This window comes from Hordeum vulgare, chromosome 7H (assembly GCF_904849725.1).
Source record: "Hordeum vulgare subsp. vulgare chromosome 7H, MorexV3_pseudomolecules_assembly, whole genome shotgun sequence".
Lineage (NCBI taxonomy): Eukaryota > Viridiplantae > Streptophyta > Magnoliopsida > Poales > Poaceae > Hordeum > Hordeum vulgare.
Genome location: NC_058524.1, coordinates 254,548,424 through 254,692,602, shown reverse-complemented (window position 1 = coordinate 254,692,602; position 144,179 = coordinate 254,548,424).

Sequence of the window (144,179 nt, the reverse complement as noted above, 5' to 3'; positions counted from 1 at the left end):
CCATCAATAAGGCTTTTCCTGGCGCCGTTGCTGGGGATTGTCAAAGCTTTTACTGGCGCCATTGATACAACAGTTGGGAATAGTCTGCCTTGTCACCAGATCGTTTCTGGCTCCGTTGTTATCATACTACCTTGCTAGTGATACTTTGCTTGCAGACACTAATCTTTCACGTGTGGTTGAATCTGACACGTATAGCTCCTAATACTTGAGAATATTCTTTAGCTTCCCCTTGTGAGTGAATCAATAAATTTGGGTTGAATACTCTACCCTCGAAAACTGCTGCGATCCCATACGCTTGTGGGACATCACCCACATAACTAATTTAAATCATGCACAACCACGGTATTGGGCAAGTAATTGTTTTCGCACTCTTACTTTCTCAAACCTTTTACAACTATCACGCAATACATGAGCGCGGGCCATGGATATAGCACTATAGGTGGAATAGAGTGTGGTGGTGGTTGTGAGACAAAAAAGGAGGAGATGGTCACATTGACTCGGCGTATCAAAAGGCTATGGAGATGCCCATTAATAGATATTAATGTGAATGAGTAGGGATTGCCATACAAAGGATGCACGAGAGCTATAAGTATGTGAAAGCTCAAAAGGAGAACTAGTGGGTGTGCATCCAACTTGCTTGCTCACGAACACCTAGGGCAATTTTGAGGAAGCCCATCATTGGAATATACAAGCCAAGTTATATAATGAAGATTCCCACTAACATATGGTGGTGACGAAACGAGAGGCTCTCAATCATGAAGAACATGGTGCTATTATGAAGCACAAGCGTGGAAAAGATAGTAGCATTGTCCCTTCCCTCTTTTTCTCTCTTTTTTTATCGACGGCTCATGCGTCCCTCGACCCACCAAACTGATCCCCTCAACCCCAGGAAGATTTCCCCCAACTCGCCCGAGCATTTCCGTGCCCCTAGCCACCTCCTCGACCACCTCTCGAAACTCCTCCACCACGTCCTCCTCGTCGCCGGAGAACCCCTACCTCTCCGACGTCGTTCCGACCACCAGCAAGTAGGCGACATCATGGCGAACCCATTCCTGTCCTTGTTGGGGCTTGAGAACGTCGGCAGCCTCGCCGGCGAGCTCCTCCTCCTCTCTCGCTAGAGGTAGGAGACGACCCCGACAGGTGTGCCCCACCTGTCGGTGGCCCAGCCTCCTCCCCCGCGCTGCCCGCAGCCACTAACCGCAGGTCCCCGCACGTCTGGTTGAACGTGACGGCACACGCGCCTGGGCAGGCTGTTGGCTGGTCATGGGCCAGCCCAGTTCCAGGCCGAGCCAGGCTAGGCTTAGCCCATTTTTCTTTATTTTTAAAAACCTGATTTCTAAGATTTTTATAAAAACATTTAACCAGTGTAAAAATATAAGTTTTCCACGGTTATTCTTCTAAAAATATATAGAATTTAATCATATGATTGGTTGAATTTTTCAACAACTATTCTATTTTACAAAAATAAAAAGGACTAAAGTGGAATAGTTTTGCTTCTGTTTGGTTAATTTTAAAAATGTTCCTTCGTGAGAATTTGAGGCAAATATTTTTCAAAATGACAACTTAGAATTATCAGTAATAAAGGACATTTTTTAAATAACTCTATGATTTGTTTCTGTGTGAGCTATTTCTTATTTATTCTTTTATCGACGATAGAAAATCCGTGTGACGAGGGAATCGGAGCGGAAGAACTCGAAAACCCCGGATATCTAGCTGACCAAGGCAAGCAGCCCTTTGACCATGACTGAGCATATGTTATATTGCATGCTAAGATAGCAAGTATTTCCGTTGCATATGAACATAAGTGTCGGTAAAGCACTAAGGTGATTTTTACCGATGGCTCCTCCGGAGCACATGCATTGAGCTTGATCCTACCTCTTTTTGACGATCACGCTATTATCATGATGACAAGTAATACTAGAGTACATAGCATGAGCATATTGTTGGTTCAAACAAAAATTTATGAAAACCCTGTCGGGTGCCACAAATGCCCGAGGGTGATGATGAGTTAGGGGGCCACTTTTGGTGAAGTGGTGCACCCGGTATTTGTGTGAGTATGGTTTTGGAAATGGGATTAGATTTATGATGTGTCGACCGTCCCAACCTTACCGGTATGACCATGTTACCCCTTATGGGATGGGGCTATGTTAATTACTCTGGTCGATGCTAGCAAAGAGCCACATTACTAGTGGCGGGAGTGATGTGTGGTCACTCTCATGATGGGGTCGTGCCACGTAGGACGACTATGCCATTTTTATGAGTTCCAGGCACACCGTTGCTCCCCGCATGGTTGATACTGTCCAGAGTCGGTGCTCGTAAAACGTACAACATGTGGGCTGGGTACCAATCGAGTGGACCTCTTTGTCTAGTATCGTCAGAGGAAAGGCATTGATCGGGTACTTACCTCGGGTATGTTATATACCGCGAGTCGTGGATGACAAGGAAGTTTCCCGGATCTCGTGGGTCCAGCGTACTACCTTTGCAGAGTGTAAAACTATTTGAATAGCCGTGTCCACGGTCAAGGAAAATTGGGTAATCCTGCTTAAACTATGACCAGTTGTTTCCGCATAAACCAAGTGTGTGTAAGTGGTGATAAAAAGAAGTTATTATGAAAGTAATGATATGACCAAGTTTGGTGACTTGGCATATAGGGTGAACCCGGATGGTTCAGCCCTCGGCACATATATTGATATATGTAACCTCTTCTTCAAAAGTAATTCTTTAACTTGATGCATATTCATGATCAAACCACCATGATGAGTTTCACCAAAGAAGCATATTATTGATATTCTTCACTTTCATTGTTCATGTCATGAGCTGTTTGCGAGTACATTCGAAGTACTCATTGGCTTGCCACTGGTTATGTTATTGACCAGACATGGAAGGACCGGAGTTTGGAGATGAGTATGTCTTCTGAGACGCCCCTGCGAACTAGGACGCTTCCAAGGCAGAATGCATGTCGCTGTAGGCTTGATGGCATGGGCACCCGCTTAGCCCCTATGATTTCCGCTTCTAGTTGTATTTGAGTGAATTGGCCTTAGGCCCTGCTTTGTGAACCTAACCATTTGGTATTGTGTTGAAATAATCGGTATTTGGATGTAAGACTCTCTTATTCGGTATCTGTGTTCGATGAGCATTGATCTCTAGGATCACTGAGCACGGCGATCTCGACTCGTAAGTCGGGGTCCCATAGAGATGGTATCAGAGCCAAGTTGACTATAGGAAGCCTTAGGTAGCATGGACGATAGCTAAGACGATTAGTGCACATACACCCTAACCTGAGATTCTGCACCCACTAAAAACTTTCTAACACTCTCCTCTACATCTTGTAGATGCCCGCCGTACCTGGAATGCTTGTGGAGACGGGATTTCCTCTGCTTTTGAGTGATAGCCTCGAGAAGTGTCAAGTACGCCGCACGCCCATCTTTCTCTACCACGAGCACTGGGTCAACGCCGACACCAAGGAATATCACGTGGACGTGATAGTGAAGGCTAACGACTCCCCGACTAGCTGGTTCTTTGAAGGACCAAAGATGGAGGACCGGATGTTGGCAGTGGAGACCGCATCACGAGACGCGCTCGTGCGACTCCGCGACATCCTACCCGAGATGGCTGACGAGCCAGCTACTCGTAACCTACCTTTTGTTAAGGATGGGGTAGACGGGAGTTGGACACTCAACCCATCTTCCGAGGACGGGACGCCACTGAGGTTTCAGAGCTACTTCAGTCTCTCCTCCGACACTTTGACACACCTTTTGATCAAGGAGTCAACTAGGATTCGCCAAGAGCTGCACCAAGTCAAGTATCTGCTTCGCACAGAGAAGATGAAAAACCGCAAGGTGAAGAAGGAAGGAGCACCCGTAGGACCACCTGGCTTTGCTTTCCGAGGAGGAATACCACCGCTTCAGGCCACTCCTCTTCGGAGACTTTGCCTGACCGCGGAAGATTACACCGAACTCTTCGCCACCTCGCCAACCAAGAGAAGCCGTGATGGTCTGCTTCCTTCTCCTACTCCTTCAAAGAAGGGAAGCACTAATGAAGATGAAGATGAAGATGAAGACGAAGATCCCGCAGAACCCGCTTATGAGACCGTGCAGTCGGCCGCTTAGCATTAGTAGCGTAGGCAATTCGGATGTACTCCCCGAGCGTAGGTGTTCTTGTATCGGTTTGTACGAACCACGAGTGTTGTGTAAGCATGTTGGATGCAAGTTGCATTCTGCCTTAGGCAGCTTCTGAGCGACTACATCGCTTGCTTTTAATCTAATGCAGTAGCTCTTTCAAAACCATTGGCTAAAAAATTTCGCACTATCACAACACCAGACCCCCTCTTTACTAGAGCATCATCCCTTATGATTTCACCCAGTTCGGCAAATTGACCTGTCTACTCCCCTGACGGGATGGTGAATGCAACTCGCAACAGCACCTTCGGCAACCCCGACTCTTCCTCTTCAGGTCAGCAGCAGGGAACCGGAGGGGAAGATCTAGCTGGAGATCACCACGAGCACCAAGACGATGTTCCACCTCCACCGCCCCCTCCTGAAAGCTTGACCATGGCTCAGTTCCTTGAAGCTCTTCGAGAGGAGAATCAAGCCAACAATGTCGCTATTCAGCAGTTGGCTCAAACCTTGGTGAACGACCCGCCTCAGAACGGGAATGGCAATGGTCTCTCTACTCTCTCTGAGTTCATGCGAACTACGCCACCCATATTCATGGAGACGACTGAACCATTGGATGCCGATGACTGGATCCATACTATCGAAGACCTCCTCGCGCTGGTCAAGTGCACTGATGATCATGAGAAAGTTCTCTATGCTTCTCATTGTCTCGGAGGCATGGTGGGATGGATTTCAGATCATGCGAGCATGGCAAGTAATCACTTGGGCTATGTTCAAATATGGATTCCGCGCTGCTCACATTCCTCCCGGAATGATGACCATTAAGAAGCGGAAATTCCGAGCCTTAAGGCAAGGCAGTGGATCCATCAAGGAGTATTTGCACAAGTTCAACCTCCTATCAAGGTACGCGCCTGAGGACGTCAGCACTGAGGCCGCCAAAGTGGAACGCTTTATGAAAGGACTGCAGCAGTCACTCTAGTATCAGCTGGTTGTGTGCGAATGCCGGACCTTCAGCGATCTGGTTAATAAGGCCCTTATGTTAGAAGACAAGCGCCATGCTATGGACGACACCCTTAAGAGCAAGCTAATGGGTAATGGAGGACCAAGTAACATGAAGCTAGACTCATGGCAGTCAGCTCCAGCAGGACCCAACTATCAGCAGCAGCAGTACAAGTATCCAACATTTCGCCGAACTACCAGCCTCAGCAGCAAGTCAACACCAAACCAGCAAACAATCCCCCGAGCAACGATGGAGTCAAGACCAATCTTCTAGCGCAAGTTACCTGTTTCGGATGTGGACAAACAGGGCACTATTCCAGGCAGTGCCCCAACAAGAAGCCTGATGCTCCGCGGCCCAATGCGCCAAATCCAGGCCAAGGAGCACTAGGCAGGAATCAGGCTCCCCACAATCAGGAGTATCACAGCAAGGGGCGGATTAATCATATTTCCGCAGAAGAGTGATACGTCCATTTGCATCATGCTTTAATGTTGATATTTATTGCTTTATGGGTTGTTATATTACTTTGTGGTACCATATTTATGCCTTTTCTCTCTTATTTTGCAAGGTTTATTTGAAGAGGGATAATTCAGGCAGCTGGAATTCTGGACTAGAAAAGGAGCAAATCTTAGTCCACTATTCTGCACTTCTCCAAATGCCCAGAAAAGTTACGTGGAATTTTTTGGGATTATATAAAAAATATTGGGCGAAAGAAGTACCAGAGAGGGGCTACCAGGGCGCCACAAGCCCTACCACCGCCACCCCCTGGTGGCGGATGGCAAGCTTGTGGGCTCCCTGATGGCCCACTAGCCCCCCTCTTTTGCTATATGAAGGGTTTCGTTCCAGAAAAATCAATCGGGAGCTTTTTTGTGGTTTCGCCACCGCCACGAGTCGGAACTTGAGCAGATCCAATCTAGAGCTCCGGCAGGATGATCCTGCCAGGGAAACTTCCCTTCCGAAGGGGGAAATCGTCGCCATCGTCATCACCAACACTCCTCTCATCGGAGGGGAGGCATCTTCATCAATATCTTCATAACCACCATCTCCTCTCCAATCCCTAGTTCATCTCTTGTAACCAATCTCCATCTCACGACCTCGATTGGTACTTGTAAGGTTACTAGTAGTGTTGATTACTCTTTGTAGTTGATTCTAGTTGGATTACTTGGTGGAAGAGTTTTGTTCAGATCCTTGATGCTATTCATTATCACAATTATGATTATGCTTTGTGATAAGTTACTTTTGTTCCTGAGGACATGGGATAAGTCATGCTGATAATAGTCATGTGAATTTGATATTCGTTCGGTATTTTGATATGATGTATGTTATTTTTCCTCTAGTGGTGTTATGTGAACGTCGACTACATAACACTTCACCATATTTGGGCCTAGAGGAAGGTATTGGGAAGGAGTAAGTAGATGATGGGTTGCTGGAGTGACAGAAGCTTAAACCCCAGTCTATGTGTTGCTTCGTAAGGGGCAGATTTGGATCCACTACTTTAATGCTATGGTTAGACATTGTCTTAATTCTTCTTTCGTAGTTGCGGATGCTTGCGAGAGGGGTTAATCATAAGTGGGATGCTTGTCCAAGTAAGGGCAGTACCCAAGCGTCAGTCCACCCACATATCAAACTATCAAAGTAACGAACGCGAATCATATGAACATGATGAAACTAGCATGACAGAAATTCCCGTGTGTCCTCGGGAGCGTTTTTCCTTTGATGAGACTTTGTTCAGGCATGTCCCTTGCTACAAAAGGGATTGGGCCACTTGCTGCACAGTTGCTACTACTTGTTACTTGTTACTTTTTGCTTGCTAAGTTTCACCTCACTACACCATCACTCGTTACCACTACTTTCAGTGCTTGCAGTTATTCCCTTGCTGAAAACCGTTTATCAGAGCCTTCTGCTCCTCGTTGGGTTTGACACTCTTACTTATCGAAAGGACTATGATTGATCTCCTATACTTGTGGGTCGTCAAGACTCTTTTCTGGCGCCGTTGCCTGGGAGTGAAGCGCCATTGGTAAGTGGACATTGGTAAGGAAACATCCATATACTGTGCTGAAATTTATTGTCACATGTCACTATGGAAACTGTTCCTTTGAGGAGTTTGTTCGGGGTATCTTCACCACGAACGGAAGCACGAGGAGTTGTTCCTCAACCTGAGGTACCTACTTAAAATATCTTTTATGAAATTCCTTTGGGTATGCTTGAGAAACTACTGGCTAATCCTTTTACAGGAGATGGATCTTCACATCCAGACTTGCATCTCATCTATGTAGATGAAGTTTGTGGTTTATTTAAGCTTGCAGGTTTTCCCGAGGATGAGGTAAATAAGAAATTATTTCCTTTATCTTTGAAGGATAAGGCGTTGACATGGTATAGGCTATGTGATGATACTGGATCATGGGACTACAATCGGTTGAAATTGGAATTTCATCAAAAGTTTTATCCTATACATTTAGTACATCGTGATCAGAACTTTATTTATAACTTTTGGCCTCGTGACAGGGAAAGCATAGCTCAAGCTTGGGGGAGGCTTAAATCAATGCTATATTCATTCCCCAATCATGAGCTCTCGAGAGAAATCATCACTCAAAACTTTTATGCTTGGCTTTCTCATGAAGATCGTACCATGCTTGACACTTATTGTACCGGTTCTTTATTGACCACAAGTAGAATTTATTGGAAAGAGTCAAACGTAACTCTGAAGATTGGGATCTGGAGGAAGGTAAGGAGTCAGGTATGAATTTCCAGTTTGATTGTGTTAAATCTTTTGTGGAGACAAACACTTCTAGAGATTTTAGCGCTAAGTATGGACTTGACTCTAAGACAGTAGCTTCTCTATGTGAATCTTTTGCTGCTCATGTTGATCTTCCCAAAGAGAAGTGGTTTAAGTATCATCCTCCTGTAGAAAGCAACATAGTGAAAACCAATCTAGTTGAGGAGAAAGTCATTGCTTTTAGTGATCCTGTTTTTCCTTGTGCCTACGCTGAGAAACCACCATACCCTGCTAGGATAAAGGATTATTCTAAAGCTCCAACTGTGATACGTAGGGGTTACATTAGACCACTTGCACCCCCTGAGGAGATTAGAGTTGAACCTAGTGTTGCTATTATCAAAGATCTCTTAACCTAAGACGTAGACGGGCATGTTATAAAATTCTGTGAGGACTCCGCTAGAATTGCTAAACCTCAAGTGAAAGACAAATACGGACATGTAGTTGGCCTGCCCGTTGTTTCTGTTAACATAGGAGATCACTGTTACCATGGTTTATGTGATATGGGAGCTAGTGTTCTCACCTGGGAATTGTGAGAGACGTAGAAGTCCTGTGTGGTAAGACGAAGTATCCTACTGATTTCCTTGTCCTTGGTACTGCACAAGATAACTTTTGTCCCATCTTATTTGGTAGACCATTTCTCAACACCGTCAATGCTCACATAGATTGCATTAAGCAGACTGTCACAGTTTGTTTCGAGGGTGTGTCTCATGAATTTAACTTCTCCAAGTTTGGAAGACAACCCCATGAAAAAGAGTTGTCTGGTAGAGATGAAATTGTTGCTCTTGCCTCTATTGCCGTACCTCCTACGGCACCTTTAGAGCAATATCTGCTTGAGCATGAAAATGATATGCATATGGAGGAAAGAGATGAGATAGATAAAATTGTCTTAGAACAATATCCTATTCTCAAGAATAATCTACCTGTTGAACTGCTTGGGGATCCTCCCCCACCAAAGGGTGATCCTGTGTTCGAGCTTAAACAGTTGCTTGATACTCTTAAGTATGCCTATCTTGATGAGAAGGAGATATATCCTGTTATTATTAGTTCTCTCCTCTTAGAGCACAAAGAGAAGAAGTTACTAAAAACTCCGAGGAAGCACCGTGCTGCTATTGGATATACTCTTGATGATCTTAAGGGTATTAGTCGCACTCTATGTCAGCACAAGATTAAAACCGGTCCAGATTCTAAACCAGTTGTTCATCATCAAAGGAGATTAAATCCTAAGATGAAAGAGTTCGTTAGAAAAGAAATATTAAAGCTTCTGGAAGCAGGAATCATTTATCCTGTTGCTCATAGTGATTGGGTAAGTCCAGTACATTACATACCTAAGAAGGGAGGTATCACTGTCGTTCCTAATGATAAGGATAAGCTAATCCCACAAAGGATTATTATTGGCTATAGGATGGTGATAGACTTCCGGAAACTAAACAAGGCAACTAGGAAAGACCATTACCCTTTGCCGTTTATCGACCAAATTCTAGAAAGGCTATCCAAACACACACACTTCTGCTTTCTAGACGATTATTCAGGTTTCTCGCAAATACCTGTTGCACAATCTGATCAGGAGAAAACCACTTTCACCTGCCCCTTCGGTACCTTTGCTTATAGACATATGCCTTTTGGCTTATGCAACACCTGCCACCTTTTGTGAAAAGATTGTCAAGGTTTTCATGGATGACTTCTCCGTTTACGGGTCTTCCTTTGATGATTGCCTCAGCAACCTTGATCAATTCTTACAGAGATGCGAAGATACCAACCTCGTCTTGAATTGGGAGAAGTGCCACTTATGGTAAATGAAGGTATCATCTTAGGACACAAAATTTCTGAAAGAGGCATTGAAGTTGATAAGGCTAAGGTTGATGCAATTGAGAAAATGCCTTGCCCCACAGATATCAGAGGTATACGAAGTTTCCTAGGTCATGCTGGTTTCTATAGAAGGTTCATTAAAGACTTCTCTAAGATTTATAGGCCTCTTACCAACCTCTTGCAGAAGGATGTTCCTTTTGTTTTTGATGAGGATTGTGAGGAAGCTTTAGAAATACTCAAGAAGGCTTTGATAACCGCACCTATTGTTCAACCACCTGACTGGAACTTGCCCTTTGAAAGCATGTGCGACGCTAGTGATTATGCTGTTGGTGCTGTTCTAGGACAAAGAGTTGACAAGAAGTTGAATGTTATTCACTACGCTAGTAAAACTCTAGACAGTGCCCAAAGAAACTATGCCACTACGGAAAAGGAGTTTTTAGCAGTCGTGTTTGCATGTGAAAAGTTCAGATCTTATATAGTTGACTCCAGAGTCACTATTCACTCTGATCATGCTGCTATTAAGTACCTTATGGAGAAGAAGGACGCTAAGCCTAGACTGATCAGATGGGTTCTCCTGCTACAGGAATTTGATTTGCACGTCGTTGACCGAAAGGGTGCTGATAACCCTGTAGGAGATAACTTGTCTAGGCTAGAGAATGTCCTTGATGACCCACTACCTATTGATGACAACTTTCCTGATGAGCAATTAAATGCCATCTGCACTTCACATAGTGCACCGTGGTATGCCGATTATGTAAATTATATCGTAGCCAAATACATACCACCCAATTTCACCTATCAGCAAAAGAAGAAATTCTTCTTTGATTTGAGACACTACTTTTGGGATGATCCTCACCTTTATAAGGAAGGAGTAGATGGTGTTATTAGATGTTGTTTTCCTGAACATGAGCAGGGACAGATCTTGCAGAAGTGTCATTCCGAAGCCTACGGAGGACACCACGCTGGAGATAGAACTGCCCATAAGGTATTGCAGTCAGGTTTCTATTGGCCCACTCTCTTTAAGGATGCCCGTAAGTTTGTCTTGTCTTGTGACGAATGCCAAAGAATAGGGAACATCAGTAAGCGTGAGGAAATGCATATGAACTATTCATTTGTCATTGAACCATTTGATGTGTGGGGCTTTGATTATATGGGACCCTTCCCGAGTTCCAATGGGTACAATCACATCTTAGTTGCTGTGGATTACGTCACTAAGTGGGTAGAGGCTATCCCCACTAAAAATGTTGATCACCACGCCTCTATTAAGATGCTTAAAGAAGTCATTTTCCCAAGATTTGGAGTCCCTAGATATCTGATGACTGATGGCGGTTCACACTTCATTCATGGTGTTTTCCGCAAGATGCTCGCTAAGTATGATGTCAACCATAGAGTTGCATCTCCTTATCATCCTCAGTCTAGTGGTCAAGTGGAGTTCAGTAATAGGGAGATCAAATTGATCCTACAAAAGACCGTCAATATATCTCAAAAGAATTGGTCTAGCAAACTTGACGATGCACTATGGGCTTATAGGACTGCTTATAAGAATCCCATGGGCATGTCGCCGTATAAAATGGTTTACGGTAAGGCCTGTCATTTACCTCTTGAGCTGGAACACAAATCTTATTGGGCAATCAAAGAGCTCAACTTCGATTTCAAACTGGCTGGTGAGAAGCGGTTGTTTGATATCAGCTCATTAGATGAATGGAGGGCCCAGGCATGTGACAATGCCAAGTTGTTCAAGGAAAAGGTTAAGAGATGGTACGACAAACGAATACAGAAACGAGAGTTCAATGTAGGCGATTATGTCCTGCTATACAATTCTCGTTTAAGATCTTCGCAGGCAAGCTTCTCTCTAAATGATAAGGTCCTTATGTTATCGAGGAAGTATATCGTTCCAGTGCCATCAAAATCAATAAAACGGAAGGAAATTTTCCACGAGTGGTAAATGGGAAAAGAATCAAGCATTACATCTCTGGTACTCCCATAACTGTTGAGACCAATATCATCAATGTCATAACTCCAGAGGAGTACATAAGGGATGTTTATTAGTCTGTTTCAGACCCTGAAAATGAAGAGGTGTCTGTTTCGGTAAGAAATTGGACTCCGATGCTTTTCCAATAGGAAATTTCCTCCGTTTTGGAATTTTTGGAAAATTAGAAAAATAAAAAGCAGTCCGGAGAGCGTACGAGGCGGCCACAAGCTTGGAAACCGCCACCTACCCCCCTGGTGGCGGAGGGAGGGCTTGTGGGTACCTCGTGTGCCTCCCGGACTCCGTTTTCTTGCGGAGCACTCCTTCTGGTCCAGAAAAAATCAATATATATTCGCCCAAAGGTTTTGATCTCTGTATCGCGCAGTCTTCCTCTGTTTTCGTTTCGAGCCTGTTTCTGTGGCAGATCTAGATCATCATGACTTCCCCAAACGCTCCTAAGGACAAGATCTTGAGAAGGTCATCAATCCCTACCTCACAGAAGTGCTGAAACACCATCAATCTATCAAGATCAGCGAGGGGATGTTGCACATCCGTGATGTTGAGGGGCCTAAGAAGATCGGAAGCGTGGAGACGAGGCTCGAAGCAATGGAGCAACAATTCTTCAAGTGTCAAGGGATGGTGGAGCGTGGACTCAACGCCAACCACATGATGATCACAGAGTTCACTAGCAATCACATGATGGATGCCATTGACATTGGGAAACGCCTCTCTAGGCTCTATGACAGGGTTGATCAACTTCAGGGCCAGATCTATGACATGCAGAACCAAAACTGTGAGTATGAGTATAGATTTAAATCAATAAGGTTGGCTGCAGATTTGAGGATTCCGGCGACTCGTTCATCCTGCCACGATGGAGCACCTATGCCTTGGAAGACGGAGGATCAGACTACTTCAACAACTCCACCACCATCACCACCAAAGGAAGACAACTAAGCATTGCTATGGGCAATCCCCTTGGCCTCTGCCAAGCTTGGGGGAGTTTCCCTGGTATCGTATCACCTTTATATCTTTTGATTTTACCTTTGTTTTAGTTCTTTCCTTTTCAGTTTTTATTTCTTCTTTTAGAGGAATAATTCTTTGGTGTTTAGTTTAAGTTATTTGCTTTTGTCTCTCCCCTGATGTATTCGAGCTTACGAGCTATATAATAAAGAGTATCTTAGTCAAGGGCTTTGCTTTGTGTCGTGATCAAAAGTATGAAAAGAACGATAGCATGAAAGATCATGAGACGATCTTATGGAAAGTGATAACTTCACTTATGACACGTATGATGATTGAAACTTGTTGAGAATAAATCAACATACACCTCAGTCATTGTTGCAATTAATAAGAAGTAACAAGGAAATAGAGGTTCACATATAAATATATCATCTTAGACACTTTTTACAATTGTGAGCACTCACCAAGCTATTACATGCTTAGGAGTAGATGTTGGACAAGGAAGACAACATAATGAATTGTGTTTGCTTGGTTCCAAAGAATGTTATATGACTAGAGATCCCTTAGCATGTGACGATTGCTTCCACCTCATATTAGCCAAAACTCCCGCACCAAGTAGAGATACTACTTGTGCATCCATAAACCTTCAACCCAGTTTTGCCATGAGAGTCCACCATACCTACCTATGGATTGAATAAGATCCTTCAAGGAATTTGTCATCGGTGCAAGCAATAAAAATTGCTCTCTAATATGTATGATCTATTAGTGTGTGGAAAATAAGCTTTGTACGAACCTGTGATGAGGAAGACATAAAAGCGACAGACTGCATAATAAAGTTCTTTATCACATGAGGCAATATAAATTGACGTTCCTCCGCACTAAGAGGACACGCATTCAAACCTACGCATGACAACCTCTGCTTCCCTCTACGAAGGGCCTATCTTGTACCTTTACTTTTTGCCCTTGTAAGAGTCATGGTGATCTTCACCAATTCCCTATTTTTGCCTTTGTCTTGTCTACCGTCACATGCTTGGGAAAGATCTAGATTCATATATCAACTTGGAGTTGAGTACTTATGCTTTATTATTGTTGACTTTACCCTTGAGGTAAATAGTTGGGAGGCAAAACTATAAGCCCCTATCTTCCTTTGTGTCCAGCTGAAACTTTGACAGCATGAGTACCACGTGAGTTGTAACAATTGTGTAAAACAAAAGAGATGATTGAGTATGTGGGTTTGCCTTACAAGCTCTTACTAGACTCTTTCTGATGTTGTGATAAATTGCAATTGCTTCAATGACTTTGGACTGTTGTTGGTTACTTCTCGGTAAGGTTTTTTGCTTCATGCTTTGCTTTGTGAAGGAATTGTTACTTTCCCATAAGAATCTTTATGATGTATTGTTGTTCTATGTGTGATCATGATGCCCTCATGTCCGTATTTTGTTTTTTCGACACCGTCGTCCCTAAACATGTGGACATGTTTATGGAACTTCGTTTTCGCTTGAGGACAAGCGAGGTCTTAGCTTGGGGGAGTTCATACGTCCATTTTGCATCATGCTTTTCTGTTGATATTTATTTCTTTATGGGCTGTTATATTACTTTGTGGTACCATATTTATGCCTTTTCTCTCTTATTTTGCAAGGTTTATTTGAAGAGGGAGAATTCAGACAGCTGGAATTCTGGACTGGAAAAGGAGCAAATCTTAGTCCACTATTCTGCACTTCTCCAAATGCCCAGAATAGTTACTTGGAATTTTTTGGGATTATATAAAAAATACTGGGCGAAATAAGTACCAGAGGGGGGCTACCAGGGCGCCACAAGCCCTGCCACCGCCACCCCCCTGGTGGTGGATGGCAAGCTTGTGGGCTCCATGACGGCCCACTAGCCCTCTCTTTTGCTACATGAAGGGTTTCGTTGCAGAAAAAATTAATCGGGAGCTTTTTCGTGGTTTTGCCGCCACCACGAGGCGGAACTTGAGCAGATCCAATCTAGAGCTCCGGCAGGACGATCCTGTCGGGGAAACTTCCTTCCCGGAGGGGGAAATCGTCTCCATCGTCATCACCAACACTCCTCTCGTCGGAGGGGAGGCATCTTCATCAACATCTTCATCAGCACCATCTCCTCTCCAATCCCTAGTTCATCTCTTGTAACCAATCTCCGTCTCACGACTCCGATTGGTACTTGTAAGGTTACTAGTAGTATTGATTACTCTTTGTAGTTGATGCTAATTGGATTACTTGGTGGAAGAGTTTATGTTTAGATCCTTGATGTTATTCATTACACCTCTGATCATGATTATGATTATGCTTTGTGAGTAGTTAATTTTGTTCCTGGGGACATGGGATAAGTTATGCTGGTAATAGTCATGTGAATTTGATATTCGTTCGGTATTTTGATATGTTGTGTGTTGTTTTTCCTCTAGTGGTGTTATGTGAACGTCGACTACATAACACTTCACCATATTTGGGCCTAGAGGAAGGCATTGGGAAGTAGTAAGTAGATGATGGCTTGCTGGAGTGACAGAAGCTTAAACCCCAATCTATGCATTGCTTCGTAAGGGGCTGATTTGGATCCACTAGTTTAATGCTATGGTTAGACGTTGTCTTAATTCTTCTTTCGTATTTGCGGATGCTTGCAAGAAGGGTTAATCATAAGTGGGATGCTATGGTTAGACGTTGTCCAAGTAAGGGCAGTACCCAAGCGCCGGTCCACCCACATATCAAACTATTAAAGTAACGAACGTGAATCATATGAACATGATGAAACTAGCATGACAGAAATTCCCGTGTGTCCTCGGGAGCGTTTTTCCTCCTATAAGACTTTGTTTAGGCTTGTCCCTTGCTACAAAAGGGATTGGGCCACTTGCTGCACCGTTGCTACTAGTTGTTACTTGTTACTTTTCGCTTGCTACGTTTCACCTCACTACACCATCACTCGTTACCGCTACTTTCAGTGCTTGCAGTTATTACCTTGCTGAAAACCGTTTATCAGATCCTTCTACTCCTCATTGGGTTCGACACTCTTACTTATCGAAAGGACTACGATTGATCCCCTATACTTGTGGGTCATCAAAGAGGCACACGAAGACCCGGACTGCATTATGGGTACGTTCCTCGTCAATTCTACCCCAGTAACAGTATTGTTTGATTGTGGTGCCTCGCATTCTTTTGTTACGCAAAGGTTTGCGGAAAAATGTGGTTTAGAACCTACCTTGTTTCATGGGCATATGGCAATTCAAACCCTGGGAGCAGTATTGAGGACCAACCTAGGGTGTAGGAAGGTCGGGATAGTTAACAATGGGACGAACTTCTCAGCGGACCTCATTGTGCTTAAGTCGCAAGGCCTAGAAGTAATTCTCGGCATTGAATGGTTGTCCAAGCATCAAAGCATCTAGGACTGTGCCAACAGGTCCATTACCACGACAAGCGACCAAGGGGTCAAAGTCAAGTATGTCTCTGAGCCACTACCCGCTCGAGTGCCACGGGTTAACAGCCTGTCACAGGAAGAACCCGATCGAGTGCCAATAGTCTGCGAGTACCCGGACGTATTTCCTGATGAGCTACCGGGAATGCCTCCTGACTGAGACATCGAGTTCATCATTGAGCTCATTCCCGGATCAAGGCCTATCTATAAGAATCCTTACAGGATGGGATCCGAAGAGCTAGCAGAGTTGATCAAGCAGCTCGATGAGAAACTCAGGAAAGGATTTATTCGTCCGAGTGCGTCACCTTGGGGATGACCTATTCTTTTTGTGTCCAAGAAGTATGGGACTATCAGACTCTGCGTTGATTAACGTTCTCTGAATGAGGTCATGATTAAGAACAAGTACCCACTCTCCAAGATTGAAGACTCATTCGATCAGCTAAATGGAGCTAAGGTATTCTCCAAGATCGACCTCCAATCTGGATATTACCAACTGAAGATCCGACCCGAGGACATACCAAAGACTGCGTTCATGACCTGGTACGGTCTGTATGAATGCAATGTCATGTCTTTTGGGTTGACTAATGCCCCAGCTTACTTCATGTACCTCATGAACAAGGTCTTCATGGAATACCTGGACAAGTTTGTTGTCGTATTCATTGATGACATATTAATCTTTTCCAAGTCCGAAGAAGAGCATGAGCAACACTTGAGGTTAGTATTGGAGAAGCTTCGAGAGCACCAAATTTATGCCAAGTTCAGCAAGTGCCAATTCTGGTTGAACGAAGTTGTATTCTTGGGTCATACCATGACCGCAAGTGGATTGGCAGTTGATCCCTCCAAGATTACCACGGTAACCAACTGGGAATCGCCAATTGATGTGAAGGAAGTCAGGAGCTTCCTCGGACTCGCGGGATATTACCGCAAGTTCGTAGAAGGATTCTCCTGCATCGCTCGAACCATGACTCAGCTCTTGAAGAAAGGCAAGAAATTCGAATGGACGCCGGAGTGTGAAGCGAGCTTCCAAGAATTGAAGAAGAGATTAACCACCGCCCCGGTATTGGCCACTCCAGATATAAGCAAGGAGTTTGTGATATATTGTGATGCCTCTAGGACCGGACTCGGTGGGGTTCTAATGCAGGATGGCAGATATGTGGCGTATCTGTCACGGCAACTGCGCCCGCATGAGGGGAACTATGCCACCCATGATCTCGAGTTGGCAGCAGTAGTGCATGCCCTGAAGACATGGCGACATTACCTTCTGGGGAAGCGATGTGAAATATACAGTTACCACAAAAGTCTGAAGTATATCTTCACCCAAAGGGAATTGAATATGAGGCAGCGAAGATGGTTAGAATTAATCGAAGACTACGACCTCAGCATTCAATATCACCCTGGTAAGGTCAATGTAGTGGTTGTTGCCTTAAGCCGGAAGACCAGCACCTTGAATGTCATGCTCCAGGAAAGGCAACCCACCTTATATGAAGAATTGGAGAACTTTGGGTTGGAGCTGGTGGAATCAGGATTCCTAGATAACCTCGAAGTCAAACCAACGCTGGTGGATGTCATCAAGGAGGCCCAAAAGGGTCATAAGAGCATTGAAGGCATCAGGAAGAAGATTCAAGAAGGAAAGGCCCCAGGATTCTCGGTGGATGAACAAGGAGTGGTGTGGTTTGGTAAACGTTTATGCGTACCCAACAAGGCTGAACTCAAGGACTTGATCCTACAGGAAGCACATGATACACCCTACTCTATTCAGCCCGGTGGTACCAAGATGTATCAAGATCTCCGAGAAAGATTCTGGTGGCATGGCATGAAGAGGGAAATAGCGTCTTATGTTGCCAAGTGTGACGTGTGCCAACAAGTCAAGGCTGAGCATCAACGACCTGCAGGGCACCTACAACCTCTCAAAGTGCCAGAATGGAAGTGGGACAAGATAGGCATGGACTTTGTTACCGGCTTACCGAGGTCTAGCAGAGGCATGACTCTATATGGGTTATTATCAACCATTTGACCAAAGTGGCCCATTTCATTCCTGTCAACACCACTTATGATGGGAACAAGTTGGTTAGTCTCTATATCGAGCGTATTGTAAGCCTTCATGGAGTTCCCAAGGAGATTGTATCTGACCGAGGCACGCAGTTCACCTCTGGATTTTGGAAAAACTTCCAAGAAGCCCTCGGAACCAAACTCTCTTTCAACACCGCTTTCCACCCGCAAATGGGTGGACAAACGGAAAGCGTGAATCAGATACTAGAAGACATGCTCCGCGCATGCATCTTTGTGCATGGTGCCAAATGGGAAGACTGTCTGTCGTTCACTGAGTTTTCATACAACAACAGCTACCAGTCCAGTCTCAAGATGACCCCATTTGAAGTGTTGTACAGAGGAAAGTACCACACCCCACTCAACTGGTCCGAAACCGGAGAAGGATTGATTTTCGGGCCGGATGTTTTGCACAAGGCAGAAGAGAAGGTGAACTTGTCCGAGAGAATCTAAAGACAGCCAAGTCGTGAAAAAAGAGCTATGCGGATTCTCGCCGCAGGGATGTGGAGTTCATTCCCGGAGATCTGGTGTACCTCCGTGTCACTCCTCTCAAGGGAACCAAGCGTTTCCACGTTAAAGGGAAACTCGCTCCAAGGTTCATTGGACCTTTTAAGATCACGACAAGGCGTGGAGAAGTTGCTTATTAGTTGGAGCTACCTCCGGAACTTTCGGGTGTGCACAACGTCTTCCACGTGTCACAACTTCGGAAGTGTCTTCAAGCGCCGAATCGTCCTGATCTTTACAAGGACATTGACCATCAGGCCATTGACCTTCATGCTGATCTCACCTACCGCGAGAAACCGATCCGCATTCTGGATGAAGCTGAGCGTTGCACCAGAAGCCGCACTATCAAGTATTTCAAGGTTCAATGGAGCAACCACACCGAGGCAGAAGCAACATGGGAATGTGAAGTCTACCTTTGATCTGAGTTTCCAGACCTTTTTAGCACCTAGCCTAGGAATCTCGGGGACGAGATTCTTGTAAGGGGGATAGGTCTGTCACACCGTGTTTTTACTACCACATTCTCCGTAATGTGAAAATCTGAGCTTGTTAAAACTTTTTCAAAACTAATGATTTGAGTGCCATGAATGTCATTGTATGCTTGTGTGTGTGATCATGAGATGATAAAAACCCATTTCACAATATTGAATTGTTTTCTAAAAAACCTTTACTTGTTTCTCATCAAGGTAAAAACCCTATTTTGAGTTGCACCACATGCTGTTGATGTCAAGCAATGATGTCACCCAAAGTTGGTGATCTCATTTTAACTTCTCTTTATATTTTAAAACCGCAAAATAATTATTTTTATAATTATTTCCCTCATTTAATTGCGTGTCCATTTCTCAGGCCAGAATTGGTATTCCTACATGGAAAAATACTTTTCTGCCTTAGAAAAATCTGATTAAATTTGGAGATGATTAGAAGGACATATATTTTCCATACATAAGATTTTAAACCCTATTTTATATTATAATTATTTAGATAAAACCTTGGAAGCCATTTCTGTCTGTTTTGACCTTTTGAAATATTTCCAAAGGAAATATTCTCAACAAAATCCTAGAAAATTCCAGTGGTATCCCTAAGCCATATTTGGTGTCCACATAAAATTTCACCTTGATCCAAGGTGATTAAGGACCCCAAATAACCCTAAAACCCCCTTTGTCCACATTGAAGTTGGAGCAACTCTACATAGCAAAGTTTGTCCAATGATGCTGAAACTTTGCAGGAGTGCCTAATACCTCAAATGAGGGTTCCACACCAAAAATGGGATTTATGGGACTTAGTTTGCCCACACTCTCTTTGGAAGGGACATTTCTGGTCAAATTGAAGTGTGTTCAAGTTTAAAAGCTAAACTTGTCCAATGGAGCTTAAGCTTGGTGAAACCCCATGTTTTAGCACCAAACCCAAACCTGTTAAGTTGCAGCACCAGTGGTGGGGTGCAACCCCCTCAAACCACTATCGAGCACCTTTTCACAGATGGGAAAAAGCCACCTTAGCCATAGGTAAACCCAACCCCTTTGCTCCAAACTCATAATTAGATGGCCAGTATCTGTATCTAACCCAGTGAACTGGCCCCTCACTGGTTCAAAGTGGAAAGGCCAAAAACTCCAATTTAGGTTTCAGTTCAAGGCTCACATAACCAGTATTTCTTGTCTCCCTTGACCAGTCGAAGCTCCCACGAGACCCAAACGGCTAGCCACACTCCCAGCCAGTGCCAGGACATGCTAGAGACATCCAAAGTGCCTCAGAGTGCACCAGCATGCTGTGGCATGCCAAAACCATGCTCTGGGCGCGCTGTAGGAAGCCACCAAGGTGGGGGCGACGCTCTCGGCCAGTTCCAGCCTCCCCGAGGTGTCCAACCTCTTACCCGACAACCCCTCTGCGTCGAGCAACCCTCATGGCCCCTCCATCCCCGCGCTAGAGCTCGTGCGACGCGTGCCCACGCGCACCAGAACCGGCCAAGGTTGCGTGGCCACGTATGCTCGACTCCTCCCTCTCTCCCTCTGCAGCAGATGGTTCTGGTAGTGAAAACCATGTCCTAAAACCATGGTTTCGACCCCAGCCCCTCTGTGCACCCCCCATGCGCGCCACGATGAGTCACCGGCGCTCCCGAATCAGCTCACCATTGTAGGCCTATTTATAGCCCTCCCCTTCGCTCCAGCACCCCTTAGATAGCTTCACCACGACCACTAGCACCTCCCTAGCCACCCCACCAAACCAGCACAGCCCCGGTGCTCGAGATCGGCCGAGGCCCCTCCGCCTCGGAGCTCCGGTGGATCTCCGGCTACCCGACGGCTCCTGCGCCCCTCGACCCACCAAACTGATCCCCTCAACCCCAGGAAGCTTTCCCCCCAACTCGCCCGAGCATTTCCGTGCCCCTAGCCACCTCCTCGACCACCTCCCGAAACTCCTCCGTCGCGGCCTCCTCGTCGCCTGCGAACCCCTGCCTCTCTGACGTTGTTCCGACCACGAGTAGGTAGACGACGTCATGGCGAACCCATTCCTGTCCTTGTTGAGGCTTGAGAATGTCAGCAGCCTCGCCGGCGTGCTCCTCCTCCTCTCTGGCTAGAGGTAGGAGACGACCCCGACAGGTGTGCCCCACCTGTCGGTGGCCCAGCCTCCTCCCCCGCGCTGCCCGCAACCGCTGACCGCAGGGCCCCGCACGTCAGGTTCAAACATGACGGCGCGCACGCCTGGGCAGGCTGTCGACAGGCCAAGGGCCAGCCCAGTTCCAGGCTGAGCCACGCCAGGCTTAGCCCATTTTTCTTTATTTTTAAAAACCTGATTTCTAAGATTTTTATAAAAACTTTAACTAGTGTAAAATTATATTTTTTTCCACTGTTATTCTTGTAAAAATATGTAGTATTTAATGATATGATTGGATGAATTTTTCAACAACTATTCTATTTTACAAAAATAAAAAGGACTAAAATGGAATAGTTTTCCTTCTGTTTTGTTAATTTTAAAAATATTCCTTCATGAGAATTTGAGGCAAATATTTTTCAAAATGACAACTTAGAATTATGAGTAATAAAGGACATTTAAAAAACTCTATGATCTATTTCTATGTGAGCTATTTCTTATTTATTCTTTTATCGATGATAGAAAATCTATGTGACGAGGGAATCAGAGCGGAAGACCTCGAAGACTCCGGATACCTTGCTGACCAAGGAAAGCAGCCCTTTGACCATGATTGAGCATATGTTATATTGCATGTTAAGATAGCAAGTATTTTCGTTGCATATGAACATAAGTGTCGGTAAAGCACTAAGGTGATTTTACCGATGCCTTCTCCGGAGCACATGCATTGAGCTTGATCCTACCTCTTTTTGAGTATCACGCTATTATCATGATGACAAGTAATACTAGAGTACATAGAATGAGCATGTTGTTGGTTCAAACAAAGATTTATGAAAACACCATCGGGTGCCACTAATGCCCGAGGGTGATGATGAGTTAGGTGGCCACTTTTGGTGAAGTGGTGCACCCGGTATTTGTGTGAGTATGGTTTCAGAAATGGGATGAGATTTATGATGTGTCGACCGTCCCAACCTTACCAGTACGACCACGTTACCCCTTATGGGTTGGGGCTATGTTAATTACTCTGGTCGGTGCTAGCAAAGAGCCACATTACTAGTGGCGGGAGTGATGTGTGGTCACTCTCGTGATGGGGTCTTGCCAGGTAGGACGACTATGCCATTTTTATGAGTTCCGGGCACAGCGTTGGTCGCCGCATGGTTGATACTGTCCAGAGTCGGTGCTCGTAAGACGTACAACATGTGGGCTGGGTACCAATCGGGTGGACCTCTTTGTCTAGTATCGTCAGAAGAAAGGCATTGATCGGGTACTTACCTCAGGTATGTTATATACCGCGAGTCGTGGATGACACGGAAGTTTCCCGGATCTCGTGGGTCCAGTGTACTAACTCTGCAGCGTGTAAAACTATTTGAATAGTCGTGTCCACGGTCAAGGATAGTTGGGTAATCCTGCTTAAACTACGTCCATTTGTTTCCGCATAAACCAAGTGTGTGTGAATGGTGATAAAAAGGAGTTATTATGAAAGTAATGATATGACCAAGTTTGGTGACTTGGCATATAGGGTGAACCCGGATGGTTCAGCTCTCGGCAGATATATTGATATAAGTAACGTTTTCTTCAAAAGAAATTCTTTAACTTGATGCATATTCATGATCAAACCACCATGATGAGTTCCACCAAAGATGAATATTATTGTTATTCTTCACTTTCATTGTTCATGTCATGGGCTGTTTGCGAGTACATTCGAAGTACTCATTGGCTTGCCACTGGTTATGTTATTGACCAGACATGGAAGGACCGGAGTTTGGAGATGAGTGCCTTCGGAGACGCCCCTGCGAACTAGGACGCTTCCAAGTCAGAATGCGTGTCGGTGTAGGTTTGATGGCATGGGCACCCACTTAACCCCTATGATTTCCGCTTCTAGTTGTATTTGAGTGAATTGACCTTAGGCCCTGCTTTGTGAACCTGACCATTTCGTCTTGTGTTGTAATAATCTGTATTTGGATGTAAGACTCTCTTATTCGTTATCTGTGTTCGGTGAGCATTGATCTCTGGGATCACTGAGCACGGAGATCTCGACTCGTAAGTCGGGGTCCCCACACTGTTGGTCCCCACATGGTTGCTACTGTCAAGAGTCGGTGCTCGTAAGACGTACAACATGTGGGTTGGGTACCAATCGAGTGGACCTCTTTGTCTTGTATCGTCAGGGGAAAGGCAATGATCGGGTACTTACCTCGGGTATGTCGTATACTGCGAGTCGTGGATGAAACGGAAGTTTCCCGGATCTCTTCGTTACAGCGTACAACCTCTACAAAGTGTAAAACTATTCGAATAGCCGTGTCCGCGGTCAAGGATAGTTGGGTGGTGCTTCTTAAACTATGTCCAGTCGTTTCCGCATAAACCAAGTGTGTATGTGTTTAATGGTGTTAATATGAAAGAGTTGATATGACCAAGTTTGGTGACTTGGCATATCAGGTGAACCCACAGTGTTCATCCCTTAACAGATATATTGATATCTGTAACCTGTTCTTCTAAATAGCATCTAGCTTATGTTGCACTTCCATGATCATGTTTATTTATAGTTAAGTTGTTGTCCACCAAACTGCATGTTACTTGTTATTCTACCAACTGCATTGTTCATATCATAGGTTATTTGCGAGTACATTCAAAGTACTCACCGGCTTGCCACTGGTTATATTACTGACCAGACATGGAAGGACCAGAGTTTGGAGAAGAGTACGTCTTTAGAGACGGCCCTGCGAACTAGGACGCTTCCCACTCAGTATGCCTGGTGGTATAGGCTGATGGCATGGGCACCCGCTTAGCCCTAAGATATCCGCTACTAGTTGTATCAGTGTGATTTGGCCTTATAGGCCCTACCTTGTGAAGTTGACCTTTCGGTCATGTCTTGTAAATTCGGTACTTGCATGTAAGACTCTTAATATTCAGTATATGTGTGTTCGGTGAGCATTGATCTCTCGGATCACTAAGCACATTCATTCGGCGATCTCGGCTTGTCAGTCGGGGTCCCCACAGTGAACAAACTCTAAACTTTTTACACAATAGTATTATGCAAGTGTTTTATTACATCCTCATGTTTTAGAATTTTGTTAGTTACATAAGTATAGGTTTCATGTGCATCTTTACATACAGTCCTGTTTTTCACAAAATGCTGTTATAGTTTCTTTGTCTGCTTATGCTTGAATTCTTGTTAAGACCCATTGACTTGTGTTATCATACAATAGGAAATGTTTGTATCATAGAGTAGGAAATGTTGGATTATAATTATACAATAATATTATGGTAGGACATGATGAGATTTGATGTTATATTTACTAACCTTTCTTTGTGTAGATGAAGAGTTCGAAGATCGAGGAGATATCGCTATGAAAATAAAAAGGAGATAAAAGACTTCAATCTTGGGTATTACAAAGGCACCACAAGTAAATATTCAAGGAGACTCAAGCGTCTAAGCTTGGGGATGCCCCGGAAGGCATCCCATCTTTCTTCTTCAACAATTATTGCTATGTCTCGGTTTTTTTTTGTTCACATGATTGATACATCTCCAACATATCAAAAATTTATGAAGTATTCACGCCATATTCACCTATATTTACAAAAAAAATATGGATTTTATTTCCCTATGTAACCCGTACTGACGCTGTTTTCAGCAGAATTACCGTTGTGTCATTTTTGTGTGCAGAAAATGAAAGTTCTCGGAATCACCCGAAACTTTTTGGTGTTTTTTTACCGAACATATGAGCAACATTGGACTGAAGAACCACTGAAGGGGGGCCTTGTTGTCCCCAAGCCAACAGCACACGCCCAGGGGGTCAAATGGCCCTAGTATCTTGTGGGCCCCTTGTAACTCTTCTTTGCGTGATTCGAAAGCCAAAAAATCTTCTAAATAGAGAAACCATCAGAAATTAGGAGAGCCTCTCTTCCTCGCCGCCCCAACTCTGTGTATTGACAAAAAACCAACTTGGAGACAAAACAGAGAATAAAACAGGGAGAGAGATCCAATGTAGGAAGGTCTCCCCCCCCCCCCGAGCCATGGAGGCAAAGAATGAGAGGGGAGAACCTCTCCCCATATAGCGAGAGTCCATGGAGAAGGAATCCTAAGTGGGGAGACTCTCCCCCTCTCTCCCGGTGGCGCTAGAGTGTCATTGAGGAACCGTCGCCACGTCGATCGTCTTCATCAACATCACCGTCTTCATCGCCTTCCTCATTTCTTTACAGCGGTACACTCTCCCACACCCTGTTGTAATCCCCTATTTGAATATGGTGTTTTGATGACCCACAAGTATAGGGCATCAATTGTAGTCCTTTCTATAAGGAAGAGTGTCGAACCCAACGCGGAACAGAAGGATCTGACAAGTGGTTTTGAGCAAGGTAAAATCTGCAAGCACTGAAATTATCGGTAACAAGTGATTGTGTGGTGAGATGATTCGTAGCAAGCAACAAGTAACAAAAGTAGCAACGGTGCAGCAAAGTGCCCCAATCCGTTTTGTAGCAAGGGAAAAGCCTAGACAAAGTCTTATAGTAGGAAAAACGCTCCCGAGGACACACGGGGATTTCTGTCATGCTAGTTTTCATCATGTTCATATGATTCGCGTTCGTTACTTTGATAGTTTGATATGTGGGTGGACCGGCGCTTGGGTACTGCCCTTACTTGGACAGGCATCCCACTTATGATTAACCCCTCTCGCAAGCATCTGCAACTATGAATGAAGAATTAAGACAAAGTCTAACCATAGCATTAAACTAGTGGATCCAAATGAGCCCCTTACGAAGCAACGCATAAACTAGGGTTTAAGCTTCTGTGAGTCTAGCAACCCATCATCTACTTACTACTTCCCAATGCCTTCCTCAAGGCCCAAATAATGGTGAAGTGTTATGTACTTGACGTTCACATAACACCACTAGAGGAAAGACAACATACAACACATCATATCGAATGAATACCAAATTCACATGACTACTATTAGCATGACTTATCCCATGTCCTCAGGAACAAAAGTAACTACTCACAAAGCATAATCACATTCATGACCAGAGAGATAATGAGTAGCATCAAGGATCTGAACATAAACTATTCCACCAAGTAATCCAACTAGCATCAACTACAAAGAGTAATTAACACTACTAGCAACCTTACAAGTACCAATCGGAGTCGCGAGACGGATATTGGTTACAAGTGATGAACTAGGGTTTGGAGATGAGATGGTGCTGATGAAGATGTTGATCGTGATGAGTCCCCTCCGATGAGAGGAGTGTTAGTGATGCCGATGGCGACAATTTCCCCCTCCGGGAGGGAAGTTTCCCCAGCAGGATCGTCCTATCGGAGCTCTAGATTGGTTTTGCTCAAGTTCCGCCTCGTGGCGGCGGCGAATACACGATAAAGATCCTCCATGATTTTTTTTCCGGACAAAACCCTTTGTATAGCAGAAGAGGGGGGGCAGTGGGCCAGCAGGCTGCCCACAAGCCCCCTAGGCGTGGCCAGGGGGGTGGCCGCACCTAGCAGGCTTGTGGCCACCTGCTGGCTCCCCTCTCGCGCTTCTTCGGCCCAATAGTTTTTATAAATTCAGAAAAAAATCCTCATTGATTTTTATGGCGTTTGGAGTTGCGCAGAATAGGTATCTCAAACTTGCTCCACTTTCACGCCAGAATTCCAGCTGCCGGCATTCTCCCTCTTCATGTAAACCTTGCAAAATAAGAGAGAAAAGGTATAAGTATTGTACCGTGAAGTTAAATAACAGCCCAAGAAGCGATAAATATCAAAATGAAAACATGATGCAAAATGGACGTATCATGTTTCATGCCACATATTATTATTCAATGATGTGTTGACATACTATGATTTTTGAGTAGATTTATGTTGTCCGTTGGGTTGATTGATGATATTGATTGGTCTTAGTGTATGATTTATTTTGGTGCTCTCCTGTGGTGCCCTCGGTGCCATGCACACGTGAGGGATTATTGTTGTAAGGTGTTGCAATACATTCATGATTCGCTTATAGTGGGTGACTAGAGTAACAAAAGCTTACACCCGAGTAAGGGGATTGTTGCATATGGGAGTAAAGGGGAATTGATGTTTAATGCTATGGTTGGGTTTACCTTAACGTTTTCAAGTAGTTGTGGATAATTTCTAGAGATCCAATCATAAGTTCATATGATCCAAGTACGGAAAGTATGTTATCTCATGCCTCTCCCTCATATAAACTTGCAAGAATTATTATTGATCTTGTTATCAATTGCCTAGGATAATTCTGCACACCATACCATCATTATTCCACACTCACTATTTGTAATATATTGTAATATATTCTTAGTTTATTTAGGCAGCGATTATTTTTATATTTTTGCTATCCAATACCATTCAAAGCTATCCTCTTTATACCCACAATGCAGTTTTATTTCTCGTTACTAGATAGAAGCAAACGTTTGGTGTATGTAAAGTCGTATCGGTGGCAGATAGTACTTGAGAGAATATTGATCTTACCTTTAGCTCCTTGTAGATTCGACACACCGTATTTATCATTTCCGTCTTAGGAAAGTGCTATGATTATTCCTTCCACTTGGGGATTATCAAGCTCTTTTCGCGCGTCGTCGTAGGGGAGCAATAGCGTGGGGTTAATATTTTCCTGTATGCTTGTTTGTTCTTATTACTAAGTAGACTTTCTTTCCCTTTTTGTGTTTTCATGTTTCCTTTCTTTAGTTGTGGGCGAAACAAACAAAAAAATTGAAAAATTAAAAACACAAAAATGTACTTGCATATAAAAAGAGAAGCGATTGGAAAGTTATACATTGAAGAAGTGAGGGTCGATCTTGAACACTTGTGTTCATGCTCATGGGAACAATGTGTATTTTTTCATGCAAGTTTCTCATAAAAATAGTTATACCCTTGTATATACCACTTTACCACAAAAATAATGTGCTTTTCATAATATTCATTATGCTCTTTTGCATGTTTCATCTACTATTCTTATGTGAGCATCATTGAAATTATCATTCCTACCTAAAAGGCTTTACACAAAAGAACTTGTTCTGAGACAAGCAAACACTTATCATTTATATTTTTGCTTGTTCACATACTTAATATATTGTGGTAATCATGTTTTGTCTCTCTTATTTCGGTAATGTTCCAAGTAAAGCTTTTGGGAGAGAGGTGTCGACAAAACAGAATACGAACATGCATGCATCATGATCATGATCAGAACAGCAATACCAACATATAATCTCTCAAGCTAAAGTGACAATTCCTTCACAATGTAAAGCATGGATCAAGAACCTTACCGAGAAGTAACAACCGATAGCCTTTAGTCATGGAAGCAATTGCAATTTATCACAACATCAGAAAGAGTCAAATAAGAGCTTGTAAAGCAAATCCACATACTCAATCATCTTTTCATTCTCTACAATTGCTACAACTCACGTGGTACTCATGAGATCAAAGTTTCAGCTGGACACAGAGAAAGATAGGGGCTTATAGTTTTGCCTCCCAACTGCTTACCTCAAGGGTAATGTCAACAATAATAATTCATGAATACTTACCTCCAAGTTGACATATGAATATAGATCTTTCCCAAGCATATGACGTTAGCCAAGATAAAGGCGAGATAAGGAATTGGTGAAGATCACCATGACTCTTTCAAGGGCAAAAAGTAAAGGTACAAGATAGGCCCTTCGCAGAGGGAAGCAGAGGTTGTCATGCGCTTTTGAGGTTCGGATGCGTGTCCTCTTAGTGCGGAGGAACGTCACTTTATATTGCCTCCTGTGATAAAGAACTTTAGTACGCAGTCTGTTGCTTTTATGTCTTCCTCATCACAGGTTCGTACAAAGCTTATTTTCCACGCACTAATAGATCATACATATTAGGGAGAAATTTTTATTCTTGCACCGATGTCAACTTAATTGAGGGATCTTATTCAATCCATAGGACGGCATGGTGGACTCTCATGGCAAAACTGGGTTGAAGGTTTATCGATTCACAAGTAGTACCTCTACTTGGTGCGGGAGTTTTTGGCTAAAATGAGGTGGAAGCAATCGTCACATGCTAAGGGATCTCTAATCATATAACATTGTTAGGAACCAAGCAAACACAATTCATTATGTTGTCTTCCTTGTCCAACATCTACTTCTAGGCATGCAATAGTTTAGTGAGTGTTCACAATCATAGATGGTGTCAAAGATGATATATTTATATGTGAACCTCTCCTTCCTTATCACTTCCTATTAATTGCAACAATGACCAAGGTCTACGTTTCTCTACCCTCAACAAGTTTCAATCATCATTCTTTTTATATGTGAAGCCATCACTTCCCATAAGATCGTTACATGATCTTTCATGCTTTTGTTCTTTTCTCACTCTTTTGATCATGGCAAGAGGCAAAGCCCTTCAACTAAGACACTCTTTATTATATGGCTCACGATCTCGAATACATTGGGGGTGACTCAAAGCAAAACTCAAGCCTTAAACACTAAGACCTTTAAACTACTAGAGAAAAAGAAAACTGAAAAGGAAAACTAAAGCAAAGGTAAAGGCAAAAGATGTGATGGTGATACGATATGTATCTCCCCAACAAGAAAATCATACTTCATCTTGACACGAGGAATAGGGATTTCAAAGCTCCCAATAAGATCGATGAAGTTTTCTCAATAGCATTGATGTAATGTACTTGATATCGTTTCTTCGGAAAGTGCACTGTATGCTCATTACCATTGACATGGAAAGTGACATTGTCCTGGTTGCAATCTATAACAGCCCCTGCAGAGTTTAAAAAGGATCTTCCGAGGATGACAGCCATGGCATCGTCCTCGGGAATATCCAAGATAACAAAGTATGTTAAGATAGTGGTGTTAGCAACCACAATAGGCACATCCTCGCAAATGCCGATAGGGAAAGCAGTTGATTTGTCGGCCATTTGCAGAGAGATTTCAGTGGGTTTCAACTTATCCAGTTCAAGTCTATGATAAAGAGAGAGCGGCATAACACTAACACCAGCTCCAAGGTCACATAAGGCAGTGTAATGGAGCAAGGTATAGTGGGCACTCCGGGATCACCAAGTTTCTTAGGAGTTCCACCTTTGAAAGTGTAATTGGCAAGCATGGTGGAGATCTCAAGATCAGGTATCTTTCGTTTATTAGTCACGATATCTTTCATGTACTTGGCATATGGAGACATTTTGAGCATATCAATTAACCACATTTGCAGAAAGACGGGTCTTATCATCTCCACGAAGCGCTCAAAATCCTCATCATCCTTTTTCTTGGATGGCTTAGGAGGAAAGGGCATGGGTTCCTGAACCCATGGCTCCCTTTCTTTACCATGCTTCCTAGCAGCAAAGTAATTCTTATCATATCTCTTAGGTTGTGGGTTATCAGGATTAACCGTAGGTTCAATCTCCACATCCTTAGCATTGCTAGGTTGAGCATCATTATGAACATCACTGTCCATATTGTCACCAGGTTCATGTTCATCACCAGATTGTGTTTCTGCATGAGACGCAGAAATATCATTTGGTTCTTCAGGTGTGACAGTATTTGATGAACTGACATGTAGGTTTCTATCATCCTTATTCTTCTTAGGATGACTGGGTGTATCCACATTAATTCCTTGAGAATCTTGATCAATTCTCTTAGGATGGCCTTCGGGATACAAAGGTTCGTGAGTCATTTTGCCTCCTCTAGTAATGACTCTGACAGAGTTGTCATTTAATTCATTGAGCAAGTCATTCTGAGCTTTAAGTACTTGTTCTACCCGAGTAGTAATCATAGAGGCATGTTTACTCAGAAGCTTCAGATCATTGACATTTCTGTCTACACAAGCACTTAAATGACTAAGCATACGAGTACTTTGTTCCAAATGTCTGCTAACATAATCATTGAAACTCTGTTGTTTGGCAACAAAGTTGTCAAATTCATCAAAGCATAGGCTAGCAGGTTTATCAAAAGGAATATCACTATCATCAAACCTACGCAGAGAATTTACTTCTACTACTTGTATCGGGTTATCGAGACCATGGATCTCTTCGATAGGTGGTAGATTTTTGACATCTTCGGATCTAATGCCTTTCTCTTGCATAGATTTCTTGGCTTCTTGCATATCTTCGGGACTGAGGAATAGAATACCTATTTTCTTAGGAGTTGGCTTAGGAGGTGGTTCAGGAATAGTCCAAGCATTATCGTTGATCAAGATTTTATTCAGTAGAATCTCAGCTTGTTCTATTGTTCGTTCCCTAAAAACACAACCGGCACAACTATCTAGGTGGTCTCTAGAAGCATCGGTAAGTCCGTTATAGAAGATATCAAGTATCTCGTTCTTCTTAAGAGGGTGATCAGGCAAAGCATTATGTAGCTGGATGTGCCTCCCCCAAGCTTGTGGGAGACTCTCTTCTTTGAGTTGAGCAAAGTTGTATATTTCCTGCAAGGCAGCTTGCTTCTTATGGGCAGGGAAATATTTCTCACAGAAGTAATAGACCATATCCTGGGGACTACTCACACATCCAGGAGCAAGAGAGGTGAACCAGGCTTTAGCGTCATCCTTTAGAGAGAAAGGAAACAGCTTAAAGATATAGTAGTGGCGGATCTTCTCCTCACTAGTGAAAAGGGTGGCTATATCGTGTAGTTTGGTAAGATGGGCTACGACCGTTTGAGACTCATAACCGTGGAAAGGATCAGATTTGACTGGAGAGATTATCGCAGGGTCTACAGAGAATTCATAATCCTTATCGGTGATAAAGATAGGTGAAGTGGCAAACTTCGGGTCGTATTTCATCCTAGCTTTCAGAGATTTTTCCTTCCACTTGAGAAGTAATTTCTCAGTGTCATAGGCATCCTTACACGCAAGAAAATCCTCAGCTATCTCTCCCTCCATAACATAACCCTCAGGTATATCAGGCAATTCATATCTAGGAGAGCTAGATCTAGCAGGAGCAAAAGCAGGTTCTATCTCAATAGTATCGGCAGTTTCAGAAGCATCACGAGCATTGGCAGTAACTCTAGCAATATGAGCATCAAGGAATACCCCTAGTGGCATATCAAGCAAAGTAGCATCTCTAGCAGTATCAAGCATAGCATCATCAGGCATAGCATCTCTAGCATCATCAGGCAAAGCAATATCAAGCATAGCATCTCTAGCAGTATCAGACATAGCATCTCTAGCAGTATCATGCATAGCATCATCAGGCATAGCATCTCTAGCATCATCAAGATATCTAGCAGGAGGTGATGTCGCAAACTTACTCATAACTGAAGGTGAATCAAGTGCAGAGCTAGATGGCAGTTCCTTACCACCCCTCGTAGTTGAGGGCGAGACTTTGGTTTTTGGATCTTTTAGATTCTTCATAGTGGTTAGCAGATATAAATCCCAAGTGACTCAGAGAATATAGCAATCTGCTCCCCGGCAACGGCGCCAGAAAAAATGCTGCTAGCAGTCCCCGGCAACGACACTAGAAAAGTGATGTTGACGTGTTCCGGACTTGATGCCTCCACGGCAACAGAGCCAGAATTTCTCCCAGTTGCTCAACAATTAGCAATTGTCTTGCAATGGCCCACCAGCACGTGGGTTCGCGGAAGTTTTCGAGGGTAGAGTATTCAACCCAAATTTGTTGGTTCGCCCGTTAGTAGGTGAAAGGATACTCTCAAGTATTAGCAGTTGAATGCGTCAGATTCAACCGCACCTGAAAGATTAGTATCTGCAAGCAAAGTATCAGCAGCAAAGTAGTATGATAACAACGGTGTCAGAAACGATCTGTTGACAGCAGACTATTCCTAACGATTGTATCAATGGCGCCAGAAGTTGACCGTGGATGGAAAATATTCTTTCCCGTCAACGGCGCGAGAAAAAGTATTGTAGCAGGTAGCAGCAGTGTAACGAGTAATAGCAGTTGCAAGGAACAGCAGTAGTGACAGCAGTAGCAAGTAGCAACAGTAGTAACAGTAGCAGAGCAAAACAAGTAACATCAGAAGTGGGACAAACTCGTAGGCAACGGGTCGGTGATTTGTTTGGATGATATTCATCATGCAACAGTTATAACATGGAGAGATATGTGGCTAGCTCCCGTTCGTCAATGTGATGTAGGCATGCATTTCGTGTGTCGTCATACGTGCTTAGGGAAAAGAACTTGCACGACATCTATTGTCCATCCCTCCCATGGCAGCGGGTCCAAAAGGAAACTACGGGATATTAAGGTTCTCCTTTAAATAAAGAACCGGAACAACGCATTAGCATTGGTGAACACATGAACTCCTCAAACTATGGTCAACATCGGGAGTGGTTCCGGTTATTGTCACTCCGGGGTTGCCGGGTCATAACACATAGTAGGTAACTACAACTTGCAAGATCGGATCTAAAACACACATATATTGGTGACAACATAATAATTTCAGATCTGAAATCATGGCAGTCAGGCCCTAGTGACAAGCATTAAGCATGGCAAAGTAGTAGCAACATCAATCTCAAAACATAGTGGATACTAGGGATCAATCCCCATCAAAACTAACTCGATTACATGATGGATCTCATCCTACTCCTCACCGCCCAGCGAGCCAGCGAATAGATTACTCACGAACAATGAAGAGCTTCATGCAATTGGAGAGGGAAGAAGGTTGACGATGACGATGGCGACGATTTCCCCTCTCCGGAGCCCAAAACGGACTCCAGATCTGCCCTCCAGATGAAGAACAGGATGTGGCGGCGCCTCCGTATCGCAAACGCGACGAAATATTCTCTCTTGATTTTTCTGGGACGAAAGTGAACTTATAGAGCTGAGTTTGGGGGCGGCAGAGCCACGTGGGCCCCACAAGCTTGCTAGCCTCCACCAGGGGGCGGTGGCTACAGGGCTTGTGGCCCACTGGCCCATCCCCTCTGGTGGATCTTTGCGCACGTATTTTTCATATTTTCCAGAAATATTCTCCGTAAATTTTCAGGACGTTCCGAGAACTTTCATTTCTGCACAAAAACAACACCAAGGCAATTCTGCTGAAAACAACATCAGTCCAGGTTAGTTCCATTCAAATCATGCAAATTAGAGTCCAAAACAAGGGCAAAAGAGTTTGGAAAAGTAGATACGATGGAGACGTATCATGGTGTTCCAGGCGGTGTCAACTGTGAAACAATTCCACATTGTCTTAAGTGAGCACCAAACTCGAAACTCAGATATTCACCCCCATGATCAGACTGTAGGAACTTGATCTTCTTGTTATGATGATTTTCAACTTCACTCTGAAATTGCTTGAACTTCTCACACGTTTCAGACTTGTGCTTCATCAAGTAGACATAACCATATCTACTCAAATCGTCAGTGAAGGTGAGAAAATAACGATATCCGCCGAGCGCCTCCACACTCATCGGACCGCACACATTGGTATGTATGATTTCAAACAAGTCACTTGCACGCTCCATTGTTCCGGAGAATGGAGTCTTAGTCATCTTACCCATGAGGCCTGGTTTGCACGTGTCAAGTGAATCAAAGTCAAGTGACTCCAAAAGTCCATCGTATGGACTTTCTTCATGCGCTTTACACCAATATGACCTAAGCGATAGTGCCATAAAAACATGGCGCTATGATTGTTAACTCTAACTATTTTGGTCTCAATGTTATGTATATGTGTATTATCGCTATCAAGATTCAGTATGAACAATCCTCTCACATTGGGTGCATGACCATAAAAGATATTACTCATAGAAATAGAACAACCATTATTCTCTGACTTAAACGAGTAACCGTCTCGCAATAAACAAGATCCAGATATAATGTTCATGCTTAACGCAGGCACTAAATAGCAATTATTTTAAGTTCATAACTAATCCTGATGGTAACTGAAGTGAAACTGTGCCGACGGCGATTCCATCAACCTTGGAAACATTTCCCACGTGCATCGTCACTTCATCCTTCGCCAGCCTTTGCTTATTCCGCAGTTCCTGTTTCGAGTTGCAAATATGGACAACTGAACCGGTATCGAATACCGAGGCACTACTACGAGAGATGGTTAAGTATAGATCAATAACATGTAGATCGAATATACCTGATTTTTCTTTGGCCGCCTTCTTATTAGCCAGATACTTGGGGCAGTTGCGCTTCTAGTGACCCAGACCCTTGCAATAATAACACTCCGTTTCAGGCTTAGGTCCAGCTGTGGGTTTCTTCGTGGGATTGGCAACAGGCTTGCCTCTCTTCTTTGAATTACCCTTCTTTCCTTTGCCGTTTCTCTTGAAACTAGTGGTCTTATGCACCATCAACACTTGATGCTCTTTACGGAGTTCTGACTCTGCGACTTTCAGCATCGCGAATAACTCGCCAGGTGACTTGTTCATCCCTTGCATGTTATAGTTGAACACAAAGCTCTTGTAGCTTGGTGGCAGTGATTGAAGAATTCTGTCAGTGATAGCCTCTTGCGGGAGTTCAATCCCCAGCTCAGCTAGACGGTTTGAGTACCCAGACATTTTGAGCACATGTTCACTGATAGACGAATTCTCCTCCATCTTGCAAGCATAGAATTTATCGGAGCTCTCATACCTCTCGATCCGGGTGTTCTTTAGAAAGATAAACTTCAACTCCTCGAACATCTCAAATGCTCCTTGACGCTCAAAGCGACATTGAAGTCCCGGCTCTAAACCATACAAGACTGCACATTGAACTACTGAGTAGTCCTCCTTGCGTGCTAACCAAGCGTTCTTAACATCTTGGTCAGCCGCGGCGGGTGGTTCATCTCCTAGCGCATTATTAAGGACATAATCCTTCTTCCCAACTTGCAAGAGCAACTTAAGATTACGATCCCAGTCTACGAAGTCGCTTCCATCATCTTTCGACTTTAGCTTTCTCTAGGAACGTATTAAAATTCAGGGTGACTGTCGCGTGAGCCATTGATCTACAACACAAATATTTTCAAAGTGGACTTAGACTATGTTCAAGATAATTAGAGTTTAACTAATTAAATTACTTGCTAAATTCCCACTCAAAAAGTACATCTCTCTAGTCATTTGAGTGGTACATGATCCAAATTCACTAACTCAAGTCCGATCATCACATGAGTTGAGGATAGTTTCAGTTGTAAACATCTCTATGCTAATCATATCAACTATGCGATTCATGGTCGACCTTTCGGTATCATGTGTTCCGAGGCCATGTCTGTACATGCTAGGCTCATCAAGCTTAACCCATGATCTCCATCATCATGATCTCCATCAACGTGTCGCCATCAGGGTTGTCGTGCTACTTATGTTATTACTACTAAAGCTACGTCCTAGCAATATAGTAAACGCATCTGCAAACACAAACGTTAGTTTAAAGACAACCCTATGGCTCCTGTCGGTTGCCGTACCATTGCTACGGTAACAAAAGTCCTTCCTTGGCGCTAGGAATTCTTCTTGCTACTTCTCTTGTTTGCATCGTTTTTTCCCTTGAAGAGGAAAGGGTGATGCAGCACAGGAGGAGTAAGTATTTCCCTCAGTTTGAGAACCAAGGTATCGATCCAGAAGGAGGGTCTCGTCAAGTCCAGAGTACCTGCGCAAACACAAACAAGCTTGCACCTAACGCTTCAAAGGGGTTGTCAATCCCTTCAAGATTGTTTGCAAAGTGATATCTAAAGGCGGAAAGTGCAACGAAGTAAAAAGTGTAAGGCTGAAAATATGTTGTGGAGTAGACCCTGGGGGCCATAGTTTTCACTAGAGGCTTCTCTCAAAATAGCAAATATCACGGTGGGTGAACAAATTACTATCGAGCAATTGATAGAACCGCGCAAAGTCATGACGATATCTAAGGCAATGATCATACATATAGGAATCACGTCTGAGACAAGTAGACTAATACTTTCTGCATCTACTACTATTACTCCACACATCGAACGCTATCCAGCATGCATCTAATGTATTGAGTTCATGACGAATAGAGTAACGCCTTAAGCAAGATGACATGATGTAGAGGGATAATCTCAAACTAATGATGAAAACCCCATATTTTTACCCTTGATGGCAACAACACGATGCGTGCCTCGCTACCCCTTCTCTCACTGGGTGAGGTCACCGCACGGTATGAACTCAAAACCAAGCACTTCTCCCATTGCAAGAATCATAGATCTAGTTGGCCAGACAAAACCCACAACTCGAAGAGAATTATAAGGATATGAAATCATGCATAAGAGAGATCAGAAGAAACTCAAATAAGATTCATAGATAATCTGATCATAAATCCTCTATTCATCCGATCTCGACAAACACACCGCAAAAGAAGATTACATCGGATGGATCTCCATGAAGATCATGGAGAACTTTGTATTGAAGATCCAAGAGAGAGAAGAAGACATCTAGTTACTAGCTATGGACCCGTAGGTCTACGGTGAACTACTCACGCATCATCGGAGAGGTCATGGTGTTGATGAAGAAGCCATCCGTGTCTGAATCCCCCCTCCGGCAGGGGACCAGAACGTGCCCCACATGGGATCCTGCAGAGACAGAAGCTTGCGGCGGCGGAAAAGTACTTTCGACGATCTCCTGATTTTTTTGGGATTTTTAGGGAATATATAGGCGCAACCCCTAGGGCAGAGGGCGCCCAAGGGGGCCACAAGCCTGTGGGCCGCTGTCTCCCCCCTGGCCGTGCGGTGGAGGCTTGTGGCGCCCTTGAGGCCCCCCTGCCTTGGCTCTCAAGCTTCCCGATCTTCTTCCATTATGGAAAAAATCTTTTCGGGGATTTTCTTCCGTTTGGACTCTATTTCAAAATCTCCTATGAAAGGGGTCAAAAACATGGAAAAAACAGGAACTGGCACTTGGCACTGAGTTAATAAGTTAGTCCCAAAAAATATATAAAAGGCATGCAAAATATCCAAAGTTTGACAAGATAATAGCATGAAACCATCAAAAATTATAGATACGTTGGAGACGTATCAAGCATCCCCAATCTTACCTCTTGCTCGTCCTCGAGTAGGGAAGTGATAAAGAATGAATTTTTGATGTGGAATGCTACCTAGCATAGTTGTCCTTTGCAACTGCTTTCACGTGACATGAATGTTCAGATTCGTACGATTCGAAACAATAGTTTGCTATTGACATGAAAACAATAATACTCCAAGCAAACTACCAAGGTAATCATGAACTTTCAAAATAACAAGGCCAATGAAAGTTATCCCTACAAAATCATATAGTCTGGCTATGCTCCATCATCCTCACACAACTAATGTAAATCATGCACAACCCTGAAATTGGCCAAGTAATTGTTTTCACACTCTTACTTTATCAAACTTTTTATAACTATCACGCAATATACGAGCGTGAGCCATGGATATAGCACTATAGATGTAATAGAATGTGGTGGTGGTTGTGAGACAAAAAGGGAGGAGATAGTCACATTGACTCGGCGTATCAAAGGGTTATGGAGATGCCCATTAATAGATATCAATGTGAATGAGTAGGGATTTCCTTACAAGAGATGCACTATAGCTATAAGTATGTGAAAGCTCAAAAGGAGGACTAGTGGGTGTGCATCCAACTTGCTTGCTCACGAAGACCTAAGGCAATTTTGAGGAAGCCCATCATTGGAATATACCAGCCAAGTTATATAATGAAGATTCCCACTAGCACATGGTAGTGACAAATCAAGAATCTCTCAATCATGAAGAACATAGTGCTATTATGAAGCACAAGTGTGGAAAAAGATAGTAGCATTGTCCCTTCTCTCTTTTTCTCTTTTCTTTTTTTCAATTGGGCTCTTAGGCCTCTTTTTTTCTCTTTTTTTTATTTTTGGGTTCTTTGGCCTCTTTTTTCGTCACATGGGACAATGCTCTAATAATGATGATCATCACACTTTTATTTACTCACAGCTCAAAACTCACAATGATGACTCCATAGGAAATGCCTCCGCCAGTGTACTGGGATGTGCAACGATCTAGCATGGCGTATGACGTTCAAACATCTCGCTAGCTATCTTACGATCATGCAATGGCAATATGAGATTGACGGCACAGGTCATGAGACGGAACGGTGGGAGTTTCATGGCAATATATCTTGGAATGGCTATGAAAATGCCATAGTAGGTAGGTATGGTGGCTGTTTTGAGGAAGAAATATGGTAGGTTTGTGCACCAGCGAGAATTTCGCGGCACTAGAGAGGCTAGCAATGGTGGAAGGTGAAAGTGCATCTATACCATGGACTCACATTAGTCATGAAGAACTCACATTAGTAATCGAAACAAAGTGCTAAAAGCATACTCCGAGGGGAAGGGTTGGTAGGTGTTAACCATCGCGCGATCCCGACCTCAACACAAAGGATGACAATCAATAGATCAATTATGCTCCGACTTCTTAACATAGCGGTTCACCATACGTGCATGCTACGGGAATCACTAACTTTAACACAAGTATTTCTAGATTCACAACACCCTACTAACATAGCTCTTAATATTACCAAATCCACGTCTCAAAACTAATTTAGAGGAATCAAAACTTCTCTTTCTACTCAATGCACATGAAAATGGAGGTTTTTGCATCCTCTTTGGGTACCTATGACATTTGGGACTACTTTCCTAGCATAAGCCAAGTACCAAATCACGCACCGCAGTGCTCTAAAAGATATAAGTGAATCACAAAGAGCAAAAGTATCTAGCTCAAAAGATATAAGTGAAGCACTATGAGCAAAAGTATCTAGCTCAAAAGATATAAGTGAAGCACTATGAGCAATCTAGCAAAATCACGATGAGTGCATGTCTCTCTCTCTCAAAAAGGTGTGCATCAAGGATGATTGTGACACAACAAAAGGAAAAGACTCCTACGATACAATACGCTCCAAGAAAAACACATATCATGTGGTGAATAAAAATATAGCTCCAAGTAATGTTATCGATGGATTGAAGACGAAAGAGGGGATGACTTCCCGGGGCATCCCCAAGCTTAGGCTTTTTGGTGTCCTTGAATTTGGCTTGGGATGCCTTGGGCATCCCCAAGCTTGATCTCTTTGCACTCCTTATCTCTTTGTCCATGAGAACATCACCCAAAACTTGAAAACTTCACAACACAAAACTTAAACAGAAACTCGTGATAACATTAGCACAAGAAAACAAACTACCACTTCTTTTGGTACTGTAGCAACCTTGAATTCTATCTATATTGGTGTTGGGATACTGTATTCTCACTTTTCCATGGCTAATACCCCCCCGATACTAACCATAGTTTCATCAAAACAAGCAACCAACTCAACAAAAACAGAATCTGTCAAAAACAGACCAGTCGTAGCAATATGTATACTTCGTATACTTATGGTACCTCAAAAAATCTGAAAAATGACGACTGCCTGAGCAAAAGACATATCAACCAACATCAAAAAAATCAAATCAAAATCTCTTTCTGAATAAAATGAAAAATCATCTCGTGAGCGAAAAGTTTGTGTCTTTTTCCAGCAGGATGAAACAACCATTACCAAGACTAGTCATAAAGGTTTTGCTTGGCTCAAAGACAAAAAAGAAACACAAAAAACACAATCACAATAGAATTGTGATGGTGTGGACGCAACAAAACGGAAAGAAAAAGATAAATTCATTGGGTTGCCTCCCAACAAGCGCTATTGTTTAACGCCCTTAGCTAGGCATAAAGTGATAGAATCACGTATCTTCGTCTTTGGTGCTCAAACCATAAGTGGCCCTCATCATGGATTCATAAGGCAATCTTATTTTCTTTCTAGGAAAGTGTTCCATGCCCTTCCTTAAAGGAAATTTAAATCTAATATTCCCTTCCTTCATATCGATGATAGCACCGATAGTCCTTAGGAAAGGTCTACCAAGAATAATAGGGCATGTAGGATTGCAATCAATGTCAAGCACAATGAAATCCACGGGTACATAGTTCCTATTTGCAATAATAAGAACATCATTTATCCTTCCCATGGGTTTCTTGACAGTAGAATCAGCAAGATGCAAATTAAGAGAACACTCTTCAATCTCATTAAAACCCAGAACATCACATAAAGACTTTGGAATCGCAGAAACACTAGCACCTAAATCACACAAAGCATTGTATTCGTAGTTTTTGATTTTGATTTTGATGGTAGGTTCTCACTCATCATGAAGCTTTATAGGGATAGAGACTTCTAATTCAAGTTTCTCTTCAAGAGATTTTATCATAGCTTCGACGATATGATCGGTAAAGACCTTGTTTTGGCTATAAGCGTGTGGAGAGTTTAACATGGATTGCATCAAAGAAATTTCAATCAAGGAGAAACTATCATAATTGAATTCCTTGAAATCCACGGTGGTAATTTCATTACTACTCAAAGTTTTAACATCTTCTACTCCACTTTCAATGCTTTTAGCATCAAGATAGATGGACTCCGAATCATTGGGGCACTTTTCAACCAAAGTGGATTCATATCCAGCCCCATAATCATTAGGTTTGACACAAGAAAATAAAGATTCAATGGGAGTCACACCAAGCACTTTAAGATCTTCGTGATTCTCATCACGAGAACACGCCTTTTTAAGCCATTCATATCTAGCACCAATTTGGGCGGTTCTTTCTTGGCTCTCAATGATGGAAACACGCATAGCTTTCAAAGTTTCATCCATGTTGAGTTTGGGAGGAGCACATCTAACTTTCAAAGCATCAACATCACTAGACATTCTATCAACGCTCTTAGCCAAATCGTCAATTTTGAGTAGCTTTTCCTCTATGGACGTATTGAAAATCTTTTGAGAGTTGATGAACTCTTTGATATTACTCTCTAAATCAGAGGGTAATTTATTGTAATTTCCGTGAGTATTGTTGTAGGAGTTGCCAAAGTTATTAGAGGAGTTACTAGGAAAAGGCCTAGGAACATAGTTTCCTCTAAAAGCATTGTTGTTGCCAAAGTTATTCCTACCAACAAAATTAACGTCCAAGCTAGCGTTGCTACTCTCAATCAAAGAAGACAAGGGCATATCATTAGGATCCAAAGGAGCACTTCTACTAGCAACCAAATTCATTAACTCAACTTAGCACTCAACGAGTTAATTTCTTCTTTAGCGTGTACCTTCTTACTATTAGGTGACCTTTCAGTGTGCCACTGAGAGTAGTTTGTCATGATGTTCTCTAGGAGCTTTGTGGCTTCCCCTAACGTGATTTCCATGATCGTTCCACCTGAGACGGAGTCCAAGATATTTCTAGAAGCGAAATTCAAGCCAGCGTAAAATATTTGAATAATCATCCAAAGACTCAAGCCATGAGCGGGACAATTTCTAATCATTAATTTCATTCTCTCCCAAGATTGTCCAACATGTTCATTGTCAAGTTGCTTGAAATTCATGATATCATTACGGAGATAGATAATCTTAGCCGGCGGAAAATAGTTGGATATATAAGCATCTTTGCACTTATCCCAAGAATTGATACTATTTTTGGGCAAAGAAGAAAACCAAGTTTTTGCGCAATCTCGCAACGAGAAAGGAAAAAAGCTTCAATTTAATCACATCATTATCCACATCTTTCTTCTTTGGCACATCGCAAAGCTCAATGAAGGTATTGAGATGGGATGCGGCATCTTCACTAGGAAGGCCGGAGAATTGCTCTTTCATAACAAGATTCAGCAAAGCGGCATTGATTTTGTATGACTCCGCACTAGTGGCGGGACCAATCGGAGTACTAATAAAATCATTATTATTAGTATTCGAGAAGTCACAAAGTTTGGTGTTTTCATTCATGGTGACTTCAGCAAGCAAGCAAGCACACAAGCAAACAAAGAGCAGGCGAGAAAAAGGGCGAACAAAAAGGGCGAACGAAAAAGGCAAACGAAAAAGGCAAATTGGTGAAGTGGGGGACAGGAAAACGAGAGGCAACTAGCAAACAAAGTAAATGCAAGAGATGAGTTTGTGACAAATACTTGGATGAGTTCTTCACTTGATCTTCCTCCCCAGCAATGGCGCCAAAAATTCTTCTGGTACGGTAACAAAAGTCCTTCCTTGGCGCTAGGAATTCTTCTTGCTACTTCTCTTGTTTGCGTCGGTTTTTCCCTTGAAGAGGAAAGGGTGATGTAGCACAGGAGCAGTAAGTATTTCCCTCAATTTGAGAACCAAGGTATCGATCCAGAAGGAGGGTATCGTCAAGTCTAGAGTACCTGCGCAAACACAAACAAGCTTGCACCCAACGCCTCAAAGGGGTTGTCAATCCCTTCAAGATTGTTTGCAAAGTGAGATCTGAAGGCGGAAAGTGCAACGAAGTGAAAAGTGTAAGGCTGAAAATATGGTGTGGAGTAGACCCTGGGGGCCATAGTTTTCAATAGAGGCTTCTCTCAAAATAGCAAATATCACGGTGGGTGAACGAATTACTATCGAACAATTGATAGAACCGCGCAAAGTCATGACGATATCTAAGGCAATGATCATACATATAGGCATCACGTCCGAGACAAGTAGACCGATAATTTCTGCATCTACTAGTATTACTCCACACATCGACCGCTATCCAACATGCATCTAGTGTATTGAGTTCATGACGAACAGAGTAATGCCTTAAGCAAGATGACATGATGTAGAGGCATAATCTCAAACCAATGATGCAAACCCCATCTTTTTACCCTTGATGGCAACAACGCGATGCGTGCCTCGCTACCCCTTCTATCACTGGGTGAGGTCACCGCACGGTATGAACCCAAAACCAAGCACTTCTCCCATTGCAAGAATCATAGATCTAGTTGGCCAGACAAAACCCACAACTCGAAGAGAATTACAAGGATATTAAATCATGCATAAGAGAGATCAGAAGAAACTCAAATAACATTCATAGATAATCTGATCATAAATCCACAATTCATCGAATCTCGACAAACACACCGCAAAAGAAGATTACATCAGATAGATCTCCATGAAGATCATGGAGAACTTTGTATTGAAGATCCAAGAGAGAGAACAAGCCATCTAGTTACTAGCTATGGACCCGTAAGTATATGGTGAACTACTCACGCATCATTGGAGAGGCCATGGTGTTGATGAAGGAGCCCTCTGTGTCCAAATCCCCCCTCCGGCACGGCACCAGAACGTGCCCCACATGTGATCTTGCGGACACAGAAGCTTGCGGCGGCGGAAAAGTACTTTCGGTGATCTCCTTGTTTTTTGGGATTTTTAGGGAATATACAGGCGCAACCCCTAGGGCATAGGGCGCCCAGGGGGCCACAAGCATGTGGTCCGCGGCCTCCCCCCTGGCCATGCGGTGTGGGCTTGTGGGGCCCTTGAGCCCCCCTGCCTTAGCTCTCAAGCTTCCCGATCTTCTTCCGTTATGGAAAAAATCTTTTCGGGGATTTTCTTCATTTGGACTTTGTTTCAAAATCTCCTCTGAAAGGGTTCAAAAACATGGAAAAACAGGAACTGGCACTTGGCACTGAGTTAATAAGTTATTCCCAAAAAATATATAAAAGGCATGCAAAACATCCAAAGTTTGACAAGATAATAGCATGGAACCATCAAAAATTATAGATACGTTGGAGACGTATCAACCATCGACGTGCAAGTCGATATTAACTATTACAACATGATCATCTCATGCAACCAATATATCACATCACGTCATTGGCCATATCATATCACAAGCATACCCTGCAAAAATAAGTTAGACGTCCTCTAATTGTTGTTGCATGTTTTACGTGGCTGCTATGGGTATCTAGTAGATCGCATCTTACTTACGCAAAAACCACAACGGAGATCTGCAAATTGCTATTTAACCTCTCCAAGGACCGCCTGGGTCAAAACCAATTCAACTAAAGTTGAAGAAACCGACACCCGCCAGTCATCTTTATGCAACGAGGTTGCATGTCAAGCGATGAAACTAGTCTTTCGTAAGCATACGAATAATGTCGGTCCGGGCCGCTTCAATCCAATAATACCACCGAATCGAGAAAAGACTAAGGAGGGAAGCAAATCGAACATCACCGTCCACAAAATCCTTTGTGTTCTACTCGAGATTACATCTACGCATGAACCTAGCTCTAATACCACTGTTGGGGAACATTGCATGGGAAACAAAAAATTTCCTACGCACACGAAGACCTATGATGGTGATGTCCATCTACGAGAGGAGATTTGGATCTACATACCCTTGTAGATCGCAGAGCAGGAAGCGTTAAGAACCGCGGTTGATGTAGTGGAACGTCCTCACATTCCTCGATCCGCCCCACGAACCGTCCCATGAACCGTCCCGTGATCCATCCCACGATCCGTTCCGATCTAGTGCCGAACGGACGACACCTCCGCGTTCAGCACACATACAGCTCGACGATGATCTCGGCCTTCTTGATCCAGAAAGCAAGATGGAGAAGTAGATGAGTTGTCCGGCAGCGTGCCGGTGCTCCGGTGGTGGTGACGGATCTACTGCTGCAGCGCTCCGCCCGAGCTCCGCATAAATACGATCTAGAGGTAAAACTATGGTGTCTAGATCTGAGTTGCACGTGGCAAAAGTTGTCTCATATCAGCCCTTAATCACCACTATATATAGGAGGGAGGGGGAGGAGCCTTGCCTTGAGGGCCAAACCCTCAAGGGTGCGCCAGCTAGGGAGGAGGAGGAGTCCTACTCCAATCCTAGTCCAACTAGGATTGGAAAGTGGAGTCCTTCTCTTCCTTCCCACCTTTCCCTTTTTTTCTTTCTCTTTGGTTTTTTATTTCCTTGGTGCATAGGCCCTCTTGGGCTGTCCCACGAGCCCACTAAGGGCTGGTGTGCCACCCCTAGTGTCTTTGGGCTTCCCCGGGTGGGTTGCCCCCCTCCCGGTGAACATCCAGAACCCATTCATCACTCCTGGTATAATCCCGGTAATGCCCGAAAACCTTCTAGTAACCAAATGGAGTCATCCTATATATCAATCTTCGTCTCCGGACCATTCTGGGAACCCTCGTGACGTCCGTGATCTCATCTGGGACTCTGAACAACATTAGGTAACCAGACATATAACTCAACTATACTAAAACATCATCAAACCTTAAGTGTGCAGACCCTGCGGGTTCGAAAACTATGTAGACATCCCCGAGGCACTCCTCGGTCAATATCCAATAGCGGGACCTGGTTGCCCATATTGGATCCTACATATTCTCCGAAGATCTTATCGGTTGAACCTCAGTGTCAAGGATTCATATAATCCCGTATGTCATTCCCTTTGTCCTTCGATATGTTACTAGCCCGAGATTTGATCGTCGGTATCCGCATACCTATTTCAATCTCGTTATCGGCAAGTCTCTTTACGCGTTCTGTAATACAAGATCTCGTGACTTACACCTAGTCACATTGCTTGGAAGGCTTGTGTGTGGTGTTGTATTACCGAGTGGGCCCTGAGATACCTCTCCGTCACAGGAGTGACAAATCCCAGTATTCATCCATACTAACTCAACGGACACCTCCAAAGATACCTGTAGAGCACCATTATAGTCACCCAGTTATGTTGTTACGTTTGATGCACACAAGGTACTCCTCTGGTGCCAGTGAGTTATATGATCTCATGGTCATAGGAACAAGTACTTGACACGCGGAAAACTATAGCAATAAAACGACACGATCAATATGCTACGTTCACAGTTTGGGTCTAGTCCATCACATGATTCTCCTAATGATGTGATCCAGTTATCAAGCAACGAAATTTTGCACATAGTCAGAAAACCTTGACTCTCCTTGATCAACTGGCTAGCCAACTAGAGGATTGCTAGGGACATTGTTTTGTCTATGTATCCACACATGTATCTATGTTTTCATTCAATACAATTATAGCATGGATAATAAATGATTATCTTTAAACAGGAAATATAATAATAACTATTTATCATTACCTCTAGGGCATATTTCCAACACGTGCTGCTACCTTGAGGAATCCAACACTGGCGAAGCCGAGTGCATCGGCGATGCCAACTCGCAGTTCCAAACGGGGTCGGAGCAAGCCCGAGGCGCCGTCGGAGAATGTCGTTCCACCGTGCATCAAGGTTAACGTGCCCGTGGCATCAGCGTAAGTATTCCCGTCGATTGATCCATCCCAGCTTGAGCAATGTATCCTGAGTGATGACATGATTTTTTGATGTTTCTGTTGCAGGGCTGATACCTCGATTTCTTTGTTGGAACCAAAACCTTTGACAAAGGGAAGGTTGGTGTTGATGTCGCTTCATCCAAAGGTGACCCTTGAAATTTTCTGGTGATTCATTCAGGACTCGGGATTGAACCACATGAGTGGCCTTTCGAATGCCTTGTGAACATGTGCAGAGCCGCAAAACAAGATTGAACTTGACCTGGACGTCCCTTTTGTAGTTGGAGGAGTGTCGAAGCAGGCTGCGACTCCTAGCCAAGTGATTGTCAAGGCCAAGGCTCCGATGGAGTAGGAGATCACCTCAGCTAGAGTGTAACACGGACAAGGTCCATTGACCGCTTCACCGCCTTGCTTCGAAGGCCGCAATATCCTCCAGCTCCACCATAGCCTGGAGGACCGAGAGGGGGCGCGTAAAGAGGCCTTCTCCCAACTGTACGTGATGATTGGGCGGTTGAAGGAGGCGTATGACACGAGTGAAGCTGGGGCAAAGAACATTCGGGTGAGTCCTTCACATTCGCATTTGTTTCATACTTGTTTCTGATTCCGGTCCCGAGTAGGTATGCTCGGAGGCACACCCACTGGGTGTTGGCCTTTAGTGGGGGCACGCTAAGCGCACTCACTTGGTGTAGTCCCCGAGGCTATCATCGACTAAAGCAGTCGGTGGTAGTCTTAGTTTCCTTGTTTGTTCGATAGAGGCTGATAGGATGCGGAGCCCTTTTCTTTCCTCTATTCCACCAGTGGGGCGCGTTGAGCGCACCCACTCGGTCTAGTCCCCGAGGCTACCGTCGACTGAAGCACTCGGCGGTACTCTTAGTTTCCTTGATTGTTCAATAGAGGCTGATAGGGTGGGGATCCCTTTTCTTACCTCTATCCCTCTAGTGGGGGCGCGCTGAGCGCACCCACTGGGAGTAGTCCCCGAGGCTACCGTCGACTGAAGCAGTCGACAGTAGTCTTAGAGTTATGATACTGTATTTCTGCTTTACTTGTGTTTGTTGATGGCAAACTACTTTTGGGCACGAGGGCCGTGATGATGCTGTGGAGAAAGAGTTGTAGGAACTCCGACTGAGCTTTGATGTAGAAAAAGCCAAGAATAAGCGACTGGAGCAGAAGAAACGCACAGATGAAGGTAAGCTTTCACTGTCCGACTAGTTCCTACTTCGCTTGTTTTTCCTATCCGTGTGAGGTTGTCTTGTTAGATCGCCTTTCTGAGAGGCTGAAGAATTCCATTTCTCTAGTTACCATGAAGGACGCCCTCGAGAAGAGGGGTGAGGATCTCACATCATCTTGCAAGGAGGCCAAATAGAAGACCCAGGTGGGCGAAACCAAGCTTAAGACGGTCGGGTCACTCGAAGAAGAGAATCATCTTCTAAAGGCTGGTGCGGAGAAATCTCCCGCGGAGTTTGCCGAGCTAAAGAGGCACTATGCCGAGTGGGAGGCCAAATTTGAGAAAGTTGCTGCCAAGAAAGCTGAGTTGGAAAAGTTCATTAAGGACTTCAGTGTGGAACACCGCGAGAAGCTTAAAGGTATGTTAAGTGTCTGAATTCTCCCCCGAAGCCACTTTGCAATTACCGAGTGATGTTTTATCATCTTTTTTGTTTTCTCGCTCAATTCGGCCTTCTCCGCTAATCCCGAAGAAGAGACGACGCGAATAGAGAAAGAGCTTGACCCCAACAGAAGGCTTGTAAAGGACAACATTGCCTTGGCTCTCCTCAGGTTAGAGGCTCGCATCGATTGCGTATTCGGCTCTTTCAAATGGCTCCAGTCGGCCATTGGGGAGATATACCAAGAGAAAGCCCCTCACTATGCACCCGTGAAGGACGCTCAGACCATCGTAAACTTTTTGAAGGACATCTCCAATGAACTGAAGTCCTAGAAGAAGTCATCGGCGAGGGCCGGAGCTGACATTGCCCTTTCACTCGTCCCCAACTATTGCAAGGGAGTGGATGAAGAGAAGCTAAAGAATCTCTGAGTCGTCAGGAGGAAAATCGCCAAGTTCAAAGACTTCATGGAGATGTTTATGGCGGATGCCACTCGGATTGCAAAAGGTATCGACCTTGACACCTTTGTCGAAGAAGTGGATTCTTCGGCCTCGGAGTGATGCTCGGAGGAAAAACATTTAAGTTTTAATTCGCCTCGGGATGCCGAGTGGTTTTACGTAATCCCAAAGTTTGAGCGGGCCTTGAGCTTTCTCTTATGCACGCCTTATGCTAAACTTGATTCTATTTATCCATATTCGAGTTTAGATTTTATTTGCTTCGTCGTCTTTATTCGGGGTCACTTTTACTTGATAGAAAGCTGGTTTGCATCCAAGTCCCCGCGTGTGGAGGTTAACCACACTCGGGGTAGTTTTTGACTTAGGTGAAAGCTGGTTCGCAGCTCAAGCCCCCGGGTGAGGAAGTTGTGCTCACTCGGGATCATTTTTGACTTAGACAAAAGCTGGTTCGCAGCTAAGTCTCTGAGTGTGGAAGTTGTCCTCACTCAGGATCATTTTTTACTTAGGCGAAAGCTGGTTCGCAGCTAAGTCCCCGAGTGTGGAAGTTGTCCTCACTCAGGATCGTTTTTGACTTAGGCAAAAGCTAGTTCGCAACTAAGTCCCTGAGTGTGGAAGTTGTCCTCACTTGGGATCGTTTTTGACTTAGGCGAAAGCTGGTTCCCAGCTAAGTCCCTGAGTGTGGAAGTTTTCCTAACTCGACATCGTTTTTGACTTAGGCGAAAGCTGGTTTGCACCTAAGCCCCCGAGCATGGAGGTTGTCCCCACTCGGGGAAGGGTTTACCTTAGGCGGAGCAGGTTCACAACCAAGAAATGATTGTTCTATTCATTTTGGCGCCCGAATGAAGATTTTGCCTTCATTCAGAACCGCTTTAACTTAGGTGAAAGTTGGTTCACAGGTAAGCCCCCGAGCGTGGAGGTTGTCCCCACTCGGGGAAGGGTTTAGCTTAGGCAAAAACAGGTTCACTACCAAGAAATGATTGTTCTGTTCATCTTGGCATCCGAATGAAATCTTGTATTCATTTGGAACCTCTTTAACTTAGGTGAAAGTTGGTTCGCAGCTAAGGCCCCGAGTAAAGAGGACATGACTACCTTGGATATTATCACAATCATTATATATGCGTATTTATTTGAGATTGGAAATATACTTGTATGAACCACGTGTGATGATAAGGGAATAGGAAATGTTGGATGCTATTCAAGAGGTCCTCCTCATGTCAAAGGAAATAACTACTTGTTGTTCAAGAAGTTCTCTCACGTCACTTTTAGCCCAAGAGAAGACGATAGAGTCCAAGTCTCTCACGTTCTGTACTCCGATTCGGACTGCACAGATATACATGTACCAAACGCCAACAACTTTTACATCCGGACTCCAAATTGGGTGATTCTTTTTGGGCTGGAAAGTACATTTTATATGTTCTCCAGCCAAATTGGATTCACCTTCAAATGGATAAAGCGACCAAACAATATGATGTTGCACCAGAATCTGAGTCAAACAACAAGTTCAAAGGTGTTGCATCACCGCCACTTGGGCCCATAGGCCTTGTACGACATAGGGTTAGTTTTAGGTTTCCTTGGGATGTCCTCCCGCCTCCTTGGCCGCCACCCCTTGCTCCTATATAAGTAGATCAACCAAGTAGCTTTTTCGTTAGGATTTGTTTAGTTAAAAGTTATCCATTGCAACTTCATGTACTTTGTTTTTGTCCAATGACCAGACTAAGACCACTTTCGCATCCCCACACTTATCAATACATCATCTGTATTTGCAATATTCAGATTGCAATATCATATTCTTGCTTGTTCTTCGATTGCTTGCAGGAATAGACCTTCGTGGTCAGTTTGATCATGCTCCGGCGTGGTCAATAACCTTTTGGAGATTCGTTTAGCGATTGATAAGGCGCAACGTAGTGCATGTTTGTAGTCAGATCGTCAAAGTTGTCTCCACCAAATCGATACTCACCTTCTCATCGAAAGATCGGGACATCCTCGCTTCTATCAAGTTGTCACGCCCAAGATGCGACCCTATACTCAATTTGGCACGAAGGCCTCGTCAGGGATAGAAGCGCATCTCGTCGTGTCGCAAGAATGGATATCGTTACAAGTACATGTACTGAAAAGAAGAGATATATAATAGAATTGGCTTACACTCGCCACAAGCTACATCAGAGTCACATCAGTACATTACATAATCATCAAGAGCAAGAGTAGGGTCCGACTACGGATGAAAACAAACGAGAAAAGAAGAACGACGTCCATCCTTGCTATCCCAGGCTGCCGGCCTGGAACCCATCCTAGATCGATGAAGAAGAAGAAGAAGAAGCAACTCCAAATGAACAATCAACGCGCTCGCGTCAAGTAACTTTTACATGTACCTACAACTGGTGTTGTAGTAATATGTGAGCCACAGGGGACTCAGCAATCTCATTTCCAAAGGTATCAAGACTAGCAAAGCTTAATGGGTGAGGCATGGTTAAGTGGTGAGGTTGCAGCAGCGGCTAAGCATATATTTGGTGGCTAAACTTACGAGTACAAGAATTAAGAGGGAGAAGATCTACGCATAGCGGACGTTAACTACTGATGATCAAAAGAATGATCCTGAACACCTACCTACGTCAGACATAACCCCACCGTGTCCTCGATCGGATAAGGAACTCACGAAAGAGACAGTCACGGTTACGCACACAGTTCGCATATTTTAATTAAGTTGACTTCAAGTTATCTAGAACCACTGTTAAACAAAGTTTCCACGTTGCCACATAACCGCGGGCGTGGCTTTCCGAAAAGATTTAACCCTGTAGGGGTGCTCCAACTAGTCCATCACAAATTACCACAAGCCGCATAGAAATCCTCAAACACGAAGCTCGCGATCTCATCGAGTTCCCTAGTGGAAAACCTCAACTCTGAGATTACCCAAAGCATCACCGGAATCCCGATGCACAAGATATTCCGTCAAAGGTAAAACTAATCCAGCAAGGCCACCCGGTGTGTCGACAATCCCGATAGGAGCCGCGTATCTCGTTCTCAGGACACACCGTCTATGCAAAGTGGACGGGAACCAAACCTCCAGTTGCCCCGAGGTGGCACCGCCGACTGCTAGGTGGGTGGACCAACACTCATGAGGAGCACTGGCCCGGGGGTTGATTAAATTATCCTCGGGTTAATTACTCCCTATGCAGTTCATTAGTTATTAGGCAAATGTAGTACCAAAGTTGGGCATTGCCAGACCAGCTTTAATCTAAAACGAATTATCAAGGGGGTCCCCATAACAACCCCGATCGTGTTAGGAGCGCTCATTTATGGAACATAACACCGGTAGCCGAAAACTAAGGGGGCAAAGGTGGAACAAAACACCAGGCTAGAAAGGCCGAGCCTTCCACCTTTGACCAAGTATATAGGTGCATTAAATTAAATAGCATTTAATATGGTGATATATCAAGGAACCCATGTTATTACATGGAAGCAACTGCACCTGCAACTAGCAATGCTAACACAAGGTTAAGCAAGCAGTAACATAGCCAAACAGTGGTTTGCTAGGTCGAACAGGTTGAAGGTCATCATGGCATTGTTGAGAGGCTGATATTTAACATGTGGTAGGCAACAAGACACAATCGATAGCATCGAAATAACTAGCATGGCAATGATAGTAATGGTATCTAGGGAAATGGTCATCTTGCCTGAGATCCCGCTTGGAAGAAGAACAACTCGGTGGAGTCGACAAACCAACGTAGTCGAACGGGTCCTCACATTCCGACACGCTTGCAGAACTCTATCGAGACGGAGCAAATCGGAAAAAAACATCAACATAGATATTCACGACACGATGCACAACATGATGCACAACCTAATATGATGCATGATCAGTTCAACGATGCAAGGGACGGCATGGCATTTCACCTCACGCAAACTCTACACATTAAGTGAAGCTTGATATGCAACGGGTTGCATATCGACGAAACTCCACGATTAATTGTTTAATTCACTCCCGTTTATTTACACGACAAGATTAAATTGTTGTTAACATGGCAAGGGTGAAGCGACGGTCCTACATGGCATCCTAGTTGGTTAACACGCGGCACATAGAACAGAGCTATGGCACAAGAGGCATGCAACACACGATATATGCCATGAATGCGTCATGCATGCAACTTCAAACATCACGGGCAAGAAGAGAAAGAAACAGGTGTCGCCACAGCGAGCGAGAGGGAACCATGGCGGCAAAACGGAAACGATGCCACGGCAACGTTCCTATCCCGATAACTCGTCGAGATATCGTGCCAACAAATAGGGAGCGTGTGCGGGAACGCTTAATAAGGAATGGGGTGATCCCGGTTACCAGGTTCCCATGTGTCGAGGCACAATAAAAGAGGTACATGTGCAACGGGCAACATACGGTGCAAACATACATTCATCTCAAACATCACATGCACATGGTCACGACACGTCTCATCGGTATACCTTCGAAGTGTGCATATCGGAACGGTTCGGATCGGAGCGGACGTCGTGGTCGTAGTGGAAGGGGAAGTCGGGTCTCGTCGACGGTAGTCGTACGCTCGGCGTCGTGGTTCACGGTCTTCGGCGTTGGTTCCTGGTCTTCGGCGACGGTAGTTGAACTCGTTCCGGGGGTCATCGCGGACGTCGTGGTACTCGTGAACTCGTCGAATCCACAGCGGCGGGGATGGTGCTTGCGGCGATGGCAAACGGCAGCACAAGCTAGCAACATCTACTAGCATGCAAGCTACGACAACTAGCTAGCTAGCAGGCATGCACACTACAACAGCAGCTAACAGCTAAACGCAGCACAAGCTAGCATCAGCTAGCAACTAGCATCTACCCAGCCTACTACCGCAGCAGCCGACAACAAGCAAGCTCGCATCGGCTAAGTAGCCATAACCAGTAGCAGGCAAGAGCAAACGGCGGCAAGCATAGCAAGAAAGCACTAAGCTATGGCACAAATATCCTAGCAGCAAACAGCAACTACTGCTAGCAACAGCAGCCTGCAACGCATCGGCAGCAGCAAACAATAGCAGCAAGCACATCAGGCAGCAGCAAAACGCAGCTACAGGGCACGGCAAGCAACACGTACAGCAGCAAGGCAACAGCTACAGTGGCAGCAACATGCCTCGGCCAGCAGGCTGCTGCGCGGAAGACGGCCATGGCGGGCACGGCGGCCGGCGCGGGGAGGCGAGGAGAACGGTGCGGTGGCGGAGGCCGAGGCATTCCTGGCGGGGCAACGACGGGGAACCGGCGCGGAAGATGGACGAGGTCGGCGGGGGATGCAGCATGGCGGCGAGCAGCTCCTGAGGAGGAGGCGAGGCGGGCCATGGCGGACGGCGGCGGGTGAGCGCCGGCGGGAAGCTTCTGGAGGCGGCGGCGCGAGGCCATGGCGAGGCAAGGCGAGGCCGAGGGCGGCTGACGGAGGGCGCAGGCGGGCAGAGCACGCGGGCACGGGCTCGGTGAAGAGGCGATCGGGGCCATGGCGCAGCTAGCACGGCGGCCTAGGGGGTTGGCGGCACGGGCTGGCGGAGGGGAGAGCGAGGGGATCGGCTGGAGAGGGAGGCTACGCGAGGCCATGGGAATCGGGAGCAGCGCGAGGGGGAAGACGGCACGAGGGGAGCAGCGAGAGGGATCGCGGACGAGGAACGAGAGGGCCCCCGTGTCGCTAGGGTTGGGGGGGCTACTGGGCCTTGGCCCAACTCGGCCACAAGCTGGGCTACCCCTCTCTCTTCTTTGCCTTTTTTCTTTTTTTAAAAAACAGAAAACACACTCTAAAAGAAAAATATTTTAACAAATAAAAAATACTCTTTGGCTCCTTTAAAAAACCATACCCCAACTATAAGAAATAGTTGGGCATTTTAAAACAAATAAAATGAAACCTTTTTTTAAAGAATAAAATAATACCCTTTCTTTTTAAATAATAAACAAACCCCCTTTTTTGAAAAATAAAAAGAGTCCCTAGTTTTAAAAATAACAAAAGGAAAAAAAATAAAGCAAACCCAAGGGGTTGCCCCCACATTTAATAAAAGGGTTTTTAAAAGAAGACACATTTTTTTAAAAGGGTTAAAACGGAAACTTTTACACAACCCCAAAACAAAATCAAAGAGAAGAGAGGAGGGAAGTGGTTCGTGGTGTAACAGGGCTTTGAGGTGGCTCTCACGCACCCACTCTCATCACTCCAAAACAACGCCACTCACAAAGCACTAACACCCAACAACACAGCAACAAGCAACACCGACAAATAACACAGATGACATGATGCCATGCATAATGCCATGATGCAAACTACATGATGATGTAGCCAACAAAATAAAATAGCCACACGACGAAAACGGAATAAAGGGGGGAATCATCTGGAGCGTCGGTCTCGGGCAGTCACACAAGTGGTATTAGTTTTTAGGTTGCTCGGTGAGAATTTGCAATTATCCCTAGATTATATTTATTTTTCTTACCTATTACCCAAGAAAAACCAACAAAAAATAGTTAGATCTAGTCATTATTTGTCCAAGCTAGTCCGAGCCTTTGCAATTTTATTTTTAGTGCTTGCATAGTTGAATTGTCGGTTTCATCGTCGTGTCAAGTTGATGGTCTTAGCGTCTAGTCTTTTAGAGTTTCAAGTTCTGTTCACAAGTTGTCATGCCGCCGACGCACCATCTTCATCGCTGCTGCCATATACCACCACCACGCCGCCGTCATCCCTTTTGTTCTCGCCCACCACCATCCATCAATATTCACCACATGCTCCAACTGTTCATTGTCATTATCATACTTGAGCTCATTCACATGTGTGCTTGATCCAATCTGCATCTTATTTGGTTGTTCGAGAGAAGAGAAAAAAGTGAGAGAGAAAAAAAGAGAAAAAAAAGTAAAAAAAAGTGAGAGAGAAAAAAAGAGAAAAGAAGTAAAAAAAGTGAGAGAAAAAATACAAATTTCGGATCTATCTAGAGCCAATCCCGTATGTGAATTCGGATTGGAAACTCTTTTGTGCACTGTTTAGTAAAACTGGCGTAGCTTCCTCATACGAAGTCTGTTTTGGCTCCACGAGTGCTCAAATTCTAGATATCAACGAGCCGCATCTGAATAGTTCATCAAGCTTGTTCATTATTGTCACCTCCAAATCGGCTTCTAATAGGACTTTTTGGCCTCCCAAGGTCACGAACACAGTTTGTCAATTTTTTTAGGTCTGTTCCTGAATTTTTTGACTCCTCATACAAAATCGGAATTGAGTGATTCTTTTTGGATTGACAAGATTGGGTTAGTGAAAATATTGAGAAAAAAATATAAGAAATTTTACATCATATTTTCCGGAGGAAATTTGCAGAGAGACTTTTGGTATATCATTCTTAGCTGTCATTTATCATCATTATCTTTACTGTCATTGTGATCTTCACTTATATCTTTCTATTTAAAGCTATTTCATATCATCCATTGCTGATACTTGTGGTATGTCGTGACTCCATTAGTGTTCTAGGCTCGCGTCTCTAGTACGGTCTAGCCTAGGACCAGCATAGTACCGTCGTTGAGCGTTTATTCAACATTGCATCTCTGAATTGATTATTGCTAATCTTTTGCTTCCATATATTAAGCCCTCCTAGCTCCACATATTTCTACACCGTGTATACATACGTTTACCGGGTAATCTCTTTACTCAATCTTTGGAGATATTGACACCGTCGATTGCCGGTCACCGCCAGCTGCATTGTAAAACTTTGTAAGACATTGATATTTGCTTTATTGTGAGCATTTTACCACCACATCCTCGTAGTTCATAGGAACAATATTATTGGATTTTTGTTTCATGTTTCTACTAGTCATGACAGGATCAAGAGTTGTGAATTCATGGGCTTCTTCGATCGTGGGAGACGTGCCACCACAACAACTGTTACGAGAGGTGTAGAGAGATACAAATGCACATCATGAGGTTAATGTTTCTATACCACCATTTGATGGCCGTTTTAGACCTGCTTTATATATTGAATGGGAATTTGAAATAAATGATATATTTGCTTCCCATAATTTTGCTGAACATAAGAAAGTTAAGGTCGTGGTTAGTTCTTTCACCAGTTATGCTTCAGTTTGGTGGAGTGGATATCGTCGGTTACACCCGGATTATATACCTACTACTTGGGATGATTTGAAACTTGCCATGAGACACACATTCGTTCCCGCTCATTATACTCGTGACATGATTAAAAATTTACAACACTTAAAACAAGGTAGTGACGCCGTAACAAAATATTATGATTATTTACAAACAACCTTGTTGCATTCCTCATTAGAAGAAAGTGAAGAAGATTTTATGGTTAGATTTTGGGAAGGATTAAACCATGATATTCAGGAGATACTAATTCATGAAAAGTGTTGTCATGTGGATCGTTTGTTTCGTCTTGGTTGCAAACCTGAACGGGAAATAAAATGACGTGTTGCCCACAAGGAGAAAGAGTGCAAGGTGCTTATTCCAAGATTTGATATGGTTGTCCCTTCAACTACTGGGCGTACGATGACAAGCACATGAACTGTTGTGAGGGATATATCACCTTCACCATGTGAGACATTACCATCGAGTGTGGCTACATCATCTGAGTTGATCATAAGTGGTAATAACAATCGTACTTATCTTCCACCTCCACGTGAGTATGATGAATGCCTTGTCAATTCCAATGTACCATGTGATGAGCTACCCATTACATTGGTCACACAACCTATTTTGGAGGACTATGTTCATGATTTAACTTTGCCATGTGATCAAGTAAGTACAATATCAACAATGTCGAGTGAACTGGTTGAATTAACTGTTGATGAAAAAGAACCATATGAATCAGAGAATAAATCAAATTTGCATCAAATATTTTTCAAAATAATTGTGCCAATGTTTAATCATTTTGATATGACCTCTAATCGTTATGATGATTCTATGTCAAATGACTTGTTGCATGTTTGTTTATTTAAGCATGTTATTGCATGTAAAATTGAAGCAATGAAAGTGTATTCACCAATATAAGGATGGGTTAATGATGAACATTGTAAATATTTTGATCTGAATAAGGACTTCACTTATATGTGCCAACTTAGTTGCAATATTTTGATGCCTTCTACTTCTTATGATAATATTTTGGCTTTATATTTCATAAAATATGTAAGTTACTCATGTATACATGTGTCATATGTGCAAAAACCAAGGGAAGTAAAAATCGGATGACATTACAACATGTACACCTTGTCTCTTTTGTTAGCCACATTCCAAATTAAGCAGCGCCGAAGACGGCTTCATTTTTTAAAAGGGGAGGATGATGAGAACATGACTACCTTGGATATTATCATAATCATTGCATATGCGTATTTATTTGAGAATGACAATACACTTGTATGAACCACGTGTGATGACAAGGGAAGAGGAAATGGTTGGGTGCTATTCAAGAGGTGCTCCTCATATCAAAGGAAATAATTAGTTGTTGTTCAAGTTCTCTCACGTCACTTTTAGCCCAAGAGAAGATAGAGTCCAAGTCTCTCACGTTCTGGACTCAGATTCGGACTACATAGATATACCTGTACCAAAACGCCAACAACTTTTACATACGGACTCCTAATTGGGTGATTCTTTTCGGGATGCAAATTATATTTTATGGGCTTTCTATCCCAATTGGATTCACCTACAAATTCGTCCGGGGCATGGAGAAATAGACCAAACAATATGATGTTGCACCAGAATCAGAGTCAAACAGAAAGTTCAAAGGTGTTGCATCACCTCCACTTGGGCCCATAGGCCTTGTACGACCTAGGGTTAGTTGTAGGCTGCCTTGGGGTTTCCTCCCACCTCCTTGTCCATCACCCCTTGCTCCTATATAAGTAGATCAACCTAGTAGCTTTTTCTTTGGGATTTGTTTAGTTAATAGTTAGCCATTACAACTTCGTGTACTTCGTTTGTGTCCAATGACCAGACTAAGACCGTTTCGGATCCCCACCCTTATCAATACTTCATCTATATTCACAATATTCAGATTGCAATATCACATTCTTGCTTGTTCTTCGATTGCTTACAGGAATAGACCTTCGTGGTCAGGTTGATCGTGCTCCGTCCTAGTCAATAACCTCTTGGAGATTGTTTTGGTGATTGCTAAGGCGCAACTAGTGCACATTTGTAGTCGGATTCACTATTACACCCACTGAGGGCGTGTTTCACCGGAGTGAATTATTTGTGGATAGTTGAAGAAAGAAAGCACTTTATTCTTCTGATTGTTCGGATTCATTATAGGAATGAAAAAAGGTAAGTTCTATGTGTAGATCTTGCAGACCAGGGTCGAGTTCCAGGTCCTGGGCTCTTCCACGTGGTCATTGAGGTTGTGTAACTGATAAGCTCCATTGTGCAGGACATTGGAGATGGTGTATGGACCATGCCACGGAGGTGCCACCTTGTGGGATTTTCGTTGGCCCAGTCGGAGGACCAAATCCCCCTCTTGAAATGCTCGGCCCCTAACTTGCTTGTCATGGTAGCATCGTAGGTCTTGCTGGTACAATGTAGACTGAATGAGGACCAGCTCTCTCTCTTCCTCTAGAAGATCCAAATTGTCTTGGCGTGCTGCTTCCTCTTTAGCTTTGTTGTACTGCTCCACTTGGAGAGAGTTGTGACATAGGTCACTCGACAGAACGACTTCCGACCCGTACACCATGACGAATGGAGTATGCTTCGTGAACGATTCAGAATCGATCGCATACCCCACAGGACGGATGGTAATTCTTGTACCCATGCACCTGCATCATATTTGAGATCTCTCATCACTCGGGGTTTCAATCCCTGAAGTATCATACGTGCGTCATACTGTTTCGCCTGCCCATTCGACTGCGAGTGAGCCATGGAGGCGTATTTAACCAGAGCGCCTTGGGAGTGACAGAACTCGCGGAATTCTTCCGAGTTGAAGTTAGTTCTGTTGTCGGTGATGATATCATGAGGGACTCCAAATCTGAAGATGATCTATCGAATTAAGCTGACGGCAGTCACCGCGTCCAAGCTTTTGATGGGTTTAGCTTCGACCCACTTGGTGAACTTATCCACCCCAACTAGCAGGTGTGTGAATCCACTCATCTCGGTGCATAGGGGGCCGATGATCTCGAGGCCCCACACAGCAAATGGCCAAGTGAATGGAATCATTTTCAGTGCGGATGCAAGCTTGTGCAACTGATTCTTATAGAACTGGCATCCAACCCAAAGATCGACCAAGTATTTTGCTGGCTCATTGGCTCGGGGCCAATAAAAACCTGCTCAGAAGATCTTGGCCACCAAGGTCCGAGAGGACGTGTCATGTCCACAGGTTCCCAAGTGGATCTCATGCATGATCTATAGTCCTTCCTGTGGGGAAATGCACTTTTGAGTGACTCCTGTAATACTCTTCTTGTATAGTTTGTCTCCAAAGACTTCGAAAGCTTTAGACTGTCGATCGATTTGGTGGGCCTCCCTTCGTCTTCGGGGAGCTCTTGTCGGAGCAAGTAAGCCAGATAAGGCTATGTCCACTCGGGTGTGATCCAACATCGCGTGGACGAGGTCGACCACGGTAGAGACGTCAATCTCAGTCGGATTAGACGGATCGATTGCTTGTGGGGGATCTTCTGTGAAGGGATCCTCCTAGATTTATGGGGCGTATAAATGTTTGAGGAACACGCCCTTCGGAACGATTTTCTGAGTGGACCGGATCTTTGCCAAGTCATCAGTAGCTTGATTCTTGGCTCGCGGCATGTGGTGTAGTTCCAACACTTCGAAATTTTTCTCAAGTTTCCAGACTGCGTTGCACTAGACTGTCATTGTTGGGCTTTGAATGTCCCATTCCTTCATTCCTTTATTGACAATCACATCCGAGTTGCCATAGCCCAAACATTGAATGTCGAGTGAGATGGCCATGCGAAGCCCGTACAGGAGGCCCTCGTACTCGGCCTCATTGTTGGATGAATTAAAGTGGATTTGGAGCACATAGTTCAATCGGTCTCCCCTGGGGGAAACGTGAACCACTCCAGCCCCCGAGCCATGGAGCATTTTAGATCCATCGAAGAACATGGTCCAATGCTCGGGGATGCCCAGAGCTGGCATCTCTTGCTCTATCCATTCGGCCAAGAAATCCACCAAGGCCTCAGACATGATTGCCTTCTTGGCTACAAATTTTATCTCCAGCGGGAGGAGCTCAATCGCCCATTTGGCCACTCGGCGAGTAGCGTCCTGATTGTGCAGGATTTCCACCAGGGGGGGTCACTGATGAAAGTGACCGAGTGATGTCAGAAATAGTGGACTACCTTCTTTACTGTCAGGTAGATCTCATAAACCAGCTTCTCGTAGTGTGGATACCTTTGCTTTGAGAGGGTTACTACCTCGGAGATGTAGTAAATGGGCCTTTGAACCTTGTGCACTGTGCCCGCATCCTTGCACTCTATGTTGAGTACAGTGCTAACCACTTGGCTAGTGGTAGCAATGTATAGGAGCAAGGGCTCCTGGCTGCCCGGAGCAGCTAACACCGGTTGAGTGGAAAGCAGAGCTTTGAGTTGGTCGAATGCAACCTACACCTTGTCGGTCCACTCGAATCTGTCGGATTTCTTCATCAATTGGTAAAAAGGTAGAGCCTTCTCATCGAGTCTTGAGATAAAGCGGCTCAGGGCTGCGAGGCAACCCGTAAGCCTTTGCACATCATGGATGCGCTCCGGTTGCCTCATTTGGACGATTGCACTGATCTTGTTAGGATTGGCATCGGTATCCTATTCGGAAACGAGGAAACCGAGTAGCTTTCCAGCCAAACACCGAAGGTGCATTTGGCTGGATTGAGCTTAATCCTGAAGCATTAGAGGTTCATGAAGGTTTCGACAAGGTCGGCCAGAAGGTCGGAACCTTTCCTGGACTTGACCATGATGTCGACCATGTACGCTTCGACATTCCGACTGGTCTATTCTTGTGAGCACTTTTGCATCATGCGCTGGAAAGTGGCCCAGCATTATTGAGTCATAATGGCATCGTGATGTAACAAAAACACCCGAGGGTGATGAAGGCTGTTTTTATTTCATCACACCCATACATTCAGATCTGGTGGTACCATGAGTACGCATCCATGAACAATAGGCATTCACATCCGACAAACGAATCTAGGATTTGATCTGTGTGAGGTAGAGGTAAGTGGTCCTTCGGGCAGGCCCGATTGAGATGCTTGAAGTCAATACACATTCGGAGTGAATTGTCCTTCTTTGGAACAATGACCACGTTCTCCAACCACTCGGAGTGGTAAACCTCGCGGATGAACTTGGCAGCAAGGAGATGAGCGATCTCCTTGCCAATCGCCTACGCTTCTCCATGAAGGAGAGACGCAGGTGTTCCTTGATGGGCTTGACCTTTGTGTCCACTCGGAGGCGGTGCTCAGCCAGTTCCCTAGGGACCCCATGCATGTCAGACGGCTTCCATGCAAAGATATCCCAGTTCTCATTGAGGAACAGGATGAGCTCGGCTTCCTATTTCTCGCCGAGTGAAGTGCAGATGTTTGTCGTGGAAGAACTCGAATCGTGGGATGGATGTGGACCTGCTTTGTCTCACCAGCCGTGTTGGTTTCTGGGAATAGGGGTACCCAGACCTGCCTGCCTATGGCCCAGGGCTGGCCCACTTCATCAAGCAAACACAACCAGGCACGACACCCCTCAAGGCAAGGCCCTCGCAAGGGCCAAGCCTCGCGAGGAAGAACAGCATCAAGACCCGTAGGGGAGCCTCCTCACGACCCCTCCGGAGCAGTGGATATTCTGAGGCAAGGCACGGCCTCACGAGTCAAGGATGGCGCAGAGGAAGGACAGGCAAGTAGAAGGCAGCAGGACGGAACAGTTTCCCCTTTAGTCTAAAGGTGGCAAGGACGTACCGGGGTTCCCAAGGCATCTTCTAAAGGTTTCCATTCTAGTGGAACAAGGCAGTCGCTGCCTGCCAATAGGACACACGTTATCCCTCGACCCGTCCCTGCAGCATTGGCAGCTGCTTTGCAGGCGAAGACCACCTTTGGGAAGGGGAGCATGTTCCCATGTTCCCCTTCAAAATTGGCCGTTGTGGGATCCTTTCCTGCCAATATGATAAGGGAAGAGGAACGGGGCCGCCGCTATATATAGAGAGCAGGTTACTTCGTAGAGTGGGGTCTGATCCATTCCTTCACCCACCGGCATCACACAAGGGCCACCCAGCCTCCGGAGGCTCTCGAATACTGTACTTGTTCATGCGCCAACCTCCAAGAGATGTAATCCACCAAAGCAGGAGTAGGGTATTACGCTTCTGAGTGGCCCGAACCTGGGTAAACCGATGTGTTCTGTGTCTTCCTCACCATCGAGTGAGTTCCCTGCCATTCCCAGCGAGTAGCAAGTTAGGTAAGGCGAGACGGTGAGAGATCTTCGTGCACGCCCATAAGTTCGAATCTTTATGGTTTTGTGGAGCCTGAAATCCGACATTTGGCGCGCCAAGTAGGGGCGTGTCAAGGTTTCCTCCAAGCTCCGCCTTCACCAAACTTTGTCGCTCCGATGGCTGACGCTCGCCAGGCTCGCGCCGAGCGCCGCACCACCCGTGTTTCTCAGACAGCACCCGTGGGCCCCGCCGGCACGCGCCGGTCACCATCGCCCATGGTGAACGCCGCCACGGGCCCCGACGCTCAAGAACAGCAAGATTCCTCCCAACCCGTCACCAAGCACCCCGACAGCCGCACCGCCACTCAGTCGCTCGTCCGGGCTTCCGGGTCGGCCTTGCGTGCCCAGCCGGAGATGCCGCATGGCCGGTGCACGCTCGCCATGGCCACCGAGTTGCTCCGCTACCGGCCCGACCCTGACTGCCACAACAACTGGCTCCAGCGCATCGAGAAACGCGTCGCTGCTTCCGGTGACTCCGCGACACTCTCCTGCTCGTTTCGAGCTCAACCGTCCGGGGTGAACGACGAGGAGCAGGACGCGCCACCCCCACCTCCACGGCCTGACACACGCCCCGAGCCATGGTAGGAAGCACGCCCCCACGACCAGCCTCACGAATCCAGGGCGTGTCCAGGAGAAGAAGCAAGATGTCAAGTGGTTCCTCGGCCACACGTAGATGCACACGCACTCCCGGCACTGCAAGTCCCGTGCCGCGAGCGTGCCCCGCTCGAAACAGACCCATTGGAGCAACAGGACCAGGTCGCCCCCGCGCGCACTGTGCTCGACGGGCCGGTGGGGTGCCTCGCCATCGCCCATGAGCTCTACCCAACTGTGTGACCCTGCAAGTTCAAGCCCGACCTACCCCCGCACTACGACGGCACCCTGGACCCAGCCGAGTTCCTGCAACTCTAAACACTGAGTATTAGGGTGGCAGGAGGGAGCGACAAGGTCATGGCATGCTAGTTCCCCATGGCGCTCAAGGGCGGCACGGTCTCTTGGCTCCTCAACCTCCCAAGAGCATCCATCACCTCCTAGGATGATCTACGCGAACGCTTCATCGCCAACTTCCAGGGCACCCGCGACCTCGGTCCCATCGTGAATGACCTGCGCCGCATCAAGCAGCAGGAGGGGGAGACCCTGCACAAGTTCATAGAGTGCTTCACGGCCATGCGCCTCAAGATCCCCAAGGCATCGGACGAGGACGTCATCTTGGCCTTCTTCGATGGAGTCACCGACCTCAAGATGAAGGAAGAGCTCTCCATGAGTGATGAGATGAGCACTGCGTTGGAGATGTTCAACCTGGCAAACAAATGCACCAGGGTTGAAAAAGGCTGCATGTCGCTCCTCGGGCCCCAGGCGGCAGAACAGTAAGAGGAGAAGACCAAGGCCAAGGAGGTGAAGCGCAAGGCTCCAGCGGTGCTCGCGGCCGAGCTTGAGGTGAAGCGCGGCCGAGGGGGAGAGCGCCCGTCAGGAGGAGGGCCCACGTGCATCTTCCACGGCACCAGCGGCCATGATACCTCCGAGTGCCAAGAGCTCCGACTGGTCCGTGCCGAGCACTTCAGCAAGCGGCCCGGATGGGTCAATAGAGGCCCCTCGCATGGCGGTGGCCAAAGTGGAGGCTGCTGGGATGACCGGGAGCCGCGTCAGGGGTGGCGTGAATAGCCTCATGAAGACCGGTGGCGCGACCAGCCTCAGGAGGACCGTTGGTGCGACCAGGCTCGGGAAGACCGCTGGCGCGACGATCCTCAGGAGGGGCAACAACGCGGTCAGCCTCATGAGGTTCACCCTCGTGAGGCTGGGCTGCCTCCGCCACCCAGCAGGAAGGACGAAGATAGGTAGAATGATGGGGTTGGGGGCTTCCAGGAGGTCAAGGTGGTGTCCTCCATACTGGGTGGCGCCCAGACCCCGGCCTCGAACCACGCCTTCAAGCAGTTCACACGGGAGCTTAATGTAGCTCTCCCGAAGCCTGAAGCGATGATCCCCCTCAACTGGTCCCACACCACCATCACCTTCGACCCAAGTGATTAGCTCAGGTGCGCTGGCAAGCTCCCCATGATGTGCGCCGCGACCATCAGCAACGTGCTCATCACCAAGACCCTCATCGATAGTGGAGCGGGGCTCAACGCCCTCTCCGTCCAGACCTTCTGAGGAGTCACGGAAGGGTCCACTATGCCCATCGGGCAGGTGCGTCTGCTAGTCGCCTTCGGCGAGTGCAAGAACTACCACACTGAGATCATCCTTTCTAACAACGCGCACATCCACCTACCGTACAACGGGATCCTTGGGTACCCGCCTCTCGGCAAGTTCATGGCAGTGACCCACCATGGCTAGAACGTCCTCAAGATGCCAGGGAACGGCGGTGTCATCACCATTGCCTGCGATGAGAAGGATGCCGTATGTACACTAGAACGTGCCTACCGCACCGCGGTGGCGGAGCGCTTGTACGACAAAGAAGACAAGCCACCACGCAAGGACCCGTGCAAGAAGAAGAAGCAGCTCCCCCATGGAGCGCCCTGTAACTTCGGGCTCCGTGCCCGGGGACGTGGCCATGCCTCCCATCACATAGGAAGGCGCGCTCGGCGCCCCCCTTGGGTCAGGCGTGGGGGCTCCCACCGGGGAAGTTCTTGGCCTGACCTGTGAGGCAAGGGTGATGCTCGAGCACAACCCGAGGGTGCACTCGGGTGCACGTCCGCCCAAATCCCTTGAGTCCGTCATCAGAGCAATCCAAGAACTTCGACAGGCTCAGGCCGTGCTAGGCAGGGACTGCCCTGCATCACCAATCGTAGTCGTCGTCGTTGGCACCGTCGCTCGGCCCCGCATCTGCATCAACGAGTTCGCCCTCGACAGAGCCGTGGCTCAAGGCCCCTTCTAGACCGCGCACGCTGCCCATCGGTGGGTGCCCGGGCGTCGGCACCCTCATGCCCTTCGGGCTGGGGAACGCGGCTGCTACTTACCAGCGGCTCCAGGAGGCCCTGCTCATGTCTTGCCTGCTGGGGTGTGGAGAGGAAGAGGGGGAGACGCTCGGGCCAAGCGAAGGCCCCGAGCCTCGGGAGACGCCGGACCCATGAGGGTCACGACTGTCGAAGTAGGAGATCGGGCGACGATGGCGCCCTCGGCCCTTCAGCGGCATGGCCGCCAGGTGACTTTTTGTTGGCTGCTGTCAGGTAACTTTTTGGCTCATTCTGTCTAAGGGCACCTACAGGGCCATGTGGCCTCCAGGAGTTTAGCGCACTCCCCAGCCGCCACTTTCATTTATGCATCCTTCAGTTTTTCTATCACACCCACTTCAAACCCCAACGTTCTACCTTGCTTGCATCTTTGGGCGGTTGGCCCCCCGTTTGGGGGCTCCGGTCGAAGCTTATCCTTGCAGGCCTCCTAAGGCAGCAAACACCCTGCCTCACTCCCGAAGAAGAAGAAGTCAGCAGGGTTCACCAATGACCCAAATGGAATCAAGCGCCTATGCCTCGGAGGTAGGGACACCCGTGAGGCCAAAGCGTCCTCGCGACCTCCCAGATACACACCCACCGTGACACTCTCATGTAATAACGATCTCTGGTTGTATACGCCCGGGGCCCCCCGAAGAGGTGGAGGGGTCCCACCCATGCCGAGTGGATGACCTATGCTCCGCGCTGGGTGAAGACCCAAAAGGAATCAGGCACCTATGCCTCGGGGGTAGGGACACTCGCAAGGCCAAAGCATCCTCGCGACCTCCTAGATACACCCCCACCATGACACTCTCATGTAATAAAAAGTCAAGGTTGTATACGCCCAGGGCCCCCAAGGACACGGAGGGGTCCATCCCACGCCTAGTGGAAGCCCTAGGCTCTGTGCTGGGGAGAACACGGAGGCAATCAACTCAGTCCACCAATGACTATGCCTGTAGCTGGCCAGAAAATCAACACAGTCCACCAATGACTATGCCCGCAGCTGGCAAGAAAATCAACACAGTCCGCTAATGACTATGCCCAAAGCTGGCCAGGAAGTCAATCCAGTCCACCTATGACTGCGCCCATGCCCAGTGCGGGGACAGACAACTGGAGGTACGGAGCCGCTCGCGCGTCAAGGGGGACCCCTGAGCATCGCGACTTAGGGCCTAACTATGCTCGTAGTACCTTCCCTCTTGGGCCGTCCAGGCGGTCCAACGGCAGTGGAGGCATGCGCGGGGAGGGCCCTGCCGACGCAGAGCCTAGTGCGCTCAACAAGCCACTCAACATCTCTTATGGAGGACGCTGGAGTCGCTTGTACGTCAAGGAGGACCCCTGAGCATAGCGACTCAGGGGCCAAACTTTGCTCGTAGCTCGTCCCCTTTGGGCCGTCCTGGCTTTCGGTCGGTTCAATCACGGCGGAGGTACGCGCGTGGCGGGCCCTGCCGACGCAGAGTGCCGAAGGAATTCAGGAGTCTCAAATTGTCAGTTTTGTAGGAGGGACATTGGAGTCACTCATACATCAAGGGGGACCCCTGAGCATCGTGACTCAGGGGCCTAACTGTGCTCGTAGCCCCATCCCCCTTTGGTCCGTCCTGGTTTCTAGTTGGTTCAATCATGGGGAGGTACGCGCAGGGCGGGCCCTGCCGGCGCAGAGTGTTGAAGGTGTTCTAAAGTTTCAAAATCCTCGTCGCGTTCCCTCATGAGGGTTGCCCGCACGTCAAGGGATACTCCTGAGCATCGCGACTTAGGGTCCTAACTGTGCTCATAGCCCCTCCCCCCTTTGGTCGTCCTGGTTTCCGGTCGGTCCAATCATGGCGGAGGTACGTGCGGGGCGGGCCCTGTCGACGCAGAGTATCACAGCAAACCTGAAAGAAACGAGGCAAAGAGAACATTCAAGCAATTATTACAAGCCTTAAAAAGTTCATGAAAACACAAATGAGTTTGACGCCTTCACGAGGGACGGTGTGCATTGTAGGGAAAAACAGGAGGAAGAAATCAAGAGGAGCCGTCGTCGTCGATCGCTCCATCTTCAGGGGGCTTGTGATTAGCGTCAGTGGTGTCGTCTTCCCCGTCGTTGGCTTCAGTGGCATCCGGAGATGAGGGAACTGCGACGCGGACGAACCTCTTCACAAATGCCTCCACGGGGGCCTTCACCGCCTCCACAGTGTGTTCGCGGGCCTCGGCAAGAACCGGCAGGATCACAGAGTTGAACTCAAACCCTGGCTCACGAAGATGAAGGTGACTGAAGACGCGTGTCGCGGCCTCAGAAAAGAGGTCGCGGCACTCAATGTCCAGGATCTTGTCCACCTGGATGACGTCCTCCTCCAATGCCATGGCGAGCTCCGCCGCGAGCACGGCGAAGCCACTCTCCGGGGTGGCCACAGGCTCGGCGAACCCATCCCGGTAGAAGGTGTGGAGCGCCGTCCGAAGCCTGAGCTCAACGTCACGAAAGCCGACCAGCTCCACGGCCTTCTTCTTCTCGGCCGCAGAGAGGGCTTCCCCCTGGGCATCGAGGAGGGCCTTCTTCGAGGTGATCTCCTTCTGCTGCTCGTCCAAGCGCGCCTGCTTCGTGCTCAGGCGAGTTTCCTCCTGGGACAGCTCTTCTTCCCGGGCGGCGAGCTTGGTCTTGCGGACATCGAGCTCTTCCTCCCGCGAGTGAAGCCGCTCGGCAAGCTTGGCTTGTTCTTCTTGGAGGGCCTTCAAGCAAGCCTCCACCTCTTCACGGCGTTTGGCAGCCGCAGCGGCTCCTTCCATCGCCTCCTCGCGTGCGGCGCGAGTGGATTAGGCTTCCTTCAGCGCCTCCTCGGGCCCAGCGCGAGCGGCCTTGGCCTTCTTCTCGCCATTCGCCATCACGACCACGAACTTTCCCAGAGCACGGAAGGCCTCGTTCAGGACGCCATGGACGTATACCAGGGGTCCTTTGGATCTCCCCCTGGGGAGCTTCTAGAGTTGTCCCGTGTGGTGCCGTCAGGGAGGCATCATCACGAGGGGTAGGGGCTCCGTAGGTTGCTCGGAGGTTCCGAGAAATTGGCACATCAGCGGACCGAGGGCCCTCAAGAGCTTGCCCCTCGGGCAACGGTGCCGCCACGACGGCCTCATGATGCCTTGGGGGCTCGGGGGGCGCGGCGACCAAGGCCTGAGAGGTCGCCACGCGAGCCTCCCCTTCTCCATCGACAAGCGACGATGCGTTGACAAGGGTCGGCGGTCCGTCAGGAGTCGCCTTCGGCTTGACGGCCGTCTTCTATCCCTTCACCCCCGGCGAGACAATGCCCCTCGACATCAGGCCAAAAAGGGAATCAGCCAAGCACGGATGATGAACGCGCGAGGCGCACCAAGGCAAGTAACTTACTCTTCGACGTTGATCCATCTCTTCTCCCACTCTGCCCCAGCAATGGCAGGAGCGACAGGCCCCCCCCCCCACGGAGGGGGGCGAGCCCGACACCTCAGATCTCCCACCGGCGGAGGCAGGATGCGCTGAGGGCGACACAGCCCTGAGCTTCTCGGAGGCGAGCATCCACGCAGACCGTGTAGCGCGCAGGGTCGACGCGGGTCCCCTGGAGGCCCTGGTCGGGCGCCACGAGATCCCAGCGGAGACCTCGCCGACGGCATCATCATCTTCAAGGTCGCGCAGAAGGATGGCATGTGATGGGAGAGGCGCACTCGCCGGGCAGCTATCGACGGTCTTCTCTGAGTCTCCCCACCGGAGGTGTCGTCCGATGACACCTCTACCGGAGCAGACCCCTGGGCTGGGAAGAGCCCCTGCTCATTGAAGACAAGCAGCAAAGCAATCAGATCGGCCCGGTCGTCGCGATGGTACAGCCGACCCAAGGCCTCGGGCAGGTCACCAGGGTCACCGGCCAGCAAGATCGCCACGACCCTATTCAGTTCCTCGGTGGGAAGGTCCTCGGACCGGAGCCTGAGCTCGTCGTCACCTGCCCGGTAGTCCCCCAAGGGCCTAGAATGGGCCTGAAGGGGTGCCAGGCGCTGCGCCAAGAATTCCTTCACTATCATCCCACTAGTCAGCCTCTTGGCGCTGATGTCGAGGGAGAAGCGCTCCAGGATGGTCATGGCCCGAGGGTTGGAGAGCTTCGCCAAGCTCCACGCATGAGTCTTCTCCGGCAGCCTCTTTGGCTCCTCCAGCCGAGGGTTGGCGTCCTTGAGGCTCAAGAGAACCCAACGGTGCCTGAAGTTGTTCACCTTCTTCCCGGCCTTCAGGAGCAAATTGCCGCTTTGGGCCGCTACGAAAGAGACGCACGTCGACAAGTGGGTGTCGTCGTGCAGGTGCAAGTTGAAGAAATGGCGGAAGAGGGCTACCAAAAGCTGCACGCCGACGAAGGCCTCGTTGTAGTACGCAAAGACGGATAGGAGCAAGATGGAGTTGGGCTGGAGGTGAAGAGCCTGAATCCCATAGTGGTTCAGGATGGCGGTGAAGAACGAGGAAAAAGGCGGCACCAGCCCAGCCAAGACGCTATGTAGGAACAAGAGGTACATCACCTTCGAGGCGGGCCACTTTGCGGTGGCATCGGGCCAGATCAGGGTCCGCCCGTGCTCGTTAGACTTGGTTGTGGTCCATGGGAGCACGGGGGTAATATCCACATCCTTGGAGAGGGCGCACTCTAGGAGCGGAGGAGCCGGCGCAGAACCTTGCGTCTCTGGCTTTTGCTTGCCGGTGGGCGCCATCGCTGAACTGACAGAGGAGCGGAGCGATGCTGGATCTGGGAGACGCCGGTTGGAGGTGGAGACCGAGGAGGGAGAGCGAGTGTGGGAGAAAGGAAAGCAATAATGGACCAACACAACGAGTCAAGCCCCTAATAACTCGGGTGAAGACAGAAGACAAGTGAGACCCAGCATGAGTCGCGTGACGTGCACCGACCTGGCCCACACGCATTTAGGGCCCACGGCGCTTCAAGCAGCCCCCCGAGGCTTCGCCCAGAAGCCAACCCGAGTGTGTCGTTGGCCCGGGGGCTACTGTCGATGTTCTGGGAATGGGAGTACCCAGACCTTCCTACCTATGGCGCAGGGCTGGCCCACTTCATCAACCAAATGCAACCGGGCACGACACCACTCAAGGCAAGGCCCTCACGAGGGGCAAAGACTCGCGAGGAAGAACAACATCAACACCCGCAGGGGGTCTCCTCAGGACCCCTCCGGACTGGCGGATATTCCGAGACAAGGCACGACCTCAAGAGTCAAGGATGATGCAGAGGAAGGACAGGCAAGCAGCAGGCAGCAGGACAGAACAGTTTCCCCTTTAGTGCAAAGGGGGCAAGGACGTATCGGGGTTCCCAAGGCATCTTCTAAAGATTTCCATTCTAGCACAACAAGGTAGTCGCCGCCGGTAGGATAGACGTCATCCCTGGACCCGTCCCTACAGCGTTGGCATGCGCTTTGCACGCGAAGACCACCTTTGGGTAGGGGAGCATGTTCCCCTGTTCCCCTTCAAAATTGGCCATTGTGGGATCCCTTTCCGCCAAAATGATTAGGGAAGAGGACCAGGGGCCCCCGCTATATATAGAGAGCAGGTTACTTCGTAGAGGGGGATCTGATCCATTCATTCACCCACCGGCATCACACAAGGGCCACACAACCTCCAAAGGCTCTCGAATATTGTACTTGTTCATCCACCAACCTCCACGAGAGGCAATCCACCAAAGCAGGAGTTGGGTATTATGCTTCTCAGCGGCCTGAACCTGGGTAAACTGTCGCGTTCTGTGTCTTCCTCACCATTGAGTGTGTTCCCTACCATTCCCAGCGAGTAGCAAGTTAGGTAAGGTGAGCCGGTGAGAGATCTTCGCACACACCCCTGAGTTCAAATCTTTAGGGTTTTGCGGAGCCCGAAATCCGACAGGCCGACGGGAAGGCAGACTCAGTAGCCGACCGTTTCGACTTAAGCAGGTGAGCGGAATCCACCGCCTTCTTGTACCCATCGAGCTCAGAAGTGAGGACATGCTCGTTAGCGATCCTCAAACCTTGCTGGAGGCACTCTTTGGTGACCTTCCGATTGCCTGTCACCGTGATCATGCCTTTCGGCCCTGGCATCTTAAGCTTACGATACACGTAACACAGTCGGGCCATGAAACATGTGTAGGCGGACCTACCCAGGATGGCGTGATAGGCGCTTCGAAAGTCGACCACTTCAAAGTTCAACCTCTCCTTTCGGTAATTCTTCTTGCTGCCGAATACGACATTCAGGTAATCTGGCCGACTGATTCGGCCTTCTTTTTGGGGATGACCCCATGAAGTTTCATGTTAATCTTGCTTAACCGGGACAACGGAATGCCCATAGCTTTGGGAGTATCGACGTATATAATGTTAAGGCCACCACCATCGTCCATGAGGACTTTCCACATTCGGAACATATTGACCGCTAGATCGACCACCAACGCCTGCCTCCCAGGGGTGGCAATGCTGGCCGGGTGATTCGATTGGTCAAATGTGATGGGCATCTTCGCCCAGTCATGGTATTTCGTGACAGCCGAGGCTGCCATGTTCACTTCCGATTGATAACTTTCAATCGGCTCTTGCTCTTGACATCAGCAAAGATCCTGAAGGTCCCCTCGATGTTTAGGTACTCGGAGGCATCCTCTGGGTCATCCTCATCTTCTTTGTCCTCGGAGGATTCTATGCCCATCTCCTTCTGGAGCAGGCGGTAGTCTCGAGCCGTGTGCTTGGCGGGGATGGTATCCCCGTCTTCGTCCTTCCTAGCATGAATCGGACAAGGCTGGTCCAAAAGGCTGCTCTTGGACTCGGACTTCTTCTTGCCTGCCCAATATTTTTTTCTTATTCTAGGGCTTGTTTTGGCTCTGCCCTAGGACAACAAGTACTTCGGCTTTGCCCGATGGGTCGCCCTTTTGCTTCTGTTTTTTCCCTGCCTTGCATCACTCGGGGGGCTTCGCTGGCTCGCCTTTACCGCTGTGGAGGTGGTCTTCTTCTTCCCCATTCGCATATATATTGGCGATTTCCATGGCCCGGTTGACGGATAGATCCCCTGATCGGCAAATTTGAGGATGATCTCACAATACCAAGTGCCCGCTTTGAAAGCGCACACGGCCTAATGCTCGGTAACATCCTCCACCGTGTTGTGCAGTGTCGTCCACCGCTGGATGTACTCCCTGAGAGTCTCGTTGCTCTTATGGACATAGTGTTGCAGCTCTGTCAAGCCGCATGGGCCCTTGTAAGTGCCCTCGAAAGTATTGACGAACACTCGGGCAAGTTCACCCCAGCTATGGATGCTACTGGGGGAAGCTTATTGAGCCACGCCCTCATCGACCCCTCTAACATAAGGGGCGGATGCTTCATCGCGATGTAGTCGTCGTCGTCGCCGCCTATCTGGACGGCGACTCGGTAGTACTCTAGCCAAGTCTCCAACTTGGACTTACTATTGAACTTGCTGATCCTTGTGGCTAGTCGGTAATTGGAGGGGATCTTTGCCTCCTGAATGTGTCGACCGAAGCATTCGAGGCCAGATACACCCCGACCAACTTGCGACCGGTCAACCACGTGTTGCGTGATTATAGACCTTGCGTTCAACTGAGGGCCCCGATAGTCGTCGTCCCCACTATCCAAATGTTGATTGGGGCTTCGCCTGTGGTCATGGGGTCAGCGACCGAGTGAGCCACTCCTCAGAGGATGTGTTCTGCTTCGGACCTGATAATCCCGCCTCCGGTCCACATGCGGGCCAACTGGAAGAGGAGGAGACATTTGGCGTCTTCTGAGCGTGTGCGGGCTATGAGCCGATTGCACTATGTCCACCTAGACGGACCAGCTGTGGATGTGAGTCTGCAATTGCGACACCATGGAATTCTGTTGTAAGGTAGTCCTCAACAGATCTTGGATCTGTCAAATGCCTTCCCCGGCCGCCATATTACTCGGCTGAATGGAATCGGCAATCCGAGTGGCAGTGGCCAGGTTCAACATAGGCTTCCGCAACACCTTGATGTGTCGTGGGCAGTCGTTCATGAACATCTGCCGACGGCTGCGGCTAGAACTTGGGTGGTCCCTCACAGCCCGAGCGTCGAGTGATTGCTCGAGTCACTCGAGACGCTCGGGCTCGGTCAGATTGGACAGGCGCGCGATTTCATCCTGGGTGTTCCCGGTGATTGGGGTGTGGAGAGCCTGTTTACTCCTCCATCGAAGTTCCTCCGTTGCTGCTCTCTGAGGACGTCGGTGTCTAGTGCTGGATCCTGCATCCACCCAGAGTCGTCGATGATGAAGCTGAGGAAACCGAAGAGGATCTCTCCGCCGAGTATCATCGTGTTGACGAAAAAGGTAAAACAACTCCAACTGCGTCGGATTTGCTATACGCGTAGCCCCATGGTGGGTGCCAACTATCGTGGGAATGACCCTGACAATAGTGTTGGGGGTACAAGCGGAGGGGCGAAGCCTAACTAAGCACAGTGGATACACTCGGATGTACGTGTTCGGGGAGACGTAACAGCCTTACGGCTCGAACCCTTAAGGCTAATGTTTCCTTATGGGATATGTGAGATTACAAGATGTTGAACCCTTGAGCAGGAGCCCAGGAGTGGCTTATATAGAGTGCGCCATGACCAGCCGAGCTTCATTACAAGGCGAGTCAATGCTAATAAATATGGGAGTTACTAGAAACGGCAGCTATAACTTATGGCATTACTGGTAACGCACGTCTTCACTGCACTTCACGTGATGGTTTAAGTCCTTAGCCATTGTAGCCTCTTCGGTGCCATCGTCCTGCTATAGTCCGAGTGTCAGGGTGCGTCAGACTGACATAAGGTGATCTAAATGACTTCATGTAAGCCGAGTGAGGGCACGTTGTCCCGAGTGAGGTCGTGCCTATAGTGGTGAGTTGTAGGACACTGATATTCGTACAGGGCCTTAGGTGGGTCTTGTGAAACAGGTCCATAGGGCTACCCCTAATGTACAACCCCGTCAATACCTCTCCGAAATACGGAGTCACAAATCCCAGTCTTGACCCATGCCAACCAAAGAGACACCCTTAGAGATACCTGTAGAGCATATATATGACCACCAAGTTACGAAGTGATGTTTGATACACACAAGGCCTTCCTTCGGTGTTAGGGAGTTGCATGATCTCACAGTTTTGGGAACAGATACTTGACATGTAGAAAGCAATAGCAATAAACTTAGTGATACGATCAAATGGTATGCTTACGGTTTGGGTCTGGTCCATGACATCATTCTCATAATGATGTGATCCCGTTATCAAATAACAACTAGTGTCTATGGTTAGGAAACCTTAACCATCTTTGATCAACGAGCTAGTCTAGTAGAGGCTCACTAGGGACATGGTGTTGACTATGTATCCACACATGTATCTGAGTTTACAATCAATAAATTATAGCATGGATAGTAAACGATTATCATGAACAAGGAAATATGATAGTAACCATTTTGTTATTGCCTCTAGGCCATATTTGCAACAGTCTCCCACTTGCACTAGAGTCAATAATCTAGCATTACATGGTAATCAATCTAACACTCATAGAGTTCTCGTACTAACCATGTTTATCGCGTGAGAGAGGTTTAGTCAACAGGTCTGCAATAGTCAGTTCCATATGTACTTTGGAAACGTTTATGTCCTCCTCCTTGATATAATCGCGGATGGAATTGAAGTGGCGCTTTATGTGCCTGGTCCTTTTGTGAAACATGGGTTCATTGGCTAGATAAATGGCACCAGTGTTGGCACAAAAGAGGGTCATTAGATCGAGTGCACTCGGCACAACTCCAAGATCTGTCATGAACTAGTTCATCCAAACACCTTCCTTCGCTGCTTTCAAAGCAGCTATGTCCACCTCTTCACATGTAGAATCTGCTACCATGCTTTGCTTGGAACTACACCAGGTGACTACTCCATCATTCAGAATAAATATGAATCCGGTTTGAGACTTAGAGTCATCCAAATATGTGTTAAAGCTAGCATCAACGTAATCCTTTACAACGAGCTCTTGATCACATCCATAAACGAGAAACATCTCCTTAGTCCTATTCAGGTATTTAAGGATATACTTGACCGCTATCCACTGTTCCACTCCTAGATCGCTTTGAAACCTTTCGGCTATACTTATGGTAAGGCTCACATCTGGTATTGTGCACACCATTGCATGCATGATAGAGACTATGGTTGAGTCATAGGGGATGACACTCATCTTTTCTCTATCATGTGTAGTTGTTGGGCCTTGAGTCTTACTCAACTTCACACCTTGCAGAACATGCAAGAACCCCTTTTTGGACTAATCAATTTTTAACTTCTTCGAAACATTATCAAGGTATGTTCTTTGTGAAAGTCTTACTAAGTGTATCGATCTATCTTTGTAGATCTTGATGACCAATAGGTAAGCAACTTCTCCAAGGTCTTTCATTTAAAAACTCTTGTTCAAATATATCTTCACGCTTTCCAAAAGTTCTATAATGTTTCCAATCAGCAATATGTCATCCACATATTAATATTAGAAACGCTATAGAGATCCCACTCACTTTCTTGTAAATACAAGATTCTCCATAAACTTTTATAAACCCAAATGCTTTGACCACTAATGAGGATAAGTACCTAGGGTAGGGTCTTAGGCCTGACCTACATGCCCTACCCAAGGATGCTACATTAGAGAACTTAAACATTACAAGCAAGACTACAACTGAAATCACCATGGCACATGAGTCACTCGACAGAACATCCACTCAGAGGTTTCTACCTCCATTCGATGGTTGCCTTTCACTCAGAAGAACGAGAAGTCAGTCGACCGCAGAAGATCAGAAGCCACTCTAGGGAGGCCATCGGGCTGGCGTTCGACTGGTCAACATAAGTAGCATTTATTACATACGTTATCAGTAATGTTCACCTTTATTACCACGATCGAACACTTGGTTTCTGGGTATTCATGAGGGGTAGCGCACTCTATATAAGCCACCCCTCCCCTTTGGCACAAGGGTTCGCACCCCTTGTAACTCACACATTCCACACGACAGAAGCTCCCGAGCACTAAGACATAGGGTTCTTACCTCCATGAGAGGGGCCTGAACTCATACATCTGTGTGTACAATCTCGCCATAGCTAGGACTCTGCCCTCTCCTTACGTACCCCTAACCTGTACTATCATGCATGTTCCCACAACAGTTGGCTCCCACCTTGGGGCGGGCGTCTATGCGACTTCCTGCGAGTTTGCAATTCTTCGCCGTGTTTTCTGACGGCGGTTTGTTCCTAGGCCAATAGATTCATCTCGGTGCGCTCACCTTCGTCGCCAACGACTCGGCATGTCTTCAGGAATCGTTGGGGCTCACGGGCTCGACGAAGGTGTCCAAATCTATCCCATCGGCTATCCGAGTGGCTGCTTCGATGAAGGTATCCATGAAGTCTTTGAATTGAAGTTTCTTCGTGGTGGCCACCTGGAGAGCCTTCAGCTTGTCCTCCTTGGACTCCTTTCGGTGGACCCGGACGAGTGAGAGCACCACGCCAGCTTAGTAGCGAGTAGTAGATTTTTACCGCGGCAAAACCGGGGCCGCCTCCCCTGCTCGTGTCGGCCATCGAGACCTGGGCGGAGCCTCCACTGCTTTTGCAGTGGTAGTCGCGAAGTGATTCTTCACTCGATGACGGAAAAAGGCTGACGCTGGGCTCATCAGAACAAAGCATAGCCACCTGCCCCGAGATGGCCTGGTGGACCATGGCGTGCTTGATCCACCGGTGCAACTGCGAGCGCCCGTGGCACTTGCGACGAACTGCAGTGGGGCATGTGGTCACCGAGTGGTACGGCACCAATGGTTTCCGGATCAGGACTCTGTGCGCAACTGCAGTGAAATGCGACATACCTCGAACAGGAGGGCATCGGTGTCCAGTGCCGCATCCTGCAGCCACCCTGAGTCGTCGACAATGAAGCTGAGGGAACCAAAGAGGATCTCTCCACCGAGTCTTATCATGTTGACAAAAAGGTAAAAACTCCAACTGCACCGGATTTGCTAGACGCACAGCCCCATGGTGGGTGCCAACTATCATGGGAATAACCCGTAAAATAGTACCGCGGGTACAAGCACAGGGGCGAACCCTAACTAAGCGCAGTGGATACACTCGGATGTACGAGTTCGGGCCCCACTCGAGAGTGGTGACAGCCCTACATCTCGATCCCTGAGGTTGATGTTTCCTTATGGGATATGTGAGATTACAAGATGTTGAACCCTTGAGCAGGAGCCTAGGAGTGGCTTATATAGAGTGTGCCACGTCCGGTCAAGCTTCATTACAAGGCGAGTTAATGCTAATAAATATGGGAGTTACTAGAAACGGCGGCTATAACTTATGGAATTATTGGTAACGCAGGTCTTCACTGCGCTTCACGTGATGGTTTAAGTCCTTAGCCGTTGCGGCCTCTTTGGTGCCATCGTCCTGCTATAGTCTATGTGCCAGGGTGCGTCCGAGTGACATAAGGCGACCTGAATGACTTCATGGAAGTCGAGTGAGGGCACTATGTCTCGAGTGAGGCCATGACTACACTGGTGACTTATAGGACACTCGTGTCAATATGGGGCCTCAGGTGGGCCTCACGAAGCAGGTCCATAGGCCTACCCCTAATGTACAACCCCGTCAATACCTCTCTGAAATACAGAGTGAAAATCTGAGTCTTGATCCATTCCAACCCAAGAGACTCCCTCGGAGATACCTGTAGAGCATATGTATGACCACCCAGTTACGAACTGACATTTGATACACACAAGGCATTCCTCTCGTGTTAAGGAGTTGCATGATCTCATGGCCTTCGGAATAGATACTTGACATTTAGAAACCAATAGCAATAAACTTAGTGATACGATCAAATGCTACGCTTATGGTTTAGGTCTTGTCCATCACATCATTCTCCTAATGATGTGATCCCGTTATCAAATGACAACTCGTGTCTATGGTTAGGAGACCTTAACCATCTCTGATCAACGAGCTAGTCTAGTAGAGTCTCACTAGGGACATGGTGTTCATTATGTATCCAAACATGTATCTGAGTTTCCAATCAATACAATTATAGCATGGATAATAAACGAATATCATGAACAAGGAAATATGATAATAACCATTTTATTATTGCCTCTAGGACGTATTTGCAACAGTCTCCCACTTACACTAGAGTCAATAATCTAACATTACATGGTAAAGAATCTAACACTCATAGAGTTCTCGTGTTGACCATGTTTTCCGAGTGAGAGAGGTTTAGTCAACATGTCTGCAAGAGTCAGGTCCATATGTACTTTGCAAATATTTATGTCCTCCTCCTTGATATAATCGAGGATGGAATTGAAGCATCGCTTTATGTGCCAGGTCCTTTTGTGAAACATGGGTTCTTGGCTAGATAAATGGCACTAGTGTTGGCACAAAAGAGGGTCATTAGATGTAGTGCATTGGGCACAGTGCCAACATCTGTCATGAACTACTTCATCGAGACACCTTCCTTCACTGCTTCCGAAGCAGTTATGTCCTCCGCTTCACATGTAGAATCTGCTACCATGCTTTGCTTGGAACTACACCAGGTGACTGCTCCATCATTCAGAATAAATATGTATTCGGTTTGAGACTTAGAGTCATCTGGATCTGTGTTAAAGCTAGCATCAACGTAATCCTTTACAACGAGCTCTTAATAACATCCATAAACGAGAAACATATCCTTAGTCCTCTTTAGGTATTTAAGGATATTCTTGACCGTTATCAAGTGTTCCACTCCTGGGTCGCTTTGAAACCTTCTGGTCATACTTATGGTAAGGCTCACATCTGGTCTTTTGCACACCATTGCATGCATGATAGAGACTATGGTTGAGTCATAGGGGATGACACTCATCTTTTCTCTATCATGTGTAGTTGTTGGGCCTTGAGTCTTACTCAACTTCACACCTTGCAAGATAATCAAGAACCCCTTTTTGGACTGATCAATTTTTAACTTTTTCAAAACCTTATCAAGGTATGTGCGTTGTGAAAGTCTTATTAAGTGTCTCGATCTATCTTTGTATATCTTGATGCCCAATATGTAAGGAGATTCTCCGAGGTCTTTCATTGAAAAACTCTTGTTCAAATATATCTTCACACTTTCCAAAAGTTCTATAATGTTTCCAATCAGCAATATGTAAGAACGAGAAGTCAGTCGACCGCAAAAGATTAGAAGCCACTCGAGGGTGGCCATCAGGCAGGCATTCGACTAGTCACCATAACTAGCATTTATTACATACGTTATCAGTAACGTTCACCTTTATTACCACGATCGAACCCTTGGTTGTCGGGTATTCATGAGGGGTAGTGCACTCTATATAAGCCACCCCGCCCCTCTGGCACAAGGGTTCGCACCCCTTGTAACTCACACATTCCACACGACAGAAGCTCCCGAGCACTGAGACGTAGGGATGTTACCTCCACGAGAGGGGCCTGAACTCATACATCTGTGTGCACAATCTCAATGTAGCTAGGACTCTGCCCTTTCCTTACGTACCCCTAACCTCTACTCTCAGGCTCGTTCTTACGATAGTTGGCGCCCAGCTTGGGGCAGGCGTCTAAGCGACTTCAGGCGAGTTTGCAACTTTCTTCTTTGTCATGTTTTCCGACGGCGGTTTGTTCCTGGGCCACGAGATACATCTCGGTGCACTCATCTTCGTAGCCGACGACTCGGCATGGCATTAGCAAGCACCTCTGGACGTTGAGGCACTCCTAATCCGTAGGGCAACGCACTTCCGTGCAAGTTCCTGCGGCGTTCTTCTTCGGCAGCCAATTACCCCGGTGTCGTTTGCTCTCCCAGTTGTTCGTCACTGCAAGCGATCTGGTCGGTCACGGCTCCAGCGTTTGGTGAGACATGTGGCGGCTCGCCAAGCGTGATCTCCGCAGATTGTGGCTATCGGGCCCGCTGAATCACTTCACGGTGTGTTCGAATCGGCGTCGGATCAGTCTGACGTTTCTTCCAAGTGCGAGAGTTGTGATCTGGTGGCTTAGGTTCTTATGGCGGGTTCACAGCAAAGCCCGCGTGGCTACGACCACGGCGGGCATGAGGTTAGAGGACCGTCGAATGAGCAACAACACCGAGATGAGGAAATTCTCGACGAGCACACCCGCAAGCATCCACTAGTTTCCATTCCACGTCAGCGACAGTTATTTTTGGGTGGATCTCAGAACAACGTCTAGGTATTCCGTACTCCAGTTCTGAATGTTGCAGCCGCTGCTAGGTTTGCAGATTCTCTTAAACCATCACGTTCATAGGATGGCAGAGGTTTGGAGCAGATTTGAGCATTTCTTGGGGCAGCGCAACAGCAGAATTCGGTTGTTTCTCAATCACGCAATAGGTTACAGAGTGGTTCACCCAAGGCAGACACAGTTCAATCCGCTCATAGCCCGGGGTCACCTCTATGTTGCACGGGCGCAAGTTACCATGAAGATCAGTATAGAAATCAGGGGCGAGATCAGTTTGCACCTCCTTATCACCGTGATGACCGTCGTCGAGTGCTTACTCCCCTGCGGAGTGGTTCATATGTGTCCCGGCACTATGACAATTATGAGCGGAATCCTGGGTTCGATGCGAGGAATGTCCTCTTACAGAAGCGGATTGACAGGGGTAGGGCTCATAGGGATGGTTATCATAGGGATCATCCGGGTGGAAGTGGTACCGTTGTCTCTGGGGCCGAGTATTTCAGCAGAGCCATTCGATCTACTGAGATTCCCCCCCCCCCACACACACACACATCAGGTTGGCGGCTAGAATAAGCAAGTTCACTGGTGAGTCAAAGCCAAAAACATGGCTAGACGATTACCGAGTGGAGGTGCTGATCGGAGGAGGAAATGACAATGTAGCCATGAAGCATTTGTCTTTGATGTTGGATGGTTCGGCCCGAGCATGGCTTAATCAGTTGGCTCCTTCTAGCATCTACTGTTGGGAGGACCTTGCCCGAGTGTTCATCAGAACTTTAGAGGGCACGTGCAAACGTCCCGCTGGTTTGTCTGAGCTGCAGCACTGTGTGCAGAAACTGAATGAAACTTTGAGGGATTACATTCAGCGTTGGACCACCCTCCATCACATGGTGGAAAATGTTTCCCAGCACCAATCCGACTGTGCCTTCAAGGCCGGTGTTAGGTACAAAGAACTTTATCTGAAGTTTGGTCGGACAGGAGATATGTCCCTGAGCAAGATGATGGAGATTGCCACTCGATATGCCAATGGCGAAGATGAGGATCGCCTTCGAAGCGGCAGGGGAAGGCAAACGACAATGATGCTCGCGGCGGCAATTCCAGTCGGAAGCAAAAGCGCAAAGCCGATGGTTCTACTCACGTAGAAGTTGCCGCTCTGACGGTGCAAGGAAAGAATAAGGGGAAACCCAAACGGCAATTTAACCCCAAGAAATCAAAGAATCGGTCAGGAATGGACATCCTAGATATGACGTGTGCAATCCACACGAAGAAGGATGAGGAAGGCAATTTGATATTACCCAAGCACACCACTCGATAATGCAGATTACTGATCCTACAGTTCAAGGAAAGACAGTCGAGTGGGAAAACTTCTAAAAAGGAAGATGATGAAAATAAAGAGGATTTTCATGATGTCAATGCCACTTTTATGATTTTTGCCGATGTAGAAATCAAAAGTCGACTGAAAGTTATTAACAGGGAGGTCAACATAGTTGTTCCTGCCACCCCCACATACCTCAAGTGGTCTCAGACTCCTATAACCTTTGACCAGTCAGGTCACCCTGCTCATGTCACTACCCCTGGTCAGTAAGCTCTGGTGGTAGATACTTTTGTGGGAGGCACTCATCTCCGCAAGGTTCTCATGGACGGAGTGAGTGGATTGAACATCTTGTATGCAGATACCCTCAAGGGGATGGGCATTCTGATGTCCCGACTCAGTGAGAGCAACATGCAGTTCCAGGGAGTCATCCCTGGGAAGAAGACCAAGTCACTCGGCCAGATTGTGTTGGATGTGGTGTTCGGCACCGACAAGAATTTTTGCCAGCAAAAGTTGAAGTTTGAAGTTGTAGACTTCCAGAGCGCATATCATGCCATCCTTGGTGACTGGCTTATGTTCATTTCATGGCCCGTCCATGTTACGTGTACCTCAAGCAGAAGATGCATGGGCCCAAGGGTGTGATTACAGTCACACGGAATTGATAAAGAGCTGAGGAGTGCCTTCAGCAGGGCTCCAAGATTGCCGACCATCAAATGGTTGTGGTCGAGTTGGAAGAATACAAGAAGAATATTGATACCGCCGATTTGCTGCGTTCCAAGAAGCCCGCTTATGAGTCTGCTTTTCAATCGCCAAGTGACGTTAAGCAAGTGAACATTCACTCGACAGATCCTAATGCTGCCCCGACCAGCATCTCGACGACACTCAATAGTAAATAGGAAGTCGTGCTCATTGAGTTCCTCCGTGAGAACTGGGACATATTTGCATGGAAGCCTTCTCACATGTCGGGTGTACCTAGGGAATTGGCTGAGCACCGACTGAGAGTTGACCCGAAGGCTAAGCCCGTCAAAGATCACTTGCGTTGGTCAGCGGCAAAGAAGCGGAAGGCAATCGGCGAGGAGGTGGCTCGACTCTTGGCGGCTAAATTCATACGCGAGGTTTACCACTTCGAGTGGCTCGCGAACGTCTTCATGGTCCCTAAGAAAGATAAGTTGCCCTACATGTGTATTGAATTTAAACATATCAATCGGGCCTGCCTGAAAGATCATTTTCTACCCCCTCATCGATCTGATTGTCGACTCAACTGCGAGATGCGAGCGTTTATCTTTTCTCAATGCATACTCTGGTTACCATCAGATCCGTCTGTTTGGTCCAAATGAAATAAAGACGGCCTTCATCACCCCTTTCGGGTGTTTTTGTTATATCACCATGCCTTTTGGTCTGAAAAATGTTGGCACTACTTTCATGCGTATGATTCAGAAATGCCTGCTCAAGAAAATCAGTCGGAATGTCGAGGCTTATATGGATGATATTGTAGTCAAGTCTCGCAAAGGTTCCAACCTGCTGACTGCCTTGGCAGAAACATTCGCCAACTTGAGGAAATATGATATCAAGTTAAATCCAACCAAGTGCAGTTTTGGAGTTCCTGGTGGCACGTTGCTCGGTTTCCTCGTTTCCAAATGGGGGATCAACATCAATCCCCAGAAGATTGGTACCATCATCCGAATGAAACGCCCTCAGCGTGTGCACAATGTCTAGAAGCTCACGGGTTTCCTGGAAACATTGAGTAGGTTTATTTCTCGCCTCGGAGAGAAGGCATTTCCTTTATACCGACTGATGAAGAAATCTCATACGTTCGAGTGGACTCCTGAGGCAGAAGCAGCGTTTGTCGAGCTCAAAGCCTTGCTATCCACCGAGCCGATGCTTGCTGCTCTGCACAGCAAAGAACCTCTGCTCATGTACGTTGCAACCACTAACCAAGTCGTCGGTATGGTTCTCACTGTCAAGCGAGAAGAAGAAGTCAAGGCTTATAAAGTCCAACATCTCATTTACTATATCTCTGAAGTGTTGAGTCCTTCAAAAGGAAAGGCATCCTCATTATCACAAGCTCATCTATGGTATATATTTATCAGCGAAGAAGGTGGCACACTACTTCCAAGATCACTCAATCTCAGTCATCAGCGATGCTCCATTGTCTGAGATCCTCAACAGTCGATACACGACTGGTCGAGTGGCAAATGGGACATTGGTTTGAAGCAAAGAACACAATCAAATCTCAAGTGCTTGCTGACTTCACGGCCGAGTGGATAAATCAGCAGGAGCCAACTCAAATCCACTCGGCGCCCTGGACCATGTTCTTTGATGGCTCTAAAATGCTGAATGGGTCTGGTGTTGGCGTGGTATTGGTATCTCCAAAGGGTGACAGGCTCAGTTATGTCCTCTAGATTCACTTTGATTCCTCCAATAATGAAGCTGAATACGAGGCACTCCTCTACGGGTTACGTATGGCCACATCACTCGGCGTCCGGCACCTGATGGTATACGGAGATTCAGATTTGGTGGTTAATCAGGTGATGAAGGAGTGGGACGTCAGGAACCCTGCCATGACTGGATTTTGCCATGCAGTGAGAAAGCTTGAGAAAAAATTTGAAGGGTTGGAATTTCACCATATTCACCAAGCGAAGAATGAAGCAGTTGATGATTTAGCAAAGATCGGATCCACTCGGAGTCATGTACCTAGCAATGTGTTTCTGGAACACCTACATTATCCTTCGGTGCAAGAAGATCCCTTCACTAAATAGCCCCCGCAAGCAATAAGCTCCTCCAATCCGACTGAGTTTGACGTCCGGACAGTCATAGATCTAGTCATGGAGATTTTGGTGATTACGCCCGATTGGACGGTGCCATATATTGCATACATACTGAGGCAAGAAAAGATCGTCCGCAGATCGTCCGAAGGTTGAAGCTTGACAGATCGTCCGCAGGTCCAAGGCCTTATCTGTGATGGATGGATGGCTTTACAGAGAAAGCATAACTGGTGTAACTGAGCGGTGCATCTCTCCTAAAGAAGGTCGGCTGATTCTGGAGGAAATTCACTCAGGGTCCTGTGGTCATCATGCATCCTCTCGGAAGATTGTTTCCAAAGCATACCGAACTGGTTTCTTTTGGCTGCACGCCAACGAAATGGCTAAGGAAATTGTTGAACACTCTGAAGGATGCCAGTTTTACGCAAACTTGTCACATAAGCCCACGTCCGCCCTGAAGACTATTCCACTCGCCTGGTCGTTCGTTGTATGGGGTTTAGATATGGTCGGTCCTCTCCGAAGAGGCCAGAGTGGATTCATGCATCTACTTGTAGCAGCCGACAAGTTCACCAACTGGACTGAGGCTAAACCCATAAAGAAGCTGAATTCGTGCACTGCTATCAAATTCATGAAAGTGATAACGTTCCGATATGGGTTCCCGCACAGTATCATCACAGATAATGGTTCAAACTTTGACTCAGAAGAGTTCAGATACTTTTGCACCACCCAAGGCACTCGGGTGGATTACGCATCCATCATGCATCCCAAGACTAATGGCCAAGCTGAGCGAGCAAATAGCCTTATCCTTCAATGGTTGAAGCCTCGACTCATGCGAAATCTTGAACATGGAGTTGGAGCTTGGGTTACTAGGTCTGGTGCTGGCACGGTATTGGTATCTCCGAAGGGTGACAGGCTCAGTTATGTCCTCCAGATTCACTTTGATTCCTCCAATAATGAAGTTGAATATGAGGCACTCCTCTACGGGTTACGTACGGCCATATCACTCGGCGTCCGGCACCTGATGGTATACGGTGATTAATATTTGGTGGTTAATCAGGTGATGAAGGAGAGGGACATCAGGAACCCTGCCATGACTGGATTTTACCATGCAGTGAGAAAGCTTGAGAAGAAATTTGAAGGGTTGGAACTCCACCATATTCCCCGAGTGAAGAATCAAGCAGCTGATGAATTAAGAAAGATCGGATCTACTCGGAGGCCTCTACTTAGCAATGTGTTTCTCGAACACCTACATTCTCCTTCAGTGCAAGATCCCTTCACTAAAGAGCCCCGCAAGCAATAAGCGCCTCCAATCTGACTGAGGTTGACGTCCGGGCAGTCATAGATCTAGTCATGGAGATTTTGGTGATTACGCCCGATTGGACGGTGCCATATATTGCATACATACTAAGGCAAGAAATCCGAGAAGACTATGTTGAAGCTCGACACATCGTCCGCGGGTACAAGGCCTTATCTGTGATGGATGGACAGCTTTACAAAGAAATCATAACTAGTGTAACTCAGCGGTGCATCTCTCCCGAGGAAGGTCGACTGATTCTGGAGGAAATTCACTCGGGGTCCTGTGGTCATCATGCGTCCTCTCGGATAATTGTTTTCAAAGCATACCGATCTGGTTTCTTCTGACCGCACGCCAACGAAATGGCTAAGGAAATTGTTGAACACTCTGAAGGATGCCAGTTTTACACAAATTTGTCACATAAGCCCGCGTCCGCCCTGAAGACTATTCCACTCGCCTAGTCGTTCGTTGTATGGGGTTTAGATATGGTCGGTCCTCTCCGAACGGGACAGAGAGGATTTGTGCATCTACTTGTAGCAGTCGACAAGTTCACCAAGTGGACTGAGGCTAAACCCATAAAGAAGCTGAATTCGTGCACTGCTATCAAATTCATGAAAGTGATAATGTTCCGCTATGGATTTCCCCACAGTATCATCACAGATAATGGTTCAAACTTTGACTCGGAAGAGTTCAAGTACTTTTGCTCCGCCCAAGGCACTCGGGTGGATTACGCATCCATCATGCACCCCCAGACAAATGGCCAAGCTGAGAGAGCAAATGGCCTTATCCTTCAAGGGTTGATGCCTTGACTCATGCGAGATCTTGAACATGCAGTTGTACCTTGGGTTACACGGTGTGGTACTGGCATGGTATTGGTGTCTCCAAAGGGTGACAGGCTCAGTTATGTCCTCCAGATTCACGTTGATTCCTCCAATAATGAAGCTGAATACGAGGCACTCCTCTACGGGTTACGTATGGCCATAGCACTCAACATTCGGCGCCTGATGGTATACGGTGATTCAATTTTGGTGGTTAATCAGGTGATGAAGGAGTGGGACATCAAGAACCCTGCCATGACTGGATTTTTCCATGTAGTGAGAAAGCTTGAGAAGAAATTTGAAGTGTTGGAACTCCACCATATTCCCCGAGTGAAGAATCAAGCAGCTGATGATTTAGCAAAGATCGGATCCACTCGGAGGCCTGTACCTAGCAATGTGTTTCTAGAACACCTACATTCTCCTTCGGTGCAAGAAGATCCCTTCACTAAAGAGCCCCCGCAAGCAATAAGCACCCCCAATCCGACTGAGGTTGACGTCCCGGCAATCATAGACCTAGTCATGGAGATTTTGGTTATTACGCCCAATTGGACGGTGCCATATATTGCATACATACTGAGGCAAGAAATTCGAGAAGACGAGGTTGAAGCTAGACAGATCGTCCGCAGGTCCAAGGACTTACCTGTGATGGATGGACGAATTTACATAGAAAGCATAACTGGTGTAACTCAGAAGTACATCTCTCCTGAGGAAGGTCAACTGATTCTGGAGGAAATTCACTCGGGGTCCTGTGGTCATCATGCCTCCTCTCGGACGAATGTTGCCAAAGCATACCGAGATGGTTTCTTCTCACCGCGCGCCAATGAAATTGCTAAGAAAATTGTTGAGCGCTGTGAAGGATGCCAGTTTTACGCAAACTTTTTTTTGACCGGATACTATAGGGAAAACCCCCCACGGCCTTTTTTATTTTATTCCCATATATCAGAGAAGTATGTACAAGAAGAAATTAGAATGTACAAAACGGAAGAGGAGCTAAGGCTACATACCTCAAGGAGGCAAAAAGGAAGTTTGACGCAAACTAGTCACATAAGCTCGTGTCCGCCGTGAAGACTATTCCACTCGCCTGGTCGTTCGTTGTATGGGGTTAAGATATGGTCTGTCCTCTCCGAACAGGCCAGAATGGACTCACGCATCTACTTGTAGCAGTCGACAAGTTCACCAAGTGGACTGAGGCTAAACCCATAAAGAAGCTAAATTCGTGCACTCCTATCAAATTCATGAAAGTGATAACGTTCCCGTATGGATTTCCCCACAGTATCATCACAAATAATGGTTCAAACGTTGACTCGGAAGAATTCAGATACTTTTGCTCTGCCCAAGGCACTCGGGTGGATTACGCATCCATTATTCACCCCCACAATAATGGCCCAGCTGAGCCAGCAAATGGCCTTATCCTTCAAGGGTTGAAGCCTCGACTCATGCGAGATCTTGAACATGCAGCTGGAGCTTGGGTTCCTGGGTCTGGTGCTGGCATGGTATTGGTATCTCCAAAGGGTGATAGGCTCAGTTATGTCCTCCAGATTCACTTTGATTCCTCAAATAATGAAGCTGAATACGAGGCAATCCTCTCCGGGTTATGTATGGTCATATCCCTCGGCGTCCGGCGCCTGCTGGTATACGGTGATTCAGATTTGGTGGTTAATCAGGTGATGAAGGAGTGGGACGTTAGGAACCCTGCCATGACTGGATTTTTCCATGAAGTGAGAAAGCTTGAGAAGAAATTTGAAGGGTTGGAACTCCACCATATTCCGTGAGTTAAGACTCAAGCAGCTGATGATTTAGCAAAGATCAGATCCACTCGGAGGCCTGTACCTTGCACTGTGTTTCTGGAACACCTACATACTCCTTCGGTGCAAGAAGATCCCTTCACTAAAGAGTCCCCACAAGCAATAAGCGCCTCCAATCCGACTGAGGTTGACGTCACGGCAGTCATAGATCTAGTCATGGAGATTTTGATGATTACGCCCGATAGGACTGTGCCATATATTGCATACATATTGAGGCAAGAAATCTGAGGATGCGGGGTTGAAGCTCGACAGATCATCCGCAGGTCCAAGGCCTTATCCGTGATAGATGAACGGCTTTATAGAGAAAGCATAACTGGTGTAACTCAGTGGTGCATCTCTCGTGAGGAAGGTCGACTTCTGGAGGAAATTCACTGAGGGTCCTGTGGTCATCATGCGTCCTCTCGGACGATTGTTGCCAAAGCATACCGAGCTGGTTTCTTCTGGCCGCGCGCCAAAGAAATGGCTAAGGAAATTGTTGAACATTTCGAAGGATGGAAGTTTTACGCAAACTTTTCACATAAGCCTGCGTCCGCCCTCAAGACTATTCCACTCGCCTCGCCGTTCACTGTATGGGGTTTAGATATGGTCGGTCCTCTCCGAACGGGCTAGAGTGGATTCACGCATCTACTTGTAGCAGTCGACAAGTTCACCAACTGGACTGAGGCTAAACCCATAGAGAAGCTGAATCAGTGCACTACTATCAAATTCATGAAAGTGATAACATTCCGGTATGGATTTCCCCACGGTATCATCACAGATAATGGTTCAAACTTTGACTTGGAAGAGTTCAGATACTTTTGCTCCACCCAAGGCACTTTTGTGGATTTCGGATCCATCATTCACCCCGAGACTAATGGCCAAGCTGAGCGAGCAAATGGCCTTATCCTTCAAGGTTTGTAGCCTCGACTCATGCGAGATCTTGAACATGCAGTTGGACTTGGGTTACTGGGTCTGGTGCTGGCGTGGTATTGGTATCTACAAAGGGTGGCACGCTCATTTATGTCCTCCAGATTCACTTTGATTCCTCCAATAATGAAGCTGAATATGTATGGCCATATCACTCGGCCTCCAGCGCCTGATGGTATGCGGTGATTGAGATTTGGTGGTTAATCAGGTGATGAGGGAGTGGGACGTCAGGAACCGTGCCATGACTGGATTTTGCCATGTAGTGAGAAAGCTTGAGAAGAAATTTGAAGGGTTGGAACTCCGCCATATTCCCTGAGTGAAGAATCAAGCAGCTGATGATTTAGCAAAGATCGGATCCACTCGGAAGCCTGTATCTAGCAATGTGTTTCTGGAACACCTACATTCTCCTTCGGTGCAAGAAGATCCCTTCACTAAAGAGCCCCCACAAGCAATAAGCGCCTCCAATCCGACTAAGGTTGATGTCCCGATTGTCATAGATCTAGTCATGGAGATTTTGGTGATTACGCCCGATTGGACGGTGCCATATATTGCATACATACTAAGGCGAGAAATTCAAGAAGACGAGGTTGAAGCTTGATAGATCATCCACAGGTCCAAGGCCTTATTTCTGATGGATGGACCACTTTACAGAGAAAGCATAACTGGTGTAACTCAGCGGTGCATCTCTCGTGAGGAAGGTTGACTGATTCTGGAGGAAATTCACTCGGGGTCCTATGGTCATCATGCGTCTTGTCGGATGATTGTTGCCAAAGCATACCGAGCTTGTTTCTTCTGGCCGCACGCCAACGAAATGGGTAAGGATTTTGAACATTATGAAGGATGCCAGTTTTACGCAAACTTGTCACATAAGCCCGCGTCCGCCTTGAAGACTATTCCACTCGCCTGGACATTCGCTGGATGAGGTTTAGATATGGTTGGTCCTCTCCGAACGGCCCAGAGTGGATTCACGCATCTACTTGTAACAGTCGACAAGTTCACCAAGTGGATTGAAGCTAAACCCATAGAGAAGCTGAATTCGTGCAGTGATATCAAATTCATGAAAGTGATAACGTTCCGGTATGGATTTCCCCACAGTATCATCACAGATAATGGTTCAAACTTTGACTGGGAAGAGTTGAGATAGTTCTGCTCCGCCCAAGGCACTCGGGTGGATTACGCATCCATCATGAACCCCCAGACTAATGGCCAAGATGAGCGAGCAAATGGTCTTATCCTTCAAGGGTTGAAGCCTCAAGTCATGCGAGATCTTGAACATGGAGCTGGAGCTTCGGTTACTGAATTGTCGTCTATTTTGTGGGGTTTGAGGACGACTCCTAACAGGTCGACTGGCGCACTCCTTTCTTCATGGTGTATGGCGTCGAGGCCGTTCTGTCGTGTGATCTCCTTCACAATTCTCCGCGTGTAGATCTTTACTCAGAGGCTAAGGCTGAACAAGAATGACAGGACAGTGTAGATCTCCTAGAAGAAGAATGTGAAATGGCTCTGATTCGGTAGACTGTTTACCAGCAAGATCTGCATCACTTCCACGCAAGGCACTTCAGGGGTCGGTCGTTCCATGAAGGTGATATTGTGCTCCGAGTCGATGAGCAGCGGCCTCACAAGCTCGCCCCCGCATGGGAAGGTCCTTTCGTCATCACAAAAGTGATGAACAATGGAGCCTACCACCTCTTCAACCTCAAGAAGAATATCGATGAACCACGTGCCTGGAACACGGATTTACTTCAAAGTTTTTATACCTCGCGACTGTGTTGTTTGATGTAATAAGAATACACTAGACAATGTTGTTTATCAAAGTTATGACACCCGCAATATTTTGTCGATTCTGATCGCGCAATCTCATATTCCAAAAACACTCCGAGTGGTGAGCGACCCTCCCACTCGGGGTCTTAGCTCCATACCAGTCTTCGCTAAGTTCAAAAAACAGTCCGAGTGGTGAGCGACACTCTCACTCAGGGGCTTAGCTGCGAACCAGTCTTCGCCTAAGTTTAAAAACCACTCCGACTGGTGAGCGACCATGTCACGCGGGGGCTTAGGTGTGAACCAGTCTTCGCCTAAGTTTGAAAAACATTTCGAGTGGTGAGCGACCTTCCCACTCGAGGGGCTTAGCTGCGAACCAGTCTTCTCCTAAGTTTAAAAAACATTCAAAGTGGTGAGCGACCCTCTCACTCGGGGGCTTAGCTGTCAACCAGTCTTCGCCTAAGTTTAAAAAACACTCCGAGTGGTGATCGACCCTCTCACTAGGGGACTTAGCCGCCAACAAGTTTTTGCCTAAGTTAAAAATCCTGCCAAGTGAATAGCATCCTATTCACTCGGACACTTAGCTGCGAACCAGTCTTCGTCTAAGTTAAAAACTCTCCGACTGGTGAGCGACCCTCTCACTCGGGGGCTTAGCTGCGAACTAGTCTTCACCTAGGTTTAAAAAACACTCCGAGTGGTGAGCGAACCTCTCACTCGGGGACTTAGTCGCGAACAAGTTTTCGCCTAAGTTAAAAATCATGCCGAGTGAATAGCATCCTATTCACTCGGAAACTTAGCTTTGAACCAGTCTTCGTCTAAGTTAATAACTCTCCGAGTGCTGAGAGAACCTCTCACTCGGGTGCTTAGTTGTGAACCAGTCTTCGCCTAAATTTTAAAAACACTCCGAGTGGTGAGCGAACCTCCCACTCAGAAACTTAGCTGCAAACAAGTTTTCGCCTAAGTTAAAAATCCTGCCGAGTGAATAGCATCATATTCACTCAGAAACTTAGCTACAAACCAGTTTTCGCCTAAGTTAAAAACTCTGCCGAGTGAATAGCATCCTACTCACTCTGGAACTTAGCTATGAACCAGTCTTCGTCTAAGTTAGAAACTCTCCAGAGTGACAAGCGCTCCTCTCACTCGACGACTTAGCCGCGACTCAGACCTCGCTTAAGTTAAAGGCGGTTCCGAGTGACAAGCAACACTTTCACTCGGAAACTTAGTTCTGAACCAGTTTTCACCTAAGTTCAAAAAAAATCGAGTAATAAGCATCAATCTCACTCGGTAACCAAACAAAATTAGCCAAGCAAAGGATTGGAAAGCAAAATGCAGATAAATCGAGGATCTCTAGTGAGGATAAATGTTGTCCATGCAAACAGAAGTACTCAGGCTTAAGGCATGATCAAAGTTTTAAAAGGTTACACCATCGCTTGCAAATAAAGTTTCAACTACAAGCAAAGCTTTCTCAAGCACCACTTGGGCTCGCGGGCTAGACGAAGGTGTCCAAATCTATCCCATCGGTGATCCGAGTGGCTGCTTCGATGAAGGTCTTCATGAAGTCTTCGGATTAAAGTTTCTTCGTGTTGGCCACCTGGAGAGACTTTAGCTTGTCCTCCTTGGCCTCCTTGCAATGGACCCGGACGAGTGAGAGCGCCATGTCAGCTCTGCAGCGAGTAGCGGATTTTTTCCATGCCTGTACTCGTATGGGAATCTCATTGAGGCGGATCATCATCGACTCAAGGTTGGTCTGGAGGGTGTCTTCTGGCCACAATTCTTTGTCGATCTTCAACAGCGCAGCCTTCAGTCGAGTGATATACCCTTGAACACTTCTGAGATGAGCGTCAAGATGAAACATGTTCATGTCCACAACGTCCTCGACGGGTGACTTGGTGGGGTCCAGATTTGGCTCGATCTCCTCAGTTTCCTTGTTGAAGTCTTGGCAGAATTCTACACGAAGGGGAAATGAAGCTTGGTCACGCTACTGTTTTGTGTAAATTAAGTTACCTTCAAGCATGTAGAACACCTTCTTTACAAAGTCTCCCAAGTAGCTCTCCACACTGCTCCTTCTCTTGGTCAGTTGTTCAACCCTTTTGATCAAATTGGCACGTTCTTGCTTGAGTTTGGTGTTCTCTTCTTCCAACATACTGGATGCGGCAAGCTTCTTCTCAGCAGCCTCGGTTTTCTCCCTCTCCACCTTCTGAGCATCAACGAGTACCTTGTCTTTATATTCAAGCGCTTCATTCATGGTATCTAAAGAAATAACATTGTTGAGTTGCACTTGGAGTCGGCGGTTCTCATCACGCACGTTTGTTTGAGTGTGGACACTCGGTTCAAAGGACAGAAGATGAAAGTGATAGTGCAATTCGTCGACAAATATTACCTCTCAGGGTCTTCAGCTCGGTCTATGCGTAGTCTAGGTTGTTATTGGTCACCTCCAGATCTAGCTGAAGCTGGTTTTTCTCCTTCTCCAAGTCGATGTACTTAGTCCCGAGCTCACTGGCTTTTTGAAATTAGCAAAGAAGTAGTTCAGTCGACACTAGTTTTTCTCCACTCCCGAGTGGAAAAGAGCAAGTTCAGTCGACTGGATGGCGGCCCGCCGCCCCACCCCACACCCGTGCAAAGCAACATATCATGGTTGATGGAAATGATGTCCATGAAATCTGCAGGATAGGTCTTGCCAGTTCGGACCTTTCCATCCCTAAGACAAGCATTCAGAGGAGGAGACACTAAGAAAAAGAACTCACTCGACGGACTGAGTGACAAGCATACACTACTGGAATTTAGTTATTTGTCGTCAGCTTCTTCTTTGCCGTCTGTTGGCTGATGGCAAAGACCCTATTTGCCGTCAGTCACCAAAAAATAGACGGCAAAGAGCAGACTGATGGCAAAGATCCTCTTTGCCATTAGTTGGCTCTTTGCCGTCTGCTGGTGCACGGCAAAGAGCAGGAGGGTAGACGGCAAAGAGCGCGGGGCGGCCCACCACACACCCCCTTCCACCCCATAACACGCGCTCTCTTTGCCGTCTGCCCTCCTGCTCTTTGCCGTCGGGGGGCGGACGGCAAAGAGAGGGCCCCCCTAACGGCCGTCTCCCCCACCCCACGTCCCCCTGTCTCTGACAGGCCGGCCGGTTCCTCGCCCCATCTCTGTGTATCTCTCACCTCTCTGCCCCCCCCCCCCCGCCCACCCTAGCGCCGCCTCCCTTCTGCCTGCCCCAGCACCATCGCCACCCCTCCTCCCCGCCCCCTCCGCCTGCCCCAACGCCGCCTCCCCTCCACCCGCCCCAACGCCGCCTCCCCTTCGTTCGCCCCAGCATCGCCTCCCCTAGCCCGCCCGAGTCCTGTCGCCACCCCTTCTCCCTGTCCTAGTGTTGTCTCCCCTCCGCCCGCCCCCTCCTCCGGCTTCCCCTCCTCCCCGCCCCCTCCTACGGCTTCCCACCGCCTCGGCCCCTCCTCCGGCCTCCCCTCCTCCCCGCCCCCTCCTCCCCGCCCCCTCCTCCGGCCTCCCCTCCTCCCCGCCCCCTCCTCCGGCTTCCCCTCCTCCCCGGCTGCCCACCGCCCCGGCTGCCCCTCCTTCCCGGCTACCCACTGCCCTCCTATTAGAAGTGAGTTTTGTTTTTTGTTTTTTGTTATTTGATTAGATTTAGTTAGTTGAGTTAGTTGATTGATTTAGTTGATTTAGCTAGGTTATTTGTTATTTGTTAATTTAGAGGTAGATTCTACTTTGTTAATTAGTGTTAGGTAGAATAAAAGAAGAATAAGTAGATTAGGGAAGAAGAATAAGAAGAAGAGGAGGAGGAGGAGGAGGATAAAAAGAAGAAGAAGAAGAAGAAGAAAAAGAGGAGAGAGGAGAAGAATAAAGAAGACGAAAAAGGAAAAGAAGGAAGAAGAAGAAGAAGAAGAAGAGGGAGATGGAAAAGAAGGAAGAAGAAGAAGAAGAAGAAGAAAAGGAAAACAAGAAGATGAAGAAGAAGAAAATGACACCCTGACACCCCGACACCCCGACACGATGCCCGAAACCCCGACATGACATCCTGACGACACACTGGCAGAACACTCCACGCAACTGTTAATACGCCGCCCCCGACGCCACTAACCCCCAACCCCCGACCTCCGACACCTCTTCGGCCTCTTGTTGACCGAATAGTCCCCCGACCACCGACCCCCGAAGCCACTGACCCTGGACCCCCGACGACACTGACCCCCGACCACCGAGGCCACGAACCCCCGAACTCCGATGCCACCGACACCCGACACCACCGACCCCCGACGGCACTGACTCCCGACACCACTAACCCCTGACCCCCAACAACTCTTCTGCCTTCGGTTGAATGAGAAGGTGCTTTTCGGCCTTCCACAAGCCGACGGGGGTCATAGTTTTGTAAATTATGAGTTAGGCCACATATTTTCCGATTATGTTAATTATAAAAACATCATATTTGTGTTGATCGTGTGAATTTCAAAGTGCAGTTGTTCGACGACCTCCACGTGCGTTGGACGAGCTACGCCCCTGCATTTGTTGGTGAGCACAAATGAATTCTCCTCCTACCCCCTTAATTTGCTCTGTTCCGGTATTCGTGCCAATGAAACTTGCTAGATATAGGTTTCTTCAATCATGAGTATGCGTGACCAGTATGCGTCTCCTGTTCGAAAGGGAGACATCTATAAATATGCATGTCTTTGCATATTTATAACCGCCATCCTTTCGAATTGTCCAACGTTATCCATGGACAGCCTGAGTATGTGTAGATTGGGTTTGTTTTCCCGTATGCTGTGCTCCGGATCCGATGCAGAGTCTATGGAGGTCGAGCTGAGACAAGTCGCTAATGGTTTTGACTATAAGGTCCGTTCATTTCACAAATACAACATCAACGGGTATCACTTTCGTACATTTGGCAAAGAGCTATCTATGCCCGACCTAAAGACTACAAATTGTTCTTTCTCTACTATCGGCGAAGGAGGCACCGAGTATTATGGAAGAGTTGAAGCAATTTATGAACTTCTATTCTATGGTGAAAACCAACCGACCGTCGTAGTCTTCAAATGTTATTGGTTTGATCCGAGGGAGACTAGAAGGACTCATGAACATATAGGACTAGTCGAAATCAACCAAAACACCCACTTAGTTGTTCCTGATGTCTATATTACGGCTCAACAGGTGACACAAGTTTTCTATCTACCGTGGGCCTGCCAAACTGATCCAAATCTCAAAGGTTGGGATGTCTTTTATGAAGTGCCACCACATTTTAGACAACCTACCCTCAATGAAGAGGATTACGAACCTCGCATTAACCCAGACACATATGAAGGAGAATTCTTCCAAGAATCACGTATGTCCAAGAAACGTTTCAAGAACCGCTCTACTGCACCCCAGAACATTGAAGTAGGCAGCGACAACGAATCCGTCTTAACCCTTGAGTCCGAACAGGAAGAGCTGGAAGAAGAAGAGGTTACTGTTGCGGATGACCTGTCACTTCTTGACCGATTACATAATGGTGGCCTTCCACATGTTCTTCCTGATAGTGATGATGATGATGCATTTATTGATGATAGTGATGACCATGATGCATTTATTGACCCCGAAGCATATATAGACGAGCACGATTGTAATTAGTTCATGTCAGGTATTCAACTATTACTATATATAAATTTTGAGTTCATGTTAGGTATTCAATTTTTATTAGTCATGTTGGTATTTATGACGATGATACAGTTAAATTATATACATTTTATTACTCATGTTGGTATTTATGTTGTACTAATTTCATTTACTCTTTGTCATGACATGTGTCGAAAGATGGTGGGAAAGGGTCGAAAGCACTCTGCGGCTCCTTCTTCGTCGACAGGTGGTGGGATGGGTACTTCCATTCCTGCCTCACCTCTTCGGAGAGCGTTGCTCTCTACTCTGCAAGGAGCGCCCCCCGTGAGAGGAGGTCGACCCCCTGCGAAGCCGAGAGGTACTAAAGGTACACGTTGTATTCATGTTGGTATTTATGTTGTACTCATGTTGTATGCATGTTGGTATTTATATACATTTTATTACTCATGTTGGTATTTATATTGTACTAAAGGTACACGTGGTCGTGGGAGAGGTAGGGCGGTGGCTGCCACGCCTTCTGAGGTGGAGGCTACACGGTCTCCGCCACCACCCCAAGTTGATTCACCTCAGCACACGACTTCTAGGGTGGATTCATCTGAGGTGGAGGCTACACAGTCTCCGGTTCATAAGCCTCGGGTCGACGAGCCTCACGTCGTCGAGCCTCCGACCCATGAGACTCGTGTCCCAGAGGCTTCGTTCCAGGCGACTCCGGAGCAAAGCAGGGATGAGGGTATGTCCCAGAGACCCAGTGGGATACCTGGGCTGAGCCAAGTGGCCATGCTGATAGCGACGAGGAGCTGGGTGAGGGGGCTACCGTCTACCAGCGTGGTAGTTCGGGGCTCCCGCTTGTGCCGGCGACCCGCGAGCAGAGGTGGTCGATTAAGCCACATGGGGACAAGTAAGTTAATTTACTCTTATTTAACCTTTTTCCTTCACGTTTTCTCAAATATCTAATGTTTTGGCTTTATTTTGTCATACTGCAGGGGTTGGATCGTTGCCAAGGGTGTCCGCAAGCCCAACATCATCCTTGGTGTGCTTTGCCGTCAAAAATTCCCAGGGTTTGTTACGTTGCCCGGTCGGGAGAGAGAGGTAGGAATGACCTGGGAGCACTACTTGGGTGCCCCGGCCCCGCCGGAGGTGGAGATCCACGGTGTTTTGTGCCACACGAGGGCCGACATGGTGATCCGACAGTTCTGGGTAATTTCTCTTTCACACAATTATAAATCAACCATAGCTAGTTATTGTACTAATTGGTGTTGTCTCGTTTGCAGACCTACTACAGGTGTGAGCATGGATACGAGGAGGACGCGGCAAAGGTTATCGAAACCGAATGTCGCCGCCTACTTCAAAACTTTCGGCACGAGGCTCGGGTGCAGGCTGTTCGAGACTACTATGCCTCGCGGCGCATTAGGAAGGACAAGGCGAAGTGTCATGATTCTAAGATGGAGAAGGGGCATTACATGAAGGTAATTACATATTATTAAGGCTTTGTAGTTTGTTTCCTTGATTTGGTTCTAACGCGCTCAAATTTCTCTTTATTAACTTAGGTGCCCCCGAGATGGTGTGTGGATAAGATGGATTGTTGGGAGGCCTTGGTGCACTAGTGGTGCTCCGAAACGTGGGAGGCCAGCCACAACAACGCCAAGGAGAGGCGTGGCAAAATGGTTGGTATGCCACACCATCAAGGGAGCGTCAACTTAATCCAATTTGGTGAGAACTGGGTATGTGGTTTGCTTCATGCCTCATGCAATTCATTCTTAATGCTATCTTGAGCCCTTTACTAATACAATTTTCCTCTCTCTCTCTTTTAGGCGCGTCACAATAAGACGGAGGTGCCACAGATGTACGACCTGTATGCGATGGCCCATACTGCCTCGTACAAGAAGGTCAAGGCATTCTCTGAGTCTCACCTCGAGCATCTAGAAAACATCACCAACATCTCCTCCCGCCACAAGCTCGTGAAGTACAGAGATCATGGGAAGGCGAGGAAAGGGGAGGACTTTAACCCGAGCGAGGGGCCTATTGATCCAGAGCTAGTGATGATAGCTTGCAACGGGAGGCCCCATGGCTCGATCACCATTGGAGACGGCCTTATACGTTGTCCTAGCACTCTCCGGCAGATAAAGGCACGCCAAACGAGCTCCTGTCCTGAGATAACACCTCGTCCACGGCCAGTCGAGCTCTCCATCGAGGCTAGTTTAATGGACTCAACTATCTGTCCGCATTATGTTGTGTGTTGGAACCAATATGATTACAATGCTAACAATGAGTTGTGTTGCAGGCTGCTATTCTGAAAGAGAGAGAGGCAATGCAGGCAGTTTTGGCGGAGAATGATAAGGAGATGAGGGAGCTGGAGGAGAGGACGACTGGATTGGTGGAGGCGGAGAGGGCAGAGAATGATGCGTCTAACAGGGCCATATACGAGCTCTTCGTGGTAAGTTTCTTCTTCATATTATTTCAAATCTTGCATTTTAATGTCTGTTTCATTAATAACTAAAAAGTTTGACTTGTCGAAACCAAATGTACAGTCTATGTGCGAGAAGACCGGCCAAGTCCCTCCGGCGATGCAAGTCATTAACATGGCGGGGACGGTGAGTTTCATTTCAGTGCAATGATCTTAAGAGTGTCCTCATGCTAACGACACATTGCAAACGATGTTTGGTGCAGAATATCTCCCGAAATGCAACGCACGACCCTTCTACAGTGGAGCCTTCTCCACGGCAGCCTTCTCCATGTGAAACAAGCCACAGCCACCATGCTTCACCGTCGTGATGACGATAATGGTATGTTATTTCTAGTGTTTTGCTGAACAGCCGCATAATGGTCCAATATGGCTTAATAAGCATAGTTAGCTCCAAAATGACATATTTAACCCAATTTAGCTCCAAAACGACATATAGTTAGCTTGGCTTCCACCTAAATGACATAATTAGCTTAGTTAGCTCCAAAATGACCTATTTACTAAAAAATGACCTATACTTAGCTAAGTTCTCTCCTAAATGACATAATAAGGCTAAATTAGCTCCAAGATGACCTATTCCCCCTAACTTAGGTATTAAATGGCCTATAATTAGCTTTGCTAGATCCAAAATGGCTTAATAAGCATAGTTTGCTCCGGAATGACATATTTTACCCAAGTTAGCTCCGAAATGACCTATAGTTAGCTAGGCTTCCACCTAAATGACATAATTAGCTTAGTTAGGTCCAAAATGGTCTATTTAATAAAACATGACCTATACTTAGCTAATTATCCTCAAAATGACATAATTAGCTCCAAAAAGGCATAATTAGCTAATTTAGCCCGAAGAAGGGGACAAGAGGAGAAGAAAGAAGAAAATTGAAAAGAAGGAGGAGGAAGAAGAAGAAGAGAAGGAGAAGAGAAGAAGAAGGAGAAGGAGAAGGAGGAAGAAGGAGAATAAGGAGAAGGAGGAGAGAAGCTCCTTCTCCTTCTTCTCCTCCTTCTTATCCTTCTTTGTGTCCTTCTTCTTTTCTTCTTCTTCTCCTACTCCTCCTCCTTCTTATTTTACTTCTCCTTCTTCTTCTCTTCTTGCTTCTTCTCTTTCTCTTCTTCTACGTAGCTTAGACTCATCCAACAAAGACTAAATTGGCTAATTATCCTACAAAATGACATAATTAGCTTATTTAGGTGAAAACATCATAAGAACCTTGGTTAGCTCATTAAAATGACCAATTTAGCTGAAAAATGAAATAATAAGCTCAAAATGGCATAAGAACCTTGGTTAGCTCATGAATATTATATACTTAGCTTGGCTTCCACCTAAATGATATAATTAGCCAATTTAGATCCAAAATGGCTTAATAACCATAGTTAGCTCCAAGATGACATATTTAACCCAAGTTAGCTCCAAAACGACATATAGTTAGCAAGGCTTCCACCTAAATGACATAATTAGCTTAGTTCGCTCCAAAATGACCTATTTAATAAAAATGACCTATACTTAGCTAAGTTCTCTCCTAAATGACATAATAAGGCTAACTTAGCTCCAAGATGACCTATTCCCACTAACTTAGGTATTAAATGGCCTATAATTAGCTTAGCTAGATCCAAAATGGCTTAATAAGCATAGTTTGCTCCGGAATGACATATTTTACCCAAGTTAGCTCCGAAATGACCTATAGTTAGCTAGGCTTCCACCTAAATGACATAATTAGCTTAGTTAGGTCCAAAATGGTCTATTTAATAAAACATGACCTGTACTTAGCTAATTATCCTCAAAATGACATAATTAGCTCCAAAAAGGCATAATTAGCTAATTTAGGCCGAAGAAGGGGACAAGAGGAGAAGAAAGAGGAAAATTGAAAAGAAGGAAGAAGAAGAAGAAGAGAATAAGAAGAGAAGAAGAAGGAGAAGGAGAAGGAGAGGGAGGAAGAAGAAGGAGAAGAAGGAGAAGGAGGAGAGAAGCTCCTTCTCCTTCTTCTCCTTCTTCTTGTCCTTCTTCTTTTCTTCTTCTTCTTCTCTTCCTTCTCCTTCTCCTCCTCCTTCTTCTTCTTCTTCTTCTTTTTCTTCTCCTTCTTCTTCTCTTCTTGCTTCTTCTCTTCTTGCTTCTTCTCTTCTTGCTTCTTCTCTTTCTTCTTCTACGTAGGTTATTTTCCCCAACAAAGACATACTTAGCTAATTATCCTCCAAAATGACATAATTAGTATAGTTAGGTAAAAACTTCATAAGAACCTTGGTTAGCTCATTAAAATGACTAATTTAGCTCCAAAATGATATAATAAGGTCAAAATGGATTAATAATCATAGTTGTCTACAAAATGACATATTTTATCCAAGTTAGCTCTACAATGACCTATACTTAGCTAAGTTCTGTCCTAAATGACATAATAAGGCTATGTAGCTCCAAGATGACCTATTCCACCTAACTTAGGTATTAAATAGCCTATACTTAGCTAAGTTCTCTCTGAAATAACCTATATATACTTCTTCATCTCGTATTCTTCTTCTAACTTTCTTATTTGTCATTTTCCAGATTACATTCACTTCACGGGAAGCTCGGATTATATTGATGGAATGCTTGAATATAATTTCTTGTACCATGGCTTCATGGAAGCTTGTATTTAAACTATTGTATTATATGGATATATATGAAACTTCGTATGCATGGATGAAACTAGTGTAATATATGGTTTGGTACGGATGCAACTTGCATAATATGTATGTACTATGGATGAAAGTTATTTTAATATGGTTATGAGTACGGAAGCAAATTTATTTTTGTCAAATATATATATATATATATATCCTAATTACTGTGAAAATTGTTGGATATAATAGGAAATAAAATAAAAAGGGGATGTTTTCAGCCTTTGCCGTCTGCACCCTCATGGCAAAGGGGTGAGGGCAGACGGCAAACAGGGGAGAGAGAGGGGTTGGATCACCCCTTTGCCATCAGCCCCCTCATGGCAAAGGGGTGAGGGCAGACGGCAAAGAGGGGAGAGAGAGGGGCTGGGTCCCCCCTTTGTCGTCAATCCCCTCATGGCAAAGGGGTGGGGGGTAGACGGCAAAGAGGGGAGAGAGAGAGGGGCTGGGTCCCCCTTTAACGTCAGCCACCTCATGGCAAAGGGGGGGCAGATGGCAAAGAGGGGAGAGAGAGAGGGGTTGGGTCCCCCCTTTGCCGTCAGCCACCACATGGAAAAGGGAGGGGGGCAGACGGCAAAGAGGGGAGGCTTGCCGTTAACACTTAACGGGACCATCTGTGGATTTGTCGTCCCATTTAGTTTGCCGTCTGCCCCCTCATGGAAAAGATTCTTTGTCGTCCGCCTTACAAAAGCAGACGGCAAAGAACCTCTTCACCAGATATTTTTGTTGCCGTCTAGTTTGCCGTCTGCTGACAGACAACAAAGCCTTTGCCGTCCTTGGTTCCCCCCTTTGCCGTCTGCCATGGCAGACGGCAAATTCTCAGATTCCTATAGTGATACTTGAAGTATGAAAAAGGACCCCGAGTCCAAGTTCTTAAGACCACTGCCAATTGTAAACGATAGACAGTAGTCTCGGGGACTACACCCAATGGGTGCACTCAGCGTGCCCCCATTGGATACGACACCACTCGACCAGGTCCGACTTGTCTGAGTACAAAAAGAGCAAACATGCAAAATTGTCTCTATCAGACCCCCGCCGATGCAAGCACTCGTCGGCGGTCTCGGGGACTACACCCAGTGGATGCACTCAGCGTGCCCCCACTGAACCTACTACCACTCGACTAAGACCTTTTCTACTTGAGGGGAAAACAATCAAGTATGCACCAAAAGAAAACACCGAGTGGGTGTAGAGTCAAGATGGACAGGAATTCAATTAGAAATGAACTTGCAATCACACTTACTCACGCATTAGCACGAAGCGCTGAGCTGGCATCATATGCCAACTTGCTGGCCTCGTATGCCTCCTCCGCTCACAGCATCATTTGCTCAGCCTGGATCATGCCCTCTTTACCAGCTCCAGTCTGGATCTCTATGACGCGATGCAGAGAGAACGCGGGCGTCGGATGAGTCGGTGTTGCATCTGGGGTCACAAGACTTGCCTGAAGTTGCTCAGTTGGCTCTAAGACCACAAGAGTTGAAGTTGTTGTCGGGGCATTCGACAGCGGAACCTAAAGTCCCACTTTGGCTCGGGAAGAGTCGCCAAGTTCTTGAGACAATGCAGTAGTCGACCTGCCACGCACATGCCCCGACGATGTCCTCCGAGCACGTACGTGTGGGGTTCCCAAGGTTAAACCTTCACCCTCCGCACGCTGATGTGGCTCCTCATCGTCTTCCAAGTGGATGACGTCTGCAGCTACCAATCGACAATGTTAACTTATTCAATCGACGAATCATCTCCAAAAAACAGAGCAGGGTGAAGATTTCTTATACCTCGTTGAGAGGTGGCCGCGTCAGCAGTGTCCACTTCCATGTGGTCCTCTTCATCTTGCGGAGGCGGCGTCACCGAGGTAGCAGCTCTGGCAAACAAATTCCACTCGTTCAGCAAAGACATGAAGTTCAATAACAGTAGAAGAAGGAAAATGAACAGTCACGTTGAGGCCACGAGCACGGCGATCTTGATACGGGGTAGAGCCTTCCGAGGTTTTGATGCGTCAGACCTGGGCTGTTTCGCAGCCTTCTCAGTCGACTCAGATGTTGCGGCCCGGTTGCGCTTCGGATTCCTAGTGCTCGATGCCAAGGTTCTGCTTGGGAAAGCCGCTGGGTCTTGGCGCTGCTTGGATCGATGCTCAGTGCATGGAAGAGACTAAACCTCTTCCTCGCTCTCCTCTGAATCGTTGTCACCGCCTTCACTGTCCTCGGCGTAATCAACATCTACGTTGTTGTATGCGCTCTCTTCTCCGTCATCGGACTATTCTCCATTTGGCACGGGGGAATACATGTTCTTCAACTCTTGCAAGATACAAACAGTAAGGTCAGTCGACTAAAGACCCGATCACTCCAAGAAATATTAAAGCATTCGACAAAGATATAACTCACTACGTTCGGTGGCGGGTTCGCGGCACAGAAGGGCAGGATTCGCTTGGCTCCCATAGGGTTGCCACTGGCTCCGGTGATGCTTCTGAACCACTACGCAACAGTCTCCTCAGAGACTTCCTCTAGATGTCTCCGAGTGGTGTCCTCAGCGCCCGAATAGTGACACATGGTGTGGTCCCTCGCTTGAAGGGGCTAGATTTGCCGGTTGAGAAACGCCTCTAGTAGGTCCATACCAGTCACTCCGCCACAGATCAAACCTACTACTGCATTCACCAAAATTCCTACCTGGACTTTCTCTCCCACTGTCACGAAAAATGTTCTCAGAGTAGTGGGTCTCTCCAATGTGAAGGGGGAAGGACAGTCGACATATTCGGAGATGCAACATATTTACAGTAAAACCAAGTCGACTGCTAGCCCCGAACAGATTCAGGAAAGTTCATCGACGGAAACGCACACTTGCTCCTCTTTTGGAGTCCCAGGCCACCGCATAGTTGGGTGACATGGGTCTTACTATCACTAGGGTTGGCCTTTTTGACTGACTGGGACCAGATGATGAAGATGTGTTTGAACAAACCCCAGTGAGGAGGACACCCCAAGACGCATTCACACGGTGTTATGAACGCAGCGAGATACGCAATGGCATTCGAAGGGAAATGGTGAAGTTGTGCGTCGAAGAAATTCAAGAACCCACGGACGAACGAATGGTGAGACAGAGAAAAACTTCCCTCGATGTGGGCGAGGGGGGGACTCGCTCATCTTCGCGTGGCTCCGTCTTGGTCTCTGCCTCCGGCAGCCTCCATGACCCGTCGGCTTTCATCCCATCGGCGACGAGGTTATGGACATCCTCCGCCGTGACGGGCGGCCGAAGGAAATCCCCTTGGATCCAACCCGGTGGCACCGTGGACCGGGCTCCCAACGGATTCTTCCCCTTGGCGCGCTCGAGCTTCTCCGTCTTCCCCTTCGTCATCATGGCGGCGGTCATCAAGGCAGAGCTGAGCGGTGCGCGTGAAGCAGAGGAGGCAGAGGAAAAGAGGGGAATGGAGGAGGAGCATTGTACCGGCCCTTGCATCGTCCCGTCTTATAGCTGCCCGAGTGCGTCGCTGACATGTGGGCCCGCTGGCTCTTTGTATATACCAATTTCAAAGGAAGCGCAGTACGTGGCATTAAATACGGCGTGAAAATCAAGGCATCATAACCCCACTTGGCCCAATCGTTGCGTCATCTTCGCACGGCGCGTACTTACCAAATTATCGGGTCCCATAAAATTCGGGCCTGACAAAGCAATCAGTCGCATCAAGAGACCCTGCCGACCACTCGAACCTGATTCCGTGCTCAAGTTCAATCGGATACATTTCAAGACAGAACCGATCAGGGTGAATGACAAAGACTCTAATCGACGCTTACTTCTGTGAAGCCCTAAAATGCATTCGGAATTTGTGTGTCTTATCAGAATCTGCATCGACCCCTTTTTCACTCGAACCTCGATACATTCAGGGCCTGATGATGGGGATATGTACATAAGGTAGGGTCTTAGGCCTGACCTACATGCCCTACCCAAGGACACTACATTGGAGAACATAAATATTACAAGGAAGACTCTGACTGAAAACACCATGGCGCATGAGTCACTCGGCAGAACATCCACTCAGAGGTTTCTCCCTCCATTTGAGAGTTGCCTTTCACTCGGAAGAACCAGAATTCAATCGACCGCAGAAGATCAGAAGCCACTCCAGGGAGGCAATCGGGTAGGCGTTCGACTGGTCACCATAAGTAACATTTATTACATATGTTATCAGTAACGCTCATATTTATTACCACGATCGAACCCTCGGTTGTCGGGTATTCATGAGGGGTAGTGCACTCTATATAAGACACCCCTCCCCACTGGCACAAACGTCCGAACCCCTTGTAACTCACACATTCCACACGGCAGAAGCTCCCGAGCACTGAGACGTAGGGTCGTTACCTCCATGACAGGGGCCAGAACTCATACATCTGTGTGTACAATCTCGTCGTAGCTAGGACTCTGCCCTCTCCTTGCGTACCCCTAACCTATACTGTCAGGCTCGTTCCCACTACAATCACCTCATCGAAGAAAAGATTCCAACTCCGAGATGCTTGCAACAGTCCGAAAATGGATCGCTGCAACTTGCATACTTTGTCAGCATTTTCAGGATCGACAAAACCTTTGTGTTAAATCATATACAACTCTTCCTTAAGGAGACCATTAAGGAACACTGTCTTGACATCCATCTACTAGATTTCATAATTCAAAAATGTAGCTATTGCTAACATAATCCTGACGGACTTAAGTATCACTACGAGTGAGCAAGTCTCATAGTAGTCAACTCCTTGAATTTGTGGGAAACCTTTTGCAACAAGTCATGCTTTATACACAGTGGCATTACCGTCTGCATCCGTCTTTTTCTTAAAGATCCATTTGTTCTGAATAGACTTACGGCCATCAGGTAATACTTCCAAAGTACATACTTTGTTTTCATACATGGATCTTATCCGGAGTTCATGGTCTCTAGCCTTTTGTTGGAATTCGGGCCCACCATCGCTTCTCCATAGCTGAAGGTTCACTATTGTCCAACAACATGACATCCAAGACAGGATTACCGTACCACTCAGGAGCAGTATGTGTCCTTGTCGACCAACGAGGTTCGATAGTTACTTGATTTGAAGCTTCATGATCATCATCATTAGCTTCATCTTCAATTGGTGTAGGCGTCACAAAAATACCTTTTTGTGTCGTGGTACTCTCTAGTTGAAGTTACAGTTCAATAACCTTATCAAGCTCTACCTTCCTCCCACACAATTCTTTCAAGAGAACCTCCTTCTATAGAAAGGATCCATTCTTGGCAAAAAAATACACACTTCTCCACTTTGGGTTCGAGCTTACCACGCTGAAGACTTTTGACACAAGCATCGCAACCCCAAACTTTAAGAAACGACAGCTTAGGTTTCTTGCCAAACCATAATTCATACAATGTCACCTCAACGAATTAAGATTGTTCCCTATTTACAGTGAATGCAACTGTCTCTATTGTATAACCCCAAAACGATAGTGGAAAATCGGTAAGAGACATCATAGAACGCACCATATCCAATAAGATACAATTACGACATTCTGTCACACCATTACGTTGTGGTGTTCCACGTGGTGTGAGATGTGAAACAATTCCACATTGTCTCAAATGCATACCAGACTCATAACTCGGATATTCTCCTCCATGATGAGAACGCAGAAACTTTATCTTCTTGTTATGACGATTCTCACCTTCACAGTGAAATTGCTTGAAGTTTTCAAACGTTTCAGACTTGTGCTTCATTAAGTAAATATATACATATCTATTCAAATCATTAGTTCAGGTAAGAAAATAATTATATCCACCGCGTGCTTCAACACTCATTGGACTGCACACATCATTATGTATGATTTCCAGCAAGTCACTTGCGCATCCCATTGTACCGAAAAACAAGGTTTTTTCATCTTACCCATGAGCATGGTTCGCATGTATCAAGCGATTCAAAATCGAGTGATTCCAAAATTCCATCCGCATGGAGCTTCTTCGTGCTCTTTACACCAATATGACCTAAGCGGTAGTGCCACAAGAAAGTGGTGCTATCATTGTTAACTTTACATCTTTTGGCATCAATTTTATGAACATGTGTATCATCACTATCGAGATTCAACAAGAATAAACCATTCACATTGGGTGCATGACCATAAAAGATGTTACTCATATAAATAGAACGACCATTATTCTATGATTTAAATGAATAACAGTCTCACATTAAACAAGATTCAAATATAATGTTCATGTTCAATGCAGGCACCAAATAAAAATTATTGATGTTCATAACTAATCCCAATGGTAATCAAAGAGCGAGCATGCCAACGGGGATCACATCAACCTTGGAACAATTTCCGACGCGCATCATCACTTCGTCCTTTGCTAGCCTCCCTTTATTCTGTAGTTTCTCTTTCGAGTTAGAAATATGACCAACCGAACCGGTATCAAATACCCACGCACTACTACGAGAGCTAGTAAGGTACACATTAATAACATGTATATCAAATATACCTTTGTTGACGTTGCAAGCCTTCTTATCGGCCAGATACTTGGGGAAATTCCGCTTCCAGTGGCCAGTTCCCTTGCAATAGAAGCACTCTTTCTCAGGCTTCGGTCCAGCCTTGGGTTTCTTCATGAGAGTGGCAACTGGCCTGCCATTCTTCTTGAAGTTTCCCTTCTTGCCCTTGCACTTCTTGAAACTAGTGGTTTTATTCACCATCAACACTTGATGCTCCTTTTTGGTTTCTACTTCCAAGACTTTCAGCATCGTGAATAGCTCGGAGATTGACTTGTTCATCCCTTCCATATTATAGTTCATCATGAAGCCTTTGTAGCTAGGTGGCAGTGACTGGAGAACTCTATGAGTGACAGTTTGAGCCGGAAGCTCAATTCCCAACCGATTCAAGCGGTTGTAGTGCCCAGACATTCTGAGTATGTGCTCACCTACAGAATTATTCTCCTCCATCTTGCAGGCGAAGAACTTATCGGAGGTCTCATACCTCTCAGTCCGAGCATTTGCTTTACATACTGACTTCAACTCATGGAACATCTCATATGCTCCCTGGCATTCAAAACACTTTTGAAGTCCCGATTCTAAGTTGTACAACATGGCGCACTAAACTATTGAGTAGTCATCAGCACGCGTCTGCCAGACGTTCACAATATCTACAAACGACACTGGAGGGGGTGATACCTAAAGCTGTGCTTCAAGGACATAAGACTTTTGCGAAGTCATGAGGATAATCCTCAGATTATGGACCCAGTCCGCATAGTTACTTCCATCATTTTTTAGCTTAGCTTTCTCTAGGAATGCATTGAAATTCTAGGGAGCTACTCTGCGAGCCATTGATCTACAACATAATTTGCAAAGACATCTTTAGACTATGTTCGTGATAATGAGTTCAATCAATCATATTACTAAAGAACTCCCACTCAAATCAACATCCCTCAGGTTGTCCAGGTGTGACATGATCCAAATCCACCAACCCAAGTCCGATCATCACGTGAGATAAGGTGGTTTCAATGGTGAACATCTCCATGTTGATCATATCTACTATATGGCTGATGTTCAACCTTTCTGTCTCCTGTTTTCCGAGGCCATGTTTGTACATGCTAGGCTGGTCAAGTTTAACCCAAGTGTTCTGTGTGTGCAAAACTAGATTACACCCGTTGTATGCGAATGTGGAGTCTATCACACCCGGTCATCATGAGGTTCTTCAAAATGACAAACTTTTGCAATGGTGCACACTTGGGGAGAATACAATTTTATCTTCAAATTTTAGTGAGGAATCATCTTATAATGCTACCGTCGTCCTAAGAAAAATAGGATGCATAAAAGTTAAGCATCACATGCAAATCATATAAGTGACGTGATATGGCCATCATCATCTTGTACTTTTGATCTCCATCTCCAAAGAACGAGCATGATCTCCATCTCCAAAGCACGAGCATGATCTCCATCGTCAACAGCATCACACCAGAATCTCCATCATCGTGTCGTCATGTGGTTGTCACGCCAACTATTGCTTCTACAACTACTGCTAACTCATGGCGATAAATTAAAGCAAATTGCACAAAAAATAAAGACAACCCTATGGCTCCTTTCGGTTTCCATACTCATTGGCATGCAAGTCGTGATAACTATACAAAACATGTTCATCTCATACATCACATGCATCAAATCACGTTTTTGGCCATATCACATCACAACATGCCCTACAAAAACAAGTTAGACGTCCTCTACTTTGTTGTTGCACGTTTTATGTGGCTGCTATGGGCAACTAGCAAGAACCGTTCTTACCTACACAAAGCCACAACGATTATATTCAAGTTGTTATTTAACCTTCTACAAGGAACGCCTCTATCGAATTTGATTCAACTAAAGTGGGAGAAACAAACTCCGACGAGCCACCTTTATGCAACAAAGTTACATGTCAGTCGGTGGAACCATTCTCTTGTGCATGGACAAGTAAGGTTGGTCTGACCCGCTTCACCCCACAATACCGTTGAATCAATATAACACTAAGGAAGTAAGAATTCTGAACATCAACACCCACAAACACTTTGTGTTCTACTCGTGCATATCATCTACGCATAGACCTAGATCATGATGCCACTGTAGGGGTATATTGCATTAGAAATAAAAAAATCATATGCACACCCAAGATCTATCTATGGAAATGTACAGCTGTGATAATACACAAGTATAGGGGATCGCGACAGTCTCCACGGGTAGTATTTCACACTAATTTATTGATTCAACGCAAGGGGGGCCAAAGAATGTTTATTTGCCGTAACAGTTGAGTTGTCAATTCAACCGCACCTGGTATTTCTTTCAGTACCAAGGATTTAGTAGCACAACAAATATTAGAAGTAACACTAAGATTCTAAGAGAGATAGCAGCAATTTTGGTAACAGTAGTAACAGTAGCAATTGAGTAGCAAGTGTGACAGTAGCAGCAACAGTAGTAACTTGGCAAGATTCAGTATATGTAAAGTGTAGCCATGTGGATTGGTGATGGATAATGATTTAGATGACACTCACCATATAATAGTTACACACTAGGGCGACACAAAACTATTGCCAATTCATCAATATAATGTAGGCATGTATTTCGTATATAGTCATACATGCTTGCGATAAGAACTTGCATGACATCTTCTGTCCTACCCTCTCGTGGCAGCGGTGTCCTATTGGAAACTAAGGTATATTAAGGCATCCTTTTAATAGAGAACCGGAACAAAGCATTAACACATGGCCAATACATGAACTCCTCAAACTACGACAATCACCAAAAAGAATCCCAAGTATTGTCACCTTGGGGTATGCAGATCAAGATACGTAATAGGTGAATACAACTTGCAAGATAGGATCCATATCACTGTCATATTTATGAAACCATAAGAGGTTCAGATCTAAAATCATGGCACTCAAGCCCTAGTGACAAGTAAGCATAGCAAAGTCGTAATAACATCAATCTCAGAACATAATGGACATTAGTGATCAAACCCCATCAAACTTAACTTGATTAGATGATCAATCTCATCCAATCCCACAACCGTCCAGCAATCCTACAATGGAATTACTCACTCCTTGTGGTGAGCATCATGGTAATGTTGATTAAGAAGGGTTGGTGATGACGACGACGAATCACCCTCTCCGGAGCCCTAAACGTACTCCAGATCTACTCTCTAGAGGAAGAACACGAGGTGGCGACGGCTCCGTCTTGTGAAACGCAATGAAAACTTATCTTCTGTTTTTTTTTGAATATGTGATTTTATAGGACTAGAATTGGAGGAGACATGTGGGCCCCACAAGCCATCAGGGCGCGACCATGGGGGTGCCCTGTTGTCTTGTGGCCACCTGGCAGCGTTTCTCTGACACGTCGTTCCACCATAAATCCTTATAAATGCCAAAAATAATTCACAAAAGTTTCATCCAATTACAGAAGTTTTATTTCTGCTGAAAACAGCGTTAGTCCGGGTTAGTTTCCTTCAATTCATGCAAGTTACAGGTCAAAACCAGACTAAAAGTGTTTGGAAAAGTAGATATGTTGGAGACGTATCAACTCGCCCAATCTTAATTCATTGCTTGTCCACAAGCAATTTAGATGATAAACTAGAAGTATTAAAGAAAACTTTTACAAACTCTTTTGTTCTCGTCATTATACATATGCTTAGCTAGTGTTCAAGTTTTCAGCATAAGTCGTAAATTAACACATCCATCATAATAATTTAAGCATCATGTCCAATCATGACAATACATAACCAGATAGCAAGCAATAATAAGATATCTCACACGCCAACAATTTGTCAAAACAATCACGATATAATATGGTGGCAAGGTATCTTTCTAGCCCTTTTTTAGACCGCAAAACATAAATGTAGAGCGCCTGTGAGACTCAAGAAGTGACTAAATATTAAAATTCAAAATAGGAAAGATCCTAGTCATACTCATCTCCAACATTGGCTAGACTCAATTCATAAAAATTATAATAGTGCTCTCCAGTCTGGTGTTGTAAGTAAGAGGGTGATGACTCAACATAAAAGTAAAAAAGATAGGCCTATGCAGAGGGAAGCATTGATTTACAAAGGTGCGATAGCTCATGTTTTTAAAGCAGGATTGGAAATATAATTTTGAGTGGTGTCCTTTACTGTCAATCTAACGATAAAGGTTTTTAGTATCTTCCATGCCAAACTCATCATTGGTGGTTCCCAAACAGAATTGTAAAGTTTTTACTCCTATCCACCATCCAAACACAACCATGGCTAGCCGAATTCACGGGTGCCCTCCAACATATCAAATTCCCCAAGGAGTTTTGTTTTAATTTAATTTTGATTAAGCAAGACTGGGCATCCTTGTTACCAACCTGCCTCATGCAATAACGGCGAATAAACACTCGTCATAAGAGTAACTTACTTTGCATGGAAGATATCGGTTGCCTCGTTGCTCCATGAGCAGTACGAGTGCGCAAAATAGATGTTTGTTTGAATATTTAGAGGTGACACATGCAAGTTTACTTGGAATGGAAGGGTAATACCGCATATAGGTAGGTATGGTGGACTCATGTAGACTAACTTGGTTTTAAGGATATTGGATGCACAAGCAGCATTCCTGCTTAGTACAGGTCGAGGCTAGCAAAAGATTGGGAAGCGTCCATCTATAGAGAAACAATGGTCATGAACATGCATTGAAAATAATCAACTTTGTACAAAGCACGAGTAGATATAAACACTCTGAATTTAAATAGCATGAAGGCTGCATTGGTTCTAAATCAACTACATGTTTGCACATGGGCCAAGTCAAACCACTCGAATCACTCAAAGAGAAATACCATACTACCATATCACGTCATGACCATCTTAATGCATGTTGACTCACAAGGTAAGTCATTATCAACTCCTAGCTATTTAAGCATGGCATGGAAATCTATGATCTCTAGTTTTCGTCACAAACATGTTCACTCATGATATACCGAATCAAGATCGAACGACCTAAGATATTTACAAAAACGAAAAACAGGAAGAGTTCATACCCGTTTCATTTGCCATGATCACTTCATCAAATATTGTCATTATTGCCTTACACTTGCACAACTGAATGATGTGATGATAATAAAAATGTAGTGGTGTCATGGACTAAGCTAGAATCTGCATGGCAGTTTTAAACAAGGGGGAAGACATGGTAATATTGGCTCTTCGTTAGATCAACAACAAAGCATATGAGAGCCACTCATCATTTTCATCGTGGTCTTCCCTTTTCATGACTCAACGGAAAGGAAAAGAAATTCAAAGAAACACACTAAAATATTTTTGTTACTTTTTTTGTTTGTACTAAGCAAGCAAAATAAACTAAGGGAAAACAAGAACGGGAAAAAACTATTTACACGGGAAAGATCCCAACAAGCAAAAGGGGCAACAAATAATCAGTGGGGCGTATAGCTACTTCAAAATACTTAGCGAGCCTTGTGGCATAAATACCATAATGAATCTTGCCTTTGCTTTTATTAAAATGCAAGCGACGCACAACAATAGATCCTAGGTTGTAGGTGTTATCACCATAAAGTGTGTGGCACAGAATAGCCAGAGTTGGGGCATTGAGACCACGAGCGTGCTCCATAGCAGTTATGCATTTTCCTATAAACAAAGAGAAATAATGCACGGAAGGAAAATGAAAACTAGTGGCCCTGGCATTTTATACGCCCCTAGTTTCCTCCACGGTTAATGTGAGGAGGAAACCCTCAAATTCCTGAGGCTTAGGCTCACGTATTCCCCCGTCAATGGGAAGCAAGCATATTTCACAAAATCTATCAAGAGGCAATTCATAGTTTGTTGCATATAAGTCAAAACATAGTGTGGGAGCATCGGGCATGTTTATGAAATAGAAGTATTGAACGAAGGAATTAGTAAGGAGATAGTACTTATCACACTTATTTGTGAGGAAGTTGGTCAGCCCGGCATTTGCAACGAATTACATAAATTCTTCATAAAAACTAGCTTCACTCATGAAGGGTACATGTGACATTCACAAGGCCTGACCTTTGTGTTGCGAAAGATCTTGATGTCATTATCCTGAGTCCTTCCCACAACTCCCTTGGTACTCCGGCTTGAAGAACCCTTCCTTGAGGAACATCTCCTTATGAAATTCATTTTCCTACACACAATTTCGAGGAAAAAATTCCTCAAAACAGTTTCGCACACGGGTTTCCAAGCAAAGAGATTGAAAATTTTAGTCTGTGGAGGAAGAACATGGGAGACAGAGAGCTAGGAAATAATTCTAGAGGTAGAGGATGATGTGAGCTAAAGGGATAAGGCAGGGTGGCTTGTGGGTCCCACAAGCCATCATGGAACGGACAGGGGGTCGCACCCTGTTGGCTTGTGGACCATAGGTGTGTCTCCCTGCTATTATTTTTATGCCAAATTTTTTATTTATTCCAAAAAAAATCATGTTAAAATTTTACGGCATTCTGAGACATATTTTTTGGGTCATTTTTCTACGCTACGGAAAACGCACAAAACCAGGTGATCATAACAAAGAATAAACCTGGGGTATAGACAGTTGTGAATACTCAATTCGTCGACCACATGTATTTCGAAAAGGCTCAATTAATAAGGTTGATCAAGTCTTATTAATAACCATTTCCCATTAACATGAAACCAAAGAATTTTTGCATATCACTAGGTTACCTCAATGGGGATTTGGATCTTGCCAACAATAAGATTATAATATTTCTTTTTCTTGGCACTAGGTAGAGGGATTGTAAAATCTCCAATGATGAACATAGGAATAGGCTCAATGACATTAATATTGTTAACCAAAGTTTGCTTTTTCGGAAAATGCACCATATGTTGCTTGACATTAACATGGAAAGTGACCTTGCTTTTGTTGTAATCAATCAGAGCCCCTGCAGTATTTAGAAAAGGTCTACCAAGGATGATCGACATATTGTCATTCTCGGGCATATCAGGAATAACAAAGTCTATTATGATAGAGCATTTGCAACCACAACGGGGACATCCTCACAAATTCCAATAGGTAAGGCAGTTGCTTTTCAGCCATTTGCAAAGATATCTCAGTGGGTGTAAGCTTATCCAATTCAAGTCCTTTATAAAGTAAGAAAGGCATAACACTAACACTAGCTCCTAAATCACATAAAGCAGTTTTAACATAATTTTTTTTAATGGAGCAAGGTATTGTGGGTATACCCGGGTCTCCCAACTTCTTAGGTATTCCACCATCAAAAGAGTAATTAGCAAGCATAGTAGAAATTTCAGTTTCGGGTATCTTTCTTTTATTGGTAATCATATCCTTCATGTATTTAGCATACGGAGGCATTTTCAATATATTAGTCAAGCGAGTGCGAAAAAGACAGGTCTAATCATTTCAACAAAGCGTTCAAAATCTTCATCATCCCTACTTTTAGAAGACTTTTGAGGGAATGGCATGGGTTTTTGAACCCACGACTCTATTTCCCTTCCATGTTTTCTAGCAACAAAGTCTCTATTATCATAACGTTTATTTTTAGGAGGTGGGTTATCAAGACCCTCAGCAGGTTCTATCTAAACATCATTATTAGGTTCCTTATTACTACCTGGTGGATCTTCTACATGAATATTGTTATTACCATTATCATTATCATTAGGTTCATGTTCACTACCAGACTTTGCCTTAGCATCAGAAATAGAAATATCATTATGATTCTCAGCAGGTTTCTCAATATCAGGTTCACTAGGGGCATGCAGAGTCCTATCATTTATATTTATATTTTTCTTCTTAGTGGAATTAAGAGTTTCATCATTAATTCTCCAATAATATTGTTCTAATCTTTTTGGATGGCCTTCAGGAAAAGGAGCTCCTGAGCCATTCTACCTCCTCTAGTCATTACTCTAACAGCATGATCACTAATATTATTCATTTCAGCAAGCAAATCATTTTGTGACTTAACTACTTGACCTAGTTGGGTGTGAACCATAGAGGCATGTTTACCTAGACCTTTCACATTATTATCAATTCTAAACATCAAGTCACTTAGGCGATGTTTACCTAGACCTTTCACATCTTGGCATTATTATTCAATTGATCCTTAACATAGTTATTGAAGTGTTCTTGTTTAAAAATTTAATTATCAAATTCATCCATGCATTGATCAGGAGTCCTGGGATAAGTACATCATTTTCAGTAAAGGATCGGAGAGAGTTTACCTCTACTACCTGTGTCGGGGTGTCAATTCCATGTATTTCTTCAATCGTTGTAATTTCTTGACAACCTCAATTTTATTACATTTCTCTTTCATATATCGTTTTGCTTCTTGCATATCTTCAGGGCTGAGGAATAGAATACATCTCTTCTTTTGAATAGGTTCCACTGGTGGTTCAGGGAGTGTCCAATCATCGACATTTTGCAATATATTATTTAGTAACTCTTCTGCTTGTGCGATAGTTCTTTCCCTGAAACCACAACCAGCACAACTATCTAGGAAGTCCCTAAAAGCATCGGTTAGTCCATTATAAAATATACCGAAAATTGCATACTTCTCAAGAGGACAATCAGGCAAAGCTCTAAGTAGCTTGTGACATCCTCGGATTATGCTACAGTAGTCCTTGTAATTAGGCTACAGTGATGGCCAAGATTAAGCTAATGCATTTTCTAATCCAGTTACGATCGCTCTTGGAATCAAACTCTGAATCAAATTCTTTTGCAATTCAAATTCATTTCAAATATGGAAATGAAAGTTTAGCAAACTTTAAATTAAAAATCTTGCTTAGGTGGCAAATAATCCATAAGTATTTATAGAATTGAAACCAACATTTTAGCAAGTATTTTAGTGCTTCAAAAAAATTAAAACACACGCTAAAACTATTATTTAAATGCCTTTTAATTTTAATCAATCCCAACTAAATTCTAAAAACTCCCAAAACTTTTGTGACAGTACTAACTATGGCATACTATTTAATGGAGCAATTCTCACATTTTTACTAAAGCTAATTGGTCCTAAAAATAAATAAGAGAGAAATAAAAATAAATGAAAAAGAAAAAAGTAGAGAAAAACAAAAAGGCCCCTCTAGGCCGGCCCCAACTAGGCCTATCTCCCCAAATCATCCCACCTAACCCGGGGGGGTATATAAACCCCCCGTAACCCTAATCCCACACCCAAACCCTCACTCATTCTCGTGCCTACCCCCGAGCCCCCCTGTGGCGGCTCTCTCCTCTGCCACTCGCGCCCGATGGGCCCCCGGTCGGATCCGGCACGTCGCCCGCCACCGCCCGCCACCTCCGCGCCTCCCTGTCACTCCCTGTCGACGGATCCACCCCCACAACCCGCCGCCATCACACCGCCCAAACTCCCCCGTCGGTGTCAACCGTTGCCACTGCACCTCCCTCGCCTCTTCCACACTGATCGACCCCGAGCATCGCCCCCCCCTCTCGGCAACGCCTATGAGCCTCCCGGGCTCCACCTCTCTCCCCTCCCTCTGGTGGCTTCACTTCGGTGAGCCCCTTCAGCCATCATCGCATCGCCCAGTGCCCCTGGCTGCTTCTCTGGTCGGCACCTCGCACAGCGCCCAGGCCCTGCTCATCGGTGTTGCACCCGCAATCTCCCACCCCCCCACCCCACCCACGCACAGCGCCCCACCCCCTCGCACACCGCACTCTCACTGCACCCATGGTGCACCCACTCCTCTGCGGCCGCCCACCGCCCATTGTGATGTGGCGTGCCGCGTCCCAGCTCCACCGCTTCCCGCGCAAGCTCGTGTCGGCTATCGCCTCACTGCCGCTCGCCACCACTGTCACCGCCACTGGCCCCACTCCAGCCACCGGGTCACGGCCCCAAACCCTCCCGGCTCCTCCCTGTTAAAAGTGGGGGTTAGCCCCCCCCCCTTTGTGTGTTCTGTTATGTGGATTGGAGGCACATCTGCCCCTCCCCCCCCCCCCCCCCCGAGTGCATGGCAGATGGGGTGTTCCCCCCAAGAAAAACGTGTTTGTAGAAAAAAAAATGTGTTAGTAAAGCCCCCTTGATCATTCCTATATCGCCTATTCTATCTCCCTCATGCTTGCATTAGATTTTTCTACTGTTGTAGATAACTCCTATTCTGATGCATAGCCTGTTTTTGACGAACTTCTATTGTACTCAACCGCACTTTAAATTGCTTAGTATAGGTGTAGCAGTGATACCCTTTGACCATCAGTCCAGTTTCCCCTCCTTTTTCATCAAGTCTCGGTCATCTGATCGACGAGCCAAGACCCGTCACATCACTCACACCCCCTTAGTTGTACGATGTTGCAGGGCTACTATCGCGTACCGACGGTGACACCTCAATACATACTCTTGATGTAAGATCTGTAGTGTAGTTGACCGGTGGTTGTCCTTGGAGGGTGAGTCCTCCTTCACGTCCTCCGATAACGACTCCGTCGTACAACCCATCAAGCGTGGTCCATCGAGGGTGATTCCTCCCTAGCCACCTCGACGGCTACATCATTCGGAATCCATCGAGGGTGATACCTCGGATCCTTTGATGTTAAAACCACACAGTTACTTGGCCGTGCCACTCGGAACATGAAAGGTGTGTTGTGGGTGGATTCTCACGTGAATGTGACGAGGCATGGCTGGGCATTCTGGTCCTTGCCACACATCCTCGAGATTAGTTAAAATGCTAATGGATTTGGGTATTTGATCTGAGTTGGTCGGGAGACCTTTTTGCACTAACCTTCACGTGGGAGAAGTTTTGGATACTCGACATCGTAGTATCAACCGAAGCTCTTCGGACATCAGCAATGGAGCGGTGCGCGCCTGAATGGCCCGGATAAGCATTGTTCTTCTATAAGAGGTGCCAGGACTAAGATCGGTCGCCCTCGCATCGTGCAGGAGCGCAAAGGGTGTTGGGCCCATGACCCCTGCGCGCTTAGGATTTAGACCGGCGGGCTGGCCTCTCTGTTGATCTTAGGTAGGGCTCCGACGTGCTGATTTTCCGAGGCTGGGCATAACCCGGGAAAGTGTGTCTGGCCAGAGTTTATCAAGCGTGTTGGGTACTGTGGTGCACTCATGCAGGGATGAAAATAACCTATTCGAATAGCTGTGTCCACGGTTACATGACGACTTGGAGTTGTGCCCCAATCTTATACAACTTGAACTGTTACTTAACTGGAATGTTTGCTCCGGGGTTGCTTCCTTGCAGGGAGTCGACGAAGAACCTCCGGGCATGACCTTAATTAAAATTGCTGCAACAATATGACTATTAATTGTGTTACTTTCTCTACTCTCGTCAATTGCTGCAAGACGTTGATGATGCTAGTCTTTGATAGGACTAGTCCCCTCTCTCTATTCTTGCATTCCTACAGTCAGTCCACATATAACCCATTTCCTTTGATATTTATGCATACTTAGCATAGTTCTGATGTCAGACTTGTGAGTACTTTGGATGAGTACTCATTGTTGCTTTGCTCTCCCTTTTCCCCTTGATTCGATTGTTGCAACGAGATGATGGAGCCCATGAGATGGCGTATTGTCACACCTGAAAATTTAAAAAAAAATCTGAAATAAAATTTTGCCTAAAATAAAAATGGTTAGAAAACATTTTGCTTCATGGTTCTTTTCAAAGCCTCTTTCCAAGAAAATTCATTTCAAGTGGTCTTTCAAATTTTATTTCAATGGTTGAGCCCTTATTTGAGACCATCTGAATTATTTATTTAATTAGAGGGGAATATAATTTTGGCTACGTCCATTTGATATTTGAATTTCTGGATTTTTGGATAACGTTTGAAACACTCCTTTTCCTTCCTAAAGAGGTTTTTCCCTAGGAAGATGTTTTTGAAAGTTTATGTTGGAATCTGAATACTTGCATAAAAGCATTCCCTTCTTCTGGTAGATTCTTGGGATATTTTATTTTAATATTTTTACCAAGATTTCTTTTATTAAAAACAGATTTATATTTTCTTTATAAGGCTGATTTGCACTACAACCTTGTGATAACTTCTTCTAAAAATTCTATAAAAAATTGTAGGTAACCAGTGATGTTTCTAGGTCACATTTATGCAAAAACCTACTCAAGTGTTTTGAATGTTTTGAGCACAATAACTGATGTTCTAAATGGGTCCAGAATTGAGTTTGTACTACAACCCCTAGAAATATTCTTTAATAAATTCCATAACTAATTGGGGATGACCAGTATATCATGAGATTTACTTTTATGCAAGAATCCCACTATGTGCTCTGTAAAATTTGAGGAGTACAACCATTTTTCTGTTCTGGTCCAGTTTGGTGCTTTACAGTGCAACCCTATTTTTCCTTGCTCTGATTGCTTTGAAATTTTGCATGCTTGTTTGAAACCCCACCAAAATCTTAACTCCAGGATTTGAGCACCATTGGATGAAAATAGATGCATGTGATAACAGCTCCTAGTTTCTGCCTAGAATTGCATTTTTCAAAAGTTTGCATTAGCTAGTTTGGATCTTTGCCAAACCAACCCTACCACCATTGCTAGCACCTAGAGAGACCTTGATTTGGAAATTTTGGTGGGCATCAAAGACCATTTGGAGCCCTTGGAATTTCAACAAGCACCTTCGAGCATAACCAGATTTGGCATGAGTTTATGTTTGCACTATGGAGTTGATGATTTGGCCCAGCCATCTTGTCCAATAGTTGTACCTTAGTCCATAGCCTAACCCTGTTAAGTTAGAGCAGGAGTGGAGCCCTGTGGTGATGCCTGGCAATTCGTCGAACAGGTGGTGTGCATGCTCTGGGTTCACCCAGAGCGCACGTTTTGCACGCGCTGCTGCCGAGCCCCCGCGTCCTCGTGCTCCTTGCCCTTTGGCCAGCTGCAAGCAACGCATCAACCCTCTCTCCCCGACAGCCAGTCGTCGCCCCTGTGCGAGCAGAGCAACGGGAGCGCGATCGTCGTCGTCTCCCCTTTGCTGCTGCCAGGGCCGGCACCGCCCAAGCCATCCCCACCCGCCAGCTGTCCCCGGACCCTCTTCCTCGCGTCGTGCGCTTGGTGCCTTGTTGTCCTGCTACCCTGCTAAGCCCATGTCGCTGCCATTGCTTCGCTCTGCCGCCTCGTTGTTGCTGGCAGAAGTTGTCGTCGTCGACCTTATCCCCAAGCGTCGGTGAGACGGCTCTGGCTACCTATAAAAGGACCACCACGAGCCCCTGAGCATCGCAAGCCTCCCCCTCTGGCCTTAGCTCTCTCCCCCTCGCCCTAGTTGACCGAAGCTACAGAAATTTCTGTCAGTAGCACCACGGTTGCCTCCAGTGAAATTCACCATGGCTGAAGCCCACTAGTTGCACCCCACCGCACCAGCCGCACCCCCTGAGACCCCTCGAAGCATCGCCGCCGCTGGAGCTCGTAGAAGAGCCGCTGCGGATCGAAGTTTCTGAACGAGTAGAGCCTCCCGCGATTGTTGAGGCCCCGCTCAGCTCCGAGCTCCATAGCGCCTCCAACTACCAAAAATGGATGTGTCTCATTCCCACGAGCGCGTGCATGGTTGGAGCGCGACGGGAAGTGCACTGTGCCGCCGGTGAGCCTTGCCGGAAGATTGCCTCTGTTCTGCCAAGCACGCGCACGAGGTGGGAGAAGGATCCGACACGCGGGCCCCGCCTGTCGGTGGGAGAGCCAAGCCCCGAGTAGCGCAAACCCCCTAGTGCGTTTTCCTATTAGCAAGACGTATTTTTCTGTGACTGTTCCGGGAAATGCGCTTCTCTAGAGCGAAAGCGTACTTGCCCCGAAACGTTTTCTTTTGTTTTAATTTTTAAAAATAGGTTTGACCAGCAGGTTTGACTGGCTATAACTTTTAGTAGGAAACTCCAAATCACTTGATTCTTTTTCCTACTGGTTTAGAATTTCATCTAGTTTATTTTAGGATTTATTTTAAAAAAATCAAACAACTTTTGTGTGCTGTTTTGGATACGTGTGTTGATTCAAATATTTTCAAACTAGGAATTTGAAGAGTGGATACCTACTCCAAGATGATGGGGTACCCATCACCCTCTTCAAACCCCTAAGGCAAGCATTTTGAACCCATATTTTCATGAGTTGGGTGATGATTGTGGTGGTACTTATATCGCTTGTATTGAGGTTATGTTAATATCAGCATCACATGAAATAATACTTTGTTATTTCATGCATGTTACTCACATTATAACAATGGTGAAGTATGGTGATGGCATGTGCTGGTTATGAGAGGTCGTGGAATAACCTAGTCACGCGGAACGTGATAGGTTATGGCCTGGTCATGACATGAGCATGATGATGCCAGTAAAACTTGGTCAACTCCAGTATCAACCTAGATCGAGTCTTGTCCGTGTCATACTTCTATAACGTGCTACCACAGTTTCCTGGATAATGGATTCGGTAAAGTAAGTTGTAGACCTATTATCAGTCACACTCCAATTAGAGAGGCCGGTATGAAGGTATCCATGGCCCTGGAATAAATCCAGTCATTCGGTCAGGGGGCATTGGTGTTTCCGGTCAGGGATCGGAAGCGAATGGCCCTTCCTAGTGAGCGTGCGGTATAAATTTTTGATCCCATGTCAGTCGAGGTCGGAGACTCCCCGTCTTATGGTTTTTCCTTGGCAGCGTAGTCCGGGTGAAGCCGGGCTTCGCGGAGGAAAATCGGTGTGTGTTGATTTTGAGTGTCTACTTCTAAAATGTCGTACGCGGGATTAGTCTCATCGACTATCGGAAACCGTGAGCTGTGGGTAAAGAGTACACCATCTGCAGAGTCAAAACTACTCGAGTAGTCGTGTCCCCGGTCAAGGACGTTGTTTGACGAGTCAAGTGTTGGTCCTAGAGTCGGTCTTTGGAGTATAAACGGTGATAATAATAATGGTTTTGGTAAAACATATGATGATGTGGTGGATGATCATATTATGATTATTACTCTGGACTAACCCCTATGATTATGTTATTGGATATCCCTGGGATGGTTCTACCTCCTGGATATTCAGTATTTATTATTGTTTCATATAAGCCCTTTATATGGTGTCGCTGAGACGCCCGACTGTGGCATGCTTATTATCATTTCTTATAAGCCCTTTATGTGGTGTCGCTCAGACGCCCGACTGTGGCATGTTTACTTTATCATCTAAGCCCTTTATGTGATGTCGCTCACAAGCCCGACTGTGGCATGTTTACTGTTTCATATAAGCCCTTTATGTGGTGTTGCTCAGATGCCCGACTGTGGCACGCATATTATTAATTTTCAGCATTATCATCCTTGCTTGTTTATGAATCATTGGTGGAAACATTGCATATCTTCATGAATGCACCCATGAGTTAAACTATAATGGCCAGATATTATTGTTAGTGGAATTTGCATGCATCTCACCTGCTTAACGTGTTTGTTTTCTTGATGTTTGCGAGTACATTCAAAGTACTCACTGGCTTGCCACTGGCTATTGTCTTGGCTAGATTGCGTTTGGAGAGGAGCACGATGCCGTCAACCCCAGAACCTAGGAGTCGAGGATAGCAGCCTTGTGAGATAGGAATTTATCTAGGTCAGATGTTCCTATGGGAATGGAGTCCCATAGGCACTGGAGATTCCTCGAGTCGCTTCCGCCATCAACCTCGGACTTTTGTTCAACCCAATAGACCTTCATGGTCTTGTAACCCAAATTTTGTATTTTTGCTTGGATATTCTGTCTCAAGTGAGGGTCTACGAGATAACGGCAATCCTGGGGCTGGTATATACACAGACATGTTTTCTGGAAATTATTTTCTGAGAAACACGTCGCTACACGTATCCCGCCAATGACGACTGCTACCCCGACGGTACCTACTACTACGTGGGGGCTGCTGACGACGAGGAGTAGTTTAGGAGGTTCCCACGCACGAGGCCTTGCCTCATTCGATCGATGTATCTTTTGTGCTAGCTTTCTCTAAGGCATTTTCATGTTTTATGTCTATACTCAGATATTTTTTGCTTCCGCTCACTCGTGTGTTTATCAAGCTTCTCAGCTTGTAATATGAAGCTTGTATGTTTTTATTTGTGTCTAGAGTTGTGTTGTGATATCTTCTCGTGAGTCCTTGAGCTTGGTCGTACATATTTACGTGTATGATTTGCGTACGATCAAATTGAGGGTGTCACATAGCTGGAGAAGCCTCCCCCAGGCTTGAGGGGGATTCTCTTCTTTAATTTGAAAAAGGTTAAATATTTCTTGTAAAGCAGATTGTTTCTTATGAGCGGGAAAATATTTATCCAAGAGGTAATAAATGCATTGATGAATTTGATAATTACATTGTTAAACAAGACTTGTGATCAATTCATGGATGAATTTGATAATTACAACCATGAGCAAGAGAAAGAAACCATTCCTTGGCCTCGCCTTTAAGCGAGAAAGGGAAAAGCTTAAGGATATAATAGTAGCATATGTTTTCATCATTGGTGAACAACGCAGCAATATCATTCAATTTCATAAGGTGTTTGACCAGAGTCTCATATTCATAACCATTAAAAGGATAAGACTCTACTATAAGAATTAGTTCACGGTCTATAGCGAATTCGTAGTCCTTATCAATGACAAATATAGGAGAAGTAGCAAATTAAGGATCGTGTTCCATTTTCTCCATCATAGATTTTTATTTAGTTGCATAGTAATATTTTTAAATCATCTCTATCTATGCAAGCAAGAAAGTCTCTAGATACCTCACCATCCATAAGGTACATAAGGTAATTCATATCTATTAGGAGGACAAGGTGTAACATGTGATTCAAAATCTTTATCAATTTCAGTATTTTCACGTTTGCTAGCTCTAGCAATATGAGTATCAAGTAATTCACTCAGTGGCACAGTTTCAGCTGTGTAGCAATAATATCATGATTAATTTCAGAAGTAGCATCATGAAGTTCATGTGACATATGAGGACGATCAACACTTGTCGGTGTATCAAGCTGATACAAAACTGTTGGTGAATCAAAAGTAGAGCTTGATGGGAGTTCCTTACCTCCTCTCGTGCGAGAGGGGATAATCTTAGTTCGATTATCATTCACATTCTTCATAGTGGAAATTGGATATCCTCAAGTCAACATAATAAATAAAGCTATGTTCCCCGGCAACGGTGCCAGAAAAAGATCTTGATAACCCACAAGTGTAGGGGATCGTGTCAGTCTTCACAGGTAGTATTCCATCCTAATTTATTGATTCGACACAAGGGGAGCCAAAGAATATTTATTGGTTGTAACGGTTGAGTTGTTAATTCAACCGCACCTGGGATATCTGTCTGCAACAAGGATTTAGTAGCACAGCAAATGATAGTAGTAACAGTAACAGTGATAGAAGCAATATTGGTATCAATAGTAATGGTAGTAATAGTAGCAATTGAGTAGCACGTGTGGCAGTAGCAGCAATAGTAGTAACTTAGCAAGATTTAGTATATGTAAAGTGTAGGCACGTGGATCGGTGAAGGATAATGATTTAGATGACATTGCTCATATAACAGTTACATACTAGGGCAACACAAAACTAGCTCCAATTCATCAATATAATGTAGGCATGTATTACGTATATAGTCATACATGCTTGCGATAAGAACTTGTCATTCTTGAAGTTTCCCTTCATTCCCTTTGCCCTTCTTGAAACTAGTGGTTTTACTAACCATCAACACTTTATGCTCCTCCTTGATTTCTACCTTCGTGGTGTCAAACATCGCGAATAGCTCAGGGATAACTATTTCTATCCCTGATATGTTATAGTTCATCACGAAGCTCGGCAGCTTAGTGGCCGTGACTTTGGAGAACTATGTCAATCACTATCTTATATGGAAGATCAACTCCCACTTGATTCAAGCAATTGTAGCACCCAGACAATCTGAGCACATACTCAATGATTGATTTTTTTGTCCATTACTTTGTAGGAAAAGAATCTTGTCGGAGGTTTCATACCTCTCAACACAGGCACCAGCCTGAAATCCTAATATTACTCTTGGAACATCTCATATGTTCCATGATGTTCAAAACATCTTGGGTGCTTCAATTCCAAGCCATAAAGCATGACGCATTGAACTATAATGTAGTCATCAAAAACGTGTATGTTAGATGTTCGCAACATCCACAAACGATGCTTGGGGGGTAGCACACCGAGCTGTGCATTAAGGACATAAGCCTTCTGTGCAGCAATGAGGACAATCCTCAGTTTGTGCACCTAGTCCGCATAATTTCTACGATCATATTTCAACTTAGTTTTCTCTAGGAACATATCAAAAACAGGGGAGCCACAGTACAAGCTAATCATCTACAACATAATTTGCAAATACATTTTGACTATGTTATGATAATGAGTTCAATTAATCATATTACTTAAGAACTCCCACTCAAATTGACATCCCTCTGGTCATTCAAGTGATACATGATCCAAATCCACCAACTCAAGTTCGATCATCACGTGAGTTGAGTTGGCTTCAATGGTGAACATCTCTATGTTGATCATATCTACTATACGACTCATGTTTGACTTTCGGTATCTTGTGTTCTGAGGCCATGTCTGTACATGCTAGGCTCGTCAAGTTTAACCCGAGTGTTCCGCATGTGCTAAACTGTCTTACACCTGTTGTATGTGAACATATAGTCTATCACACGAGATCATCACGTGGTGTCTCGAAAGGACAAACTTTTGCAATGGTGCACCTCGGGGAGAACACAAATTTATCTTGAAATTTTAGTTAGGGGTCACCTTATAATGCTACCGTCGTCCTAAGCAAAACAAGGTGCATAAAAAGGATTAACATCACATGCAAATCATAAGTCAGATGATATGGCTATGAACTTGTGCTTTTTTATCTCCATATTCAAAGCACCGGAATGATTTCCATCGTCACCGGCACTACACCATGATCTCCATCATCATGATCTCCATCATTGTGCTACCATCAAGGTTGGCGTGCCATCTATGTTGTTACTACTAAAGCTATTGAGCTAGCAATAAAGTAAAGCATCACCAAGCACAAAATAATTAAAGACAACCCTATGGCTCCTGTCGATTGTCGTAGCTTCGACATGCAAGTCGATATATTTAACTATTACAACATGATCATCTCATACATCAAATATATCATATCATGTCTTTGGCCATATCATATCACAACATACCATGCAAAAACAAGTTAGACATCCGCTAATTTGTTGTTGCATGTTTTACGTGGCTGCTATGGGTATATAGCATGATCGCATCTTACTTACATGAAACCACAACGGTGAATCACAAGTTGCTATTTAACCTTCTCCAAGGACCGCCTTTGTCAAATCCGATTCAACTAAAGTAGGAGAAACAAACACCCGCTGTAACACCCTGATTTTTCAAACCTTTTCTTTTCAAAATATTTTGAAGATCACTTGCAATTTGGTGGATTTTCAAATTCTCAAAGCAAGTGGGATTGTGAAAACTTCTGATTTATTGTCTCAAACAACCCAAAACCATTTGCTTCTTACTAAAACCTTTCTGAGATTTATTTGCAATATTTTATTTCATCAAATAATTCTCTTTTTCTATTTTGGGAATTATGCCATCACTATGGGTTGTGAAGCAACCTATAGCTTGGATGAGCTTTAAGACCCAAAACTTTTGCAACATCTTCTCAATGTCATATGATTTCAAAATATTCAAAAATATTTCTTAGTCCAATGGATAATTATGGCCAGAATAATTATTTCTTTTCTGACCAGAATTATCCCTTTGTGAAGCAACCCTATGATTCCTGTTTTGAAAAATCCAAATTGATTCATGTAGTTACTAGGGATCATATATGGTTCCAATATGTAAAACCATCCCATTGTCCACTACAAATTTTGAGCAAAAACACTCTGCTAAGTTTCTGCTAAAACAGGACCTTTGTGAAGGAAGTGCTAGCTAGGAGTGCACAATGGGGCTACAAATTTTTGGGCATGTGTGCACTACCAAATGACACTTACCCACCAAAAGACACTGGTAGCAAAGCTTGCAATTGAGTGCTAGGATCTCATTTGTGTTCTGGACCAGAAAGGTGGTTTACAAAGGAACTGTATTCAGGTGATCTTCAAACCTTGCCAATTTTTGCCAGCTTAGAGTCTTTTCTATGCTGATTCTATTAGACATCTTATCTTCCTCTAATCCCAACCCTGTTGAGATCTAGAACCTCCCAAAGTCTGTTGGCAGAACCTGTTGTTGATGTTCCTAGTCGCAGTAGAGCTTGTATGTTCAAGCAAGCAGTGGATGGTGACTGATGGAAGGCTGGTCGACGCAACAGACAAGGTTTCAAGGCTTGCGTTGCATCAGGGTGGTTGTAATCATGGTGATCACGGTGCTGCCATGCCATAGAGCACGCTGTGCGCAGCTCTAGTGACAGTCGAGCCGCGTTGAGCCGTCAATCGATGCCCCCCCTTGTCCTGAGCGCCGACGAGGTCCCTGGTAGCCGCGTGGCACCTCCCAAACCCTCTGGTTCGCTGGAGAAGGTCGTCGTCACTCCCGGGCAAGCTCCGCCACGGGCAACACAGTGGGCTTCGGCCACTTTGGTCGTCCGCACACCATTAATGGCTCCGGACCCGTCCCATCGCTCCCCTGACCTCCTCCATCACCTCACCACCGCGCCGCGATAGCCAGCTCGTCGTCCTTGCTCCAGTGGCAAGCCCAAGCCTCGTCGCTTCGAGAGAACTCGGCAGCGCTCGTCGCTGGCCTATATAAGGCGCTGCCCGAACCCCTCCTAGATCTCACCCCTCTCCTCCAAGTCTGGATTAGCCCTAGAGACCCCCAGCAAAAGCCGGGAGCTCGTCTCCCTCAGCTCCGGCGACAAGCTCCGCCGCCAAATCCCCTCTATCGCCAGCCTCCTCCGCCCGTTCCCAGTCGTATCCAAGGCCACCAGTGTGTTCCTTGGGTCCCTCTGGTGCTCCTCGAGCCGCCGGTGAGTTGATTCCCTGCCGGAACCGTCGCCGTCGATGACCACCGTAGCCTCCACCCGCCGGAGAAGAAGGGGTGACACCGTCCGTCCACCTCCGGAGGAGCTACGGGTACAGGGAAGATCGCCGTTGAGTGCCCGTTCCATTCCCATCATCTCCCAGCCTCGTCGCCGTCCCTATCGCCGGTGAGCGTCGCTGGTGAGCCGCCCTCCTCTGTTCCCCCTCCTCTCTCTGTGTTTTAAAAGGGCAGGTCCCACCTGCCAGTCTCTGTGGCCTGCGGCCGAAGCGTTAACTGGAGGCGCCCCTCCACTTTACACCTTCGACGTGGCCCCTCCGAGGAGTTCTGTTTCTTTTATTTATTTCAGATTTAAACAGAAACTTTGACCATTTAAATATTTTTATTTACATGTCCAAATCACTTGATTCTTTTTGCATTGGGTTGATATTGAAATTCTTTACAAATTGGTAAATTTTGGTATTTTCCCCACACTCATAGAATTTCTGGTTAATAAAAAGGTATTTCATGTTTTTCTTTTTCTTTTGCTATTTCAAACACATTTTTAGAGGGAGACTTTGAATACCGGGAGTGTTTGAACAACCCCACTGATCAAGGCAAGCCATCATATCCATGTGATGTAGTTTTGCATAGCATAGCTCACATCATCATGCATTAAACTTGCTTAACTTGCTAAGAAAATAATGATTTAATAAACAATCATATAGAGATATATGCTTATGGTTATGAGTCACTATGGTTAATATGATATGGTGGATGATCATGAGTCATCTGACCGGGCATAATCGTACAACCACCTCTTGCCGATATGGGAAGGTCGTGACTTGGGCTGTCCGCGTGATCTCTCACCGATATGCCCCAAAGAGGGAGGGTTATGCACACGTGCCAACTTGGCCCGGTTGGCGGTGATAACTCTGTGAGCCCAGTTAAGTTGAGATTGGGCCCGTCCCCGTTTGGGACAATTTTGTTTGGCCACGATGGTGGCAGGTGTCATGAGGACACAGGTGTCATGAGGACACAGGGCCACCCAGGGCAGGACTCTGGAAGGGAGTGGTTGCCGAGGATATGATGAGAGAGTCACGGGTCAGGCAAGTTGCGTTGGAGCAATGCTGGTCCACCCGAATGGGATCACGAGGTCAGTGCTCCAGAGTGTGGGTAAAGTGTGCAACCTCTGCAGGGTGTCAAAACTATTTGAATAGTTGTGTCCACGGTAATGGACAGCCCGACCAGACCTCAATAGATGGTCACCCGTGTGGATGTTAGTAATGATGGAAGAACTCTCCAGTTGAGTGGAGATGCTTGATAAGCATTTCGGTGGTTGTGGGACAACCCCGGACATGAGTAAGTGGATGTTATAAAGACAAGTGGTATTATTCTTACTTTGTTGCCATGCTGTTGTTTGCTGCATTGCTTGGTTATTATGAGCTTGCGAGTACATTCCAAGTACTCACCTGGCGTATCATGCCAGATACAAGAGAAGCCGAGGACGGAGGTCCTGATGATGCGTACTAGGAAATGTCCACAGTAGTGTCCCTGTGTATGGAGTTGCCGCTATGTTCCGCTACACCGTAGAAGTACTTAGTAGTTTCAAGGCCCCGCTATGTCTCATAAATAATGTTGATATTGTGTTGCACCAATGATGCCTTTGGCCTCGCTATCATTGTAAGATATGCTCTTGTAACATTATGCTATCAATAAAGTTAGTTTAGTTCTGTGCCAAGTTGTTGAGTGTTTCCAGAAGACATGATCTCTAGGTTGGAAACACTGGTAATCCGGTTCGTTGAATCGATGTGCCACACCCGCCAGCCTCCTTTATGCAACAAGTTGCATGTCAGTCGATGGAACCGGTCTCTCATAAGCATACGAGTAAGGTTGGTCCGGGCCGCTTCATCCAACAATATCGCCTAATCAAGAAAAGACTAAGGAGGGCAGTAATCTGAATATCAACGCCCACAAACTCCTTTGTGTTCTACTCGATATGTCATCTACGCATAGACCTAGCTCTGGTACCATTGTTGGTGAACATTACATGGCAAAAACATTCCTACGCACACATAAGAGCTATCCATGGTGATGACCATCTACAAGAGAAGAGATTGTATCTACATACCCTTGTAGATCGCTAAGCGGAAGCGTACATAACGCGGTTGATCTAGTCGAACATCTTCGCGGTCCAAATCGCAGTCCGTCCCGCGATATCATCATGATCTCTCCCGCGATCCCATCACGATCCATCCCAATTTAGTGCCTAACGGACGGCACCTCCGCGTTCAGCACATGTACAGCTCGATGATGATCTCCGCCTTCTGGATCCAATAAGAGGGGTAGAGAGGTAACTGAGTTCTGCGACAGCCTAACGATGTGGCGTCGATGGTGGTGGAGCTGATCCGATAGGGATTCGTTGTGCACTGTCGAACCTAATCTAGAGGAAGAATGAACTAGAAGGAGGGAGAGGGGATGCGCCTTCAATTGTGTGTAGGTTGTCCTCTCTACCCTCTAGTATATATAGGAGGGAGGGGGAAGGGTGGCGCCCTAGGGTTTCCCCTAGGGTTGGCCGGACGAGCCCAAAGAGGACGAGGAGACATGCGCCACCTCTTAGGCCCATGTGGCCATTTGTGTAACGACCAAGATGCGGTCCTTTCCGATATGGGGGTCGAGGCCCCCGAATAGGAAAGAAGCGCATCTAAGCGTTTCGCAAGCAAGTAACATAGCACAAATAATAATAAAAGTAGACAATTCGGGATTCAACTGTCTTCTTATTAATAACTCAGAGTACAATACAGATACAAACAAGGTAGTTCCGCTACGGACTACAAAACATGGAAAATGCTATGCTACCGTGCTGCAGGCCCACGATCACGACCACGTCTCAGTCCTCTGGATAGTTCACGTAGAGGCGGTCTATCTCCTTGTCGTACTGCCACGCCAGCTGGGTGCCGTCGGGATCATCTGTCCCTGGGGTACCTGTACCTGCTGGGAGTTTCGGAGGAATCCGTGAGCCACGGGGACTCAGCAATCTAAGACCTTGGAGCCAGAACTAGTCATGTTATTGGGTAAGGTAGGGGTAAAGTGTATCAGACTGCAGCATCCTATGCTTGATTAAGTGTCTAACTTACGCAAAGTAGAAGTGAAGGTGGTCTACGCTAACGGTCGGGTTTACTTGATCACTAAGTGATCCTGAACACCTACCTACGACATCCATAACCCCACCGTGTTCCCGATCGAAGAGAGATCTTCGAAGGGACAGTCACGATTACGCACACAGTTGGCAATTTTATTAGCTTATGTTTAAGTTCTCTAATACCGGATGTTAACAAAATATTCCAAGTTGCCACATAACCGCGGGCACGGCTTTCCGAAAGATTAAAACCTGCAGGGGTGCTCCAACTAGTCCATCACAAACGAACACAGGCCGCAAAGGCATCCTCTATCATGAATCTCGTGACCTCGTCGGATTCCTTAGAGGAAAACCTCAACTCTCGGGAAAACCAAAGCTTCACTGGGATTCCTATACGCAAGATATACCGCTAAGGTAAGACAAGGCTAGCAGGACCTCCCGTCGTGTCGACGACCCTGATAAGAGCCGCGTATCTCAGTCTCAGGACACGACAGATGAGCTAGACGTCGGGATGCCTAAACCTCTGGGTGACCCGCACATCGCTCAGGTGGGGCCAACACTCATGAGGAGCACTGGCCTGGGTTGTTGATTAAAATTCTCGGGGTAGCTATTCCCTATGCAGATTATTAAGTGATTAGCAGATTAAAACCAATGTTGGGTCCTGCCGGACAAGCCTTAGCACTACGCGATTTATCAAGGGGGTCCCCATAACAACCCCGAACGTGTTAGGAGCGATCATTATGGAATCAAACACCGGTAACCAGTAACTAAGGCGGAAATAACGGAACAAAGCACCCGGCAAAAGGCTAGGCCTCCCGTCATTTACCAAGTATAAAGGTGCATTAATTAAATAACAGAATTTAATATAATGATATCAAGCTCATGTCATCACATGAGTTTAAAACACCTGCAACTAACAATGCTAACATTAGTAGCTGAGCAAGCCTACTTAGCCATACAAGTTTTTGCTAGCAAGGAGAACGGTGTTTGGGCTCATGGCATTTCAAGAGGCAATTTCATTTCAGTGGTAGGCAGCGAGCAATATGACATGGAAACCAAACTAACATAACAAGTCTAGAGATGGAATCAAGGTCATATCATCTTGCCTGTGATATCCTCAGCTTGGAATGGTTCTGGATCGTCCTGCACGTACTCTCCTGACTCCACGTATTCGTTCTCCGATCCCGGTGCTACCCAACATAATAATAACAGCCAATTAACAGCAGCACCACAAGATGCAACAATCACATGATGCATGAGATGCAAATTGAGCATGCACCACTATCTCTATCACTAGTACAAGCAAAATAAACTACTGCAAGTTTCTGGATAGAACTGAACACTAAGCTACTTTGACATGCATGAGAATAACATGTACATATGCGGCTCGTGAAAACGGTGTAAAACCATATAAAGAACATTGCCAACGGAGCTACGGATCAACGGGAATCAACGAAACAAGATATGAAGCTCTACGTGGAAGAATCAACACCACACTCACAATTGGCACAAATCTGGTATTCCCAGGTTGCCAAGACCTATAACAACCCGACATGAATGAATTGGAGCAAGGAAGAACACCACAACATCAACTAAGCACACACATTGACCAAAATGACAAAACTACATAATCTTCCATAATCTGCATCTTAGCTCTTTGGGAGCTGCATGCAACATAGCTACAGGTCTTCAAACATGACAAATAATATATGTGGCTCTTGCCAACCAACAACACTACAAGCACCAGCAAGAATCACAGCAAAAGGAATTAAAATCTAGAAGATACAAGGCCACACACTTTCCCAAAACCATCAGATCTCAGGGACTTAGGGAAAATTCCTGCACCTAAGTATCTGACTCAGTTCTGAAGATGTTTGACAGCAATCATAACACAACCTACTGGACTCCAAATGATTCGAAATTCGACAGGGAGCTTCACAAACATATCAGGTTCAAAATCCTAGCACTGAACTAAGGCTAGATCTCAACAGAATGGCCAACACATCCTCATCTATAAGGAAAGAAAATGTTTCCAGAATCCCAGACTTAGTGAAATTTCAGATTTCACTAATCTGGAATTTTTCAACCACATGCCCACTTTGTCTAGGCATAGTATGCACACACATTACACCAAGTGATAATTGACACCACTATAGTGTAGAGCAAAACCCCTACTACTAACACACAAAAACTCATGCCCTTGGGCTCCACCTATTCCATGGAATCAAGGCTCAAACTTGCAACAAAACTGAATATGTCAACTCCATAAGGTATCCTACTAAGTCTACAACTACAAAGGTTGGGTTCATGTGCACAATGACAAAGTGACATGGGGGTTTGAACCCCATGTTTGTGTCATGCACATCAACTTCACAAACCCTACTACTAAGCTCCCCACACAAACAATATACCATGCCCTCTCACATATGGACATGTGGAGGAGCATGGCTTTGCTTGCCAAGGTGGATTGCTTCTCTCACACACATATACTCCACATCACCCACAAGCACATCTTGCTCAAGATCAAATCACATACCTACACATGCTAATCATAGCTTGCATCACATGGCCACCATACACACATCATAACCCCCATAAGATGCACTTACATATGAAACTCTAGTCATCACACACACTTCACAAACACTTGAACCAAAGTATAACATGAAGGTAAAATCTACTAAACAAGTAAACTTGGAAGCAACACATACATGCACTCCACTATGATTGCAAGCACAAGTTTATTCTAGCACATGAATCTACTTATGCATCATCTCATGGTGCCATTCACTCACAAGGTGCACACACAACATGATACTTGCACACACCTACACATCACCATGTGCACACATACTCACACCTCTAATGCATAGCAGGAAGGAAAAACAATTGCACTCCTTGTAATGCCCATTATTTAGGGGCAAGAAGTAGCAAAGAATAGCAAGGAAAACAAAAATAAGAAAGAAGGAAGAAAATAGCAAAAGGGGGCTGGAAGGGATTCGAACCCTGTACCCCCAAGTGCACCACACTGCATGCTACCACTCTTCTGCTGGCATTGTTTTGATAGAGAGAGGGGAACAGAGCAGGTTAACCCCTCTCCATTGCTGCTACTGCTATCGACCAGAGAAAAGAAAACCCAAAAAGGAAGGAGGTGCATCACTTGGGACTCGATCCCTGCACCTCTCGGTAAATCACGGGGCTCTCTACCACAGCGCTACGAATGTGATAACTGACAGAGGAGGGCACGCGAACAAGGTATACTACCCCTACTACAGCTCTGCCCTGCACGCACAGAGACGTGCCGGCGACAGGGAAGGGACACCAGCGCCTCGCCGTGCTGCTGCTGCTGCTCCACTGAAGGAACCTTCCACCACAACAAGTAACACGAAGGGGGATATCCATTGCTACTGCTACAAGCCTACTTGTCGCCCTGAAAGAAAGATACACACGCACACAACACATGCTGCCTTGGTACACCCTGCTTGACAGGAGCCTGGCGACAGAGAAGAAGGCGGCACGCCCTGCTGCCGCAGCGGCTTCGACGCGTCGGATGGAGGCGAGCTCCTGCTCCTACTACTACCAAACAACGGCATCACGCATATCACACCACGCTACGCACACGCATCACCTCGCTACTCTCTGACGAACGGCAACACAGAGGGAAACGACGAACCCTTCTTCGGATCTTGACCGAACCAAGGAGGAGGAGGCAAGGGGGCGATGATCCTCACCTTGGGGAGGCAGTAGGGTTTTCCAGTCGGAGACGTTGGCGCCGCCGGAGAGGAATAAGAAGGCCGGAGAGGTTCCTGCTGTCGAACCGAAGGAGAGGTGGAAGAACACCGCGGGCGAGCCCTAGACGAGCTCGGCCCTGTTGTTGTGGTCGGTCCCTGGGGCCCCTAGCGCCGGGAATGGATCGCGGGGATCCACCTCGAGCTTCCGGGCATGACGACGGCGGCGAACGGAGATGGGGGCGCAGCGGACGCCGGCGAGGAGCTGCTGCCTCTCCTGTCTGTTCCTCCTACAGAAGCTACCTTGGGGAGGAAGGGAGAGATGGAGATGGGATTGGGAGAGGTGGCGGCGGCGGCTGAGGGGGGAAGAGGAACCCTAGGCAGTTGGCACGGACGCCAACGCGTTTTAAAGGGGGGGTCCTTGACGTTGCTGCTCACGGCGCTACCGCGCTCTCTCTCTGGTGGATGACAGAACGGTGCAGCGAGGGGGAGACGGCGTCAGATGGACGAACAGAGGGACGCTGCGCGTGGGCTTGGCACAGGGAGAAGGGAGATGGGCCTGCCATGGTCGGAGGGAGCCCACAGGGCGACAACTATAAGAAAGGCCGAGTGGCCTTTCCCAAAAAAAGAAAAACCAAGAAGGAAAAGAAATAAAACAAACAAACTGGTGGGAATAAATTCAAAAGGAAAAATCCCCTTGTCATAGAAAAATATGACCTAAATAATAAAAATAAGAACAAGATTTTTCGAGTAAGCAAATATGTAACAAAACAGCATTAGGCTTGCTGTTTTGTGTTATTGCCACCTGTATAAAGCACTCTTAAAAATCACTATGCTAGCATAACTACACACTCACAATAATCCCTAAACAAAAGACATTTTAAAAGCAGGGATAACAAGGTGGGATTTTGATCTTGAGAAAGAAGAGAGAGAAAAGGGGTTGCAAGTTAAAAGAGGGTGTTGAAAAATATGGCAACCACCACTACTCTTAGTACTCCAACACATGACATCATAGCAGCACCTCATCACATATATAAGGTCACATGCATCACAAGGTAGCTAACCACAAGATCACCACCTACATTTATTACTAACACCACAAGAAATCATAGTGCAACAACACAAGAAAAGGGCATGCAATGATATGCCATGAATGCATGCATGAGAAGGAAATAGCAAGGAACACACATGAAATCATGGTACCAACTTAACATCATAATCTATGACAAGGTGGTCCCACATGCAATAGGTTCCAAATAGGGAAGGTTCTACACTTGGGGCACTACAAATTCTCCCACACTACAAAGAAGATCTTGCCCTCGAGATCTAAGACTGAAAGAAATCGGGAAATTCGGAACGGAGGTGGTCCTCGCGTTCCCACGTAGCCTCTTTATCGGAATGGTGTCACCACTACACTTTGAGAAACTTGACAGCCTCGTTACGGGTCTTGCGCTCAGTCGCCTCGAGAACCGCAACTGGATGCTCACGATAAGAAAGGTCAGGCTGAAGGTCGATATCTTGAAGATGCACAGTGCGCTCGGGGTTCTTGAAACACCTCCGAAGCTGAGAAACATGGAACACATCATGGACATTTGCAAAGGTTGACGGAAGCTCGAGCTGGTATGCAAGGTTGCCCCTCTTGCCAACCACTCTGAACGGACCAACGAAACGAGGCGCAATCTTGCCTTTGATGCCAAAGCGCTGCATACCCTTCATAGGTGACACCTTGAGATAGACAAAATCATCAAGCTCATACGACATGTCACGGTGCTTGCTATCCTAAAAGCTCTTCTGACGAGACTGAGCTGCTCTGAGATTGTCGCGAATGATCCGACACGTCTCCTCAGCTTCTTCTATCATATCATTGCCAAGGATCTGACGCTCGCCTGTCTGGGACCAGTTGAGCGGAGTACGGCACTTCCTGCCATAGAGAATTTCAAACAGAGCCTTGCCAGAACTAGCTTGATAACTGTTGTTATACGAGAACTCCGCGAAAGGCCGACAATCTTCCCACTTCATGCCAAAAGAGATAACACAGGCTCTCAGCATATCCTCAAGAACTTGATTCACTCTCTCCACTTGACCACTAGTCTGAGGATGGAACGTTGTGCTGAAGCGGATCTTCGTGCCCATAGCAGACTGAAAGGAGTCCCAGAACTTGGAAGTGAAGATACTTCCGCGATCTGATGAGATCATCATAGGTACGCCGTGCAAAGAGACAATCCTGGAGGTGTACAACTCTGCCAGCTGAGCTGCTGAAATGGACTCCTTGACTGGAAGGAAATGCGCTACTTTACTCAATTTGTCGATGACGACGAAGATAGCATCATTGCCCTTCTTGGACTTCGGAAACCCGGTGATGAAATCCATCTCAATGTGATCGAACTTCCACTCGGGAATCGGCAAAGGCTGCAAGAGGCCCGCTGGTCTTTGATGTTCTGCTTTCACCCTTCGACATACATCACACTCGTTTATGAATTGTGCAATTTCATGTTTCATACGAGTCCACCAGAAAGTCTGCTTCAAGTCATGGCACATTTTGGAACTTCCAGGATGAATAGAGAGCAGAGAGTTATGAGCTTCTTCCATGATCACCTTCCTGAGATCACCTTTCGGGACGACAAGGCGATCCTCGAAAAACAATGTGTCCCTGGCATCAACAGTGAAACACTTATACTTGGGAAGACTCTTTCCCACGCCAATCTTGACCTTCTTCACCATAGTGTCAAGTAGCTGAGCTGCTCTGACCTGATCTTCCAAGGTAGGAGAGATCTGAAGGTTCGCAAGAAAACCCTGAGGGACTAGCTGAAGATTAAGCTTCCTGAAAGACTCAAAAAGACCCGGCTGGAGAGGTTGCAGAATCAGACTGTTGCAATATGCCTTCCTGCTCAATGCATCTGCCACAACATTTGCCTTGCCTGGTGTGTACTCAACACTCGGATTAAAATCCTGGAGCATTTCCACCCAACGTGTTTGCCGAAGATTCAAGTTAGGCTGAGTGAAGATGTACTTGAGGCTCTTGTGATCGGTGAAAACTTCAACCTTACGTTCCAACAAGAGATGTCTCCAAGTCATCAAGGCGTGCACAACAGCTGCTAGCTCGAGATCGTGCACAGGATAGTTCTTCTCCGCAGGCTTCAGCTGCCTAGAGGTATAAGCAACCACCTTCCTATCTTGCATCAAGACTGCACCGAAACCTTGGAGAGAAGCATCGCAAACGACCTGGTACGGCTTGGAATCATCCGGAGGGGCCAATACCAGAGTGGACATAAGATTCTCTTTGAGTGTATCGAAAGCCAGTTGACACTCTGGAGACCAAACATACTTGACACCCTTCTGAAGAAGACTAGAGAGCGGCTTGGCGATTTTGGAGAAGTTCTCAATGAATCTTCTGCAATATCCGACAAGACCGAGAAAGCTTCGAAGTTGCTTCACATTCTGCGGAGGTTCCCGTTCAACAATGGCTTGAACCTTGGACGGGTCAACCTTAATGCCCTCGGCAGAGATAATATGCCCAAGATAAACCACTTCTTTCGGCCAGAACTCGCACTTGGAAAACTTGGCATACAGCTTGTATTCTCTCAGTTTATCAAGCACCAACCTGAGATGTTTCTCATGTTCTTCCTCATCCTCAGAAAAGACCAGAATGTCGTCGAGATAGAGCAAGACAAATTCATTCTTGAATGGTGAGAAAATATAGTTCATCAAACGGCAAAAAGTCGGAGGAGCATTAGCCAGACCGAAAGACATGACCGTATACTCATACGAGCCAAAACTGGTCCTGAATGCCGTCTTCGGAATGTCTTCCTCGCGAATGCGAATCTGATGATAGCCCATTCTGAGATCAAGCTTGGAGAATACTTTAGCACCTTTCAACTGTTCGAACAACTCATTTATGTTCGGAAGTGGATATTTGTTCTTGATTGTCTTCTTGTTCAATGGGCGGTAATCGACACACAGCTGGTCCGAACCATCCTTCTTCTTGACAAATAGAACACCACATCCCCACGGTGACGAGCTTGGTCTGATCAAACCCAAACGCTCCTGCTCATCGAGTTGCCTCTTGGGTTCCTTCAACTCTTCTGGACCCAGCTTGTACGGCCGTTTGCACACTGGCTCTGTGCCTGGCTCAAGCTCAATGACAAACTCAACTTCACGGTGCGGAGGCATGCCTGGCAGCTCTTCAGGAAACACATCTTGATATTCGCAGACCACAGGAACTTGCTCAATAGGATTGATCTCACCCTTTTCATTCAAGGAGAACAAACGGATTGTGTCATCGCGCGTCGCGAATATAATCACATCCTCCGAAGAGTGGGTAAGCTTCACTTCTTTAGCTTCACAATCAATCGACGCCTTGTTCATGGCCAACCAGTCCATACCAAGGATCAAATCAATGTCGGACTTTCCCAAGACATACGGAGAGGCCAGAAAAGAATAATTGCCCATCTTGATAGAAACATCGGGAGCACGGGTGCTAGCATGCATGAACTTGCCTGGTGAAACTACTGACAACGGACTAGGAAGATCTTCAATAGGAACATTATGCTTGGATGCAAATGGAATGGAGAGGAACGAATGCGAAGCACCAGAATCAAATAACACTTTAGCAGGACTATCATTGACAAGGAGGTTACCCATGATCACATCAGAGGAGTTGTCTGCTTAAGCTGCATTCACCATGTTGACTCGAGCTGATCTGGGGTTGAACTTGACAAGAGCGTTTCTTGGAGGTTTGCCTGGAGGAGGAGGCGGCAGACGGAGCTGAGAAGTGCATTTGTTGGCATAGTGACCCTTCTGCCCACATTTGTGACAAGTGACATCTGCTGGCTGCTGGAACTGAATCTGAGGAGGCCCTTGCTTCTGATGCTGGTATCTCTGCTGGAAGCCAGGGTTGGGTGGGTGGGAAGAACCACGTCCACCTGAGTGCTTTGGCTGCTGCGAGTGCCGAGGAGGAGGAGGAGGAGAAAGCCAAAACCTCTGTTGCTTCTGAACCACCTGAGTCGAGGAAGAGCTGGAATCTCTGAAGCGCTTCTTGGAATTCTCCACCCTGAGCAAGGCTGCCTCTGCTCGGAGAGCTAAGTTGTAGAACTTGTCCAACTCCTCAGGATCGTGCAAAGCAAGCGCTAACTGCAAATCCTCCTTTAGACCACCCCTGAACTGGTATTCTTGCTTTTCTGATCCGGGACATCCTGCAGCGCGTAACGGGCCAGCTCGTGGAACTCGACATTGTACTTGTACACAGAATTGCTGCCCTGCTTCAAGCGCCTGAACTTCTCACGCATCTCCTCAACAAAACTGGAAGGGATGTAGTGGGACCTGAAGTCACGACAAAACTCGTCCCAAGACAACACCCTGCCACCTCTCGAGTCCTTAAGCTGCTGCCACCAAATAGAAGCCTACCCCTTCAACTGAAACATTGCAAACTTGACATAGTCCTCCGGACGCACATTGTTGCACTCAAAATGCTTGTTCATATCACGGATCCAATCTTCCGCATCAAATGGCTGGTCGCAAGAAGTGAACGTCTTAGGCTGGTTTGACAGGAACTGACTCAGACTGGCGAAGTGATTGCCACCCTGCTGGAAATTTCCCTGCTCATGATTGGCTCTCTCCTGGATCAACTGCAACAGCATCTGCGTGTTTGCATTAGTAGCTGCCATCATCGCCTGCCAGGCCTCTGCAGGAGGAGGCGGCGGCGGAGGAGGAGGAGGAGGTGGAGGCGGCATATCCTCACGCGCTGGGGTCTGACGAGTCAGTGGAGCCATCCTGAAGACGGACAGCATATTAGTCCATAGAATAATTGAAGATATTGCTAAATCAAAAGACAGAATATGTGAATAGAATTTAGCATTGCACTCGAACAACATAGCAAGAGTGCATCCTCAAAGTAACAGACGACAAAATTCCGATAAGGACCACTGCAAACAAGTGTGAGCTAGAACCGCTCGGAACAAACATATGACCGAGATTTCCCCAAACCTCAATCAAGCGTCTGTAGGAAGATAGTCCTATAAGATACTACTAGATATCCCACCTATGAATTCCCGAAATAACTGGTCATGCAATCAGGTACACGGATACAAGGAGTATTTCACACAACTCCTAAACTAACCCGTCACCTGTATCACATCCTTCAACACACAACCAGCATCTCGGACCTTCATCTACAACAGATCCTCGTGATCACAACGATACAAAGTGTGGTAATACCCCCGAACAATCTACACCAGTACTGGGGACATCGGGGTTATCTCACCACTACCCGTATTGAAGCAATAACGAACACCCTCCGTTCTTAGATACTCAGAAATCTGAATGATGGCGATGTGCGCAAGAATCCCTGGAGCTCAACTCCCCTGATACTTAGAGCAGATAGGAGGCACCAGGACATGATTCCGTCACATCGAAATCATATAGATTTCACAAATACCCGCGTGATCCCTAAAAAAATTTTGAGCAAGAAAAGGAGTAGAGTTAAAGATTTCCTAAGACGGGAACCTCACCAGAGCATAGAAGAGGAGAAAAAGAATCCTACTCTCCGATATAACTACGACTCGAAACATTTTCTAGACTCGACTCGGCCAAGTACGATCACACAAAGGCTCCTATGGTCGTAAGGCTCTGATTACCAACTTGTAACGACCAAGATGCGGTCCTTTCCGATCTGGGGGTCGAGGCCCCCAAATAGGAAAGAAGCGCATCTAAGCGTTTCGCAAGCAAGTAACATAGCACAAATAATAATAAAAGTAGACAATTCGGGATTCAACTGTCTTCTTATTAATAACTCAGAGTACAATACAGATACAAACAAGGTAGTTCCGCTACGGACTACAAAACATGGAAAATGCTATGCTACCCTGCTGCAGGCCCACGATCATGACCACGCCTCAGTCCTCTGGATAGTTCACGTAGAGGCGGTATGTCTCCTCGTCGTACTGCCACGCCAGCTGGGTGCCGTCGGGATCATCTGTCTCCGGGGTACCTGTACCTGCTGGGAGTTTCGGAGGAATCCGTGAGCCACGGGGACTCAGCAATCTAAGACCTTGGTGCCAGAACTAGTCATGTTATTGGGTAAGGTAGGGGTAAAGTGTATCAGACTGCAG